General features: G+C 34.2%; 4 protein-coding genes across 4 annotated transcripts in view; 1 reads left to right on the forward strand and 3 right to left on the reverse strand.

Annotated features, from left to right (window-relative positions):
- Nucleotides 1-27730: 27730 nt before the first annotated feature.
- LOC129219959 (beclin-1-like) lies at nucleotides 27731-52923 on the reverse strand. Its single transcript, XM_054854276.1, has 3 exons — nucleotides 52815-52923; nucleotides 43275-43344; nucleotides 27731-29335 (listed from the first exon to the last, which is right to left on the reverse strand). Exon 3 carries the CDS (start codon nucleotides 29331-29333, stop codon nucleotides 27990-27992), a length of 1344 nt encoding a protein of 447 aa, XP_054710251.1. The 5' UTR covers nucleotides 29334-29335; nucleotides 43275-43344; nucleotides 52815-52923; the 3' UTR covers nucleotides 27731-27989.
- A 2314-nt stretch (nucleotides 52924-55237) lies between these two features.
- Nucleotides 55238-63376, reverse strand: LOC129220641 (gastrula zinc finger protein XlCGF48.2-like). Its single transcript, XM_054855069.1, has 4 exons — nucleotides 63316-63376; nucleotides 62159-63013; nucleotides 60255-62059; nucleotides 55238-55267 (listed from the first exon to the last, which is right to left on the reverse strand). The coding sequence occupies exons 1-4, from the start codon at nucleotides 63374-63376 to the stop codon at nucleotides 55238-55240; spliced, it is 2751 nt and encodes a 916-aa protein (XP_054711044.1).
- Nucleotides 63377-63399: 23 nt separating this feature from the next.
- On the forward strand, nucleotides 63400-95409 carry LOC129220082 ((Lyso)-N-acylphosphatidylethanolamine lipase-like). The gene is given in 8 exon segments (XM_054854420.1): nucleotides 63400-63736; nucleotides 67176-67360; nucleotides 67785-68063; nucleotides 79300-79560; nucleotides 86016-86038; nucleotides 86040-86131; nucleotides 90082-90268; nucleotides 95025-95409. Coding segments are annotated over 8 exon segments (1218 nt in total). The 5' UTR covers nucleotides 63400-63662; the 3' UTR covers nucleotides 95142-95409.
- A 34442-nt stretch (nucleotides 95410-129851) lies between these two features.
- LOC129221161 (Na(+)/H(+) exchanger beta-like) overlaps nucleotides 129852-144179 on the reverse strand; it is a 170886-nt gene continuing 156558 nt past the window's right edge. The window contains exons 9-12 of the mRNA XM_054855610.1: nucleotides 140312-140480; nucleotides 139183-139444; nucleotides 136799-137005; nucleotides 129852-135541 (exon numbers count right to left, since the gene is read on the reverse strand). Of these exons, the coding sequence (XP_054711585.1) occupies nucleotides 135048-135541; nucleotides 136799-137005; nucleotides 139183-139444; nucleotides 140312-140480 (1132 nt within the window). The 3' untranslated portion in view covers nucleotides 129852-135047. The remainder of the gene's footprint in view (nucleotides 135542-136798; nucleotides 137006-139182; nucleotides 139445-140311; nucleotides 140481-144179) is intronic.

Below are 144179 nucleotides of genomic sequence, written 5' to 3' on the forward strand. Positions count from 1 at the left end.
TTAATGTTCCAGAAACGCCAGGAGTTAAATGCGAGGAGATAAGCCTTTTACGTTTCGTCTTCGAAGTCGAATGCGTGACCTTCGGCTTCCCCCCTATCGGAAGAGCGCATAACGTCACTTCCTATGCCATTTGACGTCACAAGCGCTTGAACTTTAAAAATTAATTTAAAAAAAACTACTTATCGTATCGCAAAAATTTTTTCACCTATGATGTTCATACATGTTACTCTATCATATAAAAATAAAATAGAAAAATCGAAAACTTCCCTATTGGTCTAGAGTGATGTTCTCTGACGAATCTCGTTTCAGTGTGACAAGTGATTCTGGTCACCAACTACTGTAGGGAGAGCGTGGAACACGTTATTCACAAAAATTTGTTTGCGAACATGATCGGTACGGCCCAAGCGTGATGGTGTGGGCAGGCATCATGCACAATGGCAGAACACCGCTTCACATTTTTGAACAAGAAAGTGTTACGTCGCAAATGTATTGCAGAGAAGTTATGCTGGACCATGTTCGTCTTTTTAGGGGGGGGGGCTGTAGGTCCAGACTTTCTCTTTACGGACGACGATACACGGCAACACAGGAGCATTGAAGTGTCAGACACACTGCAAAGTGAAAACATTCTTCATATGCAATGGCCTGCTTACTTTCCCAGCTTAAATCCCATTGAACTTGCCTGGGAGGACCTTGGCAGACGTGTTGCGCGAAGATCCATCCCTCTCAGAACAGTACAAGAACTCAAATCCGCCTTGAGAGAGGAGTGGGAAAACATCCCCCAAGCACTGCTCAATAATTAGTGCGGAGTATGGAAAACAGATGTAAAATGTGCATTAGTGTCCCTAGTAATCCATAAATCAAATTAATGTACTCATGTCTCCATCATTCTGACCTAGATCATTTTTTTTTGTGGTTGTTTGAAAATCATCTAAGTAGAATCATTTTTTTTAATTTTTAAGTTTTTACTTCATTGATGTAGTAATGCCTGTATTATTTTGTACTTTAATAAAGGCACATCATCCCTACTAACTATATACTTCGTTATGTTTCTTTAATCATTATCTATTCTTAATAATTCCAAAAAACGTAATTGTTCCTTAGCAGTTGTCAAGCAGTGTATATACAGGGTGTATCAGTACAGCGTTTACAGACTTTCAGGGCAGATAGAGTACGCCTAGACAATGGGAAATCACATAGCAATGCATGGTCAAAAACGCTTTCCTGGCGTGGTAGTGACGACACAAATCACCGAAAAGACAAAACACGAATAAGAGAAGAAAACATGTTTATTATCCTTAGCACAGCAAAAAACTAAGAAAAAAGAACATGAAGGAACCAACGATCGTCATCAAAGTAGGTGTTCGAAATCACGATCCCGGGCTGTGCTGCATGCCTCACATCTCCGGCGCAATGTAGATCGAACGTCAAAGCGAGCGCGACAACAAAAACCTCATGTGCACATGCACCGTCATCTGATGCTTCCGTTTAAATAACCAGGGTCGGATTTAGGGGAGGGCAGGTGGGGCTACTGCCCCGGGGCCTCCACAATAAAATTTTTACAAAATATCTTAACTTTCATGGGTTAGCAAATTTTACGTTTTTTCTCCCCTAGAAATAATAATAATAATAATAATATTAAAAAAATAAATAGCAGTAACTTCAGGATCTATTTACTATTAAAATTCTGATCGAAAATATCGGATACATACATATAACCAAAATATTCGGATATATATCAAAGTATCGGATATTTTCGAAAATATGATGATCTTTTCAAACCCTGATTAGGGGCCTCCACTCCTTCGTTGCCCCGGGGGCTCCACACTTCCAAATCCGGCCCTGTACATAACTACACCTATTGTGTACACCAGACAAAAACTTACCAGCATTTTTGCTGTATTAAAAATAATAAACATGTTTTCTCCTCTTATTTGTCATGTCTTTCTTGAGCTTTGTGCCGTCACTATCGCATCCGGAAAGCGTTTCCGACCATGCATTGCTATGTGATTTACCATCGTCTAGGTGTACTCTATCTACCCCGAAAGTCTGTAAACGCTGTACTGATACACTTTGTATAATGTATAAAAAATTTCCCTGTCAGTGGGAGAAGGGGAAAAAAAAATTGAATCTGAAGTCTGCTGGGTCACATTTGGATATAATATTGGTAACATCAGCGAGTTTGCTTTTGATGCGTGTAGACTTTTGGAGTTCCAAAAACGAAAGGATATCCCAAAATGCGACAGAGCTTTTCCTAACTTCAAAGTTTAATCGGGCCCCGCTGAAAACTGGTAGTAACACCAGGGGTTAGCCCGATCGGTAGAGTGTCGGATTCGGGGCCGGAGGATCCTGAGTTCGAACCTCGATGATCGAAGAATCACCGTCGTCATTAAAGGGAACTGGGCGACGTTAAATATGCTCGTGGTCTCAATGACCTCCAAGTGAAACGATACCTCTGGGGGTGGTAGCACCAGGTAGCTATTAGCTCCTGTACTAGTTCTAAATTCTCATTAACTGTTCGATCCGGTGATGGTGCTGCCATCTATCGGTACATAAAATAATGGAGGCAAGGCTTTTAGTATGCAGTTCTCGACATAAATACAGTTGTAGTCAGTTGTGACTCGGAATCGGAATCGGAACACCAGGGGTGATGGTGAATTCAAGTAAAATTTTCCGAAGACGGAAATTTAAAGGAAACCCCTCCCCTCTTGCAAAAATTCTTCGAATTTGCATACAAAATCATTGAAAAAAAACCCCTTAAAATAACATTTTAAAAAAATCTCAGTTTTAGGATGTGTAGTTATAGCTCCAAATTTTCGGATCACAAACACGCCTGAGTATCACATAACATCAAAGACATGAGCAAAACGAATCATCTGACACGTGGGTATAGACCGGGATCTGAAGGGGGTTGAGCATGCATGGAAAGGCTGACGCAATATTATTTCTGATTATTGTTACAGGCACGATGGTGATTATGAAACCACATGTCGTCGCCCCCCTGGGTGGTCGACAACCCCGGGGGAGGGGGGAAAGCAGTAGGGAAGCCGTTTTCTAAAACACTTATAACTCGCGAACTATTTGAGATAAAGCACTGAAAAAAGTGGCAATCGAAGCAACAAAACAAGGGCTTCATAAAAGCTAAATATAATTATGGACCTATCTTTGTTGGTTTCTGAGTAAAATTCCATTTTTCGCAAACAAGCAAAAGTTTTGAATAAAATGCGCAAAACAAACTTTTTTTTGACCAAAATAAATTCCAAATCAAAATTGTTTGATTTTTTTTTCAAATAATGTCCAAAATATCATTATTCAGTTTGTTAAAATCATTTAAGTACTGTTAACGCGTTGAAAAACAAAATGACAGTAACAAGCTCGAACACGATTTGAATTATGTTCAAAATCTGAAGGGGTATTTTGAGCATGCATGGAAGACCTGACGCAAAATTATTTCTGATTAATGTCACAGGCACTATAGTGAATATGAAACCACATGTCTTCGCCCCCCTGGATGGTCGACAACCCCGGGGGAGGGGGGAAAGCAGTGGGGGGAGCTGTTTGCTAAAACACTCATAACTCGCGAACTATTTGAAATAAAACACTGAAAAAAGTGGCAAAAGATGCAACAGAACAAGGGCTTGAAAAACCTAAATATGTTTATGGTCTTATCTTTGTTGGTTTTTAATTAAAATTCCTTTTTTAGCAGCCATGCAAAAATTTTGAATAAAATACGAAAAGCTTTTTTTTTCAAAGATAAGTTCTTTTTTAAAATTATTTAACCGTTTAGGGAATCAATAAAACCTGAAATTTCATTATTCAGTTTGTTTAAAATTACTTAATTATTATCAAAGCGTTGAAAAGTGAAATAAAAGCAAGCTCAAAAAGCATTTGAGGTAATTCACAAAAAAAAAAAAAAGAAGTTTACGGAATGCACTTTGAAGACACGACATAAACCAAAGAAAATTTTGTGGCTCTCCTGTTGTGGCGGTTTTATTTCGTAATATTATCAAAACAATGTCTCAGTTAAGTAATTACTTAATTATTTAACCTTTAACGCATTATAGCTGCTTAGTATGGGTCACAATGGGACTTTTTTAAAAATTAAAACATGCAAGTTTGCAAGTACGAAGTAATTACGGAAAGGATAAATGATCAGGATAACCCTTTTGCAGATTTTACACCTGAGTTATGAAACATAGTGAGCGAGGCTATTGCCACAAAAGCAGCATCAAAATTTCAGTGGAACGTTAAAGAAAATGTGAATAGTCTCTTATCCAGAGAAATCCTGCAATGGCAATGTCTTCAACAGCGACTGCAAAACAGCAAAAGAAAACCAAAAAAACATTTAACCTGGGAAACGTTAGCTCAAAAGTGATGTTAGTACATCTAAAAATCATTCCCATACAATAAGCCCAATGCTAGGTTAGGTTCATCAGAATGGTTCACTGAAGCAAAGCGCGAGATCCGATTTCGTGAATGTAATTGAAAATGATACTTCTTTCAGCAAAACTCTGGAAGAAGCACCCTATTTTAAGAACAAAGTTCAAGTCATCGATGGAATGAATGACTCTGGTCCATAATGTCCCAAACACTACTTTCAAATGTAGCAAAGATTTTGCAGGTCTCCAAATAAAAAATAATAAAATTTTCTCTCCAATAGTCAAACTACACGAGTGGACCTTAAACACGATCGGTACATCTCTTTGTCGTTTTCATAACTTGAAAACCAGAAGTTCCGGAAAGTACATTACACAATAATTTCTTGTCATTTCCATCAGAAATAAATATAATATATCAGCTCTTTACCATGCTCCTGCAATTCTTTCCAACATGTGCTAAGAAGTATTGCTCAACTGTACTATTGAATCAATTCCCCTGTACCTTAGCAGTGCCTTTAGATGTAACCAAGTTTGGGTTTCACTTGAATGAAAATAAAACAGTAAAGCCCCACACTTTTTGATGCATCCAGTGTTACCAGGGAGTTTAATTCCACCCTGCGCAGGCAAGAACTGTAAATAATCTTGTAATTGTTTTATTAATAATTCATCTTGCTGTAAATACTGTGCTTTTAAGACTAAAGCAAAAACCCATAAACTACAAAATACTCGGAAGAGAACGATTCAATAGAACAATTACAAGTCAACAAAAAAGAGTATGATCCAGCTTTCAGAATTTCTGATATACTAATGCTTTATGTATGCACATATTGATATTCTACAATTATTTTTTAATACGCATTATTTTACTAATTTTATTCAATTAGTTTTTTTAGAACTCTAGTGTATAATTTTATATTTATATTCGTTTTCATAAAAGCTCAAGCTTCTCATTTTTTATATTTATTTAGTACATATTATTTCTTGTATCATTGTTCTTTGTTGAGTAAATTGTAAAAAGCAATATCCGCAAAACAATGCCTGCAATATTCTTTTGTGCAAATTAAAAACACAAATTAATAGAAATAAATTAAAATTATATTTGAATTGAAACTACTCTGGGCCTGGTCCCTAGTTCCTCTCAAATTTAAAGCAGTATATAACAAAATTAAAGCCATAATTAAATACTTTGCAATTAGAATAAGTTTGTAAACTGAAGAATGAATAGTTCGTCATAAGGATAATAAGGCTATTTTTTACTTCCTTTTACAAAAAAGGAAGTATTGTATTCGCGAAAAAATTTTCACTCAAAATCGCCCTTAATTTCCATTTTGCTCACCCCCAAATGAATGTTGAGTTTTTTTTTCGATTCGACCACATGCGGAAAAGTGCCTAAGAATGTATAGACACGCGAAATATCCATTTTGACCATCACCGAGGTAATTACAACGACTTTTCTCGTGACGTCTGTATGTATGTGCGTATGTGTGTATGTGCGTATGTGCGTATGTGCGTATGTATCTCGCATAACTCAAAAATGGTATGTCCTAGAAAGTTGAAATTTGGTACATAGACTCGTAGTGGGGTCTAGTTGTGCACCTCCTATTTTGGTTGCATTCGGGTGTTTCTAAAGGGGTCTTTTGCACCTTTTTTGGGGGGAAATCATTGTTAATTTCGATGCAAACTCAAGTGGTGTTATAATTTGGCGGTCACTTGGCGATATATCGCCAGTCTTTTGGTTGCCAAGTTTTGTCGCCAACTTGGCGAAAAATTTGGCGATTTTTTTTTTTTTTTTTTTTTTTAAATCTGCTTTCAATGTGGCCATTGCTAGTGATATTTAAAGAGTTAGAGAGAGAATCCCATTAAAATTGCTATAATAGGGAAATAGCATTAAATTGGTGTAAAAGGAAGTCATGTGATGCACACATCAGCTCGTTTTCTCCTTAGCATACTGCCGTTTTATTCAATGTGCTAACTTAGGCAAGTGCTTGCATTTTCTATTTCGCTTTTTAACGCTCACGTTGGTAATAATTAAGTAGTTTTAAACAAACTGAATAATGAAATTTCAGGTTTTATTGATTCCCTAAACGGTTAAATAATTTTAAAAAAGAACTTATCTTTGAAAAAAAGCTTTTCGTATTTTATTCAAAATTTTTGCATGGCTGCTAAAAACCAACAAAGATAAGACCATACTCATATTTAGGTTTTCAAGCCCTTGTTCTGTTGCATCTTTTGCCACTTTTTTCAGTGTTTTATTTCAAATAGTTAGCGAGTTATGAGTGTTTTAGCAAACAGCTCCCCCCACTGCTTCCCCCCCCCCCGGGGTTGTCGACCATCCAGGAGGGGCGAAGACATGTGGTTTCATATTCCCTATAGTGCCTGTGACATTAATCAGAAATAATTTTGCGTCAGGTCCTCCATCATGCTCAAAATACCCCTTCAGATCTTGAACTATAATGCAAATCGTGTTCGAGCTTGCTACTGTCATTTTGTTTTTCAACGCGTTAACAGTACTTAAATGATTTTAACAAACTGAATAATGATATGTTGGACATTATTTGAAAAAAAAAATCAAACAATTTTGGTTTAGAATTTATTTTAGTCAAAAAAAGTTTGTTTTGCGCATTTTATTCAAAAATTTTGCTTGTTTGCGAAAAATGGAATTTTACTCAGAAACCAACAAAGATAGGTCCATAATTATATTTAGCTTTTATGAAGCCCTTGTTTTGTTGCGTCTATTGCCACTTTTTTCAGTGATTTATCTCAAATAGTTCGCGAGTTATGAGTGTTTTAGAAAACGGCTCCCCCACTGCTTTCCCCCCTCCCCCGGGGTTGTCGACCACCCAGGGGGGCGACGACATGTGGTTTCATAATCACCATCGTGCCTGTAACAATAATCAGAAATAATATTGCGTCAGCCTTTCCATGCATGCTCAACCCCCTTCAGATCCTGGACTAGTAGTGGCGGCGCTAGGCGTCGGCGACTGCCGACGGCTTCGCGCTGATAGGGCCTCGCAAAATTCTCAGAAGTAAATTCTCAAAAGTTTTAAGAAATTTCCATGTTTTCAATTGAAGCTCTTATTAAATCGTTACCGTCGCAACAGTTGTGTTGCTACGGCATCAATTAAATGCAACAGACAGAAACACAAAAGTAAATCAAAATATTGCGTGCAGCGGAGACTGCACAGAGCCAGCCTTAGCAAATGCGGGGTCCAATTCTGTGGGGGCCTGAATTTAAAATATTCAGTAGCTACAGCTTATTGATCAGTTAACTCTATTCCCCCCACCCCGTCCAATTTCCTTTATTTTTCTCTTGTTTCCTAAGTTCGTCTAAAAATAAGAAAATATTCAAAATGCTGTTCCTCCGAAGACACACCCCTCCATACACACGCACACCGAAAGCATTATGGAGCATCTGAAATATCGTTTCCAGATCTTAAATTTCGCGATATTTCCAGCTTAAAGTCCCCAATTACTAAACAACATCGAAATTTTGTAGCTTGAATTTCAAAAATTACCGAGCCTAATATTACAAAATATGGCCTTACAATCGCATTTTTAAGACTTGAATTCGAGCAAGGGTCCCCATACCGCCTTTCTTTCATATCATTAGCAATTAGGTTTTTTAAACTACATTAACAAAAAGTTTAAGTGGACTGGCTTCTGAATATAAAATATTACTAAAGTTTTTAGAACCATAATTTTCAAAAATTTTCGAAGGAAGTGCTCCCTTCCTTCCCGTAAAATCTTCAAAGTTTGTCTAAAATTCTGTTTTTGAAACTTCAATTTCGAGAATTTCCAGGGGATTGATTTTGACCTATATTTTTAAACAAAAGAATCGATCTGGGACAGTCTCTGACCCTAAAGTTAATAAACATGCCCTATGCATTTTTAAGGCTTCAATTTCTAGAAATTTCCACCGAGACCTCTGTAAATTTTTTCCCCTAACATCAGCAAAGAAAGCCTAAAATGGCGTTTTTAAACTACAAAGTTTAAAATCTTTCCGGGGGCGGACCCCCGGACCCCCCGTTCTACCAGCTCATTTTTTCCCCTTTAATGTGCCGCCCCTACCCTCATCACCGAAAAAAACTTTTTGATTGCGCTACTAGTCACGAAATGTTTTTGTCCTAGCAATTAAGTGAATGGGGAACTCTAAGTGCCCCCCCCCCAACAGTTAGTACAAAAATTAATTCCTTGAATTCAATTATTTGTCTGCAAATATTTTATGATTAAAAGGGCCTCGCAAAACTGCATCGCCGACGTCTACTTTTGCTCTCGCGCCGCCACTGCACGTGGGAATGTAAGCCTACCATGGCTGCTCATTAATGTTGCGATAATTAACATTTTGTACTATTGCAGTTTCGAGATTTCAGAGGATGAGTAAGTCCCCTGAGGAATCTCTGAAGGATGAAAAATCCCCAGGGGAAGGGATCAAGCCCCAGAACTTTTGGTTTTTATGCATACTGCCAATTCTAATGTGAGTTTCTACCCATATAAGGACTTACAACCAAAGTCTCACCCCCCCCCCCCACCCACATTAATTCTAGCTGCGTGATGGTGAAAATCGTCTAAATGTACGTACTCAGAACTACGAAAGTTGCACCAGTGTTTGTATAGAAGTGTAATAGCGTAGTGAAAAAAAAAATCTTTTTTTGCAGTCGTTGAAATCCTTTTTCCTGCATCTTTATGTTCTATGAAAAACCTTAAATTACAGAAATTACGCAATGTAGTAAAAGAGGAATGGAAATATATTAAACGAGGATGTATAACTTACAACAACTAAACAACGTGCATTTTTAATTTTCAGAAATGGTGTCGTGAGACCAGGTATGGTTTTTAAGACTATTGTAACATCAAACGAAAACATTGACGTGGAGGGCGTCCTATTTCGATGGACATGCGCATCACTCAAAGTATCGGAGAACATTCGAATCAACATTGGAGAGCCAGATAACTGCCAGTTGTTCCTGCACAGCATTATTGTCACAACGTTCACTGCATCACCAACGTAAGATTATCTTTCGACTCTTTTCTCAATTGATCCAAAAGAAACAGAAGGATCTGAAGTTGAAACAATGAATTTCTGTCAGAGTAAAATGAAACAGAATCCTATTGGTTCAATTTTAGATCCATCTTTTAACTGTGTCAGAATTTCATTGTTTCAACTTTAGATCCTTCCCTTTTTTTTTCTTTTTGGATGAATTCCCTCTGTCCCTTTTCTCCGTCAGAATTTCATTGTCTCAACTTTAGATCCTTCCCTTTCTTTTGGAAGAATTCCCTCTGTGTCTCTTTATTCCATCAGAATTTAATTGTCTCAAAATTAGGTCCTTCCCTTTCTTTTGGATGAATTCCCTCTGTGTCCCTTTACTCTCTACAGAATTTCTTTGTTTCAACTTTAAATCCTTCCCTTTCTTTTAAATGAGTTGAGACATAAAATTTTGTGCACTCCAAGACCACACTTTCTGAAAGCAACTGGGAATGAAAAAAGTGGTGTAAAAATCTTGGTTATTGCATCTCAAAAACCGATATTTGTAACCAGGGCTTAATTTGCTGAGTAGCTCACGGTAGTAGAGCTCCTGCCCACCTTTCATGCAATTTTTAACGTTTTAGGCGAAATTAAGCAAAAAATAGCTATGGGAAAGGCACTTCTTATGCAGGGTCAAATCTTAATTTCTCACTTTCTTAGAAATTAAGCCCAGACCCTACATAAAGGCATAATTACTTTGCTTCTAAAATGGGAGGGGGAGGGAAGCAAATCAACCAAATCCACCTCTTGATTTCCCAAATGAAGGGCCATCACCCTCTTCCATGTTGAGCTGGATACGACTTTGGGGTCTTTTACTGTATTCTTTAATTGAATCGTTTATTTTAGAAACCACCTAAGTGCGCTTTTTTCAATGTTCGGAAAACTAAAAAAAAAAAAAAAATGTTTTGCAGCTTAAGTATAGGTCTAGTCTCCTTAAAATATTTTTTTTAAAAAACCAAATCAAAAACATGCTATTGGGATAATCTATTTATTTAAAAGAAAAAATTCCTTTAAGTTTTTGGGTTATAAATTTTTGAAGATTGCACTTAGGTGGTTTCTGCAATAAATGAGTGAATCCAAAGTGATTTTTTAAAAATTATTTTTGAAATCAAGTCAAACCATTAATTTTTACCTGTTTTGGCAGGGGTGCCCATAGGGGGGGATTATGGTGCAAGTTGCGCCATCAAAATTTTTGGGGGGGATTTTTTCCAGACGGTTTTTCCTTCTTTAGAACATGAAATTTTTGAATTTTGGAAAGAAAAAATATTTAAACTCAATCAACAAGAAATAGATGCATTAATAATACTTTTTTCATACTCAGGGTCGCTGCCGTAGCACCCCCCCCCCCCCGTTTTTTAGAAGTGGGGCCGCCAATATCATTTTGGCGATGCAACTAACGAAGAAAAAGGGAAATTCTCCATTGTTTTGAAAAATTAAAATAGTAATTATAAATGAACAATTGAAATAATAGTGACAAAAAGAATTTTTTCTGTAAAATTTTAATCGAAAATGTAATCTTAAGATACAATTTAGGTACATCCATGATTCTCTTTTATTAAGAGTATCTAAGTAAGGGCCGCGGAAATGTACGTTTCAAACATTTTTATTAACGCAAAAAAAATATTCAGTACAGCACACTCTTCACTAGGCCGCAGAGTGGGTATGTCTGCTTAGTTGGAAACTATGGGCTCGGCTCGAATTACTGTGCATAGAGTAAAATTAGCATAATGGGAGGGAGGGCCGGCGACAAAACTAACATGGTGCACGCCTTGTCTCTCGGCGGCCCCGGTTATACAAAACCGTGCTTCATAGTTCATCAGTAAAAAAAAAAAATTAATAAATAAATTAAAAAAAAAAACATAAATAAGTAGTACAGCTTTATTAGGACAGCCCATACACTGTAAAAAAAATCCGGAAACGTTTCTGAGTATATCGTGCAGCTGTGGTTCATGAAAGCTTCAGAAACGTTTCTGAGTATTTCGGAATCCTCTTTCTGTAATGTCCAGAAACGTGTCTGAGTATTTCGGAATCCTCTTTCTGTAATTTTCAGAAACGTTTCTGAGTATTTCGGAATCCTCTTTCTGTAATGTCCAGAACGTGTCTGAGTATTTCGGAATCCTCTTTCTGTAATTTTCAGAAACGTTTCTGAGTATTTCGGAATCCTCTTTCCGTAATTTCCAGAAATGTTTCTGAGTATTATGTGCAGCTGTGGTTCATGAAAGTTTCGAAAACGTTTCCGAGTATTTCGGAATTCTCCAAACAATTTTCAAAAACGTTTCCGAGAATTTCGGAATCCATTTTCCGTTATTTTTTCTAAAATATAATTCTTTATTATAGTATTGCATACCATATCAGTTTCAATTCTTTCATATCTAAGAGCAATAATACAAGCAATTTTAGAATCATTCGTGGATTTTTTTTTTTGGAATTTCTAATGACAAATAGCATGGTTAACAGCATAACATATGCACAGTTATAAATTTTTGAAAAATTATGAAATAATCTAGTAGTTTCATTCCTAATCACAAAATCGTCGGGGAATTGGAGTGGGGGTACCTTCTGAAAAGTGGGGATTGTTTGTTAAACAATCTTAAACTTCAGTTTTTCTCTCAATATTTTCAAGACAAAACTATCAACATATTGTATTTTTAATGCAGAACTTAAAAACATATCTTGTATCAAACTTGATAGCTTTTATCTTCGGATAAAATTTGACAGGACTTACCTACCCTTCGCGTTCCGGAATTCGTTCACCTCAAGTCAATTTCTCTGACGAACAAAGTGTACCGAAAAGTACCAACAGAGAAATTGATGAATTTAAATATGACACCAAGTCCCCCTGCTGGAACCATTCGGGTTGATTCTTCTGTTCTTGCCCTTTTCCATCTCATCACAAATATAAATACTTATTCAAAATAGGTTACTGATTTTATTTTTACAGTGTGCGCAAAATGCATTATATATTTTATTTATTAAAACATTGAACTCTATTACATGATTATTCCATTTCATATATACAAGAATACCCCCCCCCCCCACCATAAGAGTGATGGTGCACCCATAAAATGTTATGAAGCGCCCCCCCCCTTGAAAAAGCAACATCATATACATTATAAATCAAAGTGTCATATACATTATAAATCAAAGTATCATATAAATTATAAGTCAAATACTTTAATATGGTGTAAAAATACAAAATTATTTTATTAAGTCTTTTTTTTTTTTGCTTTTGGTAAAATTGAGGCTCGTAAAACGAAAAAAATGAAGACACATTTAAATACATATATGTATCTATTTGTTAAAGAAATTAATACACATTTAACTAATTTAAAGCGTTTCGCTAATGCAAATATTTAAAGAGATATCGTCATTTAGATAATACTGAAGCACTATGTTCCTAATTACAAGAGATAGTTTTTTTTTTTTACTTCATGGGACATTCCAAGGTATTTTTGACATTTATATAGAGTCCGTAACGTGACCTTTTTTGCCATAACTTTTTAATTTACTGTTTGATTAGCATATTATTTTATTTTGATCTTTTCCTACAAACACACCAGCTCAAATTAAAATAATTTTCAAATCTAACGGTAAATTAAAAAGTTATGGCAAAAAAAGGTCACGTTACGGACTCTACATAATTTCCAAAATACCGTGGAATGCCCCTCATACAATTTAGCTACACTGTTTACAAGAGAATGAAAACATGCAACCTTAAAGGCGAACTATCAAACCTGACAATTTGCATATTATAACATTTAATTCATAATGCTTGATACATAAATGTTCAGCCAAATATTAACTGAGATTGACACATAAAAACAAAGTACACAATAACACTTAAATTTTTTTATAATCTTCAATTCATAAATTTTACAGAATAAAACTAGACACACTTGCACTTTAAATATGTGTTCTATATAATGTAAAATATTTTCAAATTGCAATAGTTCACAACAAAAAAAATAATACTGAAGAAAATAGTTTTTTTTTAACGAGATTTATATGAAATAAATCTCTTTAAAGTAATAGAGTTGCAAAGCGACTTACCTATTCGTCGGTGGTGGTCTTATGCAGGCTTTGGTCACCAAAAAGGTGATTTTTATGACAAAATAAAATTCTGCCAACAAAAATTACCCATTTGGTGTAGAAAGAAGAAAAGTATCCAAGAAAAAAGTGAATTACCTACACAAGTTATGCGACGCAATGAATTTAGATGGCGTCCTCTCGGCAGTTATTTGGTTTTTAATTTCAGTTTGTATTCCTTCCGCGAGCATGCGTCGAGAATTTGCACTTCGTACTTAAAAATAAGTGACATAGCTTCAAATTCAATCTCATGACGATACATATGCAAGAAAATATAAGACTTTAAAATTATCTTCAGTGAATTCATGCGAGGAACAAAACTTCTACTAATACCCTTGATGAGTGTGACTTCGCATACATGAGTCAGCACTTGTTTTCATTGCGTGCTTTCGAAAGTTTCAGTTTAGTTTTGCTGCTGGACTATAAAATTGCCGTGAGAGCTGCGCATGCGTCGACTCTTACTTTCTTGCTAAACGGGAAACGTTTTTGATTATAGCAGAAAACTGCGGAGGGCGTACGAATCTGTGTATTACGGAAAACTTTTTTGTATATTCAGAGAGTTTTCCGAGATTTTTTACAGTGTAGGATAGGAGTCACCGAAACATTCCCATATGGTTTTTGTTTTTTGATGAAAAATGTCCTGAAAATCATTGCTAAAGAGGAGAAAAATGTATGGTTCGCAGAAATAAATTTGAAAAAGAGAGAGGGAGAGAGGAAAAAAACAGTTAAATGCAAAGAGAGATTCAAAGTATTGTATAGTGAATACTCACACCAAAAATTCTAAATGTTTGAATGTGAAAATCGTAAGTAAATCAAAGCTTGATCAAGAGATGCAGGTGGCATATTTAAATTAAAATGAAGTGGAATAAAGACCTAAGGTATCGCAAAAAATTACCACATCCGTTCAAAATGTTAAGAGTCCTTTTTCTAATGTAGCAAATGCTTGTATTTCAAGAAAAGAAAAATATTAGACTGGGAATCGAAAACTTGATTATGGAAAATCCAACTAAATAATCGTGTTTGGCAAAGGAAAATTTGAAAAAAAAAAAAAAAAAAAAGCCACAATATGTTTATCAATAATTAAAATTTACAATGAAGATAGGAGGGTCGTAGCCAAACTGAAAGGAAGAGTGTGGAATTCCAAACCCTTCTTTTTACGTCCCCAAAGCTGGCCTGGAAGTGAGTTTTTAAAACTTAGGTTTTGAAAAAAATCCCGGGAAAACGTTCTCAAACCCATCTCTTACTCTAACGTCACTAAAGATGGCATACACTTGAGTATTTAGGACTGCAATTTCGAAAAACCGTGAGAGTGCTCCCAAAGTAATCTATGATAAACGCTCTCTCAATTAATCATTCATCATCATTCAAGGCCGAATAAATTTCGTCTTTTGGCCTTCAATTTTAAAAAACTTCCCTGAACTGTCCCGAAACTGTCGTCCTCCAAAGATCCTCAAAAATTTCATAATTAAGGCTTAAATTCAGAAAATTTTCGGCGGAGATCTCCAAAACCATCTATCCCTCTAACATTATTTAAAATCGTCTACGATTCAGGGCCGAATTTAGCTCCATGTCGCCCCTAGACAGATTTGAAATCTGCCGCCCCCTCTTCCTTAAAAGAAGCAAAATTAGTACAGTAAAAATAGGGGTCGGACCCAAACATCCAAAAAAAAAAAGCTAAACCTGGTGCAAATTGTTTATTACCCTCCCAATAAGAACAGGTAAAAAGTCCCACCCCATTGTGCGTCGGGTTTTGGAATGGGGGGCATCTAAAAATTGCAGTTTTGAGTATTTTTTCAGAATTTTTAGAATAAATTTAAAGTGAGAATATTATGTTATACTAAATTTAAAAGCATAAAATTAAAGATGTTTGACCCCCAAGAGGGATGACAAAACCCACAAATGCTACATAGCCCCCCTATCCTCGTAAAGCGAAGCAGTACCCCCGAACCCCCTCCATACATTTCATATGGAAACATTATTTTATGCTAAGAAAATTGTTAGAAATCAAGTGTGTCCATTTTCCAAGAGCGATGGTGCACCTCCTCTCAAAGCTACAACACCCCCCCCCCCTCTGCCAAAAAAAAAATAAATCCTCACCCCCCCCCCTCCTCACCTTTTATTTCAAGTAGAAGTATTATTTCATGCAAATCTAAAATGCATAAATCAGGACTGTCCACCCCATAAGAACAGTAGCTCACGTCCCAAAACGAAATTATGTACTAAAATATTATCCTCCCCCCACCCCCTCTGATGGTGCACATTTGATTAAATGGCCAGAAAAATAACGCTGAACTGTTTTTTGCGTTCAGATGATTTCTCCTAAGGTTGTAACAAAAAGTCTTCGTTATCAAGATGTTTTTTGGAATCTAGATCCTCAGCAAAATTGTTATTGTTGCAGCTATGTCTAACACAGTTTGTGCATATAATTGAGCACTTCAGTCTACTTTCAGACTTTTCAAACATTCAGTATATCCAATGAACCCCTCAGAGCAAGCACAAGATTTGAGACGCAGAAAGTCTTCTAGAGCAGAAGGCTTGGCTGTTGTAATAGGACTTCATTTATATTTCTGTGGTGCTTTCTTTACACCCATCAAAAATGACACTAGCTTTCCCATACTTACAAGTGACCTACACGCTGCATTGCTGGCATATTTCCTTGAAACTTACATATCATTACCAAAAATATGTTCAAGCGGGTATCTTCCTTCTATTACATATGAGGCAGTGAGAAGCAAAGGGCAAAATTAAAAATTTGGAGATAACCAGTACAGTTGGTGAACCTCTCCTATATCTTGGGGCAAGAAATGGTCCTAGTAGACCTGGTAGTTGCTTCTATACAGCATGATTTAGAGAAAAAAAATCAATGAAAGTCTACCTAGGATCTTATCTTTAAACGCGTTTTATTCAAAACTTGAAAATGTCCACTTACATCCCTTTGCTTCTCACAGCCTCATATATGACACCAGCTGTTCGTTCTGTGATTTTGGATGAACCTTTTGCTTCAGATAATAGTACTTTAACGATACAGGATTTCTTTCCTTCTGAAACCAGATTCATCGAATACTGATGGAGGAGCAGCGCATAACTCGTACCAGAAGTTTTTAGCAATTTGTTATTCCATCTTTACTGTTCATACCATTCGGTGTAAAAGATGGTTTGGGCTCACACATCTTTACAGATAGTAACTACTCTCGTAACAGAAGCTAAAGACATAACTGCTTACCTCCTTTAAAAAGAAATGCCACAAAATTGTTTGACTTTAATATGATTTGATGTTACTACCCGAACGTTAAAGGTCTTATCGCAACTCACCTTATCATCAGCGAGCAATACCCATACCAACTTGAGAGGGAAGAAACTTCTGGCCTTTAGAAACGGATTGAGATTTCCAAACTGAGAGACAAAAAGGTGTAAATATTTAGCATTCTATTGATGTATTGCTCATTGCTCTCATCAAGACTTGTTCTATCGTTGAATCACTACAGGTTCTAGACCACCTGAATTTGTCACTGCGTTAGATCGATGGAAATCTGATGTTTGATGTGATCAAACTTTTTTTATCGCATAATGTACTCAAAAGTTTCAGATAGAGTTGCAAGTATATGTCCGCATATTTAGCATAATTCACATAACCAGCTGCGTAAAAGAGAGGTAGCTTGGTGTTTGCAAATGAGAACCCCCACCGACTTAGAGGGTGCAGAATTGCAGCATTGCCCGTCTCACTGTTGGCTATTCCGGTTTGTCCCACCCTTACGGTGATGGCAAAAGATTGTAGAAAAGTTGAAGTAAGTTAATCATGAAGAAGTAGGGAAACTTTGGTCAATTTGGACTTTTTTTATGCTGCACAGGAATTTTTTTTTTCCAGCGCTCTAAACAGTTTAATAACTCCAGTCACAAATAATTTGGTTACTGAGCTCGCTTAGATCTTTTAGAATTATTATTCTGACATTACCATACCATTGTGAGGCATTTTGTACTTCGGAAAAGTTTAAGTCAGGGAAATTTTTTCGTGAACTTCACTGCAAATGTGCACTCACTGTGATTTTGGAATGTAAATTCAGGGTCCCCCCCCCCCTCAAAGCGATGGCGCACCCCTTAAGTGTGACGGAGTACCCATCAAGAATAAAAGTCCTCAATAAAGAAAGAAATACCCCTTGAAAAAACTGCCTTAAAAATTCCAATGACACAAAGCTGCTCCATGGACACCCCTCCCCATCCCCCCCCCCCCGCCTGTACACCCCGGTTAATTAGAATTTTTTATGTGAGAGTTTATTGTTTTACTATTATAGAGTGGTTTCTGCGAGGTTTCAGAATATTTTTTAAGTAATAGAAATTATTTTTATTTAAATAGAGGATTATTTCGTCTCCCCCCCCTTCCCCCCAAAACCCGACGCGCAAAGTGCTGGGACTTTTTACCCCTTCTTGCTGGAAGGGTAAGAAGTAATTTGCAACAGGTTTCACTTTTTTTTTTTGGATGTTTGGGTTTGGCCATTTTTTGGCCTAATTTTACTGTACTAAATTTTCTTCACTCAAAAACACGCAAAACGTGTTCCTGAAGTTTGAACTGCCAAGCTTACGAAGAAATGATGACGTTTCACAGTACGGGGGTGTCCCGGTGGGAGGTCACAGTGATCCAAAAAATTCCCTATTCGGCAAATTTTGCTGACGATTACGATTTGAATAATTTTCTGTTATTACGTTCACTTACTTGTGTTCTTAGAACTCTTCACTGTTCGATGGTATTTCATGAGTAAATTGTAATTGGATTACAATGCGAAGAGTCGAAAGTTTCCGCTTTTGAAAACTGCCTATTTGAAAAAAATATATCGCGTTTAAAAAGTTTTTGAAGACTCTTTTTCGTTCTACGCGTGGTTTTTAATTTAGCATGCTTCCTTTATTTAAAATCTCTCAGCCATTTTCACTCGTCACTCATTTTTATTGGCTCCGAGACTTAATACTAACAAAAAAACAATTTTTGAATATTAATAATGTAAAAAAGAAAATAAATGTTAATTACTTAAGAAACCGGTATTGAATAAACTTTAGTATATCATTAAAAATTTTAGTCACACTCCAATCTTGTTGTGACTTCTGGCCAAATGCAACACTTTCTGAAATCGATACTCGCTTATCGTCTTCAGTTACTGTTTTACACTGCTCTATTAACATGATTTGAAAATCATTTGATTTTCATAACATGTATGAAAGTAATCATTATTAAATTACAACAAAAAATTGTCCCTATGGAAAATAAAAGTGCTAATATTTTACTTTCAAGAATTAAAAATTTAAAAAACGTATGGTTAAAGCAAAATTTGCCACCCTTAAAAATTTTGCCGCCGTAGGCAACTGCCTACTCTGCCTATTGGGAAATTGAGCCCTGCTACGATTGCGTTAATTGAATCTCAATTTTGAAAATTTGCCAGCGGAGGACTCCAAATCTATCCACTCCTTAACATTACCAAAAATCTAAAACTGCAATTTCAACAGATCGAAATTTTCCCGGGGGAGTGCCCCCAGACCCCCCCCCCCCCCTTTGCGTGTCACAATCAGAAATAACTCACAATTGGGAATGTGTGCTTGAAGTTTTCATTTTGAGAAATTATAGAACGATGATGCCGTCGTGTCTCTTCCTCCCTTAACATCACCATAGATCGTCTAAAACTGTGTTTTTCAAATAACAATCTTGAAAACTCTCGGGGGAGAGCCCCCGGAACCCCTCTTCTGAACATAATTAAATATATCGTACGATTGTGTTGGGAACTTAAATTTGGAAAAATTATCGGGAGAGGCTATCCTGGACCTCCTCTCCCCTTTCTCCCAAACTTAAAATATAGTCTAAAACTGCTTTTTTATGTCTTCAATTTCGAAGTAATGCAAGAAGGTAGTCCTCCGACACCCCCTAATTCTGATTGAATATTATCCTTACGATTAAATTTATATTACTAGTACTAAGGTCTAGTAATATGATTTTCCCTGCTAAACAAGAAGTCAAATCTTCTCTCTCTCTGCGTATTTGAACTTGAGTTTGAAACAATTAAGGGGTCGCCAAAAGCGTACCCCCTCTCCCTCCAGCTTTTTGACCTAACGACGGCCCTGGTACTCTTTCCAAAACTTAATGACCGTGTCTCTTTTTCAATGAAGGTAACATCACAGATGTCATGGAGTTGGTGTCTGTTTCAAAGCTGGATCAGACGATTTGATTTCTTTTCAATTTCTTATAAATTTTCTGGAAGTAGCACAGTTTTATATGACGAATCGTGAGACAGTAATGAGAAGGAGAGAGGTCGAAAATGTTTTATTGCTTGTAACAATTCTGACCAGTATGCTCTTAGTCTTTCATTGATTCATTTGCACCCTGACAATCGTTAAGAACTAGCTTAGAAGTTTGCGAATAACATATTTTTTATCCCTCCAATCGAAAATTAATATATTTTCTTCATTAACTAGCTTAAGCTGATGAAAAAATTTTCTCATTTCACTTTACTCCCATCTTCTCTACCATTTTTAAACTGATTGTTTCAATTTATCACTAGATGATTTTTATTAAAACTTTCAGTGATGTTGGTTTTCGCTGATGGAAGTAGAACAGTCTGTTCTTAAGGTGTTTAGAATATTTTTCGTAAATCATATTTACTTTCGTCTATGTCTGATATGTATAGATGGATATTTGATTCGTTAAAGTTCTCGAGTTTTGATTTTCGATGTTGCTGAATATCTGAATCCATTTTTGAGGATTTCCAAAAAATATCTGTCACGGTATGTGTGGTCCTTCAATTTTGGAAAACTTGCAGGAGAGCGCCTCCATTGTAACACCTGAATAACACCTTATTTATCAACAAGAGTCATCTGAAACTGCGTTTCTAGTACTGCAATTTTGAAAAATTTGTAGGGGAGAGCCTGATTCCCCCCTCTTTCCTTAACACGATCAAAGACAAGCATAGAATTGCGTTTTTGGAGGATCAATTTCAAAAAATTGCCGGGGGGATGGCACCGAAATTCACCTTCCACTTACCTTATCAAGATCTATTAAAACTGCGTTTTCAAAGTTACATGCTCGAAAATTTAAGTAGAGCGCCCCCCCCCCCCCCACTCTCGTCAACATTAGTAAAAAATCGTCTAAAATTTGGTTTTCAGGGCTTTAATTTCGAGAAAATTCCAGGAGAGCTTCCGAAAAGTAGTATTTTTCTTAACGTCACAAAGGTCGGCTACAATTGCGATTTTAGAGCTTCAATGCTTTGCTCCCAACCATAGATAGCGTTTTTAAGACTAATTTTGAAAGTTTTCCTGAGGCGAGCCCTAGGATCTCTTCTTTACCTAACATTACCAGAGATAGTCTAATACTTCGTTTTTAGAATTGCAATTTTGAAAACAGAGCCCTCCTTAACACAACGTTAGACTATCTACAATTGCGCTTTTTAAAGTTTCAATGTTGAAAAATTACCGGGAAGGGGCCACCAAACCTTGTATCCATCCAACATCACCAGAGATCGTCTAAAACTGGCTTTAAAAATAACAAGTTTGAAAATTTTGCGGGGGAGAAACCCCCGCCCCGCCCCCTTATCTAAGTGACAATAAAACAAAATTCATATTGTATAGATTTATATTGTATAATTCTAATAATGACTCCATCCCAAGTCAGAAAGTTGAATTCCCTCTCCCTATAATTATTCATACGTTTGAAAAAAAAAAAGAGGTGTAGCAAAATTCAGGGGTACCCAAAACTTGTTTATTCAAGCTCCACGTTGTAAAATTTGGGAAAAAAAGGCGGGTCAACAATCCAACAGTATTTCAGTTCAAATGGTATTTGTTAGCGCCCCCCCCCCCGTGAAATTGACTGGAAATTAAACACTCTCAAAACTTTTATGTTTAATCCGATTCGAAAGCGAGAAAATTTTTGGGGGGGAATTTGCGCCATTGAGCTTAGGGGGGGGTGGGCACCCCTGCTGTTTTGGTATGTAACAAACACATTTAAGTTTAAAAAGGAGTGTTTTTACTAGGCCTAAATCGAAAAATACAAGTAGACTAGAAGCTGCTGTATGTCTATATACGAAGTATATGGCCTTATTGACTTCTCAGCTTTCGGCAATTCCTTGTCAGTTGTTAGCCATTGGAAGATAGTGTCATAGAAGGGGTCATATCCAACAGTGTATTTCACCAACTTTTTATATCATCTTTTTTTCTTTTTGATTGAGACCAAAAACCAAAAATCTCACTAAGCAAGAACCGATAAATTTTAAAATTATTTACATCATTCAACGGGGCTTTGCTGGGATCTTCTTTTCATTTGTTCGAGACATACTGCAATCCTTTGAGCCTAGCATTCCGAATAGTGTTTCGTTTGTAATTTTCTTCGTGCACAACTCCAGCCAATATCAATATAGCTCACCTTTAACCACAGCATTTTTTAAGGAATTTTCACCAGGCGACACAAGTTCAACAAAGGTTGTGACCGTCCCAATAATTTTCCTCTTTTCTTAACAAACGTGTGCATATATCGTCGTCTCAAAGTGGTATTCCTGTAAATTAGTACTCTTTGTTCTGAGGCGACTATAAAGGACTTCTGATTTAAGAGGAAGCCGATATGAACCAAAGGGGGTCTGAGGGTTTCTCCCCCGGAAAATTTTGGAATTTGTAGTCTTAAAAACACATTTTATACGATCTCTGGTAATGTTAGGAAAGAAGAGATATGGTAGCGCTCCCCTGACTATTTTTTGAAATTGTAGCTCTAATACAGTTTTAGACGATCTTTGATGATGTTGGAGGGAGGAGAGATTTGAGGGCCCATCTAAAGAACATTTTTGGATTTGTAATCTTGGAAATTCATTTTAACTGTGTTTCGTAATATTAAGGACTCGGGTGCGACTCCATCCCACGTCCATTTTTTAAAATTGAAACTTGAAAACATTATCTCCAATAATGTTAAGAGGAGGGAGGTTCGGGGGTTTTCCGGCAGTTTTTTTGCAATTGTAGAGCTAAAAACGCAGTTTAATACTATCTTTCCGTGATGATACGTGCAAGAGCGATTCGAGGGCCCACACCAAGAAATTTTTCTAATTTACAATTAGTCTTAAAGATGCATTCTAATTATCTTTGGTAATGGTAGAGGAGAAGAAGGTTGGAGCACGTCCCCGGATATTGTAGCTTTAAAAAGGCTGTTTTAGCCGGTTTTTGGTGATAATAAATGGAGGAGAAATTAAAAGGTCCATCCAAAGAAAATTTTCTCATTTAGACTTTAAAGCACATTTTAGACTATCTTTGGTGAGGTTAGGGTTTGAAGAGTTTTGGAGGTCCACTTAGGGCGAAAAAAAAAAAAGATTCGATTTTTTTAAATTTAAGCTAGGAAAGGGGGTTTTAAAAAACTACTTGAAACTTCCTCAGCGTGGGTTTATGACTCCTCGGCATTGTTTTGATATTCATGTTAGACTTCGAGGAATAATAAGGATTTTTTTGATATTTAGCTCTAAAAAAGGCTTTTAACTATTTTTGAAACTTTGTCATGGTGAGAATGGAGCCCTCTAATTGTTATACTTTGTATGCATTATGAGGGAAATGTTTTGCATTTTTGCTCAAAAAAAGGGGATTTTAACTATTCTTGAAATTTTCTCGGAGGGGGGCATGGGCCTCCTCCCTGGATCCGCCCATGACTCCACCCCTATGCTTGGGATTAAATTCATCATCTTAACTATCCGACATAGCTTAAATGACTATATAGGGTGTTCCATTTTAACCTGCAAGACCTTTATTTTCGCAACTGTTAGTCCTAGATCTATACTTCCCAGGGGCGCCGACTTGCAAAAATTATTGGGGGGGCCGGACATCACCGGGGCTTTAAGGTCTTATGTAATCTCTCGGAAGTCCCCCCTCCCCCAAAAAAATGTTATATTTTTGTACATTGAAAATGCCATATTTTCTAGTGTGTATAATTTTAACAAACAAACAGTATGTGTAATGGCGTTTTCGAAATAAACTAAACTAAAAATTGGTTTACAAATTTTCTGGTTCAACTATATCATGTCACTTGTCTTAGTAAGAGACATATTTTTTTTCTTCTATTTTATGGGGATCCTTTCAGTGCCATAGCTAGGCATTGATAGATATAAGATAGGACACTTGACTTGCATGGACGAGCACTATCAGAGACGCCGACTTTTAAAAAAATTGGGGGGGGGGGGGGGAGGAGAACAGCGGGGTCTTGCCGCGGGAAATTTTCTAAATATGAGATGAAAAATAGTGAGTTTTAAAGTTTTTTTTATAATCAACATTAGAGACCCGAAAACTCCACAGGCGTGACACATATTTTTTGGCAATGAAAAAAGGAAAAAATAAATATTAACGCGCACAGTATTTTCGTAAAAAGGTAATTTAATTTACGCATGTTTTTTTAAGACCCGTTGTTTTTTCATTAGTGATATCAACTGACATATTCAAGCATAAACGCAGTCTCTCAATGTCTAAGTCATTTTTGAAAAACTAAGATAATTTTTCAAAATTTGTTTCACCTCTGCTTAATAAAAGCAAGCACTCTTGTTCAACTACAATGACCTGTGTGAGTCCAGTTGATGCAAATCACCCAATGATGCAAAATTGCACCATTTCATAAACCTCAATGTATTGCCTTTGGGTGCCTTGTAGTACTCCTTTGGGATTTTGAAAGTGTGCGGTGAGCTGAGTTCGTTGTTTTCATACTTCTTTGGTATGTCGATTCCGAGGAAGCGAAGGATCATCATTTTGTGAAGGTTTTTCTTTTAAACACAATTCCCAAAAGCATTCAAAACTATCACGCCTCCCATTTAATATACAAATCAAACCCTCATATATTTTTTCAAGATCAGCAACACTTAGATGAGCGGCGTAGCGCGGCCCAGAGGCGACAGACTTGACTTGTATCTTTGCGCACTGGAACAAATTCTAAGTGTGTTTGTAGCACCGAAACACTATCATTTTTCACACCACTCGTTTTCAGTTAATCTGATTACTACCGTAATAATTATTCATTTTAACTCATTACTGAATGTATTTTGCAAGGAAAACTATCTTCAAACAAGGAAAATAAAAGATAAATTTGTGAGTTTAGAAAGCAAAATATAACTACAGTAGAACCTCTCAATAAGGGACACTAAAGGGACCGGAAATTCTGTTCCTTAAATAGAGGTGTCCCTTCTTCGGAGGTATATGAAATGATGCATGCAATATATTAATTCGGTATAATTTCGTACTAAACAGAATCAATTAGCATTTAAGATAAAATGCTAAAAATGGTTTATACTGAATGAAATTCAAAAGTAATTAAATTTTTAATGTTATTTTTTTAATTATTAAAATTTAATTAAAAATTTCTCAATGATATGGAACATTAAATGAATTGTTTTGAAGCAATTCCATGAATGTACATGAACTTGTTTGATTTCATGGAATTTAAAATATATTATGACTTAAATTTCAATCAGTATTCACCTTTTAATTTTTTTTTACACGAAGCTCAGGGGTGATTGTGAGTTCATCAAAAAATACCTGAAAGTTTCAAAGCGAAAACGGGGGGAGGGGGTGTAATCTTAGGCCCCTATTACTTAAGTGCACCTTTGCCATAGTACTAAATAGTTCTGAGTCAAAATATTGTGTGGACATTTAGTTAAATTTTTAATGGGTTACAAAGGTACTTATGAGCTGGTGTTATACAAATTATCTTGACATTTGTCCATCTTAAGGCTCTTGCAGGTATATTTAGCGAGTATTATATATTTTTAAAAAAAATTGCGGAGGTAGGGAGATAAAAGCATAACGAGAAAAAAAAGCATAATTCCGGTATTTTCGGACATAAAAATACTGGAAATACGTCCGAAAATACCGGAAATTCGATAAAATACCGGAATACAATCACCCCTGGAAGCTATTCATGGGCCTTTGATTATCCTTTGGCTGTTAGCCTACTTGAAAAAAATACTAAGAGGAGAAAATATGCATGCAAATTTTAGCAAGAACTTCACAATACATCATATTTGTACAGGATAATGTCAACTTTCATTAGTTGAATTTTAGATTCTTAAATTCCAGTAAATTCAATATTTTGTATGATGCATTTATACATTAATTGTTGTACGTTTTCTCTGAAACTGTCCCTTAAATAGAGTGCCCTTATTCAGAGGCAAATACATGGAGGTCCCAACTCAAAGGGACTGGGTCCAGAAAAAATGTTCCTTAAATAGAGGTGTCCCTTATTTGGAGGTGTCCCTTACAGGAGGTACTACTGTATTAATTTTCTTGATTTATTGGGGGGGGGGGGGCTCTGCCCCCTCAAAAATAGTTTTGAGGGGGCTCGGGCCTCCTCAGGCCCCATGGAGTCGGCGCCACTGATACTTCCAATCGCATAAATGTTCAAAATCGGATACAGAGTTAAGACGTTGAAAGTTTGAAGCAAAAATAGAAATGAGTCAAAGAATACAAAATTTAACTTTTATACGGGCCCTAGGTCCCGAAACTGATATTTAGAGAAATATTCTCCATTGAAAACTATTACTGAAACAAAAAAAAAAAACATTATCCTTGTGCGACCAAAACTCAAGGAGATTTTCCAGTTCAAAGTTTTAAGGGACCATACAAAAGATGAGATTGGAACTTATCGCTCTTTTAGAAGAATGATAGGTCGTCAAAGTAAGAAAAACAATGTATTTATATTTTTCAATGATATTCAACAATAAATGCAAATGTTATGCCGTGATACGTAAAAACATACTGCAAAAACTCTAACAATTTAAAAAATTACACTCTGTGCAACAAATATAATTTTTAGCAGTTGTTAACCAGTATATTTCCTCCCAAAAGGTACTACTGAAGACGAGTGAAAAGTGGTGTAAGTCACGAAACGCTGCGTTTCATATCTCGGTTAATATTGGTCGTACTAATTTTAAACTTTTTGTGTTGGAATTATTTTTCTATGGAGATTATTTCTCTAAATGTAAGTTAAGGGACATGGAACCCGTATAAAAAATTAAATTTTGTATTTTTTGAGTTATTTTTATTTCAAACTTTCAATATCTTAATCCTGCATCTGATTTTGAACATAATTGAAATTAGAACTATGCATCTAGGACTAACGGTTGCAAAAATAAAGGTCTTGCAGATTAAAACGGAACACCCTGTATAATGTAATAATAAACAACAAAATAACACCGAATTCTCACCGAAAGCTCACGAAAACTAACCACTCAGTGTTAGGTAACCTTTGAATCAAACAAAACGGCGAGTCACAAAACAGGCGAAGATAACCGCCACGAGTGAAATTTGCCGCAGAAAGAACCTAAGCGACGGCGCTTGGGTTCTTTCCGAAATGAATGGATTATTTTCAAGGCTGCCAAAAGGCATTGCTGATATGAAACATAGTAATTTCTGCACTAAAAGAGGTATTGAACTTTAAATTTTACAGTACCACCAAAAACATTTTTTTTTATATTTTGTCCCTTATGTGGGTTCCGAAATAAACGATTCAATTAAGAAGTTGGTCCCAGTCTTTTTTTTCATTTATCAGTAAAGATTAAAGAGCCTGTTTTAAACCATTCACCCCATTACAAGTAACCATAGCTCCCGGTAAACTATTCCAAATGCCTACAATCCCCTATTTAAGTGTAGTAATTTTTATGAATTTCAAGATTAGCTTGGAATTTGATGAAATGCTTTAAACAATGAATTTTTTTTTTTTTTTTTTGTGCCTTTTCAGAAATGTATTTCACCAACACCTTTCATCTTTATTAAATAACTGAATCAAGTCCTCTCTGACTACCATTTGCTCAAGATTACATACTTAAATATAAAAAGGTATTACAGGCTGTGTTCGAATAAAGCAACCGGTTAACCTGGTCTCAACAGGCACTAAACAGAAGCATCTTAAAAGAGTCATCGGTTAGCCGAGCGCTTGTATACCCAGTACGGCCACTAACTGCTGAAAGTCATCAAACCTCATGAAATCAATCTTTCAGGATAACCGGTAACTTTAGTTGAACACGACGATAATCAAAATCTTAAAAGTATGTAATAGTAATATAGAATAACATACAACTGAAATTATTGATGGTGATATTTCTTAATCTGCCAGAATGAAAGGGGTAAAAAACATCTTAATATATAATGTTTAAAATTTTCAGAAATCCTGGAAAGCAAGTCGTTTTGTGTGGACCAGATTCACCAATTCCTTCGAACTTCGAAGTCACTCTAGGAAAAGAAGCATACTGCGCAATGAATTTGTATTAAATCTATTTATTATTCATTTGTTAACATTCATTCATTCATTAAATTACACTGATATCTGTACATTTTATTTAAATAAACATATTTTGATGACATCTCACACAATAAAATTAGGACTGTCTCATTAAATTAAATCACTTTCCATATAATCACAAAATTCAAAACAATTCTCAACACACAAAAAAGTCCATTTCCCATTAAAAATCGTTAACTTAAAGACCCGTCAGAAAGTAGTTAATAACTAAAACATTTAAGTTGGCACATTAAAAGTTTCCTCTTGCACTGTCCTGAAATTGGGTAGACACCCATGCCAAAGCCCATTTCAAATTCGTGAGCATGAATTTAAGAGCTTTAGTCCACTGTTCTTCTGAATTGAATTGGATTTTAATGGAATACGATTTTCCAGTACTTATATCCTCTATCTTACCTTTATCCATTCTGTAAGGTAAATGGAAAGAAGCATCACCATCTTCCACTTTTTCTTTAAACTGTTGTAAGCAATCGAGAAATGCAACCATAGCTTGGTCAAATCTATTATCTAACATGTATCTTATTCCGCCAAAGCAATACAGAGGGAGATCTTTAGATTTATCCAAAGATTCCAAGTAGGAATGGTTGCCATAAGGGACTAAACGATACCTCTCAAATGTAAGGTTGATCTTTTTAGCTAAAGAATGCAACAGTAAGACCGTTTGGCCCCACGCTGCATTGATTTCAGGCCAGTCGACAGGAACATTCGGCAGTCTGCCAAGACGAAAGTTATTGATCGTCCCAAAATGGCCATTGTGCCATATGTGAAAAGTTGCATTGAAAACATTTGTTTTATTTAATTTACTAAGCTGCGCTTGAGCATAATTCAACTGATTTTTTACACTTCTTTGATTATCTTCAGAAAGCAGCAGTTGTCTTTTGATTCGACAATACTCTTGCCATCGCTTGTCTTCTTCCCTCTGCAAAGCTTCGTTTTCATCTTCACATTTTTTCAAAACTTCCTTTAAGTTCTTCTCTTCAGCTTCTATTTCATACAACTGCTTTTCCAGGCTAGTTTCCTCTTCTTGCAGTTTAACTAGATCAGCCTGTAATTTTTCAAGGTCATCATCTTCTTCACTGCCCATTTCGAGGTGTTCCAAGAAATCCCGATACTCCTTGCACTCGTCTTCTGCTATCCTCAGTTGCTGATCCATTTGGTCTAGCAAGTTATCTGTGCACTCTTCACACAAAGGGTGGTCGACATCAGACTGATTGGACATGATGTCAAAAAGCATAGATGTAATATTTAGAGATTGATCACTGTCCAACGGCATGCTGGATAATTCCCCAACTACCATAAAGTCGCTTGTGGCCTCAGATAAATTTACAGGCAAGACTATTTTTCTCATCACACTACTGTTGGAACATCTTTTTTGAAAGGCCTCAATGAGCTCTTGTCTATCCTCTGTGCTTGGATAAAGTGGAACGGTCAGTTCGGACAGAGTCTGGTCATCTATTTCCATAAAAGATGGATGCAACTTTAAGGCTTGGCAACATCTTTGACATGCAAAATTGATGTTAAAGGTACGATCCTTTGATGCCCTGTCCGGCAAATTCATAGTAAGGTTTAGATCCATTTCTGAAAACACAAAAGTGACAATTTTTAAATAAGAATACACAACGTCACTTTCCAAAAGGGAAAAACATATTTTCATTTTCATATGGCAATTATACTGATCACAATTTGTCACACTGTTTTCCATTTAAATAACAAACTTGTAAATGAAATCTGTACTTGAATTAATATTATGTGCAAGTTTGACATAATGCAAAGTAAAACCTGCTTGAAAAGGCTTTTTGGTAGCATGCAAATCCCCAGAGTAAAAATTGATCAGTGTTAGACAAATTATCAATTGTTATTGCCCAGACAGTCTCAAGGTCATTTTCAATTGACATTTTGAATTGTTGATGTTATTTTCAATAAGAAATGCCTATGAATCCTTTAAATTCAACAGCAACGCTTTAGACCCCATACTTACGCCAGGATATACGTACAATAGGTACGCCATTGAGCATTTTTAATTTTCACACGAGCATCTTTATTTTTCTTTCATGAAAAGCATTATATCCCTCGATATTTTTATTAAATGTTAAAAAATATTTTGAACTTCTTTCCTGTAAAAAGGGGGTAAATATTAATTTGAAGGATGTCAGAAAGAGCTCCTATTAAAATTTAGAACCTGACTTGATTTCGCGAAACATTTACTTCTTCCTCTCTGCAGTACCGTTTCATGAAAAAAATTTTTTTTAAAAACTATCATAGCATAAATGAAATGCATACATGAAGAAATGAAGAAAGCTGGGTGATGTAGAAACAGGTCAGGAGAAGCTTCTTTGCCATTCAGACACAGCAAACATTATGGTGCTCTGGACTTTAAACTTCGTCCATTTTTTTTTGAGCAATCACGATTGCTTATTGTTCTTATTTGACCATTTTTGAGGTCCATGCCTCTTTCAGCTTGAACCAGAAGCCTCTGCAGCACCACCACCCACTGTCCTTTGCAGGCGGTGCGGCGCAGCTGCTCCGGTCCTGAGCTATCCACTTCTCCTGGTTGAAGGCATCTATGTCCTACACACACACACACACACACTCACACATACACGCCTACGTGCATACACACAGGTCTACGCACACACACAACTATGCACACGTAATCGCCCAGGAGCAGGCTTGTGGGGGGGGGGGGGGAGCTGTTTCTAGAAACAATAACTCCAATAAGTAGGGTCCTGTCTCAGTTTGTGATTGTGAAAAACATAATTTGAATTCAAAATTTCAGAATTCAAATTATTATTATTATTATTTTTTTTTTTACTTCCTTTTACAAAAAAGGAAGTATTGTATTCGCGAAAAAATTTTCACTCAAAAATCGCCCTTAATTTCCATTTTGCTCACCCCCAAATGAATGTTGAGTTTTTTTTTCGATTCGACCACATGCGGAAAAGTGCCTAAGAATGTATAGACACACGAAATATCCATTTTGACCATCACCGAGGTAATTACAACGACTTTTCTCGTGACGTCTGTATGTATGTGCGTATGTGCGTATGTATCTCGCATAACTCAAAAATGGTATGTCCTAGAAAGTTGAAATTTGGTACATAGACTCGTAGTGGGGTCTAGTTGTGCACCTCCTATTTTGGTTGCATTCGGGTGTTTCTAAAGGGGTCTTTTGCACCTTTTTGGGGGGAAATCATTGTTAATTTCGATGCAAACTCAAGTGGTGTTATAATTTGGCGGTCACTTGGCGATATATCGCCAGTCTTTTGGTTGCCAAGTTTTGTCGCCAACTTGGCGAAAAATTTGGCGATTTTTTTTTTTTTTTATTTTTAAATCTGCTTTCAATGTGGCCATTGCTAGTGATATTTAAAGAGTTAGAGAGAGAATCCCATTAAAATTGCAATAATAGGGAAATAGCATTAAATTGGTGTAAAAGGAAGTCATGTGATGCACACATCAGCTCGTCTTTTTTGAGCTAATGGGGGTACTGCAGAACTCCTGGTGACCCCCGTGTGCACGCCTCTGCCTGTGACCATAATATACTTGGAGATATGACATTTCTATTTAGAATTGGTGCACTATTTCACATTAGTTGAATTTTGCCAATTTTCTGATGCCACAAACAGTTTATTAATTTTTTTATACAGGGTGTAACAGTACAGCGTTTAAACTTTCAGGGCAGATAGAGTACACCTAGATGATGGGAAATCACATAGCAATGCATGGTCAAAAACGCTTTCCTGGCGTGGTAGTAACGACACAAATCACCAAAAAGACAAGATACGAACAAGAGAAGAAAACATGTTTATTATCCTTATTACAGCAAAAAGCTAAGAAAAAAGAACATGAAGAAGCCAACGATCGTCATCAAAGTAGGTGTTCAAAATTACAACCTCAGACTGTGATGCATGCTTCACATCTCCAGTGCATTAAAGATTGAACGTAAAAGCGAGTGCAGCAACAAAAAACGCGTGTGTGCATGCACCGTCATCTGATGCTTTGGTTTACATAACGACGTCTATTGTGTACGCCAGATAAAAACTTACCAGCAATTTTGCTTTTTTAGAAATAACAAACATGTATTTTCCTCTTATTTGTGTTCTGTCTTTCGTGTCGTAACTATCGCATCAAGAAAGCGTTTCTTACCATTCATTGCTATGTTATTTCCCATCGTCTAGGTGTACTTTATCTGCCCTGAAAGTCTATAAACACTGTACTTTTACACCCTGTATAGTAAAATTTAATAACTTGATTTTGTGACATGCTGAAATGGAATCAGGAATTTTTGGAATACAAAAACGTATCTTTCCATTTGGCAACTGAGAAATATCTTACCAAATTAACTATAAACGTGAAAAAAGTTTTTTAGGTTCATTTTTCAAAGGCATATTTTCTTACTTTAGATGGTTTTTGTTACTTTTCCTTCAATGTACATTACTGATCCAATGAAATATTTCAAATGTACATGATGATTCATTCATTCGCTTGTTTTCTTGTCCATTCATTCTTTTACTCATTCATTTATTTTTCTTCATATATCAATTGATTTATTCATTTAATTATTTGTTTATTATTTCATTATCTTTTCATTTATTCATTCAACATTTCATTTACTGATTCTTTTGATAAAAAATATATTTTATAATTGAATAGAAAATATTTTACTAGAGAAATATTTTACTTTTTCACTTTGTCCCTTGAAGAAAAAAGTGGAAACTTTTCCACTTTTTTTTTTTTTTTTAAGACAAATTTATAGCCAAGAATAAAAAATAATATGCCAACACAAGTTTCATTATAAAATACAATGTTCTTTCTCTGTGTACTGTAATTTTTAAAACAAAATTTTGATTTATTCATTTTGAAAAAACTCAGTCATCTTAACCATTTCACTTTGCCCCACATTCCCCTACATATTTAAAATAATTTTTCTTATATTTTTACATGTGACCATACTACTCTTAGAGATATGATATTTCTATTTAGAATTAGTACACTTTATCACGTAAGTTCAATTCTGTAAATTTTCTGACGTCAGAAACAGTTTATAGTAAAATTGAATAATTTAATTTTGTGACATGCTGAAATGGAAACTGGGATGTTTGCAATGAAAAACACAACTTACCATTTGACAACTGAGAAATATCTTATAAGATGAAACTATAATTGCTTAATATATCTAAACCTGAATAAAGTTTTTTTGATTCATTTTTCATAGGCATATTTTCTTACTTTTAGAGGATTTTTAGTAATTTTCCCTTCAAAGAATATTACTGATCAAATGAAACATTTCGAATGTACATGAGCATGTTGTTCAGGGAGGTCAACTGCAACTTTTTTAAATGAACGAAGTCATTCAAATGAACGAGTTGAATGAACGGATCAAAAGAATGAATGATCCTTTAATGAACAGGTCATTAAAAAGAACAACATTGCCCACTTCTACTGCATACAGAGTGAAGAAGTTTTCTCTTCATTTAGCTTGAAGGGAATTTTTACAAGGTGATATGATAACAAATGATAGGATCAATCACAGAACTAACTTCATGTTTCTCTCTAAAATTCTATGGTAGCCTAATACTCTTAACTTTCGCACAGGCAAAATTGTTTAGTTAGTGTAAAAGGATAAAAATGAGAAAACTAAGTTAACAATCAATCTATAAGAGTAAACTTTAACAAGAATAGCAAGTTGAGAATTTTGAGATAACTTTGAAAGAGATTCCACATAAATGAAGAACTTTAAAAATCCATTTACCCCCCCCCCCCCCTCCACACACACAAGAGCAACAGTGCACCCCAGACAAAACTCCTCCCAAAAAGAGGAAAATACACCTAGAATTTTCAATGGCACAGTGCACTATGTTGGGCACCTATACATATATTTAACAGGCAAGGATTTCTGAAGCTTTTGTTTTGGAAGGAAGAAGATTGAAATATGGGAGCACAAATAGGAGGGTGGGGTAGCATAACTGTACTAGCTGAACAGAACTAGACAGTCTGGGGCTCTATTGCAATAATTTATGGGAAATAAAATCATTAAAACACTGTTTCAGGCTATTTCTGGTTACATTACTTTTGGTTACAACACTCTGATTACATTACGGGGCTAGGAGTAATGACCCCTATGACCATTCTGGATCTGAGCTTGCTATCAGACATTTTTCCACAACATGTGGCAGATCCAGACAATCCTGTTGAGAGGGGCTTTTGAGTAATATATTATTCAGTGAGCAAAGGTGACTAATGAAAATAAATTTTTTTAAAAAAAATTAAGAACTGAAGCATGTCCCCCCCCCCCCCTCAAATAATGTGCGTTATTCAAAGAGTTTGAATGAAAGTTATAAGTGTCTTGAGTACCACACACACATGAATAAAAAATTGGAAAAAAAAAAATCTACCAATATTCTGGATCTATTATCTAAGATATACCCTTCAACTTTTGATTCGTTAGAGGAATCGTGAAGTATTTTCAGTAGCCATTCAGGTCCTCAATCGAACTTTTTTCCTTATAAAAGAAAGGTTGCAGAAAGAAAGGTACCAAACATAATAAAGAGAAAGGGACATGAAATACTAAAATTGCATTTTTAAATAAAATTTGAGGATAGTTATGGATTTGCTTGTTGATTGAGTTGTTTAATATTCACGCATAACTAGAAATGTTTGCAAGCTCTCCCCCGAAAATTTTAGGCAGGAACACATTTTTAGGCTATTTGGTGGTCAATAAAAGGAAGGGAGATTTGAAAGTCCCTCTCCAGAATTTTTTTGAAGTTTAAGGGAATATTTTCGAAAACACAATTGTTCGCAATTTTTTTTTTCTTAAAGAAAAAGGATGAGATTCAAGAATTCTCCAAAATCGTTTTTTTGACATTAGAACTTCAAAAATGCAATTTTAGATATCTTTAGTGATGCTAAAAAAAATGGTTTGGCGGCTATCCCCCGAAATTTTTTTCGGAATTGAAGTCCTAAAAACGCAATTGTAGGCCATTTTTGATGAGGTAGCAAAAGACATGGGGGGGGGGGGGGGGAGAGTTTGGCGACCTTTTATCGGAAAGTTTTGCAATTTACAAACCTTTTGAGGGGGGTGCGATCGCCCCCCCCCCCCCGTGGATCTGCCACTGTCCACAATTCCCTATTTTTCAGTACAAATCATCCATAATCCTATGCCATCATGTGGAAACATACGGCACAGAAGAAATGGCAAAATACTTCCTATGCCAGGCAGGGTTGCTATTTTGTCCACTCTTTTGTGAGAAGTCCGGGACGCCGGAAGAAATTGGACGAAATGGACAAAACTGGACGCATTGCAAAATCAACTGATTATCCATACATAAATTTATTGTTATCGTGTAGTAAAATTAGTATAAAATTCTAATAGGTATATTATCTATTATACATTAAACATTTAATTAAAATAGAATTATCATTCACTTTAGAATTTAATAAATCCAAAAAAACTTTAATCACACATTAGTGCAACTAATTTTAGATCATAATTTACTTAAAAGTAATAAAATTTAACAATGTGAATAAGCTTTTGGGCGTGATTACACTATTATATATTACAATAGTAGAAATTAAACCCAATAGAAAAGTCAAATGAAATGCTTGGAGACATACATACAAAATGAAGATTTGTGGGAAGACATGTTTTTTATGGATATGTTAATGTCATACAAATTTGCCCTTCAGTAGGGTTGTGGGTACTCAGAACAGTGTACCCAAAGAGATTATAATGAGTAAGGGGGTATATAGCTTTAAAATGGCCATTAATCTTCATTGGGCACTAATAAATTGACTAGGACCAGTCTAGCTGAGCCCAGAGCACGTTGCTGATTATCACATTTGTATTTGTATTACAAATACTGATTTTACTTCATGTCAACACTTCCTTTATTTTTATCAAGTAGTTTCTCCCTCTCTTTTTTAAATATGGTTTTTAATGTTTTGAGACTCCAACCTTTAAAGACTTTTTATTTCTACTTCTTATTTTATAAATGCAATAGTGGTACCCATACGGGTTTTTCCAGTACTAGTAGAAAATTAAAGGGTCATTTGGTGCGCCTGTATATTTACAAATAATGGATGATGAATTTCTCGCCAATTTGCTACTACTCGTCCACATTACAATAATTTTGTCGGTAAAATGTTCTTAAAATTGGAATTGAGGAAAAACAAAATCGATTTTTCGAAAAATCGCCTCGAGGTGCTCACCCCTAATTTACTAATTAATTTTGAGCCAAACTTCATGAAAATTAGCCGAATGGTCTGGGCGCTATGCACGTAGTAGACATCCAGACTTTCAGCTTTATTATTAGTAAAGATTTATTACGGGCAATGAACCTCCACATCACAGATAAACATCTTAAAACGTACAGCTGATGTTTTTAGTATGCATGTAATAGCATTTTTATAAATGCTATTACATGCATTATAACTTAGTAACACTCATTTGATTTATATACACACTAACATAAACTTCAACTGATCTTATTTTTTTCTTTTTACTTTAAAATATTTTTCAATCAATTTTTTTTATGCATATTTATGTATGCTATTTTTTTTATTAAAATTTTACTTGAATAGGAAGAATCTATATAATTATTTATTATTTTCAAACTTCAAACTTTTAACTAAAAACTTTCAGTTTACCGTATAAGTGGACAAAATGGACAAAATGACATTTTGTCCGGGATGGTTTTTTCCAGGTTTTTTAAACGGTGGACAAAACAGGACAACCCTGATGCCAGGAATCAAGAATGAGTTTCTTTGAGGAAGGACTGAGGCCTCATTGCTAGTTCATGTGAGATGTCAAAATAATACTACTATTGGCAGCAGTTGTTTTTTCAAACAAAAATGAAGAATAAATGTTTTTTGTTTATTTTATTATCTATGCTTTATTGCAAACTGAAGTAGCAACCTTTAAAAACATTTTTTTTTTAAATGTAAATTACATTATTTTCCAATGTATTTAAGATGCTGGTTTATCAGACGATAATTCAAGAAAAATACAAGGATAAGAATGAAAAAGTATAAAGTCTCAGCAAGACAAATGATAACACTTACAACACAAATGAAATTGTTGCATTAAAAAAAAAAAGCAACTATACACTGGCTTATTCTTTGGAATCCCAGCCATTTGCTGCAACTATCACTACTGCTAAATTCATAGATACAATTTCGTCTCAAAATTCTTATTAACTTCTGGAATTTGGGCAACCATTTTCCATGCCTGGTGCAGGAAAATTAAAAAAATATTCAATAGAGGGCTATTTTAGTGAATCAGCTTGCATCTTAAAGAATGAAGAAACAGTCTCATCTCATAATATTGTTACAAATCCTGTAAATAGTAATTATTGTAGTAACGTAACCTGTAAATAATTTCCCGTAATGAATATACAACCCCTTAACATATGGCTAAAGTATACAACCCCCTATTCTTTTTATTTTCATTGTAAACGTTGAGTTTACGGTGTTGTGTGATAATTGCTTTATTGCTAATGAATAATTTAGCAGTTGTTGACGATCTTTCCTGTACATAGTGTAAACAAATTTCCTGTGCTTTTATCAAGAACTGTGTCTTCATTTTAAGGAAGTGGAAGTCGCACCGAATCCGTTACAATTGGCGCCCAACGTGGGGCTACTTCAGGACTTTCTTGCAGTAAGTGTGACTTTGGACTTTTTTTTCATAAAGACTTTTTAAATTTTGACTTTATTTTTATGGTGATTACTCGCGCAATGGATGAACAATTAAAACAACTGCTTGATGCAATCAACTCTGTGAAGAGTGATATGGCGGCTAATCAAGAACAATTAAAAAATGATATGGCGGCTAATCAAGAACAATTAAAAAATGATATGGCGACTAACCAAGAACAGTTAAATAGTGATTTAACTGCTAAAATTACTACAAGTCAAGATGAAATAAAAAGTGACCTAACGTCGATGAAAACCATGATGGAGAATCAACTAACCGCCATGGGAGATAAAGTTAATGCTCTGGAAGAAAAATTTGATACTGTGGAAGAGCGTATCGCCAATGTGGAAAATAAGTTGGAAGAAGAAGACAAGAAATTTACTTCATTTAAAGAAGAAATAATTAAAGACATGGAAAGGAGATTGGCGACCATGAAAAACAGCTCTGTACAGTTTTGCGCTCCCACATCTGTTGCTCGACCGTCCATTAAACTGGCCACATTTGATGGGAAAAGTTCGTGGCAGGTGTACAAGACCCAATTCATGATAGTGGCGGAAGCGAACGGATGGGACTCTGCTACCAAGGCCTGCCATCTTGCAGCATCCCTGAGAGGTGACGCAGCGGACATTCTTCAGACCCTTCCGGACAGTCAGCGCCTGGATTTCGCCGCCCTCACATCTGCGTTGGAGCTTCGCTTCGGTGAGAAGTACCAGAAAGATTTCAGTCGACTCCAGTTGAAGTCACGTTTCCAGAAAACCGGGGAAACCCTGCAAGAGCTAGCGGCGGACATCGAGAGACTGTCGCATCTTGCTTTTTGCGACTGTCCTGCGGATGTTCGAGACAACCTGGCACTCAACTATTACATCGACGGGGTTCGAGATCCGGAAATCCAGAAAGCTCTACGAATGGCGGATGTCAAAGACCTGAATTCTGCTGTTGTGTATGCGATGAAGTTGGAGGCCGCCCAGCAAGCAACCCGTGTGGATCGCCATCCCATCCGAACTCTGGAAGCTGATGAGTCTGATTCCAGGTCGTCCCACCTCGCTGAACTCGAGAGACAACTCGGTGACTTGGCAAGACATCTGAGCAGCATAACAGCCCAAAAGAAACAAGAGCAGAAGTGCTGGAAATGCGGTAGTGAAGGACACCTGCGAAGGAGTTGTCCGGCTCGCCAAGCTACACGAGGGAAGGAAATCACCACCACCAGAGCTCTGCAGATTTCCTCTTCTAGTAGTGGCAGTGATGGACTTTTCATTTACGCCCATGTAAATGGGAATCCTTGCAAACTGATTGTCGACACTGGAGCCAATGTGACAATCGTTAGGACAGATGTGGCTCGTGAATTTGGATTGAAACTGCTGTGGACATCGCCACGCGTAAGTCTCCAGACTGTGACAGGTGACAAAATTGAGATTGACGGTAAAGTGGACTTGGAAATACTGTTTGGGAATGCCACCTACCATCATACGGCATTCGTCGCTGATATCACGGACCCCTTCATTCTCGGATTGGACTTTTTGAAGAAATATGACTTCAAGACTAATGAGCTGCACTCGATGAGAGAAGACATAGCCGTTTTCCCTGCAGAAAGTGATGTAAAATCCGCTCATCAAATAATAGCCCAAACAGATTTATCGATTCCCTCAAGGTCAGAATCATTAATACCTGGCTCCATTGAAGAAACCAATAGTTTTCGATTTGGACTCATTGAATACCCTAACCTAAGCAATAGCCTAAAAGGAGTGCTGGTAGCATCTACGCTTGTGGACCTTTCTAGGGATGTAATTCCCGTGAGAGTCGCCAACGTGAGTCAAAGGCCAAAGAATATCCGGAAAGGTGAAGTGTTAGCAACTTGTACTCCAGTAAACTGCATCATTAGAGGAATCAATTCCCCCGAGACTGTGTCTTCTGAGTCCTTGACATCGAAGTTAATTGGGAGTGCACCATTAACGAAAGATCAAAGAACAGCTGCGGAACAATTGGTGGACGACTTCAAGCATCTGTTTTCATCTACATCGGAGGATGTGGGTCGGACGAATTTAACGCAGCATAGGGACAGCATACACTGGAGAACACCCCCCCTATTAAACAGCATCCAAGACGACTACCGTTTGCCAAGAAGGAAGAGGTTGAGACCCTCCTGAAAGAGATGAAGGAGAATGATGTAATCGAACCGTCATCCAGTCCTTGGGCCTCTCCCATCGTCTTGGTCCGAAAGAAAGATGGCTCCACCAGATTTTGTGTCGATTACTGACGGCTGAATGAAATCACCAAGAAAGACAGCTACCCTCTTCCACGGATAGAAGACACCTTGGACACTCTTTCCGGACACAAGTGGTTTTCGACCCTGGACTTGAAGAGCGGCTACTGGCAGGTTGAAATACACCCTGATGACCAAGAGAAGACAGCGTTTACAACTGGACAAGGCTTATGGCAGTTTAAAGTGATGCCCTTCGGCCTCTGCAATGCACCAGCTACGTTCGAGCGTCTTATGGAGACAGTATTAAGAGGACTTTCCTACGAATCCTGTCTGGTCTATTTAGACGATATCATTATCGTGGGACGCAGCTTCGAAGAACATCTGGCAAATCTTAGGAAGGTGCTGCAAAAGCTTAAGGAAGCCAATCTGAAGTTAAGTCCGTCCAAATGTAATTTGTTCCGCCGGGAAGTGAACTATCTTGGTCACATCATCTCTTCTGAGGGTGTGCAAACCGATCCAGAGAAGGTATCTGCGGTCAAGAGTTGGAGTCGTCCTGAAAACATCCATCAGCTGCGAAGTTTCCTGGGGCTCTGCACGTACTATAGGAAGTTTGTGAAGGGTTTTTCCAACATTGCACGGCCTTTGCATAAGCTGACGGAGAGCAAGCAAAAGTTTGAATGGTCCAAAGAATGCGAAGATGCATTTCTACGACTGAAGGAGGCTTTAACATCAACGCCTATCCTCAGCCTGAAAAATCCTTCATCCTAGACACTGATGCGAGCCACGAGGGCATCGGAGCTGTTTTATCCCAAGAAATTGACGGAAATGAACATGTCATCGCTTACTGGAGCAAATGCTTATCAAAGTCGGAGCGAAATTACTGCGTCACCAGAAAGGAGTTACTGGCCATAGTGAAAGCTGTAGAAACACTTCCATCATTACCTCTACGGCCGAAAATTTCTGCTTCAGACCGATCATGCCTCATTAACTTGGCTTTTGAACTTCAAAAATCCGGAAGGCCAGATAGCCAGATGGATACAGCGGCTCCAGGAATATGACATGGAGATCAAGCATCGAAAAGGGTTATCTCACGGTAATGCTGACGCTTTATCAAGGAGACCCTGTCCTGAGAACTGCAATTATTGTTCCCGAATCGAGAAACAGTATGGAACGACTAGCCCTACTGCCTATCAGGTGACAGTGACTCCAACATCATCAGAACCTGATCCATGGAGTGATGACCAAGTTCGGAAAGATCAACTTGAAGACCCCCGACATAAAACCAATTTTAGAGTTCATGGAAAGTGACAGTCGACGCCCTAGCTGGCAGGACGTTTCCATCTTCAGTCCAGCAACAAAAAGATACTGGGCTTTATGGAACTCACTCCATTTACGGAACGGCGTACTGTACCGGAAATGGGAATCTGACGACGGCAAAACATCTACGTGGCAGTTACTACTTCCCCGATCAAGGATTTCAGATGTTCTGAAAGAAATACATAGTAGTGCGACTGGAGGACATTTTGGTGTCTTGAAAACCCTCAATAAAGTTATAAAGTTCGGGAGCGCTTCTTCTGGAGCAAGGCGAAGGATGACGTGGAGAAGTGGTGCCATTCTTGTGACGCCTGTGCTGCTCGTAAAGGACCGAAGAAGAGAAGCAGAGGGAAGCTACATCTGTACAACGTTGGAGCTCCTTTCGAACGAATTGGGATCGACATCCTGGGTCCTCTACCAAGAACTGCTGATGGGAACCAATACATTCTTGTTTCCATCGACTACTTCACCAAATGGCCGGAAGCATATCCCATTCCAGATCAAGAGGCTACCACCGTAGCAGAGACTCTAGTCCAACATTGGATCTCGAGATACGGAACACCTTTGCAGATTCATTCCGATCAAGGGAGGAATTTCATCTCTGCTGTGTTTAAGGGCCTATGTCAAATTCTTGGAATTGAGAAAACTAGGACAACACCACTACACCCACAATCGGACGGCATGGTGTAGAGATTTAAACCGCACAATCCTGAATAATCTCTCGCTTATGGTATCCAGAAATCAACAGGATTGGGACAAGAAGCTACCTTTGTTCCTGCTGGCCTACCGCAGTGCTGTCCACGAGACAACTGGATTTGCCCCATCTCAGATGCTCTTCGGACGAGAGCTTTGGCTACCTTGTGATCTCGTCTTCGGTCGTCCTCCGGATGCGCCTGCATCGCCTGAGGAGTACATCCAGGATCTCCAGGACCGATTGGAAGACGTTCATAACTTCGCACGAGAGCGAATCAACATCGCGGCGGAGAAGATGAAGACCCGATACGACACAAGGTCTACTGGACATGAATTCAACGAAGGCGACAGGGTTTGGTTATGGAATCCCATCCGACGGAAAGGTCTGTCACCCAAATTGCAGTCGCATTGGGATGGACCCTACAAAGTCCTTAACCGACTGAATGACGTCGTAGTGATGATCCAAAAATCACCTAATGCAAAACCTAGGGTTGTACATTATGATCGGTTAGCCCCATACTATGGCCATAGTTCATGAGTATTACGTAAACAACCATGGTTGATAACATAAAAGTTGTAGATAATTAATTTTTGCTTTTAATGTTTAGTAATATTTCTTGTTATTATTGTGTTTCCTTTGCACTATTGGTTATTATTTAATGTGTGTAATTGTGAACTTGTGATAGAAGTTTGGCACCCTTTCTGGGGATTGTACTGCCCGGGACGTGCAGTCCTTAGGAAGGGGGCAGTGTTACAAATCCTGTAAATAGTAATTATTGTAGTAACGTAACCTGTAAATAATTTCCCGTAATGAATATACAACCCCTTAACATATGGCTAAAGTATACAACCCCCTATTCTTTTTATTTTCATTGATAAAATTTGATAACGGTCTACGCATTTCTCGAAGCAGAAAGAATGTTGTGGAAAATTCTTGGATGTTTATAAAAGCCGTTAGCGATGGATAAACGGAGAGTTTTGATTGATATTTCGAACTGAGAGCATTTCTGCTCTGTTTATAGCGAGGCATTTTGCTGTGTTGTTTTCGTATTTGGAAGTAAATACGTGTGTAAACGTTGAGTTTACGGTGTTGTGTGATAATTGCTTTATTGCTGATGAATAATTTAGCAGTTGTTGACGACCTTTCCTGTACATAGTGTAAATAAATTTCCTGTGCTTTTATCAAGAACTGTGTCTTCATTTTAAGGAAGTGGAAGTCGCACCGAATCCGTTACAATATAAATCTGGTATTTGAGAACATTTTTGGAGCAAAATGTTCTTCTTGAGGACTGGAAATACAGAGCATCAAATATATGACTATTACAGACGAAAATACTCACTTTCAAAACTCAAATTTCTCTCATATTTTATATGCTTTCATCATTGAATATAAAGTTTTATACTGCATAATTTTGTGCCAGAGTTTTATGGAGTTTGAACTCTCTTCAGAATGTAATAAAAGTGGAACATGTAAGGAAAAAAAAGAAAAGAAAAAGAAACTGGGCAGTTTTAGTAAAAAGTCAGGCAAAAATGGGATATTGAATTATGACAATTTTCTGTTGTTGACACATTTTTAACTAGTTGTAGTACATTCAGTTCATGAGATTATAATCGTCACTTACTTGTTTCAGGAGTTCCTTTTCAGGTCTATGGGGAAAGAAGATGATTCCACTTTGTTTTCATATTATGTACCTAAAAAGAGCTCCCATCAATAACCATGCATTTTAAATCATAAGTTGCAGATATTTTACATAAAGTTCCAAAGCAAATAAATTACCTAAAATCATCGAATGCCCATATTTTTCATGAGTTGCCACATCTACTTGGATGTGAAATTAAAGGTTATTTATCTTTTGTACATGCATAGTGAAAAATTAATTGCTTTAAATGTTCATAATTCAATCAAATTTTCAATATTTTTATTTCAAATTGTTTTATGCTTCTCTTGTATGCTGCAATGTTTTCTGAAAGTTTGGTAAGCAGTTTGTAAATGGAAAACTCTGTGTTATGAGCCACAAAAATGTGAACAAAACTTATAATTTAGAAAAAAATGCTTTTACTTCATGAATATAAGTCACAAAAATCTCTAAAATTACTGTGGAGTAAGTAAACTAATATCTGAAATTTGCAGTGTATTTTCCAGCTATTCACAGAAAAGAAAAAACTAAAAAAACATTTTTTGTTTCTTCAATTTTTTTGCTGGTCCCCAAAACACTTAACTAGAGGTGCACACCCAGGGGTGGCGGGGGGGGGGGGGAGTCATGGTGCAGACTGCGGCATTGAAATTTTTAGAGGAATTCTTTTAAGGGGTATTTTTTTATTTTTTTTGGGGGGGGCTCTTGCTTTGGGGGTGTCTTTACGATATTTAGGGGGGGCGGCAGCCTTGCTCTGAGGCGGGTGGGCACCCCTGACTTAATTGCTTTGGGACTTAATATTTACATTGAACAATGTCAGCTAAATGAAAGTTAAAGAAAAAATGTTCGCTTATTTTTTGAGAAATTCTTTAAAATGAGAATTTTTGTAAGAGATACAGTTTTTTTTGTCTGCCACTGAAAGTGTGGTTACAGTTTAAGGAATATACTGTTTCACTTGGTAATCTTGCATTAAGCTCCAGTTAAAAAATATCCACTCTTACAGTTTTTCAAGCAATTTTTCCCAACAATTCAAAAAATATATTTGTAATGGATTGAAGTACAGTATAACTTCAATTTAATGATACTTGATTTAACGATTTCCTCAATATAATGATACAGTTCACTGGGCCCGGATTTGACTGCATCAAAGGTCTGTGCTCCTTGATTTAACGACAACTTTTCCAGCCTTTTGACAATTGTTAAATCAAGGTTATACTGTAATTATTGTTTAATTTAGTCTCCTAAATATCAAAATAAAAAATAACGACAATTACGAAATCCACATGCAGTTTCTATTTGGGTCACATGGGAGAATGAACCGTTTTTATAAGATAAAAAAACTAAATTATGCTAAGTCATCCTTATACAATTTTCTTACATCAAGGTCAAGAAAAATGTAACAGTGAAATAAATAAGAGGAAAAAAAGTCTTATGAAGGAACACTTTTGTTGGTGCTGATTTTCTATAGCAAATAGTCTTTACTTTCCATAATTATATTTTTTCTACTTTTTTAAAAAAAAGTTTTAAGTGTTAAAAGTATACTAATTTATATCCCAGTTTACAGAGGTAGTTCTTGGTCAGTATACTTTCTGATATTTTAGATGTTTTTTTGTATTTATTTCTGTGCAAATATTATCATTACTTTTAAAACTTACACTTTTCTCTGCAAAACTTTCTCTCTCTCAAAAAAAAAAAAAAAAATAAAAAAAAAAAATTAATTTGAATTTTTGGCATCTTGAATTCAAATTATGTTTTTCGCAATCACTAGCGTGTGTGTTTGTGTAGGCGCATGTGCGTGGGTGCGTAAGTGTATGTATGCATGTGTGTGAGTGAGTGTTGTGTACGTGCGTGTGCGTGTAGGTGTTCGTGTGTGTGTGTGTGTGTGTGTGTGTGTGTGCGTGTGAGTGTGTAGGCGTTCGTGTGTGTGTCTGTGTAGGCGTTCGTGTGTGTGTGTGTAGGCGTTCGTGTGTGTGTGTGTGTGTGTGTGTGTGTGTGTGTGTAGGCATTCGTGTGTGTGGGACATGGACGCCACCCGCCCAGCAAAAGTGGATTCCGGTGGACAGTGGTCAGGAGCAGCCGCGCCGCCGCCGGTGGACGGTGGTGCTGCAGCCCTGGTCCAAGCTGAAAAAGGAACCGGAACATCAAGGACTGTCAAGTGAGAACAATAAGCAATCGTGATTGCTCAATAAAAATAAAAATAAAAAAAAATAAAAAAAATAAAAAATAAATAAATAAATAAATAAATAAAATATTAATAATAATAATGTTCCAAGGTCAACATTGGATGATACATCATCTCCAGTTACTGCTGAAGTGTCACTCTTTTTTGGCTTGAAAATCAAGTCCAAAGTTGAAGATTGACTATGTCAGCATGCAATGAGGGTACACATTAAGTACCAAACTAAGAAATAAATTAATACAAATCCCTTGAGCACCAAATAAGGAGACAAATTAATACAAATTTAGCAGCTATAACAAATAAAACTTTCTTTGCAAGAGAAGCAGAAGAAGAATCAAATGCAAAGCAAAAAAAAAAAAAAAAAAAAGAAACCTCCAAAAGAGAAAAATGTTATCATCAAGAAAAATCTTGCTTGCAAGAAAAAAGAAATACCTCAACCAAAATGAGCTTATTTTGGGACTGTTTATTGTTTATGACAAGCATAGCTAGATAATGTAGAGGCACAAGTGTGCAGGATACATTTGTCGCTGTACAGAAACAATTGCAGCAAATATGAACTTCACTCAAAATTTTTAAATTAATATCAATATTAAACAATGGCTATCTTGAAAATCTGTAGATAAATTAATGAAATGAATCTCTTGCTGTCATGGATACATGATTAAAAGCACAATAAGCATTGAATTACTGAAAATTTTACATGGCCACTGTATATATTTTTTAATACTTGCAGATAGTTTTGAATTGTGTGCGCAGATGCTTTATATTTTTGTCTTACTATGATGACAAGGCATAGGTGCAAGTTTGCTGATGTGTTCAAGACCGAAAACATTTTCAGCTCCCCCCCCCCCCCCCAAGCATGTGTGCTTAGAGAAAAATTTATGTGTATAAATGTTAAAGATTTTAAATATGCCAGTTTTGGAATCTATTTGATTTGAAATTTAAGTTTTTGACTTTTCTAACAACATGAACTTAGTTTAAATTGTAATATTTAAGTGTTTAGATATCGTAATTCCAAAAACCTAAAAACCGCCAATAACTGGGGTCTGCGGGTCCTCCTCCAGATTTTTATTTTAAATTGAAGTAATGCAATGGTAGGCCATTTTGGTAAAGTTCAGGGAAAGGAGGGGTTCAGGGTCTCTTACATCAATTTTTTCAAACCGATAGTCCCAAAATCACAATATTGGGCGACCTTCAAAAATATTAGAGAAAGAGGGGGGGGGGGGCGTTCTGGACTTTCCCTGAAATTAAAGCTTTAAAACCAAATTGTACTCCATCTTTCATAACGTTTAGATGCTTTTTGAATGCATTATCGAAGGGATGGAGTTCAGGAACTCTACTTCGGCAATGTTTCGAAATTGAAGTTCCAAAAACGCAATTTTAGAGGATGTTGGGTAATGTTAGGGGTAAAAGCGTTCAGGGCTCCCTGCCATTAGTTTTTTGCCGATTGTAAAATTTTTATTGCAGCAATAAAATCGCTTGGGACATAGGAGATTTTCACTTTTGCAACATAATTCAGTTAAGAACGGAAAGTCTACCCAAGGTAGCGCCAACAAACCAGAAAAGAAGGAAAGGTATGCAAAGGGGGAAGGGTATGCGCGACTGATTATAATAAACTGGCAGTTCCCCCACACAGTCTTCATTTGAAAAAGAATTCTTTTATAAGATAGCAGGTGGTGAAATTAGCCATAAAAAAACCCCTTCAGTGAAGTAGATACATTTTTTTAAACGAGGTACAGTTTCCAATATTCATTAAATAAAAAAAGCAATAGGGGAACTGAATCCTCACCAGGGAGGGCCCCCGAATCACGTTCCTCTCAAGGCACTCAAATATAGTCTAAAGTGGAGTTTTAAATATTTCAGCATCGAAAAATCTTTGAAAGAGAACTCCCGAACCCTTTTTTCTGAATTCACCACAAATATCCTAAATTTGAGTTTTAAGGCTTTAGTTTCTAAATTTTTTTTTCTAGGAACAGTACCCCCCTTATCTATAAACATGACTTAGGACTGCATAAAAGTTTTAATGCTATAATTTCGGAAACATTTTGAAAGAAGCTTCCTACTCCCTTCCCCCTTAAGTCATCCAAAGATAATCCAAAACAGAGCTATTAAAATTTCAGAAACGGAAATATTTCGGACTCGGCGGCGGAATACCCGTGCCCCCCTTACCTTTGTGTTTATTAAAGGCAGTGCAAGTTTGTGTTTAAGATTAATTTTTCTATTGTAAGAGCAACTCCCCTCTTCACATCGCCAAAGACAACCCAAAGTTTTAATACTTCAATTTTGAAAATGTTCTGAGAAAGACCCCTGAATTCCCTAACTCTTAACTCACTCAAAAAACGCCAAAATAGCCTTCCAATACTTCAGCATGGGGAAATTTTCCGGGGGAGAGAGCCCCCCCCCGAACTCCTTCCCCTAAGTTCACTAAATTTGACTTAAACTTGCGGTTCCCCCTTTTCATCACCGAGTTTTAAGAATTTAAGATCTAAAATATATTGAGAGAAAGTCTTTGTAAATTCCCTCTTCTTAAGTCCCTTAAAGATTATCTAAAGCTGATTTCTGAATGCTTCAGTTTTGAATTGTTTTCGGGGAAGGGGAACCCCGAACCCCAAGAGGTACAGATGTGATATACCCCCCCCCCCATTTGGCAACATTCGATTTTTTTGCACAAAATTAAAATATTTTTCTCGCCAATGAGGCGATAATTTTTTATGCATGGCATCCCTGGCCAAACAAACCTGTGTTTAGCAACCCGAAGGCAATCTTACAGATCTGTTCAAACTTGTTTACTTGGGTTGTTTGGGTTTCACGCAGGAGAGATACGTGGTGTTGTTTCGTGCAATATACCTTACAGGAATGCTTATTTTGTGTTAGTTTAAATTCAGTAGTTGTGTTTTGAAGTAAAAACATTAGAAAATGCCAGTTTCTTCAAACTTGAAGGTTAATTAAAAGTTAACTCCAACGTGGTGTGTATCTGTAACGTGCCATTGTCATATGATGTATTGTTTTAGACTGAGTGTGAATATTTATACCATATAAAAAGGTAAGTTCTTTATTTTAGAATTCAAAAAAAACCTCTCACTTCCAAAATTCCTTGTTTTTACAAATCCTTGAGGGGTTCTTGTAGTTTTTAACTTCATTTTTACTGTATGTAAATTAATTTTACAGAAATAGTATGGTTATTTTGTTCTAAAAGTTAATTCTTATCGATGCCACGAATTATTTAGACATTCTATTAACGTGCCTAATTTAGGTACTGAATTTTATGTTAACAATTGAAAGTTCTTTCCGTTGTACTCTTAAAAATGCTGAATTTTATTAATAAATCTGCACAATAATGGTGCATATTTCACACTTAAAACTGTGTCATTATTGTACACTGAACGGAAGGAGCCACCCTTGGGTGTCTCCATGAAAATATACATAACTGTGACCATACTCCGACTGTAATGTATATTAACAGTCGGAGGGATAACGGACCGAGTGGAGCGAGGTCCTGGCGAGCCAGAGGTCTCATAGTACTTTCGTAATGAGACCGAGGCAGGGCCGGCGAGCCGAGGTCTCATTACGAAAGTACTATGAGACCGAGGGCTCGTATCCCAGAGAAATGATGAAAAAAAAATTAATGCATTAATTTCGACTTGTAATTAATACAATAATTTATTTCATTGTATTTTAATATGTTTACAAAAAACCCCGGCCCTGTACAGTTTTGAAGCATATATTCGTGATGTTTTTTGTTGTGCTTTTATGTTGTTTTTATATATATTGTGTTCTGAAGTGCTTTGATCATGTTTTTTTATCTGATTTTTTCCTGTTGGCGCTAAAAAAGCATCGCTAAGAACGATGTATGACATATGTCGTCATACATCATTTTCTTGGCGCCAACAGGAAAAAGTCGCCAAAGGTGGGGTATATCACATCAGTTCCCCCCAAGATGGTCTAAAGGTTCGCTTTTACGACTCCAGTTTCGGAATTTTGCCTAAAGAGAGCCCCCCCCCCCCTCTTAACATTGCCAAAGACAGCCTAAAAGTTTTAAGACTTCAATTACAAACACTTTCCGGGAGAGGGTCCCAAATTCCCTTTCTATTAAGAAACTTAAGTGTAGCCTCAAATAGTTTTAATACCATCAGCTACAAAACATTTTCAGGTTCGAACCCAAAACCATCTCTCATCAATTCACCAAAGATTGCATATTTTTAAGACTCCAGATTCTGATTTTTTTAAAACCTCCCCCTCCCTATTTTTACATCATTAAAGACAGCCTAAACATTTTTGACTTTTAAATTTTTATGAGTTTGCAGAGGAAAAATCCCGAACCACTCCTAGATTAAAAATGACTTTCAAATCAGTTTTTCGATATTTCACTATGAAGCCCTTGAGTAGCCCCACCCCTTCCCCCTCTTGGATTGTCCAAAATACAAACGTTTTTGTACCTCAGTATTGTGGGTTAATGTGCAAACTAACACTCTATGCAAGAGCAGCACTTGTTCACAAATTTGTGCTGCTGTTATTTTTCTCGTTTCCTTTTCTCTCTCTCCCCCCTCCCCCCACTCATATTTCCATTCTAGCGAGTGTTGGATTGAAAGACATTGGAATTTAATGATTCCTCAAGTCTTAGAATATTTTAACCGAAACAAGTCAAAAATGCAATAACAGTTGCTCATCAGTGTTTCAAACCAGCTTGAAATCCTCCCCCCCCCCCATTCTTTTCAAAATTCCCATTTTTATTAAAATCTTTAAAGTCCATGATAGTTCCCATTTTGCCTAATATGTGGACGCTTTTTGCTGTGGCGTAAACATTTCATCCCGTCAGCAATTACTCTCAATCGGTGATTCAGATTAAACTATAAGACATTTTTTGCAAAAAAAGAAACAAAAAGACTGCTAGTGAAAAAAAAAACCAAAAGGATGATCGAAAATAGAAAGGGCTAAATTTTCAAATACAGACGGTAAATTCAATAAATCAGGGAAAATAGTGAGCAACTCCGCAATTTGCAATGCAGTGAGTTGAAAATAACAGAGTAACCTAAAAAAAAATTTAACAGCACAAGTCTAATAGCCACTCCTCCAAAAGCACGTAGCAAACAAAACAAGTCCATGTCGGAAAATCAAGAGAATGTTGATGTAAATTCGTGGTTATGGAACGGCACAGTAATATTAAAGCATATTTTTCAAACCATCGATTTTTTTTTTGGAGCAAAAACTGAAGGAAAGTAATCTAATTTTTTTCCGTTTCGACCTCCGTCTCGAAAATTTTGTCCAAGACGGAAATCTGTCCGGAGATGGAAGGACTTGCACCCATGTGACAAGGAGAAAAAGAGGGAAGAATTTGCAATAAAACAATTTCAAAAACATTCCTGCTTAGAAACTATGAGATGGTACTATAGCGGAATCCATTCTGTACTTAAACATCAGAAATACCTTGCTGTGTATGATGATAGCAACTCATTCTACAATGGAAAAATAACTTAAATCTTGGATAAGGGCAAAGCAGAAATGAAACTTCTGAAATAAGGTTTTGGAACTTTCCATTTGTCCAAGCGAGACATTTTTAGTAGTAATTTGAAATAAGTGCACATTTACAGTCTATTAAATTGGAATGGGGGAGGGGGAGAAAACCCTTACAGTTGATAGTACTATAGTGAAAGTAGTATACAAATATTAAAGAATCTTAACAGAATTGCGGGCTTAAGAGCAAAAACCAATTGTATTCAACTAAGTAAGAGAAAAAAACTATTTCAATTAAAAGGAGTTCTTTCCTAAATATGACTTTTTATCATTAAAAAATTTCTTTGTGGGCTAAGAAATGATGCTTTAGAAAGTTCAATTACTTTTGATGTCTTTTACTTTAAAAAAAGGGAGTAAACCATATTTACAAAATCTGTGACCGGGAATTGCCAGAATTAGGGGATAGTTATTGTTTGCGCAATAATTAAAATAAAATAAATAATAATGCAATTTTAGGTAAAGGGATTATTTGAATATCTTCTAAATTGTTTAAGATTACTCTATGATGAATTAAATAATTTTATCTGTCACACAGTATAACTTCGATTTAACGATTTCCACAATTTCATGATACATTTCACTGATACGGATTTGACAGCATTGAATGTCTAAGCTCCTCGATTTAACTATAACTTTTTCCAGTCCCTCAACAATCATTACATCGGGGTTATACTGTACTTAAAAAAAAAAACTATGGTTTTTCCGACCCATTTTTTTCTCTTGTCCGACCCTATTTAATAAATTGTCTACAAAGAAAGTTGATAATTTCAATTTTTTTCTGAAGTGAATGTTTTCAATATAGTACGAATTGTGGGTGGGGGGGGGGACACTTTGCAGGGATAGTGGGGTTTTTTAAGTCCGGATGAACCCAGCTGGCAAGCACTGATATACAGGCAAATATTATAATGGATATTGCAATCATTTAGGAGCATTAAAAAACAACAAAAAAAAATTACTTTCAAAAATTATTCTTTTAAAACAGTTTTGTAAAATCTTCATGCTTAATTTCTCTATCAAAAGTGGAGTGCATATAAAGGATTATAATATAATACTGATCACGTAGCTTTTTGTAGTAGATTCAGGACATTGATTTAAAAATAAAATGATAACTTTAAAAATAAGTAAGGGATCATCCACAAAGGAGTGGGTTCGTAAAATTGTGATTGGGGGGCGGGGGACAAAAAGTGAAAAACATGCAATTTTTAAAACCATTATGCAAAAAATAATTAAAAAAAAAAAAAAAAACAGTGACATGTGAGGAAAAGGGGCAAGCTAAGTGTGACACTTTGTGATAAACGAAGAGGGTCACAAGTTTTGAACAAAAAATGACATAATATATGGACAGTTCTTTACACAAAATAAATGATAATAACACTATAATATAAGTTAACATGCAGTACTTCTTCTTTGATTTTCCTAAGGATAGCTTTACCTATCAGCGAAAAACTTTGGAAAAGGGAGGGGGACTAAATTGAAATTAGGCACACGTAATTTATCTCGATTCATGAACTTAAGATCAGGCATAAAATGCATGCGTAAAAATATGAAAAATGCATCCCTTTGCAGACATAATCTTCTAATTTCTGATAACATAATTAAAACGAAAATCAGTGCGTAGGTAAGAGAAATTCACTTTTCGTAAGAACCCGAAAGTTGACACAACCTAGTAACTGTAACAATTGATATTTTCTCTCACAATTTATGAAAAACAAAAAATTTTAGAAATAACCAAAAAAAAAAAAAAAAATCCCGTGATACGTAAGATGTTACATAGATCTCTCCTTTTTAAAAAGAAATTGAAGTTTACTTCCAAAAAAAATGAATTGTGGCTGACATACCTCTTAAACATAAGTTAAAATTATAGAATGAAAGCTTCTAACGTTCTTTCTTTAACTCATTGCTACGTAATTCTATTTAACTAACCAGTTACCTAGGCTTTCATTTTTCAAGACAGGTTTATTTATGAAACTGAGTGTCTATTGAGCCCACTTATCGGTTCAAAGTATCAGGCAACAGTGCAAATGTTCCTTGAGGACAGCCAATCACTGCTCTTTGTACACAACCCCTTTTTCCCTGGGTTAGCATTAAGTTATATTATTATAATTCCTTCCTGAAAAATGAGCTCGCATTCAAATAAAAATTTAAATAGCTGAGCAATTAACGACAATAACCCGAAAAATCAAAAGTTTAGTGAAAGCTACTCGAATATGCCGAGTAGAACCATAGCCAAAGAGCGTACGTAGCCTACGAGAATCTGCTGTAATGAGCAGTAGAGTCCCTGTAGTTTTCATTCAGCTTGCGTTTGACGAGCTCAACCGGTAGCTACCGTATAACCAATCAGGTGACAGCTAATGATCACGTGATTCAATCAACCAATCAACAGCTTAAAATTTTCCCAAGACCTATATTTATTACTAATTAGTACACATTTTCACGACGTATATATGAGGGGGAACACGATTTTTGTTTTTCCAGTTTTGTAAAACGTTTGACAGGTGAAACCGGAAGAAAATAATCTTGTTTTAGTGAATATTTTTTTAACATATCGAGTTTCAATTTACTTTTCTTGGGGGGGGGGGGGGGCTGCGTGCAGAGTAAACGCTCGGATGCTCTAGATTCTAACACCATTGCAAAGTACACGGTATGTAGAGTTTAAGTCTAGTTAAAGACTTATCAACCCGCCTGAGAGGATAAAATTCTGACTATGGGAATACTTCTTTCCCAGTACAACTAATTGAAAGCGAAAAAAAAAAAAAATTAAAATCTCAAAATAATTACTTGAATTGCATTGTAAGCATATTTGTAGTAAAAAGCACTATTTTATTGTTTTAATTTTTGTGGATATTTCTGTACTTCAGAGACAGACTGACCTAAGTCCAAAAATTGCAATTTTCTGTTTATCAGTACACTGTATATAAAACCATATTTTGTATTAAGCCATGTGCAAATGAAGCAAAAAAATTTTTTTACAAGTGTCAAAAGAGCGAGCAAATGATTTTGACATTTAAGATATACTCAAAGGCAATCCTAGGCCATTAAAAATATTTCTGCATATAGTTAAAACAGTAGAGTACTGTAATACAGTATTTCTCATTATCAATATTGTATCCAGGAGTGTGTGGGGACTATCTGTGACTCCAAACCTGAATGTCAACACACTCTTACAATTTTATTCAGAAACACATCTGTAAAATTGGTTTCGGGGATTCTTTGCACTCTGAAACAAGAGGCATGACAAAACTTAGTTGTATAAACTACCAAGGTAGTTCAGACTTGTCACCTTAAATAAGTTATTTAAAATGTTTCTGAGGAGGAGAGAATTCTCATTTGTGAAGTCTGATTTAGATAATTTAACAATTTTTATCAATTTCTATGAACTAATAAAACACTACAAAAATCTAGAAAAATAGCTTTATTACTGTAACACAATTTTTCACCGGTAATCAGCATACAAACATCAATAGTTGAAAATAACAAAAAGTGATATTATAGTAAGTACAATTTATATATCTTGTATTCAATTTACTTTTTGAACAGTAAATAAATCCCTATGGAAGTAACTTATTTTTAGACTTGAGAATAATATCAATATACATGAAATAATAAAACTTTAGAGATAGAGTGAATCAGTTAAACAAATAAAAATAAAATAAGGTTGACTTAAAAACTCATTTATTGCTAATTAATATATTTAAAAAGATTATTAACAAAAGCTGCAAATTATAAAGTACAATAGGATCTTAAAAACATAGCTTTAAAAAATGAATAAAAATAAAACAAGTTATATTTTTTAAAAATGTATCCTAACAAAGAAATTAAAAAAAAAAAAAAAACACTTATGGTATATGACGTCTCTGTTAACTCATTATTTCACTTCATTATACCATTTGAAACTTTAAAATACATAATAGATATTTTTCCTAAACTGACCCACACTGGAAACAAATTTCTATAAAAATTCATATTAAATTCTTAGCATAATATAATTCAAATCCAAAAAAAAAAAAAAAAAAACAGAAGAAAAGAAAAAGTGTTAAGTTAACTAAGTGCATTGCATATTTCTCATTCAAAAAAATGCACATTAAACATACTTGAGCATCTTACAGTGCTTTTAAAAAAGTTAAATTCACTAATATAAAATGAAAGTGACATTCAGTGAAAATCTTATTAATAAAATAAGCATCTTATACAAGTTCATAATGTATCTTAAATCATCTTTTCACAATACTCAATACAATTTGAAATACTTTTCCAAAACTTTTCATCCACGTGACCCGTTTTTTATAATTTCCTGAAAAAAAAAGAAAAAAAAATCATTCAGATTACAGAGCTGTTAAGTTTGACTGCTCTCTCTCTCTCTCTTTTACCATTACTCACTACCAACAATTAACAAGCAGTATTAGATACAATCTCCTCAAATTACAATAACTTATCCATGGAGTATAAACCAGAAGGAACAATTTTTAATTGGGACTCCTTGTATATGAAGATTTTTTACGACGCCACTTCTTAGAATGATCATGCACTGCAAATTGAGTTTGAGTAAGTTTAACCAGTGCCCATTGTATGTGCAGTGAATGCTTCATATCAAGCAGCAAGCCACAGAAAAAAAAATGCATGCCTAAAAAAACAACATTATAGAGTAGTTCTGAATATTTGCATATCTAGACACTGGGTGATACTGTTACACTTTGGTTGTGTTCAATGAGCGACCGGTTAGAATAATGAGGTCACCTCCAATGCTTTAGCATTAGCTGACTTTACTAGCTTTCATGTAATCAATTGACCGGTCGCTATTGGTTGAGCTCATCGAACATAAGCATTATTTTAAACGGTAAGCTACCAGTCGATCATCGAACACAACCTTTGAAGATACTTGGGAAATTAGTTCAGTTAGTGACTGTTTAGAGTGAATTAACCCACCTGAACACTCAAGCTATATTCCAGTTGCATGAGCAAATCCTCAGTCTATCATGAACAGAGCATGATGTCGAGTTCATAATTTTCTCATAATGAATAGATTAAACTCTACAGTACATTTTGCAACTAGTTTATATTTAAGCATATCTTAAAGGATGTAATATCTTGAAGAAATACATATTTACCGAAAATTTGTTTGGAACATTTGGTTATTAAACGGTATCACAGATCACAGGCAATCTTCATCAGAGAAAACATCTTTTTAAATCATTAAGAGAAATTAAAATAGAGACATCCCTCTCCCCCCTTCATAAAAATAAAATAAAGATCACTTAAATCACTTCATACAAAGTTAAGGGTTGATACAAAGTTTTGAACTGTCAGTCAGTAAGATAAGTGCAAAACTCGCTAAAAACTCACAGCTGTATTGTTTGATTTTGGACAGTGGCAGTAACTGTCTAGGTAAACATGATACAATAGGATTTGAGAGACTTAAAGAGAGGAAAAAAATTATGTGTCTCAAAATAGCAGGGTTCATTGATTTAAATCAGCTTGATTGAAATAGTGATCTTCAGTGAGTCAAGTGATTTTTTTTTAAAAAAGTCATTATTTTTTTTTGCCAACAGCGTCTGTTTTGGCGACTTATTCACCTGCGCTGGCAAAATGGATGGGGTTTTTTTTTTTCGGATTCTACGAAACCATAACAAAATTTTATTATTTTAAGACCAGCCCTAAAGCAGAATACTTTACGATGTTCTGCAATGTAAAATTATTTGACCAAAATTGTTCTGCAAGTACTTCAAGAATTATACGCGAAAAAACGTGACATTTGCACAAATTGGGTGCCAAAATTAAAAGTCGTTTCATATAGGTTTTTTTTTTTTTTTAACTGGACTGTTGCTATTTATTTCTGTGGGAATGAGATATTTCCGGAAACATCGCAGCTTTCAACCAAATGATTAATTAAAGAGCACTAAATTTGGAAAATTAGTTGATCATGAAAACTATAAAATTAAAAAAATTTAACTGGGTCTCAAATCTAAACCGATTAAGATTCTCCAAAACTAGTTTATACGCCTTCCAAAATGCATAGAAAGAGCAAAGATACAAAATTTTATAAAAATTCGAACCTAGGTGTCAAACCACATTTTTTTTTTTTGGTTAATTTTGCATGGTATGAAGGAACAATTAAAATAATGTAACTAAATAAAGAAATTACTGAAATAATAAATAAAATGAGTCGAGTTTGGGTTGCATATAATAAAACAATTCAAAACTTTTTAAATAATTTAAATATTTTCTGGATGCAAGGGGATTGAAATCTCAAACAACACACGCAATTTCCGGTGATGGACGCGTTTCAATGTCAACATGTTTTTAAAACGTACGTGTATGGCGGAAATTGCAGTGGATGAAGATCGATTGGGAAAATCCTACAAAAAACTTATTAAATTCAACATCGCGAGCTTTCCGCCAAATTATCGTTATTTGCGAGATATTATCGTTATTTTATCGTAATTTGTGAGAATTTTAGATTTTCTTCTAATTTTAAGAAATCTGCAGAATTCTATCTTGAGTTGGAAGATATTTGTAGAAAATCTGCAGTTTCTACAGATTTTCGGCACAGCGGTTTCTGCAGATTTTAGACACCGCGGTTTCTGCAGAAATTTCACTGAAATTTGCAGGATTTCTGCAGAAGATATATCAGTTTTCCTCTCACATTTGAACAGAATTGTTCTGCAGCTGAAGTATCTGTTCTGCGACGTACGTCGCAAATTTAGTAGTATTCTGCTTTGGGGAAGACCAGTATATAAGGTCATTTGTGTACTTCATAAATCCTCTATTTTTCATTGCAGAATTTAAAAATAGATAAAATTTTCATTGGAAAAGTTCAAAAACTGAAACTTTCACTATGATGATGTCCAAAATTTGTTACCTACTGGACAACTGTATGTCCAAAATCTGTTACCTACAGATTAATCATTAAATTTGCTATTTATTTTCTGCTGTCTTTTTATGTTTGTGTATGATATTCTAGGTGTACATGCTATGCAATAAAAGCAAAATTGATTTCAAATTCCAAAATTTTGAAAATGGCTCAAAAGTAACGTTTTTGTTCCCACCTTTTGAGAACTACCCATTAAGTGATTTTTTTTAACAAACTCATTAATTAAAATCAGTTGATTTTACTTTTATAAATTAATTTTGCCTTTTTAGAATGTATTGCTTTAAATTTAACTTCAACAGGTAAAACTACATAGATCCCCCCTTCTCTGTGTGTAACTGATTTTCACTGTATTGCTTTTACTCCAAAATTAGTTTAAAACAAAATAAAAATTTGGAGTTTTTCTTATACACCATGACTAATGTAGTTCAGAAAAGTAATTGTGCAACATATTATTTTACAATAAAAACGTACATGATAATGGAAACCTTGTCTTTAAGCAAGGAAATAAAACAAAATCACATCTAATCTAAGCATTATAACGTATTTATAAATCTTAAAGTATTATTGAATAGTTAGAGAACTTATTTTAATTTTAAAAGTAAGTTGAATGGATTCATGTATTGTATGAAATATATTGTATTGTATGCAATATATTATGTATATAAACATAAAGTAATTAATATATACAAATTTTGGAACCCCATTGTTAAAAAATCTGATTTAAATTAAAAAAATCCGACTTTTTTGATTTTTTTTAATAAAAAAAATCAAGAACCCTGCAAAATAGTAAAAACTAAAATTGTTTGAAGTTTTAAACACTTGACATTTCAACAAGTGAAAGGAAAATTTAATTTTAAAACCAATCATGCAAACAATGCTTTTCATTTCTAAACATTTGACGAGAACCAGATTGACAGTTTAACTTAACATTGTATATAAATGTGTTAATCATTGCAACCAATTTTTATTTCACAGGTATGCGAATGACAATACCATGATTTAATAGAGAGTATTGTTTCTCAGGTTAAATTCACATCACTAAATACTCCTTATTATAAATATAAGCATCGTTTCATCTCCTTTACAGTCAGGTGTTTTGACATATAACACTCAGAAATTAATAACACTACAATTAACACCTGTTAAAGTTAAGTAGATCAACCAGATTAGTACATTTTAATGTAGCACAAACACACAAGATGAACAAATATGTTCTGGTCACCAACACCATCTTGAAGAACTATTTTTTTAAAGCTGTGAGACAACAAGCAAACTTGCATGGAAAATTTAGAAATTGATGTGCCTCAGAAGAGTGCAATCATAGTTTAGTAGAATAAGGCAGGGGTGCCATCCTCCAAGAGCAAGGGCATCCCCCCCCCCCAAATAACACACAGATCTCCTCCCCAAAGGTGGGCATCACTGATTAAGGGGAGCTAATAACACACAGCTTTGATTTTGCTTCAAGACAAGGATTATTTTTGAATAGTGAAAATCTGTGTTTATGCCATCCAGAATATTTATAATGCTGTAGCCTAGTTTAGACAGACGTTCATAATTAGTTTATATGGGTGATTGAAGAGACTGAAATAAGCCTTAACAGAGTTGTGACTATAAACTAAATAACTAAAGCAATTACTCATATTTCACTGCTCTTTAACTGAAAATTCTATGTTGGGAACGGGGCATTTCTTTTTTAAGACATCATTGGATGTTTTCATAAAAAAAGGTGGTTAATTGATACTGCTCTGGGCAGTGCAAACTTAAGCCAACCCATTTTTATCATTTCTATTTTACAACTTATGTTACATTTTGATATAAGAAACATTAAAAGTTGCAGTTATGGCAGCTTGATTGTTATAGACAATATTAAAAATAGATGTAACAGGTAAAAAATTTCAACTTTAACAAATTTTAAGTAAAAATTGTACAAATAAGCAAAACTATATGTACATTTTTAAAACCTATTAAACAACTAACATCAATCCAAATCATGTAAATGGATCGAATCACGAAACGCATCAACATTTTGTTCAGAAAACACAACAGAAGAGTTACTTTCCCCTCCATCTGACAAAAGTGATACGGGTATGAGTTCAGTTCCAAAAGTTGAGCTATTAGCTAGTATGTCATCATGATATAAGCTATGGCTAGTTGAAGATTCATCATGGGAGAAATGACTTTTTAACACATGCTCTGGTGTGTGATCATTAAAAATGAGAGAAGACGCAAGCATTATGTCGGGGGTTTTTACAACCATACTTGAATGACTATGAGATAAATAATTTTTTGTATCATCACTCGTGTTTTCATTTAAATCTATGTTACTAGGTTCTGGTTCACATTTTTTAATATAATCACAATAATAATCAGTCCTTGCACAACCTCCTACATTTGTATGAATTAACGTTACCGACGGAAAATTCAAATTTGTAGGTTTAGCATTTTTAGCAGATGACTGTTCTTTTACATTGGCTTTAGATGATTTTGGCACAGCTTTGTAAGATAGGTCCAAGCATTGTATTGTATTGATTATGACGGGGCAAGAGTTTGTGTTAACCGATAAGGGAGCATCATTTTTCACCGATTGTTCAGATGCTTTCAACAACTCCAGCTTTAAATTTGAATCGGGATCATCTGTGATGCCTTCCTCTATTTCCAAAAACTGAAGAGATTTCCCAGAGTCCTGATTCACCACAGAAACAGGCATAGTCAACTCCAATTTCTCGGCTATATTTAATTCTTTACCATTGGCCATCACTTCCGGATGAAACTTCTGGAGGTGCTGTTTGAGGGTTGCTTTGCTGTTATACTTTTTGATACAGGATGGAGCTGGACAAGGATAAACAACTTTTAACACACTAGGACAATGTTTTTTCACATGAACATAAAGACTAGATTTAGCAGTAAATCTTGCATTGCAATTTTCATGAGGACATTCGAAAGGTTTGTCTCCCGAATGAATGACAATATGTCCTTTCAAATGTTCTGGTCTCATGAAAGATTTACCGCAACCAGGTTCAGTACAGACAAATTTACGTTCACCTGTATGCTTGCGCATATGTCTTGTCAGTTTACTGGCACTCATAAAACTCCACTTGCACCCCTCTGCTGGGCACGAGTAAGGACGATCACCAGTATGATGTCTGATATGTTGACGGAGCCTGCATATTTTATCATATACTTTGCCACAACCTTGAAATGGACATTTAAAATCATCCTCATTGTACTGATGTGTACGGTAATGAGATGCAATGCAATTTGCAGAATAATATTGCTTGCCACACAAAGAACATTTATAAGGTGCTTCAACATCTTCATGAACCCTGAGATGCAATTCTAATTTTCTACGATTTGCGAAGCTCATTTTGCAATTTTTTGACGGACAAGTGAGGGAATTTGGCCATTTGTGTCGCTTTTTGTGAGTCTTTAAATTGTAAACAGTAGTAAATTTTCTATTGCAACCTTCAAAATCACACTCATAATCTTTTGATCCAAAATGAGTTTCTACATGCCTTCTTAACCTGTATAGAGTAGTGAAGGCCCAATCGCACCCTTCGACTTCACATTTATATGGTCTGGCGCCATTATGATTGATCATATGTACCCTGAGTTTGCATTCTTTATCCAAGATCTGTCCACAATCTTCGATGGGACAAACCCATGTTTTCCCTCTCCTAGCTTTGTTGGTGACAGGTAAATTGGATATGAATTCTGCCAAATTAGCATGTTGGATATTCGATTCTAATTCTTCAGGGTCATCATTGTGTTCTGATTCAGTTTCCTCAGGAACAGAAACATGTTTGTCTTCTGAGAAATTAACAATGTTAGGCGATTCTGTCAATTCTTCAGTCAAATTCTCATCACTGATAGGTTCTTGAAACTCTAAATCTAGTGGTTGTTCATTACACCCAATATCTTCAGTATCAATATCGTATACCTTTTGCCCTTGACCTAAGGTCAATACTATTTGCATTTTCCGTGAAGTTTTATCTCTAGTAATAACTACTGTTCCAGAACTGGAACATGCCTGGGAATTTTCTTTGGCGTTTTGATCTTGATCTTCAGAAATGCTAACAATGGGTATGTCGTTAACGAACTCTGCATTTATGACATTTCCAATTTCTTGGCAAAATTCAGGATTATCTTGGTTCATATCAACAGTACTATCAATACCCTGTGCAGATGCGTCAATTTCTACTTCAAAATGTTGATCATCTTTGTGATTTATCAATGCATTGACTTCAGAAACATTTAAGAAATTTTTGTTGTTGCATTCCTTTAATAAATTAGGGTACTCAGATTTTGTGACAGTACCAAAAGAGCTATGATTAGCTTCACAGGGATCACTTAATATTTCCAAGCTGTCCAAAACATATTTTTCCGCTTCTGTATCAAAATGTTCTTGTAGACATAAAGTAGAATCAGGCGATCGTATATCACCACACTTCTCAAAATCATGTAAAGATATCCCTGTAATATTTTCAGCGCTACCATCACATAAACTGTTAGTTTCCATCGACTCAGAGAGAACATCTTTATTGCCATCTACTTGAAATGTATCAGGAAGCAGATCTTCCAGCCCAAAACTTTTTGCAATCGCCGATATGGTTTCCGTAACCGTTCTTTGCTGCTCCTCAAGAGATTCTGAAGCATGAGGTTTGTGTTCTATTACTTTAAACTCGGGAAGTAAATAGTTTTCTAGCTGTTCGTCGAGGTTTGGCACCGGAACTTCCATCGACGAAAAGGCGCATAGTTTGTCAGAAAAAGATGTTCCTGGAGAATTAATGAATTTAATATGCGAATCCGATTCGGTAATCGCATCCATCTCCAAAGATGTTCCATCCACAAGAGGGTCATCATTCGATGGTAAGCCGGCATCACAGATAAAACTGCACAGTATTTCTGATTGGAAGCCATCTTGAATCGAATTGTTAATGAACTCACTATTCTCACAGCTTAAATCACGCAAGACTAGTTGAGAATCACATGGATAATTGTGATCATCCAATTTGTTGATGTGTTCTAAATCTAACGTCTCACCACTAACGCAGCCATACTTATTCTGACCAAAATTTCCTTTCTCTGACATTGGAATCCCCGTTGTGTAAACGTGCGCGGGGTTCTCCATATTGTTTTCAAGACTTATATAAAAGAGTTGAGGCGAAGTTTCTGAAGCGGAAAAAAGAAAAGAAAAGAAAAGAAAACACTAAAAAAAGCAAAGAAAAAGTGAAAAAAAAAAGCACACTCTCACTTATCTAAGCGGTGATTCAATTATTTTAATTCAGAAAATGTAAAGATGAGGAATCGTAGAAAAAACAGATGAAATTAAAGAATTTTTCAGAAAAAAATTCCGTTTCTGTAAAAAAATGTAATGTAATAAAACTGTTCTGTAAAAGTAAATTGTAATTTTAATTCTAAGTGACATCTATCTCATCAAATTATCTAAGCTTTTCTCCTTTTTTTTTAATCACCTGACTTGTCATTCCTGCACCACCTCCAACCGCCTCTGCCTGTGGTAAATATCGTTACCATGGTAGCAGAGTGCGAGTCAGGTCAGGGTTGAACTATGTTTACTTCGAGTATCATCAGCGTTTACTGTAGCTTAATTGTTTGTGGGAAATGAATTAAGAAATAAACTTGTTAGAAAAATGGTTTCTCCTGTCATGAGTACTTAAAAATGTTGAATTTGGTTCGTTTTATCCTTTGTTGTTATCCTATAAACACGTGACTTTATGATTGCGCATTTCATTTCGGATGTTATTATTGTGCATCAATATTTTCCTCAATTGAAAAAAATCCTGAAATTCGTTCTTTCCTGATGGCGAATGGGCACGTTCGAGAACTACATCTGCAAGGACACCCCAGAACCCATCAAAGAGTTTCTAGACCACAGTATGTATAAAAAATTGTCATAAGCATTTGCATTTAATTATTCTTATTAATGTATTTTAAATGTCTTTTATGGTAAGGTCACTCGGAACTAAACGTGATAGCACAAAAACTTAATTGATTTTGCTTACTGTTTTTGAAAATATTAAAACGACCTAACAGCATTTAAAAAAGCCTATTGAAACTTTATGTTCAATTCAAAACGGCCTTTGCAACAGGAATTATGTAAGGGGTAGAAATCTTTCTGCCTTGCTTTCTCTTTTGTTAAAATTTTTGTTTTGCTTCCCAGCTAATATGACGACTTTTTCTTCTTCATCTCCCACAACAAGTTACAGGAATTATGTATGGTGTGGAATTCTTTCTGCCTTGCTCAGTGGCGGATGGGACAGCGTGAACTGGCCCCTTAAGACTTGCTCCTTAAAGATGAGATGCTATCCACGCCCTTGAGTTCTTTTTTTTTTTTCAGATGTAAAAAATTAGAGCAGATACATCTTCTAATTTTAGAAAGGAGTCACCATTGGTATTTGAGGACTCAAATTAGGAGAACTGCATTTACTAATACGGAGAAAAAGAATCAAAAATGCAAACACCTGCCTAGTAAAAAGTGTATCATGCTGATAATAGGGGGAACAGGGGCATTCCCCCGAAAATTTTCGAAATTATATCTTCAAAAACGTATTGTTAGCCTTTTCGATGAACTTAGGCAATGTTTGCAGAAGGGGGTATGTGGAGAATTTTCCCAAAGCTTTTTCAAAATTAGAGCTCTAAAACGTATGTGTAAGCTATGTTTAGAAACACTAGAGGGGGGGGGGGAGAGGGGTTTAGGAATTCTTTCAAGGCAAAATTGCTCGATTGAAGTTCCCAAAGCGCCTCTTTAAGTGGCAGTTGATGCTTTTGGGGGGATGGTGATTTTTTTTTAAGTGTAATAGTGGTGTAGATGATAGGGGGGGAAACTCCCCCAGAGAATTTTCAAAAGTATAGCTTCAAAAACGTATTGTAAGTTTTTTTAGATGATCTTGAGCATTGTTTGCAGGAGGGAGGTATTTGGAGAATTCCCCCAAAACTTTTTCAAAATCAGAGTTTTAAAACATACGTGTAATGTTTAGAAACATTAGGAGAAGGGAAAGAATTCAAGAATTCTTTCTGGGGGGGGTGGCAAAATTTCTCAATTGATGTTCCCAAAAAGCCAATTAAGCTGACAATTGACGCTCTTTGCGGGGGAGGGCGATGTTTTTTGAAATTGAATTTCCTCAACAAGTTTGGAACCAATAAATTGCCCTCTCCCCTCATCCCCAAGCCAGTATCTGAAGGTCTTATGTGCACTAACGATTGATGAGGAACTTTTCACGCGATAACGCGTCAAAAGAGAATATATAATTTTGATGAACATCTTTAAACTATCTTTGACAATGTTATTGAGAACAAAGATCCAGTGTCTCCCTCCTCCCTGGGAATTTTTTAAAATTAGTTGTCTTTGAACTGCAATCTAGATGATCACCGGGCTACAATCATGCAATAATTTGCTTTAGTGTTATGGGTTTTTGTTGATCATTTTGCAACGTTTGATATTTTTCATCGCAGTGTCATTGTTTTAACTTTAACTTATGGGCAGTATAAAATGTTTTTATTTTAATGTATGCACGTATTTTCTTGTATGTATATGTGCTTTACTTTCTGTAAGTGAAAAGGCAAAAAAAGGTCAACAATTTTCAATCTTTTTACGAACATTGTTCTGAAGTTAGATTTCAGTTTCGTATACCCCCTCCCCCCGGGCTGAAAACAACGTAGTTTGGATATAAGGCTTTATTTCATAAATTGTACACCTCTTTCAGATTCCAAGAATTTTCTTTGCCACCATATTTTATGCCATATTTTCTTCATTAATTTTGTAATCACTTGTAAAAATCACGAATTAACTTATACAGCTAGCAAATTATGTTAATGTAAATTCAACCTCCCTCCTCTCTCTGCTGAAAAAAAATGAATGAAAAACTCTCTTCCTTAATTGACAACTTTTATATTCAAAAAATAGTTATAACTAAGTTCAGCTAATATTTTTTCCTGTGACATCTCTTTGTAGAAGAAATGTAAAGAAGCAGTTTTCTTACGAGTCATATAATGAGGCAATTCATGATTCAGAAAGAAATTGTCTCATAAATTTATTCAACACTATTCATGATCAAGCTATTATGTCCACTGAGGGATGCTTTCAATAAATAAAAGACTTCAACAAGAAATTTGGATTTCTTTGCAATATTCCAGCATTAAAAACTTTGGAAGAGCATGGCTTAATAACTAATTGCAATAACTTGGCGTTGAAATTAGACGATGTGAATGGAACTGTTATACACAGAGTTAAAAGTTCTTGTAAATTTCATTCCAGAAACTTTAACTTCAACACTACACTTTAATATTTGTTTGCTTTCATTCTCAAAGTTTAAATTAATTAAAACGTATTTAAGATCAACGATGACTAATGCTTGTCTTAATGCTCTAGCACTAATATCGATTGAAAATGATTTATGTATTTCTTTAGATTTTTCAAACTTAATTGATCCATTTGCTGCTCAAAAAGCTAGAAAAGTTAATCTTCAGTAGATTTAAAAAAAAAAAATGTACATTGTAATTTATTTGTCTTTAGATTTTTCTTTTTTAAAAAATGACTGTTTGTTTTCGGCAAATTTTGTTGGGTCTGTTTCTTTTCTTCCTTTTTTTTTGAATTTACACAATATATAGCAATTTTGTAATGAAATCCTCATATATATTATAGCTGATGATCAAGTAATGCACGTGTTTCAACAATGAAACTCCCCCCACGGCATGATAATTTGATAATGTGTTTTGGTAATGTTTAATATGCAGGGAAATGCTTTATCGTGACAAGGCTGAACTCAATTTGGTAACTTAAATTGTTTTACTGCGGTAAAACTGTGTCATTTCAAGGGAATGAAGAATCAAAAAAGCGATCAACTACGAACGCTATCTACTGTGCTGTTAATCCACTAGAGTTAGGGTTAAAATTTCAACTATTAAAATATCTCCAAACAGGCAGTTGCTTCATTAAAATATAGAAGAAGAGAAACAATTTTCACTCGTCACACCTTGACAGGCGACTTTCTAGTGTCTAAATAAATGTCAATTTTTATGTGCTGGGGTTGATGCAGGTTGTAGTGTGTGATAATGAGGTGTGTTATGTTTTAAGAGAGAATAAATGAGTAAAAAAATGATTATTTATCGACTATTAAAACAAATTTCGCGCAGAGCCACTAAAACTCGAAGCACGCCCCTGAAGCTGATTGGTAGATACAAAATACTGGATAGAAGGTAGCTACTGTACTTACTATGCAGTTTATGCTGATGTGTGTATATATTTTTTTAAATGTTTAGTTGTATATAATAAAATTAAATATTACAGTACAAACAAAATGTTTTGCTTTTCCAGATTTTTCAGTTCTTCCATTCCTGCATTTTCAAAAGCGGAGCTATTAGGGCAATTCCTTTCTTATGCAGTCAATGTTGTTCCTAACTTTTTCTTTAAAGTATGTCCTCGATGGATTATGAGCTGGTTTCATTGGAGTCCAACATCAACGCAAGCATTGGAAATAGTAGAGGAACAAGTTTTCTCAAGTATTTAATTTTATTACTTTTTCGACTTATTGCATTTTAGAATGATGTAGTTTTTTTTTTTTGCAATTGTCATTTAACTCAACTGAAGGTTATTAAAAAAGAATTTTAATGACATGGGTGAAAAGCACATTTATTGTTTTGGATTATCAAAAATATTACTGTAACAGAGGCATAAGGCTTTAATTTTTTTAATGCCAGTGTACTTATTGAAAAATTATATACATGTTTTGTTTTCACTTAATAATCTGAGTTGACTTTTACTCAATAGGAATTCAACTAAGCATTATGGGCATTGCTAACCAAAAACAAGGCTTACAACTATTTTAGCTACATTAAAATTCTTGTTTTCATTTTTAAGAATTTATTTTTTTTTTTTTACTTAATTTTTGTTTGCACTAACATCTTATCTTCCATTCCATTTTAGATTTGAAACGTCCTTACTCCTCAAAACATATTAATATTGGAAAATGCTGTGGTCCAGAGGACAATTACGTGTGGACGATTTGTATGAATACTAATGCGGATGGGATTCCATTGGTGTTGCTGCATGGATTTGCTGGTGGTGTTGGACTGTGGCTGATGAATTTAGACAGCTTGTCTGCCTCTCGACCAATATATGCAATTGATTTGCTCGGTTTTGGACAGAGTTCAAGACCAGATTTTAGCAGCGATGCGTTAGAAGCTGAGATGCAGTTTTTCATTTGTAAGTACATCTTGAGCACACAAATTATCTGTCATATATAGTAATTATTATGACATTTATCAAAAAGAAAATCTTACTAATCTTTCTAAATGAAAAAAATTATCTTCATGGAATGTATATTCGGTAATTTATATTAAGTAATTGAATGGGTCTCTAGAAGACGCATATGTTACCCTTGATCTTCATTTATATTTAATCCTTTCTATCCTAAAAGAAAGGCATATGTTAAAAACTAAAAATAAATTTTTTAATTTGTAATTTTGTGCAAAATTTCAAGGCTGTAGGTACTATGGGGTCTCCTGGACGCAGGTCCACCACAAACTTCCTTCCAGAATTTCTTTGAAACCTTACTTTTATTTTTTATATAGAGAAAACCTGCCCACTCTTATTGAAAGACCCTTTATATTTGTGTTGTTTGTTTGCCAGATGAAGGTACTTGACTCTGCCTTTGTCATGTGGTATCCGAAGACTCTATTTCATTGTTTTTAGAAGAAGGCTTTTTGGCCATCACATTGTGCTGAATAAGCAGCAGTTTTTAAAATTTGAAATGTCTTTAACTAGCAGAAAAAGTGCAACAAAAGTAGCAGCAAACTAAGTGCAAGTGACACAAAAGTCCTTAAGATTTTTTCACGCAGTTAAATGTTTGGGTGTGTCCACCGATTACCCCCCCCCTCCCCCTTTTTAAAATGAACTTGGCGTTTGAAAAGATAGACCAAAGATCCATTTCCTTGTATAGGCATTTGCTACTTTAATTAAAGTTTGAAAACTTTAGGAATTTTATGATACAAATTAAACTGCCTCAATTTATTGTATTTATATCTCCATAAAATTCATCCATTCTTTGTTGAGGTTTTACTGAAAAAAAACAGTATACCATTTTTTCTCTTTTTATATCATTATTCTACATTTTGAATTGTTTTTTTTAAAAGTTCGACTGATTCTCACAAAAATATGGATGGTCCTGGCATAAATAGTGACAAAGTAAAAGGTTTCCTATTTTGGTTAATTTAATATGCTATATTGATGTTTAAATTCTATGATTTCCATTCTAACCACAAAAGAAAATAAGTTAGAATAGTAGATATATATCATTAAAATTCTGCAGAAGTTGTTTTCCTAGTGCAGAACAAGGTACCCCGAGCATAGGGCATGTTAGTCACCTTAACAAGGTTCTAGTAAAAAGATAATCTTATAAGAGGTAATGAATTGAACATATTCAAAAAAAGAAAAAAAAAAGGCTGGGATAAAGTAAAGACGTATATTTGATGTAACATATGGTAGAAAATGGAGCAGCTCATTTAATGTTTTGATGAGGCAAAAATAGGAAGTAGAAAAGCGAACCAATGTGCCTTGTTTACTGCAAAAAGCTGTAAAACTGATGAAAAAGTAGAAAATCTATTTAATTTTTAAAAGTACTTTTAAAATTTCAGTTACACTAATTCTGCACTCCTATGCATAATACTTAATTTTTTCATGTATTTTTTTTACAATAGCATTCAGTGCTCAAAAATTCCTGTTTTACTTTTATTCTTAATTGATAATTATTATTTTTAAATTGCATCTTTTTTTTCTATTGATGAGATTTTACTATTTTTCACAAAACTTTTCAGTTCTCGATTTTCTCCCTTAAGGCTCTTCCATACCATCCATCTTGGTTTGAAACGCTAATGCTTTCTCTACGGAAAAATCTGCTACCAATCCCAAGCATAACATGAGAAATTATTGTAATATTTTCATGCGGTTTGTTTTAAACAATGGCTATGACACAGAACTAGCGATGGGCTTTTTTGGTTTTTCTGTGGTGATTTCGAAACATTTTTTAAATAACATTTTAAAACTTTAAATGACTATTTTCACAAGTTTTAAAAATGATATGGAAAAACTGAAGAAGGGGCACAGGAGATAGAACATTTCTCTTTAAAAACATATTTTAAGTTTGTTTCTGAGACAATTTGTTCGTTTAATATTCTTCGCGTAATAATGCCCTGTTTTCAAAAAACTGTGAAAAACTCAAAATCACGCCTTCCATCAGACCCCACCCATTTCGTCCCTCTTTGAAGGACTCTCTTCTCCCCTCCACTTCAAGTGATAGGACAGGCAATAAATTACTGGATCTCTTAATGACCCTTCATCCTTTGTCGCAGGGCCGGATTTAAGGGAGGGCAGGCGGTGCTACTGCCCCTGGGCCGTCACAACATAGGGGCCCCCACAATATAATTTTTACAAAATATCCTAACTTTCACGGGTCAAAAAATCGAAAATATCGGATATTTACATATATATTAAAATATTCGGATGTATATCAAAGTATCTGCTTTTTTCGAAAAAATGTTGATATTTTCAAATCCTGATTAGGGGCCTCCACTCCTTCGTTGCCACGGGGCCTCCACACTTCCTAATCCGACCCTGCTTTGTCATTTTGCGGTTTCTATTCTTACCAAACAAGTTCTTTTGGAGGTCAAAAATGCTGTCTAAAATGTAAACACTCCTAAGAAATGCGAATTGAGATAAGAGAAAGCTTTGATTTGGGAGACCAGAAAGTAATGTGGTTGTATTTTTTTGAAGTTTCTATTAGTTTGAAATCTTTAATATAATGACAAATTAATGAAAAAATTAGATATTTTATGTATTTTGGATGAAAAAAAAGCAGATCTGATCATTTTAGGCTTGCAACATAGTCTCTGCAACATCTTGAACTTTATCCGACTTCTTTTACTACATCGAACCAAACGCACATTTAAAATTTTTTTTTTCTTTTTCAAATTCTATTTGATAACTTTTCGAAGTTATTTCGTAAACTTTCATTTATTTATTTATTTTTTAATACTTTCTTAAAATTAGTATTGAAAATGCTAACACATAACATTTAATACATGTTTTTTATGATAGTCATAGGTTTCAGATTACATGCTCAATTATATGATTTTAAAGACATTTTTAACCTGGTTCAAAGTTATCCTGATGGAAAGAGTACCTTGAGCCATATGAAATAAATTATTTCAATAAAAGTAGTGCTACTTTACACCAGAAGAATAAAATTGTTAAAATATAAAGGAGCCAATGATTTAAATGAATTTATTTAAAATGGTGGTTTTAATCCTGAACGATTTTCTTTTTACATTACTTTACTTCACTTTCTTTTTTTTTTTTACTTTAGTTCCCTTTTTTTACTTTCAATTTTTTTTTTTTTGTTTTGTTTTTGCTTTTTGTTTTAAATTTAAAATATTTTGAAACAAGTCATTATATGGTCTGTCAATTCTGCTATGCACCAGAAGTCATCCCTCCCCAGACAAAATACTTCATAACAATTATAATTTGCATGCTAAAAATATATTTTATTTACAGACTTAGGTTTTCAACTGTAGGGTCAGGTGGGGAAATTATGGGTCAAAAAACCATACCATCTTTTTCTAAAGTATAAATGATAAAATTATTTGATTTGACATGGAGTAAGCTTAAATAATTTAGAAACTAGTCAAATAATCCCTTTACCTAAAATTGCATTATTATTTTATTTAAATTATTGAGTGACCAAGAATTACCCCGAATTTGGAAAATTACTATTCATACATGGGTAAATATGGATCACCCTCTTTTTTTTTTTTTTAATGATATATGCTTCAAAAGTAATTGAGTATTCTGAATTAGTATTTATTAGCCCACACAGAGATTTTTTTAATGATGAAAAGTGTCAAAACAACTCATTATAATTCAAATAGTTTGATGTTTCTCTTACTAGTTGAATACAATTAGTTTTTGCTCTGTGCTCTAAGCACACTATTCCGGCAAGAAATTTCTTTAATATTTGTATGCTACTTTCATCATGTTACTATCAACTACAAAGTCTTTTTTTTTTTTATTATTATTATTTCAGTTAACTTGGAAGTTCTCATACTTTTCCAATCAGTGGCACCCTTTGAAGAATCAGAATTTTCTCACGGCACCCTAGTCTCTCCCTAGTTTTAAAAATAAATGCAAAGTTTCAAATAAGTGCCCATTTAACGCTACTCTAAAGTTCAATACCTAATGTATTTATTGCTCATGGTTCAATTGCTCCGGCTTTTACATATTCATCACATGGCTCATAAAATTAAGAAAAAAATTAAAACCAAGGGAAATTTTAGGTTTCAACTATGTCTTTCAGCAGTTTTAGCAAAGAAAAACAATTTGGCCTCATTAGGAACATGGGCCCTAACAAGGAAAAATCTGGGCAAGGATTACTTCACACAGAAAAAGCCAAAAAGTACTATCAAACTAAAAGAAATTGAAAGTGTCTTTAATATCAACACATATTAAACTACATTTCCTAACCTCAAAAACATTACCAAATTCCAATGTTTACTTCCTTGGAAAAGAGATAAGATCAATCGTTATGTTCGGGTCAACTGACAATTCGTTATCTTCGTCATTTAAGCATACGATTCGTGAATATATGTGCAGCATATGGAGCACATGATCATATCCCACCTCAATGCTCCCATGCCATATCATACGACATTTCTCTTTGTGAATTCGACAACTACAAGGGCGCCCATATGCAAACATTTAAGGTTGACTCAAAAGTTTCCCTATGCTTTAGCAGAATATTTTGACCATGGAAACCGATTTCAATTCAGATTAAAGACATTAAAAATTTGATATTTTTAATAACTTATTCATTAATGGCTGGAAAAGAAATTTTTATACATTTTTACAAAGAAAAAACACTAAAAGCAAGGGAGTTCTCATTTCTAATGAGGGGGGGGGGGGCTCAAGCCCCACCTTGCACCCCTATATAGGCGCCCTTTGACAACTGCATAAATTAGGCTACAAGTAAAATCAACGACTTTTTCATACTAGTAACCTACAGTGAATCATGTAGACGCAAAACCCCCAGTAAAAGAAGATCATGTAGTTTTTACTTCACTCTTCAGTAGAGATGAAAACAGTCCGAAAAAACCGTAAAATTTCGGGGGAAAATGGAAAAAAACGTTTTTTTCGAAGGGGTTTATTTACAATTCGGGAAAATTGAAAAATTGAATTTTTTCGACTTTTTATGAAGTTTTAACTATAGTGCCTAGAAAGAGTAGTGTACCGATCGGCGGGGAAAAAGTGAGGTCAGATCTGAGGAAAATCCAGGTGGCGCTGCACTCGAGTAGTACGTTATGCTCCTCAATCAGACTCGTTTTAAATCAGCGATTTCATGCTGATTTCGCAGTTTAAAAGCCCCGTTTTTCGGATTAAACTTATTTCTGCGCAAAAGACAAATTCTGTAATAAGTGCTAATTGTTACATGGTTGTTCGTTTATTTTTTGAAGCATATAAAATTACCTTATTACCTTATTATAAAACTACCTTACTTCAATGAAAGTAGTACACTATAAGGGCCCATTCGTTAAATACGTAAGGGTCCCGAGGAGGAGGGGGGTTGGAAAAGCCTCTACGTACCTTACTTGGGGGGGGGGGGGGGAGGGTCAAACTCATTCTTACATAATATTTTCCAAGTCGATATTTCACATTAGAAATTGCGCGGTCAAATGATTTGGCAGAGATTATGTTCCATTTGCGTCTGGAAGGTAAGAAACGTGTTAGGACAAGATGTTTTTTTATTTGTTTTACAAAGAATTTATAGTGTAAAATATAATAAAGGAGTCGCATTGCGTACGGCATGTTTTATTTGTAATTAATATTCCATCAAAAAAAAAAAGTCGAAAAAACATTCAGTTTAGATTCTTTTCAGTAACTATTTCTTTACGCAAAAGGTTTAATTTAATAATGTGAATTTAATAACGATTCCAGTGATGTAACGATTCAAGATTTGTTATTTTATCATTTTGAAAACGAAATGGAGTCTTACATAAGAATGGGGGGGGGGGGATTCTTACGTACCCTTACATGGGGGAGGGGGGTCAAAAATTGCCAAAACCATCCTTACGTAATTAATGAATGGCCCCTAAGTATTCAATAACAGCGCGTCTCTTATTCTCTACTAATAATAAAGCTGAGTCTCTCTGTCTGGATTTTTGTCTGGATTTATGTCCGGAATTCTGTCTGGATCCCTGCGACGCGCACAGCGCCTATACCGTTCGGCTGATTTTCATGAAATTTAGTACAAAGTTAGTTTGGTTAGTTTGTAGCATGGGGGTGTGCACCTCGAAGCGATTTTTCAAAAATTCGATTTTGTTCTTTTTTTATTTTTAAATTTTAAAAACAGTTTCCGAAGCAGAATTATCATAAGATGGACGAGTAAATTACGAAATTATCCTGACGTGGAATCGTAACATGGGAAGAGCGAATGAACATTGCCAATTGGCGAGAAATTCATCATCCATTATTTGTAAATATACAGGCTAATCAAATGACCTTTTAATTTTTTCCTTCGGGCAAAGTCGTGCGGGTACCGCTAGTTACAAAATAAAACTGCATCTAAATTCTTGAAGCTAATTAAAATTATCAGGGCTTCTCAGTCTGAGTCGAAGAGTCGGAGTCGCTTGAAAACCTACCGACTCCGACCTGTTTTTTTTTTTTTTTTTTTTAATTTTCAAGGACTTTCCTTACATTAAAAAAATAATTGGGCCACTTGCTCCGATCACATATATAACTACATACTAATTTGCAAATAACTGCAATTGGCAAACAGCTGGCTTGATTATTTGTTGAATTTTCGGTAATACTCATCAACGTCAAACTGCTAGTTTGCTTATTTTTACAGCGTTCTTTAGAACTTGTCAGCAAACGGTTTTGTTGTCGATAATTCTCGAAATAGAAGTAGTTTTTGAATCTGACGCTATCACTGTCAAAAAAAAGTATTTATGTATCTTTATCTTTTATCTCATATGTAAAATAACGAAAGAAATGTATCCTTAAAAACTAAAAACAAATGGGGAACCTCCTCGTCCCTCTCCTTTGTCTAACATTGCTTATGATATCTTTAAAATGTTCTTATAAAAGGAAGCGCAGCTTCTGAATCTCAATAACCTTAATTAGGAAACAACATGACAGTGTTACAATTAAAAAATCTAAATAAGTAGCGATCAAAAGAACATTGTGATACATGTTTTGGGCGCAAAAAATATTTTCCCGTTGTCGATATATGAGATTTTAAAGCCTATGGGAATTTTAAGAAAAGCGAGTCTCGTTGTTCCAAATTTAGCGAGTTTCGATGGGGACAGACATCTTTCTCACGCTCTGTAGATATGGATGTCCTGCCACATGCAGAGGAGGAAATCGTCTGTGAGAAATTGGTACCTTCAATCTCTCGCCAAGTGTTTAAATTTGCCACTTTTCTTAAAATTTTGGGAGACTTAAATACCTTTTATCTCGATAACGAGGGACGCGATAACAATAATAATTATTAATTTTGTACAGGATTTTAAAAAGCTGAAATTCAAGAAAAAAAACTTTTATTTAAAATATAACTTACGTGCTCGTGAATTCCGTTTGTCCGAAAGTCTTATGGTCGGTCACTTACAGTTACATGAATGGGGCTTGAGTCTCCCAAGTGGCATTAAAAACAACAACAAACGGCGCCCTAAGCCATCTCGATTGATAATAAATTTGCCTTAAAATATAAGTATCAAACTTTCAGAGTCAATTGGGTAAAATTTTGTTTTGAAAGCATCCTTGTCTTTGTGTCTACAAATCGATAGACAACTAATGTATTACCCTTCAGTTATTTCTTCTCATCTTTAAAAAAGCGATTTTTTTTTCTTTTCGACTGACGATTTTTATTTATCTGTTTAAGCCTCGTGATAATAAACTGCACAACAATTTTTTGCGTTAATTCATTTTGATGTTGTAAACAATCAACTTTTGGGATTTTTGCTGGATTGATGAAACTAATCATATCCAAAATGCCATCACAATGTAATTCATTGATGCTGAAACAATGAGTAAATTCCATTGCAACTTTTACGATTGGATGCAGCAACGCAAGCATCAATTGCTAATTTTTGCTTTGCTGTTAACTGTAAAGGTTTCAAAAGTTTCGCCTTATTCTTAATTTCCTTAACTTTTAATTTGTTTGATAAATCCATTGATTTTTTCTTCAGACGGTAAGTTACTTGATGCATATTTTTAATTTTTTTCGCAACCATACTTCTTTGTAAATTTGCTATATTTCTTTTGTTTTTCAGAGCTCTCTGTGTCAACAACTATTTACGTTTCTTTTTACAAAAATTACAACTTAAATTTTCACTCAATACAAAACCTTGACATTTACAATGTCTTAAAGATAAACCATCAGCAAAATATTCAGTTCGTTTCATTACAGGCAACACAAATTTGAATTCCTCTGATGTACCCATCCCATTGCACACGATTCTAGCGTCAACGTCAATAAAAAGTTTTCTGACATCCGATACTGATTTAAGAATAGGATAATCTACTTGTACACCTTTGACTAAAATAGCAGCATTGATTTGTAAATTTTCTTCTACTTCAATAATGATCTTTTTATCGTCAATATTATTTTCCACATAATTTTCATTATATACAAAAACTACAATATTTGGAGATTTTTAAAATTTCATACAAACCCAATATTCGTTAGGCAAATTAATAACACAATTTCATTTATATTAGATTTATATGTGGTTATTTCAGTTTCATCTGCGGAAAGATCAAGTTTTATTTTTTTCAAACAGGGAACATTTTTCTTAACTGCATAATTCCTGATGGACCTTTGCTTTGGTATTTTTTTAGTAAAGTATGTTGGCAGATTTGGGAAAATTGTCGGAATCGCCTCATCTTTCAAAAAAGGTTTTCCTCGAGGAATCAAAACTTCCTCACCATTTATAATATGCTTATAATGCGTTTCAGTAAAATGTTTTTCGAAATGCAGAGCACGAATTGAGCAATATTTATCAAAAACTTTATCTAACTTGGGATTTAACGAGTTCCCCTTCTTTAGTTTTTCTTCATCTGCTGGAGCTTTAAAAAGCGAAACTTTTTCTTTGCATGTTTTGTATCCACTTTTGCACCCTGGTACGAAACAAGATGAAGCTTTATTTCTTCTAATATTAAACTTTGATGCCTCCATTAAAAGCCTTAAACGCTGTTTCATGAAATATTCACGAAATAAAGATAAAAAAGAGAAACGCGGAACTAAATTGTAACAAAATCCCGCGTCTGCTAATGTAAACACCGCGAAATTGAACGTACACCTCGACCCCACTGCCCTCTAGCGGTTTTCATACATTTTGTCTTCAAGAATCAAAGGGGAAAAAGCGCCGATCGGCACACTATTCTTTCTAGGCACTATAGTTTTAACTGAAATTTTCAGAAAAAAGGGATAAAATAATGTTAACAGTGTTGGGGGGGGGGGGCTGCTGCTTTAAGAGCATTCACATGAGCAAATGTACAAAATGACATAGGCAGCTAGTGCATCAAAACAGCTGGATGCCAAAGTTCAGTTGGGGTGGGGGGCGGCAGGTTAGATGTGTGGTGCCCCTAAGGTGAGTTCTTACTATGAACTGAAGTTAAACATTTTTTTTTTTTTTGATTAAATGGCCTACAAAAAATTCAGGACGCTATTTTAAAAATCGCAATGCATGGCCACAGTCAAGTTGTCGAGTTCTTTCTTCCAATTTAAAGCTCCATTTCACTTTTTATGAAATAATAACTAGAGAAAAATATGAAACCCACACTTACTAAGTCAACTCTCAGTTTTTTTAAACACTTGCATTGAACAATATTATCATTTTTCGATCCATCGTTTAATTTGAACTTAAAAAAGTGGAGATGCATAGCCCCTTTAATTTTAAAAGTAGGGGCAGTTGCCCCCCTTGCCCCTCCGTATGAGCAATTTATGCGAAATCAAATGTGATTCAAAAAAGAAATAATTCTGTGCGCTACATGACTTCTTTGTACGCTATTAGTGCAAAAATATTGAAATTATCTCAAGGCGTTGTACAACAGATTTGTTATGGAACAACAGTTCTAAAACTAAATTGGAATGTGTCATTATTTGTTTTTTTTTTTTTTTTTGTTTTTTTTTTGGTCACTGCTATCTAAGGAGTTTTAATCTTGCCTTTTGAGAAAAAGATTGTTTTTTCGCTTATTATAGTTTTTTATCAGAGCAAAAACTCTGACATGGCGTTGGGCGGATATTGCGTTTTCCAAATGCCTCAAACATGCTTTGGGGGAGCTAAGCACTCTCTCTCTGAAGGTAAAGCATAAAAATATATGATATGATAAAATGAGCAGAGTATCAAATGTTCCTAAAAAAATTCAGTGTCATGGGAAAGAAGTGAGTGGCTGCAAACTCAATTTTAGAAAAGTTGGTTGAATATTTCAGAATTTGGGAACGTTGTTCCTGTCTGTGGTTTTTGGTTGTTGAATACAGTGTGAATAAGTGACAGAATATTCTTTTGATATAGGTTGAAAAGGATAGCAAAGGACAACCGTGTATAGCGTATACATGAGATAATATAGAATTGAAAAAAATATATATATATATATATATATATATATATATATTGCATTTTAACTAACTTTAAAAGGAAACAAGAATTTATTTTCAACTGCGAGGAAGTTCTTCAAGAAACGATTTGTCCTCTAGGGCAGAAAGTGAGGGAGCGGAAGAATAGATTCTATGCTTGTTAATTTGTTCCTTGTGCATGCCCTGTGGGTTCATTCGACACTCTTTTTTTCATGGGCGGTCTGTGTCAGAGCCCGGTCACTCTCTTTTGGAAAAATTTATGACTTCCATTGAAGTACTCGGTGATTGACGCTGTCCATCATGAAATCAGACCAATTAGAAGTGCCAAAAAAATCAAGTGAGACCCTCCCAGGTACACCCCTTTTGTTGCCACCCATTCTGCAATTTGGCCGAGTAAGATTTTACGGAGAAGTTTAGAAGAGCCTTAAACCCATGATATTGTTAATGCTCAAGCTAAAAATTGGCAACCATGATTTTTGGGTATCAAAAATAAATAAATAAATTAAATAATATAAATAAATAAATAATAATAATAATAAAACTCTACTGTGTTGTTATTAATTTAATAAAAGTATTTTTTGTGTTTGTTTGAGCTCAGTTAAACTTTTATAATAAATTTTATTAATTCTGAAAGAATCATTTTTTACTTTTATTTTGCTATTGCAAGCAAGTGGCAAGTGACCTGTGTATCTGCAATATCGTTGAAAATGCTTTAGAAACTCACAATACTGACATTGTACTGCTTGAAATTGTTCAACTACAAATGTCATTTTATTATATATTTTTTTCATTTATGTTTTCTGTTTGTTTTCATAGCTCTTGAAAAATGGAGAACGGCGGTTGGATTAGACAAGTTCATACTCCTTGGACACAGCATGGGAGGCTATATTGCAGCCTCGTATGCCTTGCATTATCCAGCCAGAGTTGCACTTCTTATTTTAGTAGACCCCTGGGGTTTGCCTGAAAAACCCATTTCACTGATGCATCGTTATGAAATGGATTCTTGGGTCAAATTCCTGAACAGCTTTTTACAAGGATTTAATTATTTAGCTTGTGTGAGATTAGCTGGACCATTCGGTTAGTATTTTTCTTGCTTGTGTTAGAACTTTTAATAATCACAGCAGAAGTTCCATATTTTAACTTTCAGTAAACCTTCAATAATCTAGACCTTCAGATTTTACCTAATCCAGATTGTCATTTAGATGCACATACAGTCGGGTCTCCGTATAGCGAACACTCTATTTAGCGAATTTCACTATATATCGAAGCATGTTCAGTAAAACAAAAAGTTTCAATAAAAAAGCATGCACATCTGTCTCTCTTTGACGAATATCAAACGACTGAATTTCTCTATTGCAAACTTTTTATGGGGAGAAAGTGTCGATGTTTTGGAAAATAGACGTTTTTCTTCTGGTGCTTTTGTTGAGGCTTACTTATTCTACAATTTAGTTATCTTGTCTTTCAACATTCCTTTCTCTTTGTCCTTTGTGGTGATGGAAGGGGAGGGATTTGAAAGGAGGAGTGTAGAATTCCTAGACGGGGTGAGTTTCCTGGAAATGTGTTGACGCTGCGCTGGAGTCTCTTGAAGTGACCACGTGCACGTTTTGCTCATTTTCACTTTGCTCTGAAACCTAGTGCATTGTTCTCAAAATGTCGAAGAGAAAGTGTTTGACTATAAAGAAAAAAAAATTCACTCCTCAATGATGTTGGAAACGGCATTAACAAGAAAGGTGAAGGAAATAGGAATTCCATTTTAAGTAAAGCTGGTGAAATGTGAAATTCTAATGGAAAACAAGTACGATTGTGCGTGCATGACGATGTTGATCAGGCCGTTTTAAAATGGATTTATTCCGTGCGTGATCGGAAGTTACCTTTGTTAAAAATTAAGCATCGAAATTTACTATTTTCTCTTTTGCGAAGTTTCTATGTAACAAACCTATTCAAAGGTCCCTTGCGGCTTTATCATTTGGAGACTGAATAAATTAAAGGGGAGTTAGTGCAATTATGTACTTTTGCTGACCTACTTCATACATGGGTAGGTATGTACTGTACATAATAAGTACACTTAATTTTCTTTTTTGCAGTTTTATAAATCATTCTCTTGCTTTAAAACTACAATTTTTACTGTGAACAGTAGTTTGTTTATGTACCTTGGCTCAATTTATAGGTAATTTTGTTTAATCCGTGCTTTCCTAAATTCAGATGACCTGGATTCGATTTTAGTGTGAATCAATGAGTTTCTACTGTAATTTAATATCAGTAGTGGTACTTTTGCAAACTTCTGAGAGTTTGCAAAGCGGTCTGTTTAGAATATTTTAAAAGGCTGTTTATCAATTCGATTCTCTAAATAAATAATAATAATAAAAAGTCCTTAGGACAATTAATTTTTTTTTCTAAATTGGAAGACTAATCCGGAATTGCAGGTTAAAAAAATGAAATTAATGCCTATTATCTGTAACATAGTATAAAATGAAATCTGCAAGAAAGCGTCTGTGTGTTTGAACCTGCAAAACTGGAGAACTACCTGGCCGATTTTGCTGAAATTTTCAGTTTGTTGCATTAAGCCCGGAAAAGGTTTGCAGATCAGTTCAAAAAAATTTCGAATGGTAGTTCTTTTTTTCATTCTAAGACCCAAGCAGCAAATTATTACAGCTAGTATATCTTCTAATTAGATGTTGTTATATGCTATATGTGCATGATGGTATTTTATTATTCGACAAATTGAAAATGTTCTCCCTGTTAAAAGCTATTGTTCTCTGGAAAAAATTAGGCCACGCTTAGAAAGAATGTTTATTTCTAAAATGCAGGGATTATTTTCAGCCTTAATCTTTTGGCAGTGTCAGTTCTTATAATGATAAAAAATGTTAGCTTTATTAAAATGTAACTGTAAAAGTATTTTTCTCAAAAAATGTTTGCTTGAATGATGAAGAACAACATTTTTTTGGTACAGTCAAACTTGGTTATCATGAGCCCTGATTTAATAAGAACCCGGGTTTAGTGAGGAAATCTGAAATATTTGGTTGGCACAATGATAAGTCTATGGGAGGATAACTCGCTTTTAACAACCAAACGGCTACAGCAAGCAATATTTTTGTAATTCTTAAAATTTTGTTCGACTTCCACTTCTACAGCTAAGCTAGTCCTTACTTGAAAATTTTTTTGCAACATTCCAAAGTGAACCGAAAGTTAATGATGAGTCGTACATTCTATGATAAAGTGACGATGATCTTATTTTTAAATTTTGTGGAATGCACACGTGTAAACACCTCTGGAGGCGGACTTTAGACAAAAGAGAGATGGTGTAGGGCACTTGTGCGGAACTCGTTATTTGAGTTATATTCATAGAGTGCCAGCATCAAATTTTATCTTGCAATATCTAAATGTGAAATTTCTCCATTGAAGAAAAAGTAGATGTTTTACGCAAGTTAGAGGATGGCACAAAAGTATCTGAAGTCTACAAAAAGCATGATTTATCTTCTTCTATTGTTTCAACACTTTAAAAAAACAAAGAACATTATTCAAGGGTCGAAGTAGTCCTGTATATCCTATATTTCCTATATTTTCAAAAAAAGCGTCAAAATTGTCCCATATTTCCTATATTTTTCAAAAATGTCCGATATTTCCTATATTCCCGTTTTTTACCCTATATATCTTTTAAAAGGAACAGTAAATAAACTTTCTGACATCGGATTTTTCGCTGAAAGTACGTGCCCAAACGAATTTCAAATTAAAAAACTCAGCTGTCTAAATCCTGCGACAAGCATCTTCTTTCATTGGCTACAGCAATGTGACGTCACTCTATAGTGGGTGGCGTTTCAAGAACTAAATTTGAAGTTCGTTTTAGATTTGGGGAGGGGGGGGGCAACAGCCATTTGTTTTGTTTTCGATCCTGATTTTCGTTGGTATATTTTGTGTTCAGTGCATTTTCTGGTCGGAATGTTCTAATTTTTTTTTTGCAATCTTTTCTTTTTGTGAAATTTTGGGATCGTGCAATGTTAGTTCCTTATGATGTTAAAACGTAGTTTGTTGTAATGAGTAGAATTATAATGGCAAAATTGCATCGCGTAACAAAATTTCGTGTGGAGTGGTTGAACCAGGAGGACATTAATTGTACAAATTTTGGTGCATGGTGCATTAAAGGAAAAGATGATTTTACTGCTTTTTGCCATTTTTGCAACTGTTCAGTGCCCATAAGCAATAGTGGATTTTCACAATTGAGGCTGCATGCTAAAACATTCTAGCATAAAGAAAACTCTGAAAACCATCAGAAGGATCCTTCTCAAGCTCTGTTTGTTCTTAATACAAGTGGTAAAGGGTTCAGTTCAGATATAAAATCAATGAACAGTGGAATTAGTACTTGGGTCATCAGTGAGGAAGAAATAATAAAATTATCTTTTTTAATTTTGTTTAGTTATTTAGGTTAAGTTAAAGTACAGTTTTTTCAAAAAATATTCTTTCAACTACAGGAAAGTCATTACAGATGTGAGTTATAACTTTGAGGTTTTTTTTTTTTTTTAAACAAAATCATTGATAAGAATAACTAAATAATATGATATATATTGTTTCTATTTTCATAGCAAAATTATTCATATAATGTGTCCTATATTTGTCCTATATTTTTTGCGGAAAATGTCCTATTTGTGACAAGTTGGTCACTTCTACCCCTGATTATTGACTGCTTTTGATGAAAAGAAGAATGACTGTAAGCGTTTCAAACAACATACTAAAAATTATTTGAAAGTAAAGCGGACCATATAAAGTAATGTTTGGTATTTTTAAAAAAACATTTCAATATACCTGCTTTTTGCTAGTACTCGGTTATAATGAGCAAATTTCACGGTCCCTTTGCTCTTTTTCTAAGCGAGTTCGACTGTAATTATAAAAAAATAGCAGCAAAAATAAATACATAAATGACGCGATAAAATCTTTTTTCTTGAAAATGGAGGATACCAGATACAACTGTGTTACATCAGTTAGTAGAATTTAAAAAACAGATTTACAGGTTTATCATTAAAGCATTATGAGTATTATACACATAGAAATTTTCTCAAATTGGTGGGTATGCATTTGGTACGTTTTGGGTCAAGTTTTGTGTGTCATTTAAAAGTCGGATTTTGAGAGAAACTTAGGAGACAAAAATGCAAATTTATCTCATTTTGCTTATTTTTCACCAAGTAAATTCATTTGTTATAAATGTGTTCGCTATGTTATATTATTGGTGAAAAGTGACTTGTGATAAAAATTAAAAACATTTGGAAATAATTGTTTTTATTAAATTCATTAGAGTTTATATTTTTTGCGCAGTTTCTTTTTTTTTTGCTGTACTGTTTTTATCTGTTTAGATTTCAATTTTACTGATCAAATTAGAGTCCTTTTAATCTCAATAATTTGAAAATAATGCTTAATTTTTTTTTTATTAACCTTCTCACTCAAGGTAATTAACTCTATGGCAAAATAATATTTTTCAAAATGAAATTTCTGAATTTCATTCTCATTGGCCACATTCACGTGAGACTTTTGTACCTCACATTTCCCTGCTCCAGCTCTGGGAAAAAAAACGGTTGAAAAAAATTCACCATTCACTTGCGAAAGAGGTTGTATGTTGTACCCGAGAAAGCTTTTTTCCCCAGCACCCTTAGCGGCTACACCCAGCAAGTAAGCTGACATGTTTTACATATTGCATTCTGGGTAAAAATTCTGCATTTACTCGAGAAGGAAGCAGGAGGAAGAAAGATCTTCATTTATGTGGGAAATAATGGGAATGCAGTTTATAGCAAGTTTTTTCTGGAGTAGAAGAGCTCCATGGGAACAAGGCTATTTGCATGACATGGTCTGAGGTGGCTTTCATTGTATTTCTGCAGTAAGCAGGGTTGCCACGCACCGGAAACCTGGAATTGTCTTAGAAAATGAAAATTGCCGAAAATGGTCTGGGAAATGTCAGGAAAAAGGAAAATTAACCTAAATTTCTGGAAATGTCAGGGGAATTTCTTTTATTTTTAGACGCTCTATGTGACATCAAAAATAATTTATTTCAGCCTTGTTTATCCTGCTACCATTCGTCATTTTGTAGTTCCAACTTTCTCCTTCCCCCTGCAGTTCTTTTTATTTACTCTCTGGCATTGGCGCTCCATAGCAGTCGGCAGACATTCACAGAAAGTATTTTTTGTCTTCATATTTTGAGCGGCCTCTGTACGCTGGCTGCTTTTTACGTCAGCAATTCTGAAGTTGTTATCACTGTTTTGAGCATGCGGCACATTGTTTTGTTTGTAAGTGCGTCAGAAATTCTTAATGAGCTGCAATAATCTTTTCATGTTCTATATTATTTTTTTTTTAATTGATTAATGAAATCATTTTCTTCTAAATAGTTTTGTTCTGTAAATTTAGTTCATTAGACAATTTTAAATTTAGAAAGTTTCTTTTTTACAGGAGCATTGCCGGATTTAGGGGAGGGCAGGTGGGGCTACTGCCATAGGGTCTCCACAACAAAGGGCCCCCACAATAAAATTTTTACAAAAAATCCTTTCACGGGTCAGGGGATATATTTACTATTAAAGTGCTGATCGAAAATATCGGATATATACATATATATCAAAATATTCGGATATATATCAAAGTATCGAATATGTTCGAAAATATAATGATCTTTTCGAACCCTGATTAGGGGCCTCCACACTTCCAAATCCGGCCCTGTACAGGAATATCGCTAGTATTTTGGTAGTGATCTTTAATGGCTGATTCAATGTGATTCTTTCTTTTAAAAAAAATGTAATCCAATTTTTTAAAAAAATATGCACATCAGAGAATTTTGTGATCATTGCGAAAAATTTTACTTTATGATGGGTGCCCACAAAAGGGATTATGGCGCAAGTTGCGCGATCAAAATTTTTGGGAAGATTTTTTAATGTTTTATTTATTTGAATTCTTTTATTGATTTAAATTCATTTATTGATTTATTTTTATTTAAATTATTTGTTTTATTTTTCCTTATTTATTCTGTGTGTATGCGTATTTCATTGGCAGAGCCCAGACCCTTTTTTTTTAAAACAATAATAATTAAAAATAAATAAATAGGAAAATAAAAAATATTTAAAAAATAAATGAAAAAAAGAGGGTTATAAACATAAAAAAGCACAAAGGCGTTCATAAATATTGGGGAGGGGGAGCACCCCTGCTTTGTTAGCAACAAATAGGGGAAATATGTGGCGCTAAAAGATGCCTTATTTTTTTACAGGCCAAAGTCTAAAAGCGCAGTAAAGGTACTGGACTAGAGGGGTGGAAGGCAATAATTAAAAAGGATTAGGTTTCATAAGTTTTTAGTTCAGGCTGTTAGCAATGAACTTTTTTTTGTGATACAGATGTCACAATTGTTTATTTGGCCGTTCTTTCACTTGATGTAAGACAGTGACTCCTTGTGATTGAAAAGAAGATATGCTACATTTATGTTATTTCTTAATTTTTTATTACATGTTATTTTATTACATGTTATGCTACATTTATGTTATTACTTAATATTTTGTACACTTTAATTTTAGGTCCGTATCTAGTGAAAACAATTTCGAAGTGATTTAAGAAGGAAATATGGAACATTTCTGCGGAATCCTCGGTGCATTATGGATTATGTTTATCATTGTAATGCTCAAAATCCTAGGTAAAATTTTTGTAGATTTTGTTTTGAATACATTATTTTTGTATAATATTAGATAATTTGGATTATTTCCGATTTAATGAAATAGGAAGCTAAAATTCTTCCAGTCCAAGTCTTAAAATATTGAGGGGTGTCCCGATTTAATGCATATAAGGACTTTTTGCCTCCTCAAATGATGATGATATGTCAAGTGCATTTAATAAACATGATCAGCAGTTGAATGAGTATCTAAAATCATTTCAGAATTTAGTAAATGTTTTTAATTTCTGATTTTTTAAGGGTGCTTGTTTGAGGAATACAGCACATTCAAGTGCACTCACCAAAGTTCTACTTTTTTTATTTGACTATCGGAACATATTTACAAGCAAATAATAATAGTAATGATTATAATCAAACCAAAGAATATATGTACAATCCACCGCAGACGGGTTGCACGAGCCGCCGTAGGCAGCAAGGTACAGGCAGCTATACAGGAGCAGAGATAGAGGCAGGATGTACAGTACTAGCTACCCTGGCGGCTAGTACTACTTATAAAATTTTAATTGATTTTCATCAGTTTATTCATTTCTTCTAAAAGGTGTCAGATTTTTAAAAAGGAATCTGATTTTAAATTTTTTTATTATTTTTAGCCTTTTTTAGATTAAGGGGAGTTTGTTGAATAAGTAAATATTAAACATTATTAACTACTTTTCATTTGTATTTATACATCATCAGGGCTCCCAAATGGTCCGTTTTTCCCGCCAAAGTCCGTTTTTTAAGGTTAAGTTCGCTTTAGACCGCTTTTTAACATTTTGGTCCGATTAGTCCGCTTTTATATTGTTTTTACTTAAAAATCAGATTTTAAAAGTTTCCATTGTGTTCAAAGATATTGTACAACCAAACAAGCGGCCGCGGCGCCTTAACCTGACTTTCCCGTATTATTTCGGTTTCGCTTCAGATTGACGTCATTACTCCTTCAACCGCTGCAGCATGGAAATCCATAAAAAAGAGGTTTGGGGGAAGAGTTATGACGTCGAATCGCGGAGCAGGGTGCTACCGATATTTCTCGGAATTGCAGCCTCACGTTTGCAATAACGAATAAACTTTCCGATCTCGGATCTCGATAACTCGAATATTCATCTCAAAGTTTTCATTGGATCCCGTATCCCGAGCTCTTGAAACTGTTGTGTCGTGCGTTTACTGTAATAGTAACTCTGCTATGAACCACCTCTTTTGCAAATAAATTCGGAAGTAATCTCGTGGGGCATGTGCCATTTTTTTTACAGGCGCATATGTTCGTAAATTTTACGCCCTTGAAAAGTTCCTAAAAAATATAAAGTTTTTTTTCCAAGTGCTTGAAAGCCTTGAAAAAGTATGAAAAGTTTCTTTATTGCTTGATTCTTTCAAAAATCATTATAAGCAATCTAAAGCATAGTTTAGATTGCTTATAATTCTTTTAAAAATATTTCATCAGTGCAATTTTCTGAACATAGGTTCGATATGCTGTATCGCGAAAAATTGCTTTCGTGTTTGAGGTTTCAATCCTTTTGCATCTTGTAAATATTTTGATGTTTTTTACAATCCGAAGTTATTTTGACATGTGCTACCTTAGATTAGCTTATTTTTCGTTTAATTTCAATAATTAACGAAGGAATTAGTTTGGAAACCGTGACAACATTGAACTTATGCGGAAAACTGCTTCTGGCGTTTGAAATTTCAATCCTTTTGCATCTTGTAAATATTTTGATTTTTTTAACAGTAGGAAGTTATTTTGACATATACTACTTTAGATTAGCTTATTTTTCGTTTACTTTTGATAATTAATGAAGGAATTAGTTTTGAAACCATCACAACATTGAACTTACTCGCACTTCGCGGAAAACTGATTCTCGCGTTTGAAATTTTGCATCTTGTAAATATTTTGATGTTTATGACAATTTGAAGTTATTTTGACATATACTACTTTAGATTAGCTTATTTTTTGTTTACTTTTGATAATTAATGAAGGAATTAGTTTTGAAACCATCACAACATTGAACTTACTCGCACTTCGTGGAAAACTGATTCTCGCGTTTGAAATTTTGCATCTTGTAAAGATTTTGATGTTTATGACAATAGGAAGTTATTTTGACATATACTACTTTAGATTCACTTATTTTTCACTTAATTTCAATAATTAACGAAGTAATTATTTTGGAAATCATGGCAAAATTAAACTTACTCGGACTTTGCAGAAAATTGCTTCTCGCGTTTGAAATTTCAATTCTTTTGCATCTTGTAAATATTTTGATGTTTTGCCCAATCGAATGTTATTTTCCCAAATGCTACCTAAGATTTGCATGTTTTGTGTTTAATTTAGTAGAAAATAAATAAATTTATTTTATGGAAAGTATGCCAAAATTGAACTTGGTTCGTGAAAATTTACTTATCTGAGCTTTCAATTGTTTTGCATCTAATAAATATTTTTATATTTTTGGCAATTAGAAGTTGTTTTGACATGCTGCATTAGATTAACTCGCTTTAATTTTTATTTAAATAACTAAAAAATTAATATATTTTTTTTAAATTCAAATTTCTAGTTTTGCAACCTTAACTTGCAAACTTAAGTTTAATTATTATTAGCTTATTATCGGTTATTACTGTTTCTTATGGGGGGGGGATATTAAATGTAAACAATTGAGTGCATAACATTTTAACTTAGTTTTTGTATTTAAAACAAAGTTGAAATATAAAATTTTATAAAGATGAATTTTTGTACATTTTTTTCATTGTCATGATGCCTGCTAAAGAGGGGAATCAGTCCCCCCCCCCACCCACATAAAAGTTCAAAGCGCTCATGGTCTTGCAATCATGGAGTTTTTTTAAATCTAAGTTGATCTGCTTCTCTTTGTGATTAAGCATTTCAGACATTTTTAGGAAAACTTTCAAAACAGTAAATCTTTTATCGAAGTATCTGTTGTAGAAACAGCAGTTCTTTTTCGTATACTTTTTATATTACTTTCTTTTATTTATATGTTAGCATTAAATGAAATCTCCATGTAATATTTATAGTGCGAATTTAGGGTAGTACCTTGAAAAACATTTTTTACACTTGAAAAGTGCTTGAATTTTTTTTTTTCTCCCTAAAGAGTATGAGCCGTGTGATAAAGAGATTAAATTTAAAATTCAATTATAAAATAATTTTATTATAAACTCAGTTGTAGCTTTGTTGAAAATCAAAACAATATTTTTTAGGTTTCAGTGTGAGTCATGAGGAAGTGCAAATTTCTCAGCAAATAGTTAGATGAAACTGATGAAGATGCGAACAAAATTAGAGACTGGGCAAAACAACAAGAGAATAATTTTTTTTTGTTTGGTGTATGATAACGCTATATTAAGAAGCATTAAAAGACAGAAAAACATAAAAATAATTTTAAACTAAATAAAGATGAAGTGCAACTTCACTTATCCTTCAGTGAGACGTCAAAATGTATCATTATGCCTATTTATTTCTAAAGAGGCTGCCTTAAGTGCTGAACTAAGTGCCCCCCCCCCCCCCCCATGTTATGCACTTTCATCAATGGATAAAAAAAATCAATTTCACTGGTGATAAAATAATTGTATCTCTCGTTATTATAGTTAATTAACGAATTATCTTCACAAATTTAGCAGCTGGCAACTAATTTGCCTTTTGATGCTTCATGGGTTTAACTATGAGTGGTCCTCCAAGGTCCTCTTTTTGATCCTAACTGGTCCTCTTTAGTCCCCTTTTTAATTGAAAATGGTCCTCTTTTACCCTTTTCTGAAGCTAAAATGTGTTGGGAGTCCTGATCATTCTTATTTTTGTTTGCTCTTAATTAAATTTGTGAACTTCCAATCAGTTGAGAAGTGAAGTGCGCATAAAAGTTTTACTAATGCCCACCTTCAAAAGTTAAATAGTATGATCTATATATTCAGTTTTTAAAGTTACTAATTTTTTAACATATTATTTATAGTGGTGAAGTTGCATTTAAAGCCATGGCAGACTCCGCTGGTTGGGCTAAGTATCCTATGATGTACAGGCTAAACAGCTTGGATCCAAAAGTTCCTATTACTTTTGTATATGGGTCTCGTTCCTGGTACAACAGGCAGCCTGGTTTGCAAATAAAGTATTCAAGGTTGAATTCCTTTGTGGATGTTCAAGTGAGTGGATTTAATTTTCATTATTTGAAACTGATGAAAAAATGATGACTATACATGTGATTGTGTTTAACACTATTTACACTCAGGGACCAGTTCAGGCAAGTAGGTGTCATGGCACAAATAGTAACTAGGACCCCTACCAAAAAAATATCACCAATTTTACCCAAAATTTAGAGAGTTGCTATTCATTTCTCGAAGGTTACGGAGGCCACATACATTGGTTGTTGCTGCTAGAGAGCCTGGCGCATTCCAGATTGTTGTTTGTTGGTTAACTGACCAGTTGAAAATGACCTTCTGATCAACATCAGCAATTGTTAAAATTAGGTGCGATAATTTGTATTGTAAAAAATATTGCATATTGACATGTTTAAAATGAAAACAAAATGCTTGCGCTCTACTTATTATATTTTGTAGAACCAGATTAAAATGTTAAAAGAAAATTTCTGTTCTCATAGAATATATTAGTTAGATCACTATATTGTATTAAATAAAAAACTTCTGAAACAAATTCAGTGCAATCGCAGAATTGATGGGAAAATCATAAAATGTTGAAAAAATTTAGAAAATTTTAAATGTTCAGACTATTTGATTGCAAGTTGTCCAATTCGGGAGTCCCTTTTCAAAAAGCAGGTACAGTAACTGTATTCAGCTCTCTAAATGAGTCCCTGCTTACGTTTGATTGGATTGATTGGCTTAAAGTTTTAAATATTTTAAAATATTGCTGCATGTGTTTGTTAGCTCAATAGAAATGAGAAGATCAGAAACTGTGATCAACAGAAAAATGCTTTGAGATAATTTACAGAGCATGGTAGAGTGCACGTGGCAGTATTTGAAGTTCAGTTATCTTATAAAAAGAAATACAATTGAACCTCTTTTAGCTGACCCTCATTGGATCCAAGTGTAAAACAGATTGGAAAATGTGCTATGAAATTGCTGAAGTTCAAAACATTACTAAATTGTTTGGAAATTGATAAAGATCCTATTTAATATATTTCAAATTTTGTTTTCCTTTACCTTTTTTCTGTTTTAACAAAAAATTTGTTGAAAAAGTCACATTAAGCTTACTTAAATTTCAAGAAATGAAAACAATAAACGTTCTCACACAATGTTTTAGCTTGTCAGTATAATTAACTTAGTTTACAGTACAAGATTTTGTTTTGTAAAATATACAGTACATTGTATATGTTATGATGCTGCAAAAGTTTAAAAACTGCACTTGCAATATTTCAACATTTTGAAATGTTTTAACATATTTACAGAACTACAGAACTTACAGTACTGTTTGTAAAACAATTTAAATATTTATCTTGCAAAAATTCAAATACAGAAGCGACAATCTGCAGCAAGCTCTGGGCTCAGCTAGACTCATTCTGGTATATTTCAGTATATTTTTAGCATCATTCTCCACTGAAGTCAGTCACTCCATTGCAAGTAATAGCTGCTTCCAGTGATCTATTCCAAATACTTACCATGCTCTTGAAGTTGTAATTTTTCCTGATTTCAGAATTACCTTGGAGTTTAAAAAGCTCATAATAGTGAGCCCTGGTTTTGTCATCTGTGCAAAAATTTATCCCATGAATATCTTCCATTTAATAACTTAAATAATTAGAGATCATATCCCTCTTACTCTGTTTTGCTTAAGACTTTGCATACTAAATGTTCTAAGTCTGGAATCATAATCTAAATTAGAAAGTTCCTTTAGTAACATCATAGCCTTGCTTTGAACCCTCGCCATTGAATTAACATCTTTCTTCCCTTCCTTTGGGTCAGAAAGTGTAGTTTTTAAATGACTAATTTTCCTCTGCAGATTTCTGATCCAAATTTCCATGAATTTATAATTTTAACTCATTAGGAACAGGATTCTAAATCGCTGTTGTGTTGTTGCATTAAAACCAGTTAAGAAAACTTTTTTTTTTTTTCTGTAACATGGTGAATTCCAATATCAAGTATGGGCAATTCCACATTTGTAAAGCAAAGCTGAATATTTTGCAACACTCATTGCAAAATATACCTTGTGCTAACGATCTTTTCTCCTGGATTCCTGTTTTTTTTTTAAAGCCAAATTTAATGATTTGTTTGAATTCTTGAAATACATTTTGGTTGAATTTTTAAAAATTGGGTAAAAACACGGTAACTGACTGACATTTTAAACAGTAGCATGGGTCAGTCAGTTACCATGCTTTTGATCATTTCTTTTAAATCACCCAAAATGTATTTCAAGAATTCAAACAAACCGTTAAATTGAATTTTTTGGTTGAATTTTTAAAAATTCGGTAAAAACACAGTAATTGACTGACATTTTAAACAGTAGCATGGGGTCAGTCAGTTACCATGCTTTTGATCATTTCTTTTAAATCACCCAAAGTGTATTTCAAGAATTGAACCATACCATTAAATTCAACTTAAAAAATAAATAATGCAGAAGCAAAGATCGTTTGCACAACATGTATTTTGCGTTCAATGTTGTAAAATGCACAGTGTTTTGCTCTAAAAATGTCAGTCAGTTACCCAAGGATTTACCAAACAAATAATATATATATATAATATATATATATATATAAATAATAATAAAATGAAAATATTGAAAAGACCACACCAAAAGCTCATAGATGCGCAAAGCAGCAAAACTAAAAAGCCAAGTAAATATAAAATAAGCAAACAAAATTTCAAATATTAAACAAAAATATAAAAATAATAATGATAAAAAGGAAAATTGCAAATAGCATTAAATAGGAAAAGATAAAGTATGAATCCCGAGCTCATCAGCCATGGAGGATACATTAATTATGGTCAAAAGACCAAAAATTTTAACTATGAACTAAAAGAGAATGTTTAAGCTCCAGTACATGCAATATAGAATAACATTGGGCAAAGGCAACACTTGCTAAACTATAAACAATAAACAAGAGCTCAAACCTAAAACTAAAAGCAGGGGGTTGGCGAACCGCTCCCGTCAATCACAGCTGATCAATGTAAATGATGCTAAGTTTCTCATATTTTAGAGGCAGCTATGAAAGCAAAAAAAGAAACAAACTACTGGAAGTTGGTTGTAATAAGGGGACAATATAGTGGAAGATGCACGGCTTTTGTACACAGGAAGTTAGCGCAGTATTTTGATGGAAAAATTTATTTTATTCTTCATCACCAACTTGCCGAATTCGTCTGCTATTAATATTGTGCTGTGCAATGTTTTATTTATTACGAGTTGGATTTCTTCTATTCCTGTAAATAATTGACAAAATGAGAATGTAGTACAATTATTTACTTAAATACATTTTTTTTAATTAGTTGTAAATTTCGTGACATGTTTCAAGAACTATAATTAAATCAAAATAATTTTTTGCTTTCACGACCTTTAACAGATAAAAATAAATGTTAATGTTCTATTTACTTAATTTCAAGCTGATATTGATTATAAAAATTTTATTCATGTATTTACTCACTGCTTAGACATAATCATTATCATTGCTTTTTATTATTATTGAATTTTTTTCTACAACCAAATCGAAAAAAAATCAGAAAACCGTTTTCATTTAAAAAATACCATGTACAATAAGAGTAAATTTTAATTTTTGAAAACTTGATTAATTTCAACAGAAAATCCCACAAATATTTCAAAAAACCGTTCCAAGGTATAATTTTTTTAATGAATAAGGTTTCTCGATTTTTTTTCCATTTGGTTGTCGAAATAAATGCAATAATAAAAAAAATAATGATAACAATTCTGTTTAAGCAGTGAGTAAATATGAATAAAATTATTATAATCAATATCAGCTTAAAGTTAAGTAAATAAAACATTAACATTTATTTTTATCTGTTAAAGGTCGTGAAAGTAAAAGTTATTTTGCTTTAATTAGTTCTCGAAACATGTCACGAAATTTACAACTAATTAAAAAAAGTATTTATGTAATTAATTCTACATTCATATTCTCATTTCGTCAATTATTTACCGGAATAGAAACGTTCCAACTCGTAAAAAAAAGAACATCGCACAGCGCAATATTAATAGCAGACGAATTCGGCAGGTTGGTGATGAAAAATAAAATTAATTTTTCCATCAAAATACTGTGCAAACTTCCTGTTGACGAAAGCCGTACATCGTCCAATATATTAGCCCTTTATTACAACCAATTTTCAGTAGTATTTATCTTTTTTTGCTTTAATAGCTGCCTCTAAAAAATGAGAAACTTAGCATCATTTACATTGATCTGCTGCGATTGACGGGAGTGGTTCGCCGACAGCGCCCTCTCAAAAAGTGAACAATCATTGCCACTTCTAAATAGGAAAGATTTTTCTCCTCCCTTCTACCTCCCTGACCTCGAAGCAATGTTTCGAAAATTGGATTCTGTTCTTTTTCTATTCCAATTTTAAGAACATTTTACCGAGCAAATTATCATAAAGTGGACGAGTGCAAATTACTATAACCTGGACGAGAAAATCATCATAACATAGAACATGGGCGAGCAAATGAACATAGGAAATTGGCAAGAAATTCATCATTCATTATTTGTAAAGATACAAGCTAACCAAATGACCTCTTAATTTTCTACTACAGGCAAAGCCGTGCAGGTACCACTAGTTGTGAATAAAAATTATTGTGAGTGAGATAACAGTGATCATTCAATATAATTTTTAGCATGACGAATGAATTGTCATTTTAAACTGAAGAGTATCATTTGAAATTACTTCACTTTTTTTTTTCTGTATTTACCATATGAGATTTTAACTATGTCTGCTTTACACTTTCTTTATTTAGGTTATTGAAGGAGCAGGACATCATGTTTATGCAGACAAGCCTGAGGAGTTTAACACTTTAATCGTCCAAGTTTGTGAAAATTTAGAAGATGGATTAATTAATCCTAGAAATTTTTGATTTTTTAATTTACCATCATGCAAGAGAGTTTTAGTAATAATGTATTGAATTTTATTTAATTTTTATATCTCTTGTTAATCATTTATAATTGTGTTTTTTTACATAAACATTTTTCATTCGATGCAAGACATTCCTGAAATGTTTTGAAGAAAGCCAAATATTTAGACTTTTTTTTTAAGATCATTTTTTAATACATAATATAGAAAATGTTGAAAAAATATTTTGCTAAAATATAGATTTATTGAGTGTCAATATATGTAAAGCACAAAATATCAAGAGATTACTGCAAACAGCTTCATGAATTAAAAAAAAAAACCTTATCAGCAAAAATTCAAAACAGCAATGTTGTGACTGTGGGTTAATGTTTGCTCCTTCAAATTGGAGATGTGATTTTTTTTTTTTTTTTGGACTATTTTGCTTCACCTATGTTTACAATTCATGTTCATGTTTTCTTAATATTAAAAGTGAGATGTTTAGTATACATTTACATTACTTTTATGCATCAATGAACACTACAATGTTGAAGTTTAGTGAGCACATTTTCAAGTTCTTAAACACAGGGCATTGAAAATGTCATTTACATGAAGAGACATTGTTGAGTTTATGTTATTTTGCTTCTTGCCATTTTGTTTCATTTTAAAGAGACAATGTCTGAATTGGTTGTGATAATTCTTTTAAAATTTCATGTTGCAATGAGCTTTATTAGTCAAGATTGCATTCAGAGTTGAATGTAAATAAATTGTTTTTATGTTTTTGTTAAAGTGTGAAACTTATTTTAAGGGATGTACAAATGCTTTACGTTGTTTTGTTAATTTTATACTTTATGATCTCTTAAACTGTTTCCTAATTCTTGATTGTTTGGAAAATTTAAAAAAATAAAAATACTGTGACTTTTTTTAAATTACTGATATACTGAGTAAACACTTTTAGTTCATTTGTTGAGCGTCATCTACTTCCAGTGGTGGATACAGGAAAAGGGTCATAGGAGTCATCTTCCCCCCTAAACCTTCAGCAATATTATGTCACGGAAGGAATGTTGCAGTAAGGTTCTTGGGCTGTTAATCAAGTTGAACGATTGTTTGAAAAATATAACTGAGTGATTTGTTAAGAAAAGGAAATGAATAAGAGAAGAAACATGTTTTTCCCCAAGCTATCTTTTTGTGTCATTACACATCCCTTCTCTTACAACGTATTACTTAAAATCAAGATTTAATGGTATTTAAGTTCTGTATACAATATAGATGGTTGTCCAATAACATTCAAATACATTATACACATTAAGTTCAACTACTTGAATAAACTTCTATTAGATTAATTTTTAACAATAGCAGTAACCTTCAAAATTATTTTTCAAGGTAATTGTTTAAAGCAAAACTTCCTTTCATTTCCTATAAAATTAATTAATAACGTTTATGCTCTACTAGGCATCTTATTCCTGCCTGATTTGGTGCTTTTTATTGACACCAAAACAGCCCCAGAAAATTTTCATTCCAAGAACTATATTCTTACGTAGCCCCCCCCCCCCCAAAATGTTACTTCTGCCTCTCTTCTTCTTTGTATTGAATGTCATCTATAAGGAGGCTATTAGTTAACTGATCCAATGATCTTAGATTGAGCTAGAATTTAGTTGGAACTCTAATTGCAAAGGTCTGCTTTTCGGAAGATTCAAGGGCAAAGATTGCAATTGAATTTGATATGAAAAATTAGTTTGTTCCAGGCTGTAAAAAAGAAAAAGAATAGTGTTTCTTGAAATATAAGTGGTATTCACGAAGTTTGATATTTTTCTTCAAACTTAACGAAAAATAAAATTTAAGCAGATGCAAGATAAATAATCTGCCACAACATAAACCACTGAATGCAATCACATCATAAAGTTTAGTACATAAAGTATCTAAGTTCACTCAAACCTGTTTTTGTGCATTTTTTTTTTTTTTTTTTTTCTATTTCTGTGCGGTATATGAAAATTTCAATCAGATTGGTACTCAATTGGCAAAATTATTTATGAAACGAGTGTGAAGCAGTATCTTCAAGTGACAACAGAGGCGTCTTGATGGCAAGTCACTGTGACCTCCCAAAAATGTCCTTATTCGTTACATTTTGTCCTATTATTCGGCATATTTATCATCGCTTAGATTTATTTTGATTTCGTTTAAAGATAAGTTTTTGAGACATTTTCTACATGAGACTTTTTTTATGCGGTCCTTATCCATTGCATTAAAAAAAATATTTTTTAACTGTGTTGCGAAAACAACTTTTTATAGCTACTCGTGAAGTTTCAAACAATATTTTTAAATGCTTTTTTGTTTATGTGGTCCCTATCCACTGCATAAAAACGGGTTTGGGTGTATCTCTTTTGCCCTCTCTTTTATTGAAATACTGTCGGCCCCGCTTAATCGGGTCATGGATAAACGAATGTCTTTCTTGTACGAATAAAACCTCCATGGAACCGAATATTTCCCCATAGACGCAATGCTAAAGATCCCCGCTTAATGGAATAATTTCCCCGGATAATCGATTAATACTTATCAGCTTTTGCAGATATTTTTGCTGAGAAAAAATTTGAATAAATTGGAAAGAAATAAGTAAGAACAATTGATGTTGAAATATAAATTAATATTTATCGCCGACAACGAGAGAGAAGAACAACACTCATAATCCATGAAAAGGTTCTCCCTATTCTATCAAATTTCTTTTATCTTCGTCACTACAAAAAAAAAAAAAAAATTGTGCAGTTGATAATTAAATTGCAATATAAAATAAATATACATGTTTTGGACGATGATAAATTGTCAAATGTTAAATGTAAGATACAGTAGACCAGGAGGAGGAAAAGGGAGTCTGAAAAGTGTTCCCAAAAGACCTCGAGCAAGCAATCCCTGTTATGGAATTTTTCAAAAAATAAAGCACTGCAAAAAAAGGTGCTAAAGTGAAGATTTCATAACTCAAGTTGTAAGTTACTTTTTATAATTTTCATACCTACTTGCAATATATATATCTATACAAATTATTAAACTATTTTGTTGTTTATTTAGCTTATTTCAAAAAACTTTTTTGCAATAACATTAATTATTTTCTTTATGTAGCTATTGATTTATTATTAATTTGCTTTAAGACAAATGTTGTCAATTCAGAAAGGTAAATAAAATTTCCTCGCTTAATGAAATACCCCGCGTAATCGAATAATATTTCTTGCAACCGATGGTATTCGATTAAGCGGGGCTGACAGTATGTTATTGAATGAAATATATATTTTTTGTGTGTGTAACTGTTAATACCATATTGTTGAAAGCTCAAAATAATGTACAGCAATCTTCATTAAGTTTTTTTTTTTTTTTTTAATTTCTGTGTCCAATATATTTTGCCTAAAAATTGAACTAACTTTCTGTGTTAATAAGAGGAAAATCGGCAAGGTTATGTAAAGTGCAAAAACTTGCAAGGAAACTGCATTTGATTCTTGTTTACAAATAACCATGGCATCCATAAAATCACACATTTTTGTATTTAAAAGGAGTTTCTTTTTACTCTTGAAACGTCTTTTTTTTCTGCAAATCTGTGCATTTCTGCAGATACAGCCCTTTACCTTCCCCACGGCAGTATAATATATCATTAATGAAATATTAATGTAATGGGTGGACTGACTTCCTTTTGAGCCTTATTTTTCTAAAACCATGGTGTTATCAAAAGATATCGATGTTTTTAATTTGGGTGGTCTAACCCGAATGTTATAGCTTTTTTTTCGCTCTACAAGTATACTTGTTGAAGAATCAAGAGTTCAACCATTAACTTATCATTTATTTAACTCATGGGCAGGGCTTAATTTTTACCAAAGAACCACAACTTATTTTTATACGTAAATAGCCTTAATTTCACTTAAAATGTTAAAATTTGCATACAATTGAAAATAAGTGCAGGAGCTCAGCTCCTATAAGTTCCTACACAAATTAAGCCCTGCTCATGCTGTTTTATGTACTGGAAATTTACATGTCTTTTTATGAATATACCTGCTGCAAACAGAAATTGCAATATCATCTTTAAACACATATGTTTACTAGTACATCCTCATGTGATCAAGAATGCAATTTGTATTAAAAAACCCTTTTATTTCACTCTTTTATTTGTTCAAACTGTATCATACTCTGTGTTTTTAGCTATTAGTTTTGAATAAATTTTTGTTTTGTATTTCTTTTATAGATATTCTAAAAGTAGAAGAAAAATTAGGGCTAAACCTTGAATGTTATTAATTACACTGTTACAAAAGCACCCAACTGAAGTGGAGTGCCTAACTTTTTTTTAATAACTTAACAATGGGATTGTTTCCTTCAGTCAAAAGTACTACTTTTAGTCACTGAAATTGATAGAGTATACAAAAAAAAAAAAACTAAAATGGAACAAGAAAAAACTTTCATTTTCCCAACACTTAATTTTTAGTTGATTTTTTTAAATGTCCGATTTTGAAAATAAGGCATGGTCTTTATGATGTCACAAATGATGTACTTTGGCACATCTGTCTACTGAGTTTCCACGTTATGATAATCAAGAAGCAAATTAAATATAGCGCTCTACATTTGCTATAAACCATATTGTTGCCAACACATGTGAGTAAAGAAGATAATTAAATATTGTGCTCTGTGAATGACATCAGTGAATGGCATTTCATCATTTGTTATGTGATCAGAAGAAGCGTAAATAATGAAAGTGCACTGATTAAAGTAATTTTTTTGAAACTGTCAAACTTAGTCGAACTATTTAAAAAAGTGTCAGAACCTATGTTTTTAAGCATGCTTTTTCAGAAAAAAATACTTTTAAAATTTCGGAAACAACCCCATTAAAGATAAAATAAAAATGCAATTAGTTTACCTATAATAATACCAATTAGAAAGAAAGGAAAGAACATAGTGACAGTGGCGGGTCTAACGGTAAGCTGACTATGCGACCGCATGGGGCCCCAAAGTTCGACTTGAATCTAAAATGAGTACATATTGGTCTTGGATATTACCAACTGTAACAAACGAGCAATTTTTTTTTACAGCTGGGGACTGATATACCAATAGGCTCATGAGGTCTGGTTTAATCACCCTTCAAATTTGTTTCGCCACTATTTTGAGTTACAATGCCATAGGGCCCCGAAGTTCATCAAGAATCTAAAGCTTGAATATGTAGGTCTCAGATTTTATCAACTGAAACTAAATGTACGAGTTTTTTTACAGCAGGGGATTGATTTACCAATAAACTTATGAGGCCCGGCTTAGGGGCCCCCAACTTTGTTCACCACCATTTTGAATTACAATGTCATGGGACCCTGAAGTTCAACTGGAATGTAAAGATCGATTATGTTGGTCTTAGATATTACCAACTGTAACTAAACTTCAGAGTTTTTTTACAGCAGGGATCACGGGACGTGGGAGCGTCCCGCCCCGCCAAGGAAACCTAACGTCAGCAGCCAACAGAAGCAAATACACTGCCAAAGAGGAAAGAAAATAAAAGCAACCCAGAACAAGTTTACACGACAGAACAAGTTGGGGTTTTTTGGGTTTTCACCCCTCTGTATCTCAGCCCCATGAAGACCCCCGGAGTTGATTTTTGTACACTCAATCTCTAGTGGCCTCTGACGCCGTAAACCAAAATACAATCCCCTGGACCATCAGGGGGAGGAGGTATTAAAGTTATAAAATCGCTGTTCAAAAAAGTTTTCGCTTTCTTTGACAGGGCTACAGCCCAGACGAAAAAAGAAATCAAGCTGAAATTTCGCACACATATTCCTTACCCCTACTGATGTGCCTTTTGTGTTATTTGACCTCCTCCCTCTCCCCCCTCGTTTCTACCCCACAAATCGTACCTTCCCGGGGTTAAGGATTTTTCGTATACATATTCTTTAGGGGGCATTGAGGACATATACAAAAATTCGAACCCCAGGGACATCATGGGCCGGAGTAATTAAAGTTTGAAAATCACTAATTTCCCCTAAATTCATATGTACTTACACTCAGCTGATAGAGTTTGTTAACCTCTGACTGCAATTGCAAGGCTAGAACAGATCTAAGATCTAACGATTATTCAAAAGTTGTTTTTGGAAATGAAATTTAATCAAGACTAATAAAACTGATCTAACAGTCCATCCTAGACGTTAAATCGCGGATATCACAAATTCGCCACAGCGATTGCGCGTGCGCTCAGACTTAGCTCATTGGGCTTTCTGTTTTAAGATTCTATGTAGTTTGTTTATATTTAAGCAGAGAAACATTAAAGAATAAGGTTAAAATAAATCCCCCCCCCCAACCCCAATTTTGCTGATAAGAAATCTTTTCTTCCTGTTTTTCAGTTTTGACATATTTAAGGAGGAAAAAATTTTAAATGTTGGCAAAAGTGGGGTTAAACCATGAAAATATTTTGCGTGACATATTATATGTAACTCTACGCATATGTATATGATACATCTAATTTTATAATTGAGAGCGAAGAATAGCACTTATTTATTGGTTTGCTTATTTTCTAAATTAATGCATTTTTCACGAACATAACACATTATGAATTGAAATATATGGTATATGTGTGTGGATATCCGTGTTTTGCAGTAATTTGTTAACAGACAAAATTTTTGCAATTAATTTAAATATTTAAATACTTGGTTTTTTTTTTTTTTTTTTTTTTTTTTTGCTTGGTCATAACATATGTTATTTTGTCTTTTTAGTGAACTTTCAAACAAAACTAGGTATTAAACAAGACAAAGAGGTTCATCAAAAGAAAGATAAATTACCCAAAATTAAAATTATCCCATAAACATAAAATAATCCGCGATTTAAGAAAAGTCATTAAATAAACGCTAGATTAATATAAACCGCAAGTTGTAAAACATTAAAAAAAAAAAAAAAAAAATCATGAAAATGTTGAATAATCCACCAAATAAAAAAACTGTAGTAAAATTTATGGCGAATTTGTAAAATACTTAAAAACAGTATAATTAAATATATAGTATTTTATTATCCAAGCAGTTTTCTTTGCAGCGGAGAGGATACAAGGATTGCAACAAAATTTAAACGGCCCAATTCTCACCGAACGAACATAGAATCTTACTGGTCAGAAAATAACATGACGTAAAATTAAACTTGCCATTATTGTTCTTTAAAAACACAAAACAACGTTGTTTCAATTGAATATTTATGACTTGAAATTCTCAATTCTAAAATACAGACAAAGTAATAATATCAATGCAAAAAGATGTGATATCTCAGCAAAAACAACCCTATTGTAAAACTTTCCCCGCCAAGAAAACCTTTAACTCTTCCCCGCAAAAAAGAAAGCTTTCATCCTAAACCAAAAAAAAACCTCAGCCTTAAAAAGTCGTGATATCTAGTTTGCCCGCCAAGTATCTGCCACACTATCATCCTCCCTGTTCTCCTCTTGTATCAAACCAACTTCAGTTAGATCTTCCTCCCACCTTCAACTCCTCAAAAATATGGATAGATCCTTTAAACTGTTTATCTAGTTTGGCGGGAAGCTTTTTACTCACCAAGCAACCACCTCAACTAGAAAAGTGGGGAAGAGTTCAAGGTTTTCTTGCAGGGGAAATTTTTACAACTGGGTTGTTTTTGCTGAGATCTGATTAACCATTTGGCCCATAAGGTCTGGTTTAGCCTCTCCCCCCCCCTCCCCAATTTTTTTGTCTTATTTTTGTCACCTACGGTACCTTCTTTACTGTACAAGCTTGCTTACTTGGTTTCCTGTGAAAACAAAGAGCGAAAAATCGTCCAATTCCAACATTCCACTATTGTTAGTATGGAATCCAAACTAGTTTCTTCAAATATCACTAAAACTCATTTCTGTAGATACAGCTCTTTACCTTCCCCACGGCAGTACAATATATCATTAATGAAATATTAATGTAATGGGTGGACTGACTTCCTTTTGAGCCTTATTTTTCTAAAACCGTGGTGTTATCAAAAGATATCGATGTTTTTAATTTGGGTGCTCTAACCAGAATGTCATAGCGTTTTTTTTTATTTTTATTTTCTGACACGGATTTGATTTTGTATGTGAGTGACATAAAAAGTGACACTGCTACAGGTGACAGCACTTTTGAAGAAGATGGGAAAATATGAAACCACCCTTATGACTGTGATTTGGGACACTATTGTGCAAAGAATAAATGCTGTTTGCAAATCACTGCAATCAATAGAGTGCGAATTCTTGAAAGGATCCAGCTTAATGAAATTGTTAAAAAAATTTCACTATTAATTTTCGAAAAGAATACGAAAACGTAGAAAAGGAAGCAAATGATTTCAGAGTTATCATCAGGGCCGGATTTAGGGGAGGGCAGGCGGGGCTACTGCCCCGGGCCTCCACAACAAAGGGGCCCCCACAATAAAATTTTTACAAAATATCCTTACTTTCACGGGTCATCAAATTTTACGTTTTTCCTCCCCTATAAATAATAATAATAATAATAATATAAAAAAATAAATAGCAGTAGCTTCAGGATGTATTTTCTATTAAAGTTCTGATCAAAAATATCGGATATATATCAAAGTATCGGATATTTTCAAAAATACGATGATCTTTTCGAACCCTGATTAGGGGCATCCACTCCTTTGTTGCCCGGGGCCTCCACACTTCCAAATCCGGCCCTGGTTATCATTTAGTGAGGAAGATGTACAAACCAACAGACATTGAAAGAGAAACTTTTTTTTTCGATTAAACAAGAAAGCAGGACACGACTTTTTCACCAGAAACGACTTCAAAGTGAATTCTTTTCTAGTGATATGTGATAGCACAAAGGCATAGCTATCTCTAAGAGCTTAAAAATATGAAGTTGTGCTTGAGCCATTTCGAATCTTCTTTGATTATAAAATAACATCAGAAGGAAGAGAAGCTCAAGTTTTAATATTAAACATTCGAACAGCGGCAACTTTAGGATTGGACCACTTTTGTTTAGGCAACCCTATACCATTGGTTTTGAAATATTTTCGTTTACACTTTTTTATGTAACATGGAAACTCGATGAGGGTAAATTACTTGTTTTGGGGCATCTTTTTGCCCCTGGCAACCCTGAGGAACCGGAAAAAGTTAAGCAACCTTACTTTTACGATTTGTTTTACAGCTTTTACTCTTCATTTATTGCAACAATTTTTGGAAACTCCATGAAGGTAAATTGCTCATTTTTGAGTACTTTGTAGCCCCTTGCAACCCTGATTAGTTCACACGCAACAGTTAGGCAACCGTACTGAAGCATTTTGTTTACAACTTTTACTCTTTATTTATGATAACGGTTTTTGGAAACTCGATGAGGGTACATTACTCATTTGTGGGCACTTTTCAACCTCTGACAACCTGCTTAGGCGCCCGAAAAAGGTAGGCAATCGAACTTCAGCGTTTTATCTCCATCTTTTACTCTTCATTTATGATAACAATTTTGGAAACTCAATGGGGGTAAAGTACTCATTTTTGGGCACCTTTTAGCCCTGGCAACCCTGATTAGTTCACGTGAAAGAGGTAGAAATTCTTACTTTCGCGTTTCATTTACAACTTTTACTCTTTATTTACAGGTACGGTAGCAATTTCTGGAAACTCGATGAGGGTAGGTCAAGCCTAGTGGGATCTTAGACTATTAGAGATGAAGTGATCCGTCGTCCTAGTTTCCCCGCTGTTAGCTGAGCGTACGAAGAATTTTTGATGCCCCTCGCGGGTTATGTCAGAAAATATTTTCGGTTTGCATTAGCATTTTAAAAATTTTGTGATGAATGAAAAGTTCTAAAACAAGAAATAACGCAAAATTGTACAAAATCTGCAATTTTTGTCAATTAAACGTTGAATATTTCTTGTTTTTCTTCTCAAGCGCAATCAAAAATAATTGTGTGTTCTGAATCGTTCGTTTACAAGTAAAATTTAAATAAGTGAATTAAACTCTAGGACGGGCTCTCCAACCTACGGTCCGCAGGCAAAATCCGGCACGCGAGCATATTTTCTCTGGCCCGCGGGAAGCTTACAAATTGAAAACTTTTTTTTAATTCTAATTTTATAATATATTCTTTTAAAGAATTTTTTAAAAAAAAAATTAAGCCAAGAAAATCTCAACTTTAAAACTTCAACATCAAAAAAATTTCTGGAACAGGTCCTGAATTCTGACCATTCTTTTAACACCATCCAAGATATCCTAAAATGTGTTTCTAGGACTTCCAAAAAAGTTTTTGAAGAGAGGATCTGGACCCTCCTCATTTCCTTAGCATCCTAAATCACCAAAGATAATCTAAAATTCCGTTTTTAAAACTAATTTGTAAAAAGGAAAAGACTTTGACTTTACCAAAGATAACCTAAAATTGACTTCATTTTTGAAAAATAATTTGGGAGAGAGATAATTGCATCCTCTGTTTCCCGTAATTTGGCTATAGTTGCCTGAAAATGTGAATTTTGAAAATTTCCCTTGAGGTGGACGCTGAAACTTGTACTCCGACCATCTCTAACACTAAAAGAATTGACCAAAACTGCGTTTTTAAGACTTCACTATGGAAAATTTTCAAGGGGATGTGGCTTGATTCCTTCATTTCCATTCTTCGTCCTTTTCGAAGACAACATAAAGCATTTTAGGACTTATAAATTTTGTTATCTATCTTTCCTTCAAAGCATATTCATTTTATAAGTTCACTCATTTCTTTTTCATAAAATAAACTTTAGTATGGGAAATTGAAGCAAGATAGGTAAGGGTGGCAGCATCAAGTTATTGCCTATCCTCGAAAAACTGGCACTGAGCGAAGGGGCAGCTAAAATAAACTACCATCTTGTTGTACCTAGGCTTGCCCGTCCCTAACGTGAATTGCTACACTCAAGCCACTGAGCGCTTATTGAAAAAAAAAAAAAAAAATGTCGGTGATGGAAGTGAGCTGGTGTTAACTAAGTCATCTGGATTGAAATATTTTTCGATTGTTGGTCCGCTATTTTGATTCGATTTCAGTGGGACTTTCTCTTTTTCTGCAGAAATGCAAGGTAAAAGAATGAAAATTTTAGGATATTTAGGGAAAAATTCTGCATATTATGAATTTTAGAAGAGTTTTTAAAAAAATTTGAATTTTTGGAAAATAAGGACGAATCTCTACTCCGGGCCTGATTACTTTATAGCCAACTAGGCCGTGACCTAGGGCCCCCAAATAGCTGAAATTACTTCAGTCTGTGGCTGAAATTGTTTCAGCCAATGGCTAAAGTTGTTTACATACAGGGGGCCCCCCAGAAGTATTTGACCCGTTAAGATCGTGCCCCCCCCCCCCCACTACTGGGATCCGGGCCTGAATCATTACAGCACAGAATATTCAGACATGATTTTTACTTTCTTCTATATCTAATATATAGAAGAAAGTATTGGATTCGTGCAAATTTTCGAATTTCGAATTTTGACGGATTCGAACGTTTTGAGGTGTGCTGAGTCCATTTCGACCATTTTTGGAAAATGTCTGTCTGTCTGTATGTGTGTGTGTATGTGTGTGTGTATGTGTGTGTGTATGTGTGTCACGTCTGTGTGTGACCAGTTTTTTGTGGCCGCTCTACAACAAAAACTACCGCATGAAATCGAACGAAATTTGGTACACATATGTGCCCCTATGTGAACTTGTGCCCATTAGTTTTTGGCGCGAATTCCTCCAAGGGGGGTGGAGCAATGGGACGTTTTTCGAGTTACGCGTGCTTGCTATTACTCAGGAAGTAACTGACGGAATCAAACAAAATTTGGTCCATATGTTGGTATTAACAGGAACAGGTGCTGATTCAATTTTGGTGTCAATAACGCAAACGGGGGTTGAGCTATAGAACGTTTTTTGTCGTCAATTGTGACTGCTGTATCTCAAGAAATAATGAACGGAATGAAAGAAAAATTTATCGGCAAGTAGCCCTTAGTGGGTATAAGAACTGATTTTATTTTTGTGTCAACAGCTAAAAAGGGGGGTAGCGCAATCACCCGTTCTTTTTTTCCATTTTGAGTGTCCTATCTCAAGAAGTAATGCTACGTTCTGGTTGAAATTTGGAATATATGTGAATCCATGTGTAAACAGGCTTTGGTTCAATTTTGACGCCGATCGCTCCAAGAGGTGTTGATTTTTTTTTTTTTTTTTTTTTTTGCGAATAAAAATATTTTTATTAATGCAACAATAAGAAAGATAAATCGTAATAGATTGTCGTCTGCGTATTTCTCGTGATTTTAATTGTATGGAAATGATAGGAAATACTATCTCAATGATTTAAAATTTTTAACTGTTGCCATCTTATGTTTGTTAACAAATAAAATATTTGTAATTAATTCAAGCAAGGCTTTTAAAAAAACTTTCAATTTTCGCTCTTTGCTTTGCTTTTGCAATAATTCAGACATTGGGATAGTCGTCAAGTTTTTGCATGTGTAATTTTGTTTTTGTTGGGAATATTGCTTCGTCGTCAAGCATGGGGAGGGATCAGAAAAAGGAAAAATATAGAAGAAAGTTTCGTGATGGCCACAACATACTAGTTTTTCTTTCCAACAAATTAGAGATTTATAACGTTTTTTTTTTTTTTTTTGCTTTCCACAGAAATAAAAAAAGGCATACTGCGTTTATTTACCGCTTTTGATTCTTACAATAATGCCATAATAATTGTGACTAGTACTTAAGAAATTTCTAGGAATTCCTCAGTATTTTAAAAAAATTTTATGATTCTGAACTTTAATGTATCATAGACTTTCATGGCGCAGACTGCGCCACTGAAGTTTTTAGGGGAGCAATTTAAAAAAGTTTCGGTCTTTTTTTTTTTTTTTTTTTTGTGTGTGCGTGGAATGGGGAGGGGGGAGGGTATCCATAAGGTGCGGGAGCTCCGCATTATTTGAAAGGGTACCATTGCTTTTGTAACTATAGACGGCCCTTGTTGTTTTTGAACAATTTTTCTTATAAAACTCCCTCTTTCTTTTTTATCCGCTTTCGGTAAAGCTTCGGAAGAGCCCGCGGGCCACACTCTTCCTAACATTATCATAGATCGTCTAAAGTGGAGGTTTATTTTTTTAACTTCCAATTGGTAAAATTTTCCTAGGGAAGCCCTGAACTCCAGTCCTTCTCTTAAATTTGTCAAAGATGGCCTTAATTGCTTATTTAGGAATTTAATGCCGAAAAAATTTCTAGGGAGAATAAGGAACCACATCCCCTCACGTAACCAAATGCAGTAAAAATTGCCCTCCCCCCTCCCCGCCGGGTTACCCCGATAGGAAGTTACCGGATTCCACTGTGACCTCCCATTTTTTTCCGGAGGGGGGGGGGGAGGGATATTTGAGTAATTGATTCGACAAATTAGGAGACAGTATTGCAACTAAAAAATTCTTCTTTTCTTTTTTTTCTTTTTAAATTGCTTTCAATGATGCTTTGCAGTAGATGCTATGAGGTATAATGTGTATATATGTGCATGCTTGAATTTTATCATTCGTTTAAATTAGGATTTCATTCCCCAAATTGAGAATTTTACCCTCTCAAAAATTATAGTTGTCTCCCCACCATTTCACATAAATTCAATAAAACCAATAGTATTTGCAATTTGTTAATAAATATAAATGTACGTTCTTGAACAAATGCAAATAAATATTTTTCAGTTCTGTTTATAGCAATGTATTTATTATTTTTTTTTTTCAAAACAGCTTTAACTTTTAATTGAGTTCGTTTTAAAACACTAGGAGAATGTACAATAAACATAATTTACATTTACTAAAAGAAAGAAAGAAACATAAATTTTTTTTTAAAATAAAATTAAAAATCAAAATATCTAAAATATTATATTATAATTACAAGTACAAGCAAATACAAAATGAATTGCTAACCTGAAATCTACTAAAGAACACGACCATTATTTGCATGCAGCAAAATAAAAGTTCAATATATTTCCTAATTAAGGCCTCCCAATATTTTGTTCAAAAGATACTTTTTCTTTTAATACTTATATTATTTATTATAATGAGAATAAATACTTTGCCTAAGAAAAACTATATACGACAAAATGTCACCCCCTCCCCGAAAAAAAAAAAAAAAAAAAAAGGAATCATCCAACATAGAATGCCCTCTACCACCACCGCTCCATGGTTTTCAAATTGTGTATACATTAGTCTTTGGCTAAGTCAATGAATCGGAATAAAATTTCAAGCAAGGGGTAAAACTCCCCCCTTTTTTTTTTGAGAATAATGGATTGTTCTATTTTTTTCTAGCTCTTTTCTTTCTTTCTTTCGTTTTTTTTTTTTTTTTGAGAGAGGAGTTTTTTTTTTAAATTTATTTATAAAAGTATTTTTCTACTTTTATGATCAATTTAAAAAAAACTTTTTTTTTCTTTTTAAATTGTGTCGAAATGCCGCCCCCCTTGGCTACTGCACCCCTGGAGAAAGCCACTCTTGCCAACTCCTTGGTACGCTACTGTCCAAACGTGACATGCAATTGCGTATTTACAACTTCATTTTCGGAAAATTCCTCTGAAAGTCTTTTGAACCCTCTTCCCCCGTAAGGCTTAAAAATGCAGAATTTTGTATTGATTTTTCAAAACTTTTCCCGGTGGAGACCCCCGGACCCCCTACAATTGGCTTTGTCCTATGCTCCACTTATAGGGGGTCCTTCATCAGAACCCTCATCCCCTCCTCCTACAAGGTCAATCATGGAAATAAAAAGTTCAGTTCAAGACAAATACGTTAACAAATGCGTTTTCAATAGATATTGTGAAAAGAATGAAATTTCGTTTTTACAAATAGTAAAGTCAAGCAAAAAAAAAAAAAAAAAAAAAAACAAAGACATTAATTTTTACATAAAAATGTAACTATAGCTTTACTACTTCCAAGTCAAAAAAAAAAAAAAAAAAAAGTGAAACGTAATTTTTGAGCAAATAATTTTTAAACATTTTCGAGGAGAGGGCACCGGACACCACCCTTAGGAAGCCCCTTTCCAGTACCTAACCGACCACCCCAAAAGGAGCCAGTCCACGCCTGATTTCTCCCATAGTTCAGTTATCCTAAATGACAAGATAATTTTGAACCATGTAAATAATTCATTTTGAATGGATTTTATAACAATTATTCATTCACTTTAAATAACTGTGCAACCCGTGAAGTCTATTTTTTCTTTTCAGTTTTATGCTAATAAATGTAACACCACCATCAGAATATGTGTGACGCAGTGAGCTTGTGGATCAAAGTCATCCTGAGTGACTGTACCAGTGAAAGATTCATCTTTAAGTCCTGGGTGAAATTTAAATCCGGGTCAGCCTAAGAGGTGACAGCACGAAAAAAAGCACACAGCAAAGAGACAGGATAATGATTTTCAAAAGTATTTAAACAAATCGAACGGATAAAATCTTTAATTTCAGAAGTGCAAAGAAGTTCACTGCTCTTCTGTGCCAAATAGTTGAATCTACGTTAATAAATAAAAAAAAAATACTAATAAATAATGTTCCTTTTATTCAATTATAGCGGGCAAACTAATAGTTACTGGTGTGTGATTGGAAAAACATGAAAACAGAACATCAGGAACACATTATTCGAATCATTTTTAAGTTTCCATCACAAACTCCGTCGGCTTTTCTTAATTAAAGTGGCTTAATTATACCAGCATCTCGGCAATCTTTTGAAGCTTCTCAAAAAACATTTGAAGCGTTTAATTGCTGCCGAATTCCTGACATTCCGACTTCCAAAGTGGAAACCGTTGACCTCAACTGAAACCACCCCCTAAATGCAAGTCCTGTTGAACTAACCGTTCTTTGTTTGCGTGTTTACATTTATGGTAGAAGATTCTTAACGGGCTATACTTTATAACTGACTTTTTTTTTAATATGGGGGAGGGGGGGGCTCACAAACCACATGCAGAGTTACCGTTGTTTCTACTACCGCATGAAATAGAACGAAATTTGGTACACATATGTGCCCCTATGTGAACTTGTGCCCATTGGTTTTTGGCGCAAATTCCTTCAAGGGGGGTGGAGCAATAGCACGTTTTTTGAGTTGCGCGTGCTTGCTATTCCTCAGGAAGTAACTGGCGGAATCAAACAAAATTTGGTCCATATGTTGCCATTAACAGGAACAGGTGCTAATTCAATTTTGGTGTCAATAACTCAAACGGGGGTTGAGCTATAGAACGTTTTTTGTCGTCAATTGTGACTGCTGTATTTCAAGAAATAATGAACGGAATGAAAGAAAAATTTATCGGCAAGTAGCCCTTAGTGGGTATAAGAGCAGATTTTATTTTGGTGTCAACAGCTAAAAAGGGGGTAGCGCAATCACCCGTTCTTTTTTTCCATTGTGAGTGCCCTATCTCAAGAAGTAATATGCTACGTTCTGATTGAAATTTGGAATATATGTGAACAGGCTTCGGTTCAATTTTGACGCCAATCGCTCCAAGAGGTGTTGATTTTTTTTTTTTTTTTTTTGAGCGATCATGATTGCTTATTGCTTTCATTTGACTGTTTTTGGCGTGCTATCATTTTATTTTCCCACCGCCACCCTTCGCACCATCACCGTCGACCGGGTCCTCACGATGCTGCTCCTATAGCGAAAGCCGTCTCCAGGTTGCATCCATGTCCTACACACACGCGCATACATACACAACTACACATACACACACACATACACACAAACATATACACACACAAACACATACACACAAACATATACACACACAAACACATATACACGCGCATACATACAGACACCTACACATACATACAACTACCCACACATTCATGCCTGCACACAGACACATATGACTACACACATACATACACATACCCCGCCCCACGCGCACAAACACTCATACACACAACTACCAACACTCATGCCTGCACACAAACACAAACACACATGCCCACATACACATACCGTCTGCACACAAACACACATACCCCCCCCCACACACAAACACACACGCCTACATAGACACACACACTCGTGATTGCGAAAAACATAATATGAATTCAAGATGACAAAATTCAATTTTTTTTTTTTTTTTTTTTTTGCGAATAAAAATAGCTTTATTAATGCAACAATAAGAAAGATAACTCGTAATAGATTGTCGTCTGCGTATTTCTCGTGATTTTAATTGTATAGAAATGATCGGAAATATTATCTCAATGATTTAAAATTTTTAACTGTTGCCATCTTATGTTTGTTAACAAATAAAATATTTGTAATTAATTCAAGCAAGGCTTTTAAAATAACTTTCAATTTTCGCTCTTTGCTTTGCTTTTGCAATAATTCAGACATTGGGATGGTCGTCAAGTTTTTGCATGTGTAATTTTGTTTTTGTTGAGAATATTGCTTCCTCATCAAGCATGGGGAGGGATCAGGAAAAAAAAAAAAAATTATAGAAGAAAGTTTCGTGATTCGGAACTCCAGCGCTCGAATACGCTACCTTGCGGTGATTTATAAAACTGCGTCTGCACCTAAAACATTGCCACGTTGCGCATCACGTGTGTCTGTTGACGTAAACACAGGCAGTTTGTTCTGAGTATTTATTAACGCAATCGATGTGTCTTAGTTTGCTTTCAGCTACAGAAATTAATTCGTCCCTTAGTAGTATTCTCGAGTTTCTCAAAATAATGTTAGTTTTTCTTATTTCTTTCAAAAAAGTATTAAATGGTGGAAGCGTAAACAAGAAAACTCTGGATTAACAAAATTGGATAACGTTATGCCAGGTAAAATTTTTTATTGTTTTGTATGAATTTGTAAGAATATGAGTTTTTTTTAATCTTAAATTAATTTAACTAATCATATTTTACAGCAGCATTTAGTTGGAATGGACAGTATGCAAAATATTTTCTTGAATATATTATCGTAGAACAAAATGAATAACCGAGAAAGAATTTACTTTATTCCTTTTATTCTCAGCTGAAAGGTTTCGCCAAATTTGTTTAGGGTTATAGTAGTTTTAGTATTGTGCAAGCAAAGTAGCCTTGGCGAGTTTTCGCGTTTTTAGTTAAACCATTTTTAATTTTTATCATGAGTGGAATAAAATGATAGTAAGATTACAGAATTCGATAAGTAAAAAGAAATAATGGTCAATCAACTGAAAAGAAAACTACCACCATATATAAACTGTGAGTACACATTTTATTTATTTTGTTCTGAGTGAATTTGAATAAATATCAGTTTTTCAATTCGATGAAAAAAAAAACGAACTTAACAACATTGACTGGACACTTTTCTTTAACCTAATTCCACATAAATGATTTAAATAAAATTTGTTACTACAGTATCCTAATGAAATAGACAGTATGCAAATAAATTTTCTTGAAAATATTTATCGCAGAACAGATTGAAAAATCCAGAAAGAACGTTAAGAATTTGAACAATAAAAAATAAAAGTTCGCCAAAAATCTGTTTATAGTGTTATGGTTTTAAAATTATGTGAAAGAATAATGTATCTTGACAAGATTTCGCATATCAGGTAAATTATTTCCATGACGAATGAATTAAATGCATGATTTCTTTGGATATCCAATCATATAGTCATAGAAATAAATTATCTAGTGTTAAACGTTACTCTTGACAGTCTGCCACGTATGTGCACTATGTGACAAAAATGTCAACAAATGCTGGAAATGTCACGAAACTGAACTTAATATGTACTAATGTATAGAAAAAACGGTACAAAATGAAAATGCCGTTCGAAGCGAACCAAAAATTTATGAATTCCGAATTCAACATCGTGAAAATGGCTGCTTCAGAACAACTTACTGTGTGTTCTACATTAATTGTTTACTTTCGTAATACTTTTTGGTTTCTAATCTCTTTCTATATGGGTCAGAATATCCACAAGACTTTGAAAAATCTTTTCAAACGAATAAAGCGAAAAAATCATACATACGAACAAAAATCACAACACTTTTAGCATTTTCTTCGCTACCACATGCGTTTGTTTTAGTTTTCAATTCCGCCATTAAACAGTGACTGCAGTGCCCCCTATAGTTCGTTGGAGTTGCGAATAGCCACAACATACTAGTTATTTTTTATCATGAGTGGAATAAAATGGTAGAAAGATTACAGAATTCGATAAGTAAACAGAAATAATGGTATATCAATTGAAAAGAATACTACCACCATATATCCGTGAGAATTTTGTTGATGATTACATAGGCGTGCATGTAATACAGGCATACATGTATATACAGGCATGACATAATTAAATCATAACTCAGAAATTAGAAACATACCAAACAGAAAAATTTTAAATTAACCGATTCGGCAATTTGAGAAAAATAACTCAGCTACAAATGCAAAACAATTAGCGCTAGCCAAGCAAGGCAAAGAAGTATCATCTTCTTTTGACAATAATTCGTAATGTCATAAAATTAAATTAGGCCACAATTATTATTTGGTTTTATCAAGAATTGATAAATATCGAATGCAACATCGTGGAAATGGCTGCTTAGAACTACGAACTGCGTAATTTGCATTAATTTCTAACGTTTAGTAATGCTTCTTGAATTTTCATTTCTTTCTATGTGGGCCAGAATATCAACAAGACATTGAAAATTAATTTTAAAAGAATAAAGAGAAAAAAATCATGCATACGAACAAAATTTACTAGGCTTATTAGCATTTTCTTCGTTTCCACGTGCGTTTGTTTTACCTTTTCGTCCGCCATTAGAAAGTGACTACAGTGCCCTCTATAGTTCGTTGGAGTTGTGAATACAGTTTAAATAAAAATTCGAAGTTCTAGAGCTTGAACGCTTCATTTTACAGCGGTTTAAGAAATTAGCCGAGGAGGTAAAACTATTATGGCTTCACTACATTCCGCTATGCTTATCAGATGCAACAGTTTCTAAAGAAGCTAATCATATTCGCAACTCCAACGAACTTTTGGGGGCACTGCAGTCACTCTCTAATGGCCAACTTAAAAACTAAAACAAACGCATGTGGTAACGAGGAAAATGCTAAAAGTGTTGTGATTTTTGTTCGTATAAATGATATTTTTCGCTTTATTCTTTTTAAATTAATTTTCAAAGTCTTGTGGATATTCTGGCCCACGTAGAAAGAAATGAGAATTCAAGAAGCATTACTAAACGTCAAAGATTAAAGCAAACTACGTAGTTCGTAGTTCTAAGCAGCTATTTCCACGATGTTGAATTCGATATTTATCAATTCTTGATAAAACTAAATAATAATTGTGGCCTGACAAGAACAACAATTAATGCTAGAAAATTCAATATGACATTACAAATTATTATCGAAAGAAGATGATACTTCTTTGCCTTGCTTGGCTAGCGCTTATTGTTTTGCATTTGTTGCTGAGTTATTTCTCTCGAATTCCCGAATCGTTAATTTAAAATTTTTCTGTTTCGATTTTTCTAATTTCTGAGTTACGATTTAATTATGTCAGGTTATGCAAATCATCTTCAGAATTCTTACGGATATATGGTGGTAGTTTTCTTTTCAGTTGATTGACCATTATTTCTTTTTACTTATCAAATTCTGTAATCTTACTACCATTTTATTCCACTCATGATAAAAATTAAAATTGTTTTAACTAAAAACGCGAAATCTCGCCAAGGCTACTTTGCTCGCACAATACTAAAACTATAACCCTAAACAAATTTGGCGAAACCTTTCAGCTGAGAATAAAAGGAATAAAGTAAATTCTTTCTCGGTGAAACATTTTTCATTTTGTCCTACGATAATATATTCAAGAAAATATTTTGCATACCGTCCCTTCCAACCAAATGCTGCTGTAAAAGATGGTTAGTTAAATTAATTTAAGATTAAAAAAAACTCATATTCTTACAAATTTATACAAAACAATAAAATTTTTTACCTTGTATAACGTTATCCAAGTTTGTTAATCCAGTTTTCGCTTTCACCATTTTCAATCAACTCATATTTTAGAAGGAAATAAGGAAAACTAACATTATTTTGAGAAGCTCGAGAATACTACTAAGGGACGAATTAATTTCTGTAGCTGAAAGCAAACTAAGACTCATCGATTGCGTTAATAAGTACTCAGAACAAACTGCCTGTGTTTACGTCAACAGACATACGTGGAACGCAACGTGGCAAAGTTTTAGTTTCATCGGCAGTTTTGTAAATCACCGCAAGGCAGCGTATTCGAGCGCTGGAGTTCCGAATTGTAAAAATAGAAGAGCTTTCTAATCTGGCTGCTTTACGCTGCGTGATGAACAATTTCCATGGCTACGTGCATTCGCAACAAGAATATTGCGTTCAAAACCATAGACTAATAATAAGAGTAGACCGAGCTTTCTCATTCTTGCTGATGAAGAAAATTGGTTCATAGATGTATCATGTGACTAGTGGAAGGGCTTGGCGAAGACTTTGGCAGCATGGTTGCTAGATGGCAGCATTATCTATAGTTTGGCATTCGACATGTATTTTAAGACAATGTGTTTTCATTAAAAAAAACTTCCAGGTGCAGAGATTGAACTGTTTTTCTTTTAGTTATGCATTATTTTGACATTAGTAATAGTTTTTGATCAGTTTTCGGTAACTTTTATTTCATTTGGAGCTGTCAGCGTTGGCGTGAACGAAATGGCGTAAACGTTTTGCGTTAACGCAAAAATGTACTAATCGGTATCTTAAATTGAAACTGTAGTTAAAAATCTTACCGTTTGCTGATTCTTCTTGGTCGCTTGCATCTTTTATTGCTTAGAGAGTTATTGAAATTGACTAAAGAAAATGCACAATACTATCTAAACGAAAAACTCACTATATTAACAAAATATTTACAACTTAGAATAACAAATTTACAAATCGGACTCCATAAAAGATCATTCTTCCGTGTTCCATAAATTCTATTTATTTTATTTCGCGCTGGCGTTGATCGTCTGCTACGATTAACGCCCGCTGTTGCTAGGATATCCACCAGTCACATGGTTTGGTTTATGAGCAGTAAAAGGGTTGCCATAGCTCGGTCTACTCTTATTATTAGTCTATGTTCAAAACCAATTGCAATAAACGCTGTTACAATTTTTTTTTTTTTTTTTTTTTTGCGCCATTTTATGATGGAATTATAAACAATCTTAATTCTTCCTGTTGTTTGCTCCTTGTGTTGTGATTTTCGAATTCAATAGTAAAAGAATATCACACCAATTGCAGCGGTGGAATGCTTTCTTTTTTAATGCTTTAATGAGTTTTAAAGAATATTGACATTCCAGACAAAGTCTATTATGGATTACCTTTTTGTAACAAGTAGTTTTATCGTTAAAACTTTAGGAAAAATTTCGAATGGATTTAACATCAGTATTTAACATTTTCATTAATGTAAATTTCCTGCAGAAAATGGGAGATCTGAAAATATCAGTCGCTGCATGTTTTGATTGAATAATAATAATAAAAAAAAAGTGACCCAGTGGCTCAGTGGTAGCACTTCACGCTTCCACGCCGCAGACCCTGGGGGGTTACGCGTTAGGTTGTCCACCTCTGCCGTGTGCAGGTAAACGACAGTATCTGCAGAAATGAGTTTTCGAGATATTTGAATAAACACATTTTGGATTCAATACTAACAGTAGGGGAATGTTGGAATTCGACGTCTTTTTCGCGCCTTTTTTTCAGCGGGAAACAAATAAGCGAGCTTGTACAGTAAAGAAAACGTACAATGGATGACAAAAAATGCAAAAAAAAAAAAAAAAAAAAAAAGAAATAAAGAAAAGAAAAATTTGCAGTTACTGCCCTTTACCTGCACACGGCAGACCTGGCCGGAACATCTGCCTTGCAACCCAGATCCCTCGGTCAGGAAAACTGAGATTGGCTCAGTAGGTGTTAGCCCCATGGGGTTGTTGTGCCATTGAGTTTAATTAAAAGAAAGAAAGGGGGGGGGGGGAGAATGAGAAATTCCAAAGTTTGTTTTTAATATCAACGCATTTTCGTTTGACTGCAAAACAAATAACTTCAAAATATCTTAAGAGTGAGTTACATTTTAGAACGCAATATACAGTGGCTCCCAAAAGTGTTCGTACACTTTGAAATTTTTTAGTAAAACCAAAATAACGTGAAACTGAATTCCATTATGAAGTCCAATATTTTTTCACATCATTCCTATGTCCTTTTAAATAAAACCCTGTAGTTTTTTCAAAATATTGACGGATCTTCTTTCTGAAATGGGTCAAAAAACTAAGAGACAGAGAAATAATACGCCACAAAAGTCATCATACACTCAAATATTTGCGAATAAATTCATGATTAAAATTATCATATGTTGTTTTTTTATTATTTTTGCATTGTGTTGACCCTTAAATCAATTGGCTTTAATTTTTTGTTTAACGTGTTCGTGGCTTTAATTTTTTGTTTATTTATTCCTTAATATTGTGCTTATTACTTTAAAATGGCTGGTATTCGTAAAAAACCACAAACAGCATTCGAAATTTGAATTTTTTCCTCACAGTAGCGGTAAATTGGCTTAAAATGTCTCTAAATTAGTTAATTTATTTCATTCTACAGTAAAGTGCATGATAAAATGCTTTAAAGAAAAGAATCAGACCAAAAACAAGGTAAAAAAGGTCAACTGGCAAAGTTGACAAAACGTGATCGGAGATTTACAGTTAAAAATTTTATGAAAAATACACATTTGAGTGCTGTAAACGTTTCTGCAGAGTTAAATGAAAATTTTTACATTTAATTTTCACCTAAAATTGCTCGCCAAGTTCTCTGATTAGCTGGATGAAATGGGACCTTTCCCGCAGACATTTTTTTAGCCGTGATGCGAAAAACAGAAAGCTTACGCTTTTCGTCGCAAAATCAATGATAAATAAGTTCAAAACGGTTAGGAATTACGTCTTACTTACAGATTGAAATTAATTCAACATTTTTGGTTAAATTGATGTATAATTATAAATAGAAGAAAAAATTAGGAACGTTATCTTAAGAACTTAGTTGGACCAGTTAATCAGGACGGTGAAGGTGTTCTCGTGTGCGTGTGAGGGTGCATATCAGCATCAGGATTTGGTAGTTTGGGAATTTTTTGATGAAATAATGAATCATGATGTTCATTTAAATATTTCAAAAACCAATATTAAACGCTTAGCCAAAAATTTGGTTATCGGAAAAAACTTTGTTTTTTATCAAGATAACGATAAGAAGCACACGGTTTTCAACGTTTGCGTGCCTCAAAAATTGTCCTAAATTTTAGAAAATACCCCTTCAATCTCCAGATTTGAACTTAATGTAACATGTTTAGAAATATCTGGAGGTTAGATTACGAAAATATGACTTTGAAACGAAAATAGAGTTAGAAACAGTAAGACTCGAAGTGTGGTTGAACACTTCATCAGAAATTACGCAAAAAAAAAAAAAAAAAAAAAGAATGAAATTTATTCCCAGACGTTTAAAAGGTGTTGTTGATACTGCATCATAATCTACTAAATAATAACTTAATAAAAAGTTAGATTAATTCAATAATTTATACACATTTTTTAAAGTGTACGAAGAATTTTGTGAAATAAAATTTCCGGCACTCTTTGGTTTTTGATTTTTAAAAACTTAAGTTTTAATATTAAAAAAAAAAAAAAAATCATGTAGTTTTGTTGAAAATTGATCATAGATCTTATAATTAAATACCTATTCCGAAATATTAATTCTAACCAATGGATAGGGACCTATTTCATTGAAAGGCGTATCAGTGTGTGAACACTTTTGGGAGCCACTGTAGTTGAAGATAAAAGTTTTTTTTCTGCATTATAGAAGTACTTTTATGATTCATATTCAAATCTGTTCTTCAGATTATTCTAAAATCAAATCGAGTTAAAAAAAAGACACACACACACACACACACACACACACACACACACACACACACATATATATATATATATATATATATATATATATATATATATATATATATATATATATATATATATATATATATATATATATATATATATATATATATATATATGTGTGAGTTACAATAACTAAAACTACTTGGAATACCTATTCGCAACTCCAACGAACTATAGAACCACTGCAGCCACCATCTATTGGCGGATGAAAAAGGTAAGACAAACGCACGCCGTAGCGTAGAAAATGCTAATAAGCCTAGTAATTTTTGTTTGTATGCATGAGTTTTTTGTTTTATTCTTTTTAAATTAATTTTTAAAGTCTTGTGGATATTCTGGCCCATGTAGAAAAAAATGATAATTCTAGAAGCATTACTAAACATACATTAGAAATTAATGCAAATTTCGTAGTTCGTAGTTGTAAGCAGTCATTTCCACGATCTTGAATTCCATATTTATCAATTCTTGATGGAACTACATTTTCATTGCGGCCATTATGAACACTATAAATATTTCATGTAACCAAACCTTTGTTTACTAGTGTTATCAAAAGAGAAAGATGATACTTCTTTGTCTTGTTTGACTAGCGCTAATTGTTTTACATTTGTAGCTGAGTTATTTCTCAAATTGCCGAATCGGTTAATTTTAATTTTTTCTGTTTCGTATGTTTCTAATTTCTGAATTATGTTTTAATTCTGTCATACTTCATCATAAAATTCTTACGGATACATGGTGGTAGTTTTCTTTTTAATTGATCTTCCATTATTTCTTTAAATTTATCGAATTCTGTAATTCTTCTACCATTTTAATCCACACATGATAAAAAATAAAAATGGTTTACAACTGACATGCGAAATCTTGCCAAGGGTTCTTTGCTCGCACAAAACTAAAACTATAACCCTAAACTATAACCTCACTATTTTGGCGATGAAAATTTTCAGCGTTAAACATTTTTCATTTTGTTCTACATACTGTTTATTCCAAGTAAATACTGCAGTAAAATAAGGTCAGTTAAATTAATTATTTTTAAACTAGGCAGAGGTGAAAGCTCTAATTCTTCTGCTAATGTTATCAAATCCTTCTTTCGAGCTTTTGATTAAAAAAACCCCATTCTTACAAATTCACACACAAAACAATTTAAAAAAAAATTACCTGGTATAACGTTATCCTCTTTCAAAAAAAAAAAAAAAAAAAAAAGCATAGAACAGACGAGCATAGTCCTTGATTATTTCATGCAAATGCGAAGTTTATTAATCCAGAGTTTTCTTGTGTTTAGGCTTTCGCCATTTACGACAATCAACTCACTTTTTAAGGGGAAATAATGCAAACTAACATTATTTTCAGAAGTTCGAGAATACCATTAAGGGACGAAACAATTTCTGTTGCTGAAAGCAATCTAAGACACATCGAATGCGTTAATAAATACTCATAACTGCCTACGTTTACCAACCGACATAGGTGGAACGCAATGTTTTACCTTTCTCTTTAATTTTATAAATTACCGCAAGGTAGCGTATTCGAGCGCTGGAGTTGTGAATTAAGTGCATGATTGGAAATAAAAAAATTATTATGAATTGTTCAAATTTCTAGAAAAATCGCCCGTCAAGTTATGACAGGTGAAAATTGCTTCTACATTTCAACGAAGCAATTGCCTGTTTGGTGATATTTTGATAGTTGAAATTTTAACCATAACTCCAGTGGATTAACCCTAAATTCTAGTAAATAGCCTTCATTGATGACCCCTTTTTGGTTTCTTCATTCTGCTAAATGAGTCATAACAGTAAAACAGCTAAGTTACCGGATCAAGTTCAGCCTTGTCACGATAAAAACTTTCCTGCATATTGAACATTACCAAAACATATTATCAAATTATCATGACTTGGAGTGAGTTTCATTGTTGGTGACGTCAGGAGAGTTACTCCATCATTCGCTATTATATATATGAGGATTACAATCTTACCAGTAAAACTGTTAAGTTACAGGATCCAGTTCAACCTTGTCAAAATAAAGTCTTTCCCTGCATGTCAAACATAACCAAAAATGTTACCAAATTATAATGATATGGCGCGAGTTTCATTGTTGGTGTCGTCAGGAGCGATACTCGGTCAGTAAATTGGCTATTTATATGTAAGAGGATTGCTTCTTGCACAAGTTCATAGTAACTAATGAAACTGAATGAGTCATTTTTATTTAAAGAATGCGCAATGAATGAATTTAAAATCGCTACTTGAAATTATTTTATATAATTCTAGTGTGGGCCAAAATAGTGTTTTATGACATTTAATTTGTTGAACATCGTACATATTGATAACCGAACTTACTGGTAACATATTACGCTGGGACGGACTTTGAAAAAAATTCAACCCTGGCATATTTGAAAAAAAAAAGAAAAGAAAAGAAAGAAAGAAACGGTCCCAAGGGAGAGGAAACACTATGGGTGGGGTTCAATGACTCTTCCCGACCAATTTTTCGGAATTCAACTTCCAAACGCGCAATTTTGAGGATCTTCGGTTATGTGATAGAAGGGCGGGGGGGGGGGGGGGATTTGGAGTCTCCGAAGAATTTTCAAAGTTGGGGTCGTATAGGCAAATTTTAGACAACTTAATGATGGGTAACTGTAAGAGTTCAGGGGTGCTCTCCTAGATATGTTTTGAAAGGGTAAGCCGAAAAACACAATTGTAGACCATCTTCAACCACGTTTGGAAATGGAATACAGTTCACGGGCTCTTCCCGGCTGTTTTAAAAATTTTAATCTCCAATTACAAAGTTTTAGACGATCTTTGATGATGTTACAGAAGGTGATGATGTTTTGGGGAAGAGATGTTGCTTAGTGGCTCTCCGAAATGTTTTTGAAGTTGACTCTCTCCCGCCAAAGTTTTCGGAATTGAGCTTCCAAAAACGCAATTTTAGATGGTGTAAGGAAAGAGATGGGAGGTGAGGGGGGGGGGGGAGAATTCTCCCCAAGAAAAGTTTCGCTAATAAGCAAAATTTTAGACGATCTGTAACGATGTCGAAGGAGGGAATTCAAGGGTGCTATCCGAAACGTTTTTGAAATTGAAGTCCTAAAAACACAATTTTAGACGAGTTTTGGTTATGTTAGGCTGTGGCAGTGGTCGAGAAAACTACATTTTTTGTAGCGAACTACAAACTACCTTTTGAAGTGTAGTCACTACTTCGCTAATTTACTAAAAGTAACTAAATAAAAAGCATACACATGCACACACGGTTTGATTTTTTTTTTTTTTTTTTTGTGTGCTGAATCATTTCCACAAGCTGTTTGTCTTATTTTTTGTCATTTTGGTCTTTAAAGAAAAGTGCTTGGATCTGAAATATTTTTGCTAAAAAAGAAAAATAAGTAATAATAATAATGGTAACTAAAAATAAAATAAAATAAATGTTTGGAATATTTTGAAACGATGCAGCAGAGTTCGAGGGAATGAATTTAATATTGTGTTTATAAGAACTTGAATGTTTTCATTTCATACAAGTGATATTTTGCTATTGTCAGTGCCCTAATTATAAGAAACAGTGAAATCATCAAAATATGCGTTATAAGTTCCTGAAACATGCAATAAAATTTTCAAATATGCACTAAAAGTTTCTTGTTCACGCAAATCAAAGTTTTTACATCTAAGTAAAAATACGAATGGTCTTTCAGTTCGTGCATTTTTATATTTTTGACGATAAATTTTAATTTTTGGAAATAACGCACAAAAAATATAGTGCATTAAAAATCGGCTGGCCCGAGAAAGCCCTTTAGGCTGCGCAAATTTTTGTGCATCATGAAGTACAAGATAGTTTTTTTTTCATATATTTCTTTTATGAAAAAAATATAAAAGTGAGTGAAAAGTTTAGTAATATGCAGTTATTTTGAAAATTTGCCGTTCTTATGCAGTTATAACTTCCAAAGAAGTAAAGGAATGCTATTGCGTGTTCTCAAACTTTTGCATACAGTCCGGGCTCTAATTATCACAAATTATTTTAACTCTTAAAAAGGTTCATTCAAAATAATTTGGAGAAGACAACCGTGAGAGAAAACTACTATATTAAAAAAATCGTATTGACATACATGAAAGTGAGCTTGTTTAGTTCTTATTGAAACTCTTCTTAAATCTATTTAAAGATAGAGCAAGGGTCTAACTTTAGTAAGGGCGTTTGCATTTTTCGTCTCCATGTCATCAAAATCGATGTTAGCTAGTTGTGCCCCATAATTAACTGTAAATAACCGGCTGTAAAAAATTCCCACGATGTTAATGATTTTGTTAGATTTCCTTTTTTTCGTGCAAAAAGGGATTATTTTCTTCAATGCGTAAGAACGCTCTTCTCTACTTTAAAACTTCTAGCATTTTCTACACCTTATCTTTCAAATTTAGATATTTGAATCAAAACATTTTATTCTTAGTAAAAAAAACCTAGTGTATGTGTGAATTTAATATCTAGGTCAATCTCCAAAACGTGTAACGTTTGAAAGAAAATATTTTTCAATTTTTAAACCTTTTCTTTTTTTTTCACTCTTACATAAAAGTGTTACCTACTATGTAGAAGTAACCATAAACTCATACATAATAAAAATTCAAAAGTACCTTGTCACGGAAGTTAAAAAAAAAAAAAAGAAAAAAACTTTAAGTGTTTGATCATAGAGGCCTATTTAATGCAGTGAAACCTGTGTAAGTTGATCACTTGTGGTGCACTAATTTAGTGGTCAACTTAAACAGGTGGTAGGATATAGAGGTTGAATTATACGATGTAGATGTAATTATGTGCCTGAAAATATTGGTCAACTTAGACAGATGGCCAACTTACAAGGGTGGTCATCTTTACAGGTTTTACCGTATCAAAGAATTAATTTTGTTGATTGTGCAAGCAATGAGCTATTTTAATGATTTGTGTGAATCTAATATTAAGCTTTCTTAATTGAAGTATGCGGCTTGAATTTTACTTATCGTTTTTATTCAAAATTGTGTAAAAAAAATGAAGTATTAATATCTTTCTAAATTAGTAAATTTGAAAATGTATTGATAATTTATAATTTTGGTAGACAATCTAAAATTGAAAATGAAATTGAAAAACATTGTTAAATGAACTGTTCCTTAAAGGTTTTACTGTAAAAGACGTGTGACAGAAAAGTTACACTTTTTGAAGAATGACCTACGTAACTTGGCAGCATTGTGAAAGGCTACGCAGATCTTAATTACAGCATTACGATGCTGCCAGATTAGGTTTGTATACAAATGTTACTCATGTCAATGGAAGAAGAGAGTGATTGTGTATATAATTATAAATCTTAAGTGCAAAGTTAAGCGTTATTTTAATTCTTTGCCGTGCATAAGTCATGATAAAAGAAATGTAATTAATGTGCAATTGTACTCGTAAATGTGGCCCACTAGTTGGCAGCTGTTTATGGTAATAATGATGGTTTCACACATGCTGCTATTGTTACAAAAATTTTTTCTTCTTGCTATTACTTTACTCAAAAGTTTTCTAATTTATCATACGCCATAGCGTAATCGACCAATTGTTTTTCTCTTATCAAAAAATATTTTAAACTTGTAATTAAATTTAAATATATTTCAGCACCAGTGTGGTATGATGAAGGAAGGTAACTAAGATTCAGTTGCTGTCGTAATCAGTGTAAAAAACGAGCATAGCATGAGAAACTGACGATCATCAGTCGTAGTTGCAACTAAAAATAGTGTTAGTTTGATAAACTCAATTTCACTTCCAGTCGCCTTTTTAACGCCTAATCTTTTGTAAGAGGATTGACTTGACGGTTGTAACTTTTTGCTACCAGTCGTCAATATTTACTTCACTTTATGGAGGGCATCCCCGAATGCCGTATACAAACTTGAGGGGGAGGTAGAGAACAGGATGATTATAGAAAGAATTATATATGGCAGGGATTCTGAAGCTGGGTGCCGTAGGAGGAGGCGAGAGGTGTCGCGAAGTATCCATTTTATATCAATATGTATGTTCGGTGGGTTTGCCAAACAGAGATAAATCAATTAGGTCCCTCCCCCCATTTTTTGACGTAGCATAGTAAAAATTCACTTGATCGTGACTTCATCGCCATCAGAATCCTAACTGATGATAAAGTACTAGCAGTTTTTAATAACCAGGCAAAAGTATAGCAAAAGTTATTACAGAAAAGTAACGTAAAAACTAGATGATATTATTTTGCTGTAAGTTTTGCTTCTTCATGGTTCAATGTACGTTACTAGTATGAAAAAAGTCGTTTATTGTACTTGTAGCCTAATTTATGTAGTTGACGAATTCACAAAGACAAATGTCACTGAGTACCGTAAGTTTTTTTCTGTAATTTGATAATCTAGAAAGGTTATTAAAGTAAAGATTGTTGGTCGTGGTTAGTCTTCTTAGCACTCTCGTGTCCTTATAATATGACACCGGAGAATCCTGTTTAGAATATGATCATGTGCTGCATATGCTGCACATTATGCTCGAATTGTACACATAAGGGACAAAAAAGCAGAAACAACGAATTTTTAGCTGCCCCGAATATGATGACTGATCTTTCTCCTTTCCATGGATGTAAACATGGAATTTTTGGTAATGTTTTTGAGGTTACCAAATGTGGTTTAATGTATCGCTCGTTTGGAAAAAGTGCCACAATACGAAAATTTTAATTTTTTTTCGCTTAAAGGACTTTAAATGACGTTATCTTTTTTGGAAAATAATGACAGATTTTTTGTTCCAATATTAACCACTGGAGAGCACAGCAAATTTACTTTTCTTATAGCAAAGCTGAAGAGTTAAACTTCAAATGTTTCTCCTGTAAAACTTCATCGCTTCGTGTTCTGGCACTCTTCGTCCAAATGAGCAAAATATTGATATTCAAGACTCTTTCAATTCTTTTTAGTTTTATAGCACTTTTTGCCGTTTTTGTCTTCAAATTGCGTGAAGCAAACTTTGCCAACAGTCTTCTAATTAGGGTCGTTCCTAATAAGGCTAAATCGTCTTTCTTTGCTAAAACTGCGTAGAATGCAGTTGAAACTTTTGTTTTCACCTGGTTTTATTTTTTGCTCTTTTTTTTAATGAATCATCTGATGAATATGCAAAAGCTGGAGCAATTCAGTCATGAAGGAGGTTCTGAACCTTAGGATAGCCTTTTTCGGCGCTGTTACGTACTTCTCTCTATAATATGACGGACTAGGGTGCCGTGAGAAAATTCTAATTCTTCAAAGGGTACCACGAGTCAAAGAAGTTTAAGAAACCCCTGAAATATGGAAAAATAGTGCCGCAAAGGCAGTGCTGAAGCGCTATGCGTCCACGAAGCCAGAAACATATGGATGCGAAACAGGTTACAAATTTATTAAACAAAGACGATGTCACACAACATTTTAGTTTCTAAGGAAAACTTAAAAACGTTGTTAAATTTTGTGGCCTGCAGCTATATTATATGCGTCGCAAATACAACGCACCTGTCGTTGCAATGACGAACCATTTTCAGAAGATTTTATCGCTTGCTGCAATATCGTTCAAGGGATCAGGGGGAACAATAAATCTGAGATCAAAGATGCCTCAAATCAGCTCATATAAACTGTGATGGTGAAAAAAGTATTGCCGTGCTAATGTTATTTTTGTGGTACCCCATAACAGAGGCATGCTATCAAAATAAACCTTTTCTAGATTTTTTTGAAAATTAATAGTTGTAGGCATTTTTTTTTTTTATTTAAGCGTTTGAACTCATCCGGTTCAAACCCCAAAATCCTGAATTTCACATCATGCTTAAGAGGACCAAGGCGGAAAATCATCAAAAAATTGATTTTCATTTTTGAAAACAAAAAATTAAATAAATAATCCCATTTTGATAATGAATATTTCGAACATTTTTGAATGCTCAACTCTGAATTGAAAAAAAAAAAAAAAAATTCATTGGTACAAATAAATTAAAATTAGGTTAGCAACATCAGCTGAACTACGTGTGAAACGGCAACAACGAGCATAAAATACAAATAAAGTAATAAAATATAGTTAAAAAACGTTAAAATTAAAGTTCGAGTTTTTAACTCTATTTTATTACGTTATTTGTACTTTATGCACGTTGTTGTCCTTTTACTCATTCCATAGTACAAAGTTTTCGACTGTTTTTTTACAGCTGCACTATGTATTTTAACGATACATTTAAAATTTCGTGGTAAAATTTTATGTGTCATTTGCGAAAAAAGTGTACCAAACTGTAAGAGGAGGTTTGGCGCGTTGGTTCGCTTTTTTACATACCATTTTTTTATCTCATCAAAAAATTTAATGATCCGTTCGCTTTTCTACAATAAGTTTCACTAAACACTTCTCAACCCCACAGATTTTTTTAGAAGTGCTGAATTGATAAACTTTTTTTCATATTAATTTTTTAACGGAACCTCGTAACGTGGACCAACGGGTGAGGTACGTCGGTCCGCCTGGTGGGGCACGTTGGATCACATAACTTAAACAACATTTATTATAATTTTAGTGACAAATACTATTAAACTTTGTAACTACATTATTCTCTGCTGTGTGTAGAGTGAAAACTATTAAGTTTAAAGATCAATATAACATATTAAATTGATTTTTTGATAAATTATCTTTATTTAAAAACGGCAATAAGCATTCACCATTAGTACGCAATTATTTTTTTAAAAATGAAAAGAAAAATCATAGAATATTGTTATAATTATTGAGATTTTAAGAGAAAAGTTTTAAAATTATGTGGCGTAGGTTGGTCCGTTTGTGCACAAAACCCTTTTTTGGTTCATTTCTAAATCGTTCATTTGTCTTTTCAAGGTCATTTTCTTTGATTTTTTCTGCAATTTACTAGTGTCTACTTATTACCGTCGAAAACAATATTTTGCAAAACGAGCCCCCCCACTGAATGGTCTGAAAATATAAAACATCAACTGCGGAAAAATTGTTTTGCATAAGAAGTTTATAGTAAATCTGGCATTTCTCAAAAAAAAAAAAAAAGAATTTGGCCGCTGTAAAGACGCACGGTGTTTGGTAATGTAATTTGCGTCATCAATATCTCTTTCTTGTTTAGTTTACTGAGCATTATTTCGTAACAAAATCCAGTCGCGTTATAAAAAGGTATTTGTACGCAATATTTAATATATTTTGCAATATGCCATGTAGTAAACAAACGGAGTTGCAAGGGATCTTTGCTCTTTGATAGGTTTCAAATTTTCTCATTGGTTGTTAGGTTAATCCTCTATTTTTGCTATCATGCAAACATCTCATTTTGCCACCTCTCTCTCTCTCTCTCGTTGCTCTCAACTTCCATGAACTCATATCTTTTGCTTTGAAAAAGGATTTCTCTGTCGTCCCATAACAAAGCTCTAGATTTTTTTTGTAAATATTTGAAGGGTCCACTTTTTGATGAAATCTGTTTTGTGTTTTATTAATTCATTTCATTACATAAATTTTTACTTTGATTAATATTATATTTGCAATTAAACACTATTTTATCAAAAATTAAATTAAAAAAATAATTTTCCTTTGAAATTGGCAATTTACTCGTAAGTAAACTTTCATTTTAATCGACTGGCAAAACTTCCATATTGGAAATCGATTTGCAATTGACTAAGAAAAAAGACCAAAAGGGAGATGGATGGAAGATATCCTCAAGGACCTACAAGTCATGAAAATTATCAATTAGAAAAAGAAAACGTCGAAGACATAACCTGAAATAGGATTCTGAAGCAGTTTTGTTTTGCTCGAAGATTGGACTAAGACCGTTTTTCCGGTTACTCCTTTGTGGGCCATTCCACGAAAAAGCGGCCATTTTGTTCCGCAAGTGACAGCTCATAGATTTCAATAAAAATAATAATTTAAAAAATAAATGAACAATATTTTTTGCTTAAGCAGTAACGTGCGGAACAAAATGTACGTTTTTCCATGGAACAGACCTCGCCTCTTATTGTTTATTGTACTTTTCCCTTTGTGTCAATAAATGAACCAATGAATCCATGACTGATATGGCAACAATTTTTTATTGATGCTGAAATAGCTCATTTCACTAATGCAAAATGGCATAGTTTTTTACATCATACATATTAAAAAGTAGAGTTAAAGGCACAAGCAAAATATATACAAGGGAAAACAGAGATACGATAAACTATTTACACTATGTAGGAAAATAACATCCTAAAGACAATGCAAGGACGGTTGGCTCCAAAATAATAAGCACTCAAATCTCGTCCAAAATGCAGCTAGGAACAATAATTTGCCTCGACCTGAATTACTAGGATTCCTGTTTTCTATCAGTAGAAATTATTTTCATCTCTTTTAAGCAATAATATATTATTGTTCATTATTTGCTATCATGCAAGCTCGTACTTTGCAATAAAATTTCAATTTAAAATACTCATGGACTTTATGCATCACACTGAACGTTTCTGACATTTTTAACAGATGTAAGCATTCTTGAAAATATTTCTTTACAATATTTATAAGAAAATTTAATCACATTTTTCTCACAAGTCAAAAGGCATGACAATCATTTTTAAAAAAATAATATTTTTGATGAGATCGGAAAGTTTTTTTTTTTTGGTAAAATTCCTGCGTAATGACAGCAATTGCGTTGCAAAAGTAAGAAAATGAGACAACGTCATCACGCTTCCTTTTGCAGTAAAACTGGTGCAATCCTATATACATAACTGGTAATTAAGAATTTTGGTATTTTTCCTTTCTCTATTTATTTTATTCTTAATTTTTTAAAGCATTTTTATAGTAAACCAAAACTTTTCAAGGAAATAAAATGGTGGCTGGGGGCTTACCAACACATATTGAATCATATTACCACACTATGATAGTATTTTAACCAATGGGTGATTCCAGCGTCACAGGATAAATTACTCTAAATATTTCCTGGGTCACCATTATGTATTCATAATTAGTTAATCTCAGACTGATCGTGCAGACTACTACAATGTTTTTTTATTTATTTATTTATCATTTATTTATTTATTTATTTTTTTTTTATAAATCTCGACTTGTTAGGATAAAACATTTGCATTTTGTCTCATTCTAAGCAAAACACACATCATTTTCCAAAAATTTTCACCTGGTTTATTGCTCTCTTAAGGCTGAATTTAACGATGTAATTGAATTCCCCAAAATATTCTTTAGGTGATTTTTAAAAAATAGTTAAAAACATATTAACTGACTGATAGAAATGCAACCAGCATGTCCGTCAGTTACCATATTCTTAACTATTTTTTTTAATAGATCAAAAGTTATTTTGAGAATTAAGCAACACCTTTAAATTCAGCTGAAACAGAACAACCAACGAGGGAAAATATTTTTTTTTTTTAAATAATGAATATTTTGTGTAGAACATGACAAAATGCATGTGGTTTTACTTTAAAAATGTTAGTCAGTTACCCGTAGAATTTCCCATATCTAATTTGCGCGGTAAAAGCTCATTACAGTGATTTTTTTTCTTTTTTTTTTAACGTGTTGGGGTAATACAAAAGCAAGGAGTAATTCTATTTAAACCAAAAATCCTCTGCCATGAGTAGCTTCTCGTGAAAAGGCTTTTATATTTCCATCAACATAAATGTCTAGGAATTAAAAGTTGTCTATTGGGCATTCTAGAAACATAACAACTCCTATATGATACTGGGTAAAAAAAAGAAAAAACTGCCCTTTTTATTGGAAAGCGCGTATAGCTAACTATAAAAACATCTCTGCTAAACTCGGTGACAGCTCAGCGAGTGAACAAGTAACTATATTCACTTCAATAGTTCAATCTCATTTTCTTAATGCCGCACTGAATGGACGTCATTCAAGCTATTATTAGCACTACTTTGACCTGATTTGTTTAAGTGACATATGAATGCCACTTTTCGCCACTCCTCATTTCTGTTTCACTACCCAGTTATCACACATAAAGTTTAAAAAACGTTTCCTAAAAGTTTCAAAATGGTTATCACAACGTTGGCAACCATTTCAAAACGTTTGTAAAACGAAGTTTGCGATCTGGGAAGCGTTTACGTTTGCTTTTGCAGAAAAACATTAGTGTCTTCCTCGTTCTGAAACTTTGGCAACAGTTCAATGATACGTTTTTGTCTTCTTTTCATATTTTAGATCTTTTCACATCATTACATCATACATCAAATCTTTCAAAAGTACTTACAACATAAAGTAGTATTTACAATTGCTGCTTCTATTTTAAATATACTTACATTAATATACTTCAAATATATAAACAAAATAATTTTATGAAATAAATAAACACATGGTGAACCCTATTAATAAAAAACTACAACATCATTGGCATTCTCTCATAAAATGCAACAAAATTCGAGAAACTCTCAGTTATGAAATTCTTTTGCGTGATTACTAAAGTTGCGTCAAATTAAATTTTTTGCCTTAAGAAGGGCGTCCGGTCGAAACCGGTTGATGAATGTCTGTGTTTAAAATAAATGTCTCCACAATTGTGGCGACACTCTAAGCATCCCCCCCCCCAAAAGAAAACATATCTGAAAGTTCTCTTAAAATTCTTTCACAGTGATTTTGCTTGCATTTATGTTAGGCACAATAAATATTCTACGAATTTCTCTCCAGAATACAAAAGTCATCACATGTTTGTATCACAATGAAGTGTCAGTCTCGTACGCCATTTCATTTTAGGAACATTTAAAAAACTTCAGAATTTTTCATACGTTTTTCATCATTAAGTATTGTCAATTCAGTACTTTAGCTTTGAACAAACTATTCGTTGCACCAATTTCAGTTTTTCCTACGTCGACTGAAAATTATCAAATTAAAAGTAATAATCAACAAACACTCGTTTCTAGTTTCCTCAAAGCAGCTAAAACGACATTTCATCTCAAGACGTTTACTGTTACTAATATTCACGTAATTTTTTTCGAATATGTTTGCTCCTGTATTAAATTCTTATTCAATCTTTTAATTTTTTTCGATCAAGAATTTTAATTTGATTTTAAATAAGCATAATAATCTTTAGTTGTTTTGAAAATAGGAAAACTTTTTTGTTTAGTAAAACTCCTGATGAAAACATTTATCAAAATTTGGCTTTGCTCGCTGAAAGTTCTTTCTGCCTAACTTTCTCATACGTGAGCACAAAAATTTATTTTTATGTACAGCTTATACTGAAAAAGTAGGTGGGGCAACTAACACAGGAAATTACATTTACTCTATTAGTTTTATCTTTTCCAAAATAGGAAGCCATAAAGGAAGCTCTAATTTAGCAACTATGTTTGACAAGCATTTTACTTTTCAAAGTCTATTTAAACTTTTCTGACTTTAAATATTCGAAGTAGGAAAACCGCACAAATTATATGCGGCTTAACCTTATTCAAAATTCGGAACTATTTATTACTGAGAAACCAGAAAGTTTTTAAAGTTTTCAAATATTCATCAACTGAATTATATGGTTTTCGATTAAAAAATCACTCAACAAATTTATTAACTCTTGTCGTTATTCGAGGAAAAAAAAGGAACCATTTGTGAGGAGATTTATAAAACTTTAACCGTTCATTGAGAAGCGACAGAGAAGCAGCGGGTGTTCCGTAAAATTAATGGTATTTGAATTAAATTTAATCGTTTTAAAAAGTCAGTTTAACAAGTGTTAAAGCTTAAAGATCAAGTTGTAATTATTCCGATTGGTGTCCTTCAGGAAACTCGCTGCATAAAAATTTTAGCAGTTTAAAATTTCCTAAAACTTTGTAAGAAAATTGAAAATATTTTTTCAAAAACTGAAATTGATGAAAAAAAGAACAGTAGAAGTTTCTTTAAAATTTTAGATACAAAATCATGTTTTAAAATCAAACCCAAAAAAGTAATTTAATTTCTTAGATTTGGCCAAAAAGGCAGAGAACTAAATGTTTTTTTTTCTTAGACGTTAAAAAAAAAATAAAGGTTTGCTTTTTAAAAGAAGCTGTTAACAGCACCTGGATTTGGAACCTCCGACGCAAGAAAGAAGAGAGCACCGAGTAGTCATTTATAAGGTAAACACACCAGTAGTGGCCACTTCAAGGTTTACATTTGAAAAAGTAGGATTCTAGGTCTCCCAATGGATTCAAAAGTGCATCAGACGTGCAGGAGATACTACCCCCCCTGCACGTTTGATGCACTTTTGAATACACTGGGTGACCTGGAACCCTACTTTTTCAAATATGAATATTGAAGTAGCTTCTACTGGTGTGTTTACCTTATAAATGACTACTCGGTGCCATTGAAGCTCCCAAATGGGTGAACTGATTTCGATAACTCGTTTTTTGTTTGAAGTGTGACAAAATCGAGAGTGTTCTTAGCTATGATTCATTTGAGTCGGGGTTTTAACTAATATTTAATTGAATATTATAACTTGTTAATGAACAACCGAGCTTTGTTTAAAGCCCTTATGGAAGGCACCGCTTGAAATGTCTATCCTTACATTTTCTCTATCTGTAGTAGTTTCATTTTCTACTAGTATGCCAAATCTTAGCATGATGGAGTTTAAATCAGCATGCATTTTAAATTTTTGGTTGTTGTGTCATTGGTTGAGCTTCAAGTTTTTTTTTTTTTCAATTAATGTTATTTCTCGAAACTTTGAATTTACCAATGAACAATAAAATTGTATACTAGTAGTTTCTTTAATACATATTTCTGAGATCATTGGTAGCATTCCGAGAATTTCTGAATCTTCTCCTTTGGTAAAAGTGTCATTTTTATGTCGACTTTGTCAAGTAGATTTTGTTTCATTTTCCCCAATAAATCTAAGAACGAAACCAAACAGTTCTGTCACCAAATATTAGACGCTAGAAGAAGATAAACATGAAGGCAAGTTCGGAAATTAGTTCCAGTTACTCACATGTTGTAAGTAGAAAGAAGTTCTAAAGTTGCTTGTAAGTAACGTATCTAGCCTCACAGCCATTGAAATCAAGTCCTCCAGTACAATTTACAGATTAGCTTTGGCTTTTTTGACTTCGGATGACATTCACTATCAAAGTACTTTCTTTTAGAGTATGCCGTGGTAATCAGATGCCTTACCAAACACAGTCAGAATGTAGTTTCTGTACAACTTCAACTTAAAGTTTCTTCAGTGAGAGTTTATCCTTTAAAGAACAGTAGCACAAAATTCTACTTTTTGAAAAGTCAGTAAAGTAAAAGAAGGAGGTGACAATCTCATGCTTTGGATTCGAATAAACATTTGGCAACAGAGTCTCAAGACTATAGGCGCGTACCTTGGTTTTCAAAGCAGTCATCGTCGCTATAGTCTTCATCGGGCATGGTAACACTAGGACTCCGACTACTTCCTTTAATTTCAATGACTACATCATCATTAGCTACTTTGGAATCTACGTCTACTGCTTTGGAATTCCCATTTTCTAGCGTACAAATGGAATCTTCGCTGTTTCGACGCGGGCGGGGCAGAGCTGCTCCTGATTGGTCGAAGATATCAAAAACGGCTGGTGCCCTGATTCTTTTAGAGTTGTTCCCCAAACGGCTGAGTAACGTGTTGGTGGGGGACCCGTGGACCAAATACTCCGAGTTTTCGATCCAGTATGGAAACGCTTCTTGTCGGAGGACAAACGTAGGCTCTAGGTTCTCAGGCGAACCTCTGGTTTCGACATCTCGTTTCCAAGGCAACGTAAGTTCTGTTAGTGTCTTCGGTATCACATTTGGCAATGAGGAATCTTCGTTGTCAGATTCAGAAGAATTATCTGCAATGACAAAAGACAGATTGTATTTTGTTCCTGGCAACTGAAAACGAACACATAAAATCCCACATTAAAAGTTTCCATTTCAAGTATTTGAAAGAAATGTTAAATTTGGCAGTGCAAAATTAAGCGAGAACATTTTGATTTGCATAGCTGAGAATTAGAAAGTTAGTTCGATTAATATATATTATAAACTATAAGCACTTGTATCTCTCTTTTGAGACGGAATTATTTAATACTTACAATGACACTACATCAAAACTAAATATTAAGAAATAATGTAATACATTGGCAAACAATATTTCTTTGAACCTACAGTGCTACTTGAATAAAATATCATCTACTGAACTCAAGCGTTTTTCACGAGATCTATGTCAGTACGTTTTGGACTGGTTGATTTGAGAAGCGATTTTTTTTGCTGATATACTACTTTAACAAAAGTTTTGATACACATAATTGAGGAATTTTGCAAGTTAAGTAGCGAAAGAGCAACGGCTAATTAAATTTAGAAGCAATGGATTGCAGCAGATAATAGGATTTAGAAAAAGATGCGCATGAGAGCTGACAATGGAGTTTGAAAGAATCCGCAGAAATAACAGATCAGAGAATTTGGAAGGAGTCACAGAAGACAATTAAAAGGGGATGAATCTTCTATTTAACAGAATTTAGGAGGATCTACTGGAAACAAGTAATATAACATAGCAGTAACTCAGAAAGCAACATGTAATGGAATTTAGGAAAAGTATGGGAGACAGTAGATGACAGAATTTGGAAAAAGAGCAGAAGACTGCGGAAAAAACATTCGCAAGAAGTTACAGGACACAGCAAATAACAGAATTGGGGAAAAGTTTCAATTAAAAGTGGATGAAGCTACTATGTAATAGAATTTAAAAAGGTCTACAGAAAATAAGTATTATAATTTGGCAGCAGCTTCAGAAAGCAACAGGTAATGGAATTTAGGAAAAGTATGGAAGACATTAGACAACGGAATTTGAAAAAAAGGTGCAGAGGACTGAAGAAAAAAAAATCAAAAGAAGCAACAGAAGAGAGCAAATAACAGCATTAGGGAAACTTTTCAGGAGACAATATGAAGCGGGATTTCAAAGAACCTACATGGCGCGTTAAATTTTCAAAAAGCTACGGAATTAAGAAAAACGACAGAAACAAAAAATAATGGAATTTAGAAGAAGTTGTTGAAGACAGCAAAAAACAAAGTTTTGAATAAGTCGCAAAATACAGCTGAAGACAGAGGAATCTCACCTTTCTGGTTCTTCTCTTGCTGTGGAGATACTGTTCCAGCAGTGAATACAATGCCGTCATCTTCCAGTCCCGAGGACACGTCCAACAAGGAGCTGTAGGTGGATAGTGGCTCTGCCGGTTGGGTGGGCAAAGATGTCTGCTCCGTCCACTCGGACGAAGTGTCGTCAGCCACACTGAAGCGTAGTTTAGGGGGAGGTTTTGTGTGCTCTAAAAAGGGCAAAAAAGTTATTTTAGTAACAAAACTTATCTTTGCCAATCATAAGGCCAAACTTCGTTTCATTTTTACTAACCTATAGTTTGGGCAAACCTATCCTTACAGCAATGTTAAGGCTACGCTGATCTCAATCGCAGCATTACGACGCTGCCTGGTTATGTTTGCCCCAATTATAGATGTGTGTCAAATTTAGGAATAAAGTTTTCCAAACCTTTTTTGATGCTATTTTTTGTGGCGATTGCTACGAGTGCAAAATATGTATCTTAGCAGTAACTGCTGCTGATAATTGTAGATAATTTCAATGATGGTTACTGTCGCTAGATATTTAGATATTTTGGTAAAGCAACGTAATGCTGGCTCTAATATAATGTTGTTAACGTAGTTAAAGTGTAAATTTGTAATTTACAATGCTACAAAGTACGCAATTTATATTTTGAGATTCTTGAAAAATATTGTCGTCTCGACCTTCACGCAAATGTCTTAATGGAGAAAAGTTCTGGGTAGAATTAAAAACTGAATATTTAAGAATGCTGGTTGAGAGCAGTAGTTTCAAAATTATCCATAACAAATTTACATTCCGAACTTAATAAAGAATATTTAAATATTATTTGCTTGTCAAGTTGAGAACTGTATTAAATTAAAAGTCGGCGAAAAGCGTCAGGAGAGAAAGCAATGGAACACTTAAAGAACATTATGTGCGCACAGTGGTTACCAAAGGGCACCGAGTGTTTCATTAGCTGAGAAAGCGGAGGCTAATATAAAACTAGCAAAATATCTGTGTTTAAGGAATTCCTCATTTTAAAAATGCTTCTTGGCGCTCAATTCCAGAAAGGCGTTCGTATGTGTCACCTGAAGCCCCATTTTCTAGTTATAACCAAAATAACTGTACCTAGTTAGTAGGGCCCATTTTGCTAAAGCTATGTGCCCGCATTTATCTCTGTATATTAAAAAAAAAAGTAACGTCAAAGAAATTCTGGAAGGAAGTCTGTGGCGTGCCTGGCTGGGTCAAGGACACCCCATAGCACCTTCAGCCTTGAAATTTTGTACAAAATTATTTCGAGCCCCGGAGGTGTGCACCTGAGGTTTTTTTTTTTTTGGAAGTTTCGAATTAGTTTTTTTTTGTGATTAATTTTTCAGCTAAAATTTCACGTCAATTGCCTATTAAAGGGATGAAAGATTTCCCAAGCCCCTTAACATTCTATGTCGTTCGAAAGAGATTTTTTTTCTGCATCAAATAAAGCTTGATGCACTTTTCTCAATTAGTTGGAACAACAGATGTAACGGTTTCTATTTTAGCGAAAAGTCCGAGGCTCAACACAATTCAAGCCCAGAGCTAAAGAGCAAAATAACTAGAGACTACAAATTTGAAAGCGACTTTTCAAACGTACAAAACTGCCGTTTTGCAATGATCAGGAGCCCCTTAGCACATGTAGCTGTAGAAGTTGGTAAAAGTTAGTTTGGAATCCGTGGATGGGGTGGTCTTCTAAGCGGGTTTTTTTTTTTTTATTTTTTTTTTATTTTGGTGTATGCATTTTTCTATTAAGTTCCTTTTTTCTTCGTGTGGGAGTGAGATTCTGTTCTAATTATGAGTTCTATGCTTAAATTCTTTTTACTACATCAGGGAGAGGGGGGTTTCCGTTTTTTTCAGAACGGACCCTTAACCCGCTTTTTAATCTGATGGTTTCATTAGACGATTTAACCCCTTGAGAATCAAATAAGTTTGTGAAGCAATCTTCAGGGGTTGATGAGCGTCAGCGAGCAGGGGGCGTAGCCCCCAGTATATTACGTGAAAGATAAGAACCAAAAATATTTTCCAAACTAAAGTACAAAGCATTGTTGCCATTCGATAAAAGAGTCAAAAACATATAATTCGTAGGAAATAGAGGGGGGAATATACGCGATAAGCAAATCGAGACTTCCATAGTGTGCTTTTAATCAGGAAAGTTGGCCTCGAATTTTCTTTTGAAATTAATTTCTTACTGTAAACAAACTACGGTGCTTCACACACACACAAAAAAAGTTTTTCCAAAGCTTGATTGCAGCAGCCCAAACTTATTTAGTTTTCAACCGATTTTAAAGTGGACTCGTCCAAGGTCAAACATCAACAATCTTGAACTGCATTGCATGTTAGTGTAAATCGAGATTCAGCTTTACGTTTTGGGCAACTTACTTCTTCGACCCGTTATCAGTCCTCGAGTGTTGTTCCCGTCTGAAGAATTAGACCCTAAGCTTCTCTCTGAATTACTAGCGGTGTTGTAGTTTGGGGCGGGTTCAGCTGATTTTTGGGCGTGGTTGTAGGCGTGACTGAGTCTGCGATGAGGAATTCTTTCGTCCATCAGGTGCCTGTATTGCAGTCTGGAGTGCTGTGTCAGAGGATCTGGTGTTTGACTAGAAGCCCGATCATAAACAGAATTCCTCCGTCCCGAATAACGCTGAAAATGAAATGCAAAGAATTTTTATTAGTTAGAAAATTATTAAATATGGCGACTATGATTTCCTAACGAACAAAAGTACTAATTTTCTATGCCCAGTTTTGTTGTCAAAATGTTGCTCTGGCTATATACGGCCTGACTTTGATAAGTTGACTTCCTATCAGCAGAGGCGATAACGATTTCATTTAACATAAAGTGAGGAAAATCACTATTTTTTTTCCAAACAACGAATTTGACAATCATTAACATTGTGCTGAACAAAGAATTTTTCCTCTTTCAACCCGAACATATTTGTTCACTCGTCCAAGGCCATGCATCTTTTTACCAGAGCCAAGCTATAACAGAAGTATTATTTTCAAAAAGCTTTGCCACGTTTTTAAAACATCATATTAAAGAAAATAGTATCTATAAAGCATTACCATAAAGAGCCACACCCGACAATTTCTGTGGAGACATTTTTGCAAACGTCAATTAATTTTATCATGATCCAAAAAACTGATTAGTACTCTTAATTGCTTGTTGTAAGAAATAAAATCTTTTTCCGGGCCATTCCTTGAAAAGCCGCCATTTTGTTCTGCACGTAATAGGTCACATTTTTTATTAAAAAGTAATAATTTTTAGAGGTTATGAACAAAATTGTTTTACCTAAGAAATCACACATACGTTTGTGATTTTTTAAGCAAAAAAACTTTGTTTATTATCAAGATATTATTTTTAAGAACCATATGAGCTGCCATTTGCGGTTTGTGATGAAAAGAAGAGAAAAATCGGGTTTATTCCCGGGAATAAGCCCGGATTTTCGGGAAGGAAATTTTGTATGTATCAACTGATCACTACATTTTAATTTTCCGGTTGAATTATACTCACTTTTTTCATGGGCTTAAACATGGCATCAGACAAAATGTGGTGAAGCTCAGCGTCCGCCAGATCTTTGTTGCTCGGTGAATATTCCAATTCGGCAATGTCGACATTCAAGAAACTGGAGTTATTGCGAGGTATATCCAGACCGGCTTTGGCACCTTTCTCGACGCTAGGACTGAAATTAAAGGAGCGCTGTTAAGATATGAGAGTAATGTCTAAAATTACCGCATTATCCCTGACCTTTAAGTACGCTGAAAACTCCCAGTGCACACTGGGAACACTTTAACTCAGAAGAAAATGTTCTTAATGCCTTCTATATGTTCCGATATAAGGAAACAGCACGGAAATATGAAATTTGAACTCAAAGTATACATTTAAGAACAGATTTGTGTGGGTCACATTTGAGAACATACTAGGAACATATTTGGGCGCACTCGTAGAATTATCGCTTTCATTCGAACAAACTTAATTTTATCCTTTTTGAAGTACCCCCTCATATGATACTATACTGTGAATCCCTCAACATGATATTATTAGAAATTAAATTACAATGAATCAGTATTAGTTGGCATCGCGAATGTCTTTATAAAGAAGGGCCTTCCCTGATCGAAGACCGTCTATGGTGCCCGGCAGCTGGCAGCAGCCGCGTAAAATTGCTATAAAAATAACAGGAAAAATTCCTGTAAAAATCGTAAAAATCCTGTAAAAGTGATTTTGAAAGAGAAGTGTTCCATAAATGCTTTGTAAAGTGTGTTAAAAAGTGTTCTAATAACGAGACACATGTTAGAAACAATGTACTCAAATGCGTTTCCCTTTTAAGATTCATTAGGTTGAAAAACGTTTTTTACAGTCCCAAGTCCTATACGTCCACTTAATGTTATACTTCACAGACAACACTAAATATGTTCGGAATTGTCGCCCAAACGATTACAACGAATTAGGTTAAAAAGTGTGTCATAAAACAAGGTACTTTTTTCATAACGGTACATGGAAATTGAATTCTTGTTCAAACTTTATCCCCATAAAAGCATTTATTTGCAGTTATGTTTTTTCCCTTCAGTACATTTATTTAACCTCATATACGAATATACTTTTGTGATAAGAACTTGTACTTAGTTGAGTGTATATTAGATTTAAGAAAAATAAGGTCAAAAATCAATATCATATTACGTTTTTTACCATTCTAAACTTTATTAAGAAAGAAAACGCAATGTGAAATAACTTGAATATGAGTTTTTCGTACAATCGTGACTTGATTCTCAAATGTTTGATACAGTGGCGCCGACTCCATGGGGCCTGAGGGGGCCCAAGCCCCCTCAAAAATATTTTTGAGGGGGCAGAGCCCCCCCAATAAATCAAGAAAATTATTAGTTATATTATGCTTTCTAAACTCATAAATTTAACTTTTATTTTCTTTCTTTGAAGATAGCTTTTCTTGTAAAATACATTCAGTAACAAGTTAAAACAAATAATTATTGCGGTAGTAAGCAGGTTAACTGAAAACGAGTGGAATGAATAATGATAGTGTTACGGTGCTGCAAGCACACTTAGAATTTGTCCCAGTGCGCGAACTTACGGGTCAAGTCAGTTGCTGGTGGGCAGCGATGCGACACGCTCATCTAAGTGTTGCTGATCTGGAAAAAATATACGAGGGTTTGATTTGTATATTAAATGAGAGGCGTGATAGTTTTGAATACTTTTGAGTATTGTGTTTAAAAGAAAAACCTTCGCAAAATGAACAAATTCAACATCCTTCGTTTCCTCAGAATCGACGGATACCAAAGAAGTATGAAAACAACGAAGCCAGCTCACCACACACTTTCAAAATCCCAAAGGGGCCGTGGTAGCCCGATCGGTAAAGTGTCGGATTCGAGGCCGGAGGGTCCTGAGTTCGAACCTCGATGGTCGAAGATCCACCGTCGTCATTAAAGGGGACTGGGCGACGTTAAATATGCTCGTGGTCTCAATGTCCTCCAAGTGAAACAATACCTCTGGGGGTGCTAGCACCAGGTAGCTATTAGCTCCTGGACTAGTTCTAAATTCTCATTAACTGTTCAATCCGGTGATGGTGCTGCCATCTATCGGTATATAAAATAATGGAGGCAAGGCACTTAGTATGCAGTCCTCGACATAAATATAGTTGTAGTTAGTTGTGACTCTGAATAGGAATAGGAAATCCCAAAGCACTACAAGGCAATACATTGATGAGGTTTGCGAAATGGCGCAACCTGCATTATTGGGCGGTTTACATCAACTGAACTCCCACAGGTTATTGCAGTTGAACAAGAGTGCTTGCTTTTGTTAAACAGAGGTGAAACAAATTTTGAAAAATCAACTGCTTTTCAAAAATGACCTAGACATTGAGAGACTTGCGTTTACATATGAGTATGTTAGCCGATATCACTAATGAAAAAAAAAAAAAACTGGTCTTAAAAAACATGTTTAAATTAAATTACCTTTTTACAAAAAATACTGTGCATGTTTGTATTTATTTTTTCCTTTTTTCAAAGCCAAAAAATGTTTCAGGCTTGTCGAGTTTTCGGGGTTCTAATGTTCATTATATAACTTTGAAATGCTTTAAAACTCACTATTTTTCATCTCAATTTTAGAAAATTTCCCGCTGCAAGACCCTCCGGTATGCCCCCCCCCCCACACAATATATTTTTTTTAGTCCGCGTCTCTGGGAGTGCCCTTCTATGCAAGTCAAGTGCCCTACCTTTTTCAATGCCTAGCTACGGCACTGCACGACTCCCCGTAAAAATGAACAAAAAAATGTCTCTTACTAAGACAAGTGACATGATCTAGTTGAAACAGAAAATTTGTATACCAATTTTTAGATTGTTTTACTTTGAAAACGCCATGTCACATTTGTTTGTTTAAATTATACACACCAGAAAATATGTAAATTGGCATTTTCAAGGAACAAAAATCTGACCTTTATTGGGGGGGGGGGAGGAACCTCCGTGGAAGTACATAACCCCCTAAGCCCCCGGTGATGTCTAGCCCCCTCAATAATTTTTGCAAGTCGGCGCCCCTGGTTTGATACATATTCTTTTCTTTTTTCACAGTGACCACTTTTATGAATCTCTTATGGAAGTAAAAACAGTTCCACTGTCAGGTACTTTATGCATTTACGCATCTAAAAATAGTTCTCCTTTTTCTTTTTTAGTTATGGACAATAAATTGATTAATTAAGTTTAAAAAATAAAATTAAAGTAGTAACTTTAAAATGTAAATTAATAAAACAAATGAACAAACGAAAAAAAAAAAGAAAAGAAAACTAATAAACTCATTTATAAAATAAATTTTTAAAAAACCTGGGGAAAAACGAAACAAAAATATTACAACTTGAACAAATAAATAAATAAATTCAGTTTAAAGCCAATCCGAATACACGAGTAAATACAACGAGCAAGTTGTTTTCACTGCTGCAGCACAATAGCTGTGGCAGAAACACGTTTACATGTTGCAAGACGAGCTTTACAGTTCACATCACGAAGAGCGAAAGTATCTGCGGTCTGCTTAGCATGTCACATAAGGTGGCATGATACAGTAAAAACTCCTCCTGTTTCCTTGACGCCGAGTCATATTACGAATCCTAGTATTCTTATCTGTTGCATATATTTATGTAAGTATTACTATGATGCCCCATCTACACCAAGAACATTGAAAATGAAATCAGTTACGCGAATTAAAGGACCCAAAACAAAAATGAACTGGGAAAGGGAGAAATAGAAACAAACCCACTGGAAATTATCAATTCTTCTATTAATGTATCATGAATTTCTATTAAAATATTTAGTTATGGCGATTTCACTTTCTGAAACTTAAACAAAATACGTCAGTCACAAATTAGATTGTTCACTATTGGTAA

Source organism: Uloborus diversus, chromosome 4 (genome assembly GCF_026930045.1).
Source record: "Uloborus diversus isolate 005 chromosome 4, Udiv.v.3.1, whole genome shotgun sequence".
Classification (NCBI taxonomy): Eukaryota; Metazoa; Arthropoda; class Arachnida; order Araneae; family Uloboridae; genus Uloborus; species Uloborus diversus.

Excerpts from the sequence above, each read along its gene's own strand:
- LOC129219959 (XM_054854276.1), bottom strand. The coding sequence starts at position 29,333 with ATGGATCTAAACCTTACTATGAATTTGCCGGACAGGGCATCAAAGGAT.
- LOC129220641 (XM_054855069.1), bottom strand. The coding sequence starts at position 63,376 with ATGGTAACGATATTTACCACAGGCAGAGGCGGTTGGAGGTGGTGCAGG. Across the intron at positions 62,060-62,158 it reads AGCTAATCATAGCTCTTTTG|ATGATCAACATTTTGAAGTA; the intron begins GTACTGTCACAA and ends TAAATCACAAAG. Across the intron at positions 55,268-60,254 it reads CAAATTTGAATTTTCCGTCG|GAAATTATAAAAAACGGGTC; the intron begins GTAACGTTAATT and ends TTTTTTTTTCAG.